General features: G+C 41.5%; 3 protein-coding genes, 1 long non-coding RNA gene and 1 pseudogene across 24 annotated transcripts; 3 read left to right on the top strand and 2 right to left on the bottom strand.

Annotated features, from left to right (window-relative positions):
• Positions 1-14,645: 14,645 nt before the first annotated feature.
• Positions 14,646-16,062, top strand: LOC139535966 (uncharacterized). Its single transcript, XR_011667231.1, has 3 exons — positions 14,646-14,860; positions 15,141-15,203; positions 15,315-16,062. It is a non-coding gene; the product is annotated as an uncharacterized lncRNA (long non-coding RNA).
• A 6,578-nt stretch (positions 16,063-22,640) lies between these two features.
• Positions 22,641-62,783, bottom strand: LOC139535963 (engulfment and cell motility protein 2). 8 transcript variants are annotated; one of them, XM_071335969.1, is made up of 24 exons: positions 62,656-62,783; positions 61,199-61,263; positions 55,718-55,818; positions 54,994-55,034; positions 49,412-49,484; positions 49,204-49,254; positions 48,759-48,928; positions 48,163-48,262; positions 44,655-44,714; positions 43,692-43,843; positions 43,306-43,384; positions 36,465-36,500; positions 36,006-36,056; positions 31,694-31,816; positions 31,453-31,572; positions 31,126-31,230; positions 30,764-30,872; positions 30,392-30,528; positions 29,957-30,120; positions 29,682-29,794; positions 29,425-29,532; positions 28,963-29,045; positions 28,652-28,729; positions 22,641-26,237 (listed from the first exon to the last, which is right to left on the bottom strand). In XM_071335969.1, the coding sequence occupies exons 3-24, from the start codon at positions 55,793-55,795 to the stop codon at positions 26,037-26,039; spliced, it is 2,232 nt and encodes a 743-aa protein (XP_071192070.1). In that variant the 5' UTR covers positions 55,796-55,818; positions 61,199-61,263; positions 62,656-62,783; the 3' UTR covers positions 22,641-26,036. The 8 variants fall into 8 exon arrangements, with proteins under 8 accessions (XP_071192070.1, XP_071192071.1, XP_071192072.1 ...); XM_071335970.1 differs by having other exon boundaries at positions 43,698-43,843; XM_071335971.1 differs by lacking the exon at positions 36,465-36,500.
• Positions 62,784-62,932: 149 nt separating this feature from the next.
• Positions 62,933-83,668, bottom strand: LOC139535964 (ADP-ribosylation factor GTPase-activating protein 1-like). Of its 12 annotated transcripts, none has more exons than XM_071335978.1 (14): positions 83,454-83,668; positions 83,070-83,140; positions 81,231-81,340; positions 80,789-80,960; positions 80,526-80,626; positions 73,005-73,091; positions 72,444-72,555; positions 70,505-70,561; positions 70,383-70,415; positions 68,971-69,000; positions 68,061-68,117; positions 67,567-67,626; positions 67,098-67,165; positions 62,933-66,998 (listed from the first exon to the last, which is right to left on the bottom strand). In XM_071335978.1, the coding sequence occupies exons 2-14, from the start codon at positions 83,127-83,129 to the stop codon at positions 66,620-66,622; spliced, it is 1,326 nt and encodes a 441-aa protein (XP_071192079.1). In that variant the 5' UTR covers positions 83,130-83,140; positions 83,454-83,668; the 3' UTR covers positions 62,933-66,619. The 12 variants fall into 12 exon arrangements, with proteins under 12 accessions (XP_071192079.1, XP_071192080.1, XP_071192082.1 ...); XM_071335979.1 differs by lacking the exon at positions 83,454-83,668 and adding an exon at positions 83,328-83,445; XM_071335981.1 differs by lacking the exon at positions 67,567-67,626.
• A 3,670-nt stretch (positions 83,669-87,338) lies between these two features.
• LOC139535962 (putative nuclease HARBI1) lies at positions 87,339-91,086 on the top strand. 3 transcript variants are annotated; one of them, XM_071335965.1, is made up of 10 exons: positions 87,339-88,102; positions 88,190-88,366; positions 88,457-88,518; positions 88,601-88,687; positions 88,775-88,816; positions 88,885-89,058; positions 89,138-89,173; positions 89,272-89,826; positions 90,108-90,219; positions 90,314-91,086. In XM_071335965.1, exons 1-7 carry the CDS (start codon positions 87,910-87,912, stop codon positions 89,171-89,173), a joined length of 771 nt encoding a protein of 256 aa, XP_071192066.1. In that variant the 5' UTR covers positions 87,339-87,909; the 3' UTR covers positions 89,272-89,826; positions 90,108-90,219; positions 90,314-91,086. The 3 variants fall into 3 exon arrangements, with proteins under 3 accessions (XP_071192066.1, XP_071192069.1, XP_071192068.1); XM_071335968.1 differs by having other exon boundaries at positions 87,339-88,366; positions 88,885-89,826; XM_071335967.1 differs by having other exon boundaries at positions 87,339-88,366; positions 88,457-88,687; positions 88,775-89,826.
• A 1,445-nt stretch (positions 91,087-92,531) lies between these two features.
• On the top strand, positions 92,532-93,666 carry LOC139535282 (ammonium transporter Rh type B pseudogene; annotated as a pseudogene).
• Positions 93,667-107,133: the final 13,467 nt, after the last annotated feature.

The following is a 107,133-nucleotide window of genomic DNA, read 5'->3' as shown; positions in this document are numbered from 1 at the left end:
TCACACAATCTCTCCTTATCTAAGTCATACAGTTCACAAAATATTAGGACCATGAGGACCGCCTCCGAGCGGTTGGGTAGGCTGTTTGGAGTGTTTATCCGACAGGATAAAAAATTTATCATAATAATAATGCCCCCCCACTTCTAAAAACCAACGTTGCGCCTCTGATTATTTTTATATGCACATTTTCATGGAACAGTTTCATTTCAATAATAAAGTTTTCGTTTCTAAAGAAGGGTGTAGTGTACACACCCTTGTGTTATACTAGGGCTGACAGTGAGGACTTGTGAAGAGCAGAATCAACAGCCTCTGCATAATCAAAACAGTTGCCTTGTGAGAAGGTATTAGCCATTGTTATGTAAATGAAATCTGAAAAGTACCAGTGGCCTGGCTTTGGCCCCAAGTGAGAGCAGGTCCGCAGGAGCCATAGCCCAGTGAGACATGGGTGCCGGACCAAGTAGATGGAAACAGAAAAGTCTGAGCCTTTTGGTTAAAACACTGGGGTAAATTGTGTATGGAAATGCGCTAGAAGAGTAGAAGTGCTGATCTAGGGTCAGGTCCCACAAGTTAATATAATTTCATTCATTATGATCTAAAAGTAAAAACTGATCCTAGATCAGCACTCCTACTCTAAGAAGCTTTGTGAATAAGGGTCCAGATAAAACAAGTTGACCCTAGCCCCCCAGCACATAAGCTATTGCAGAATAATTACTGGGGACTGAGACAGGGGGGATGGGAGACACTGTCACCAATGTCACCCCTGGACAGGGCCAGCCAGGAAGGAGCTTACCCACTCTGAGGCAGTGGTTGTGTGGCTACCAGAGGTGTGCTTAGCAGATCTGAAAGAAAAGCCCAACATTATTTTAATGAGAATTGAGTCCACTTGACAATTCAACAGAATTCAGTATTCTTCATGCTGATGATTTGTACAACTTGAGACAGATAGCATTACAATACAAATATATTAAAACATCATATGGAATGTAACACAGATACAGATGATGTGCATGTGGTGGTTTCAAATAATAATGTTACTACAGATAACAGCTAGCTCTATCCATGCTTTTCCTGAAAATGTCTATGTGATATTATAGCTAGCTAGTTAATGTTTTTTTGTTTTTTTTACATTTTTTATTTCACCTTTTTTCAACCAGGTAGGCTAGTTGAGAACAAGTTCTCATTTGCAACTGCGACCTGGCCAAGATAAAGCAAAGCAGTTCGACACATACAACAACACAGTTACACATGGAATAAACAAACACACAATCAATAATACAGTAGAAAAATCTATATACAGCATGTGCAAATGAGGTAGGATAAGAGAGGTAAGGCAATAAATAAGCCATGGTGGCGAAGTAATTACAATATAGCAATTAAACACTGGAATGGTAGATTGTGCAGAAGATGAATGTGCAAGTAGAGATACTGGGGTGCAAAGGAGCAAGATGGCCCTTCTTTGGACACTGTGTTAACTAACCTCCAGACGAGCTTCAATGCCATATAACTCTCCGTCCGTGGCCTCCAACTGCTCTTAAATGCAAGTAAAACTAAATGCATGCTCTTCAACCGATCGCTGCCCGCATCTGTCCGCCCGTCCAGCATCACTACTCTGGACGGTTCTGACTTAGAATATGTGGACAACTACAAATACCAAGGAACAGTCACAAACTTTTACAGATGCACAATCGAGAGCATCCTGTCGGGCTGTAACACTGCCTGGTATGGCAACTGCACCGCCCTCAACCGCAAGGCTCTCCAGACAGTAGTGCGATCTGCACAACGCATCACCGGGGGACAAACTACCTGCCCTCCAGGACACCTACAGCACCCGATGTCACAGGAAGGTCAAAAAGATCATCAAGGACAACAACCACCCGAGTCACTGCGTGTTCACCCCGCTATCATCCAGAAGGCGAGGTCAGTACAAGTGCATCAAAGCTGGGACTGAGAGACTAAAAACAGCTTCTATCTCAAGGACATCAGACTGTTAAACAGCCATCACTAACACAGAGAGAACATACAGACTGAAATCTCTGGCCACTTTAATAAATGTATCACTAGTCACTTTAAATAACCGCACTTTAATAATGTTTACATATCCTACATTACTCATCTCATATGTATGTACTGTATTCTACACCATCTACTGCATCTTGCATAGGCCGCACGGCCATTGCATATCCATATATTTATATTTATAATTCGCCCTCATTCACTTCCATTTCACGGGAAGGGTTTTTTCTTCTAACCAATCAAGTGTTGTCGTTCTGGAATGCACTTTTACGTTTCACAGGGTTCCGGTCTGGAAGCACGCTTCCCAATGTGCTAAGTATGGATCAAATTTGTTGAAAAATACTAGCTAAATATGGATCAAATTTGTTAAAAAATACTAGCTAAATGATATTCACAGAATTTGAATGCTACAGCAAGGTGTTGGGTATAGTATAACCGCTACAAAGCTGATGATAGCTAGCTAGCCTCTTTTCTATTAAAATTACATGGCTGGTTAGCTAGCTGGCTAGCATTAGAGCCTTCTGGCTAGCCTGTACCTAGTGGTTCTTTACGTTTAAAAAATATATATATTTCAACTTTATTTAACCAGGTAGGCTAGTTTCGAACAAGTTCTCATTTACAACTGTGACCTGGCCAAGATAAAGCAAAGCAGTGCGACACAAACAACAACACAGAGTTACACATGGAATAAACAAACAGTCAATAATACAATAGAAAAAGTCTATATACAGTGTGTCCTGGAGATGAATCTCGTGATCACTGGTCGTGGTGGCTGGTTGTTTTCCCCATCTCTCAGCCTACCCAGGCGATGCACTACGTCCAGAGAACCTGCAACAACATTTCGCTCCTCCTCCGGGACTATTGCCCTGCAAATGTCCTTCACTCTTGCTTTGATGTTCTCGTCAGATTTTTCTGCCATTCCATAAATTCGAAGATTCCATCTCCGACCATACCGATCATTCTCGTTTACCTTGACTCCATTTCAATGAATTTCTTCTCCTGCTTTGCAACCTGAATTTTCAATGTTGCGTTCTGATGCTTCAGAGTTTTTACTTCCTCAGCATTGAAATCAATCGCTTTCTTCAGGTTAACGATGCTGATAGTGTTCTTTTTCACCAAATCCATGATGTCATCTGTGCTCTCTTTGATTTTAGCCGTGAGGATGCGGACAATGTTGTCCTGTAGTTGGCTCAGTGATGGTTCACTTCTCAGCTTCTTTGGAAGTTGCTCCTTGGTTGGGGTATTCGGGTATGAATCACATTCACCCCTCTTTTTACACTGCAAGCATATGAGTGAGTTTCAGCAATGCCTCATTTCTCCTTGGAAGTTTCAACATCCATCATCTCAGCAACAGTTTGGTCATGTCCTGATTCCATGCTACTAGCTATGAAGACGTTAGCTAGGTAACTTAACTACACACGCTGAAACTTTTCGATAGCTAGCTTGTTCGTTGGAAATCGTCAAAACTATTTCAATGGTTTGATTAATTACAAAATTATTCAAAATAGCTACATTGTATGGCTAGATATACTTTTTTGTGTGGGTAAAAAATTGCAACTGCAGCCTAAAGTTATAAACTTTGAGAAAAACTTAATTGTTCCTCAGCTAGAAATGTTACACCTTCTCATGCCGCCATCTTGAACTCACCCCCTCCTCCCTTTTTATTTTACCTTTATTTAACTAGGCAAGTCAGTTAAAACCTTTTCTCAATAGGGGGTGCTGTTTACACTTTGTAGATTTTTCGTTCCCAGATTAAACTGCCTCATACTCAATTCTTGCTCGTACAATATGCATATTATTATTACTATTGGATAGAAAACACTCTCTAGTTTCTAAAACCGTTTGAATTATTTCTCTGAGTGAAACAGAACTCATTCTACAGCACACTTCCTGTCAAGAAGTGAGATTTCTGAAATTGAGGTCTCTGTTCCAGGGTCGGTTTATAAATTCCCTTATAAGCTATGGGGCTACATGCACTGCATACGCCTTCCCCTAGATGTCAGTAAGCGGTGAGACTTTGAATGGAGCGGATAGCACCATCTGGGGGAGTATAAAACCGCTTGGAACGGAAGTACCGACCTTTTCGACGAGGCGCCTGACGCATGAGGGACACCGGCATGGCGTCTTCAAAAGCTTTCGGTTTAGCAGTATATCTCCGGCTCTGATTTAATTTGTTTTTTGTCTTAAAAACTTCATAAGGTAGTTAATTTAAACCGACTTATAGCAGTTTATAGCAGTTTATTGCGATTTTCTGGAGTTTCTTTGTCAGGCGTTATCACGAGTTGGGCACCTCTCCGGTACATCGGCGTTAGCAGCTAATTTCTACAGGAGTAGAGGACATCTTTCAACCAAAAGACGATTGTTCTGGACAAAGAACCACTTGCCCAAGATTCTGATGGAAGATCATCCAAAAGTAAGAGCTATTTATGATGTTAATTCGTATATCTGTGGAAAGATGTAAAATTATTAGTCCGCCATTGATTTAGGCATGGTCTCGCTGTAACGCACGCTGAATGTCGAGTAACGTTAATTTTAAAAATCTAACACAGCGGTTGCATTAAGAACTAATGTGTCTTTCATTTGCTGTCCAACCTGTATTTTTTAGTCAAGTTTACGATTAGTTATCGATTAGATTAGGTGCCTCTCCAAGATGGCGCCGGCCAGATTGCCTGAAATGTTGCTACTAATCACATTGTATAACCACGATTTGTGCTGCTAAATATGCACATTTTCGAACAAAACCTATATGCATTGTGTAATATGATGTTACAGGACTGTCATCTGATGAAGTATATCAAGGTTAGTCAAAAATTATATATCTTTTGCTGGATTGTTACGATCGCTAACCTTTGCTGCTGGTAAATTGCTTGTGTTTCTGGCTATTGTGGTAAGCTAATATAATGCTATATTGTGTTTTCGCTGTAAAACACTTAAAAAATCTGAAATATTGGCTGGATTCACAAGATGTTGGTCTTTCATTTGCTGTATGCTGTGTATTTTTCAGAAATGACTATTTAGGTATTTGACGTTGGTCTCTGTAATTATTCTGCCTGCATCGACGCTATTTCAGATTGCAGCTGCAATGTAGAACTGTGATTTATACCTGAAATATGCACATTTTTCTAAAAAAACATATGCTATACAATAAATATGTTATCAGACTGTCATCTGATGAAGTTGTTTCTTGGTTAGTGGCTATATATATCTTTATTTGGTCGAAATTGTGATAGCTACCTATGCAGGAAAAAAATGGTGGGGAAAAAAAGTTGTGTCTTTTGCTATCGTGGTTAGCTAATAGATTTACATATTGTGTATTCCCTGTAAAACATTTTAAAAATCAGAAATGATGGCTGGATTCACAAGATGTGTATCTTTCATCTGGTGTCTTGGACTTGTGATATTAATGATATTTAGATGCTAGTATTTACTTGTGACGCTATGCTAGGCTATGCTAGTCAGCTTTTTTACTGATGGGGGTGCTCCCGGATCCGGGATTGTGTGCAACTAGAATTAAGAACAAATTCTTATTTTCAATGACGGCCTAGGAACAGTGGGTAAACTGCCTTGATCTGCGGCAGAAGGACAGATTTTTACCTTGTCAGCTCGGGTATTCGATCTTGCAACCTTTCGGTTACTAATCCAACGCCCTAAGACTACCTGCCGCCCTCCTTGCCCTGCAAGTGTATTCCCGTCCAACGTCATGAAACGTCATCAGAAGCGTCCACTTAATTTGAGGGCTGAGGGGATGGGGTGTGTCAATTAAGTGTTTGGACTGCACACATTGTGTCGATCAGTAGTGCTGTGAAAACTGCATTGGAGTTCCGGTATCAATTGTCCCATCATTATGTAGGTATATAGTAATGCTGTATCTATTAATTTCTTGGTTTGCAATGTCTCGCAAATTCACCAAAGTAGAGGCTATCAATAAGTAGAATGAGCTATTCTACACCCAACAGAACCGAAGACTGAACACACTCGCATCTTTCTTAGAGAAGAGAAAGAGCAGGCGAGCCAGTGGGGGAGAGAGCAACGAGATCACTAGTCACTTTATTAATGGCACTTTAATAATGTGTACATATCTTGCATTACTCATCCCATATGTATATACTGTATTTTATGCAATCTATTGCATCTTGCCTATGCCGCTCGGTCATTGCTCATCTATATATTTATATGTACATATTCTTATCCCAGCAAGCAATGAGGATTCGGCCCAGATCCACCGTGCTAGCTGGGATTCCATCCATTTACTTAGATTTGTGTGTATTCAGTAGTTGTTGTGGAATTGTTAAATTCCTTGTTGATATTGCTGCACTGTCAGAACTAGAAGCACAAGCATTTCGCTACACTCACAATAACATCTGTTAACCATGTGCACGTGACCAATAAAATTGTATTTGATTTGAGGAGGGTTAGGCAGACAGACAGTTGGAACTGTATGCATAGGCAGGGTTGGTTATGTTACTTTCTAAATGTAATCCGTTACAGTTAATAATTACCTGTCCAAAATTGTAATCAGTAATGCAACTTTTGGATTACCCAAACTCAGTAACGTAATCTGATTACATTCAGTTACTTTTGGATTACTTTCCCCATTTGAATAAGACAAAAATATATGTTACCAATTGAACGGCATCTATTGCAGGATAAATCAGTGTTAAAGTTTACATAGCTGGCCATATTTGGATGTTAAATGTTACTTTATGGGTTAGTTATGTAGGCTTCTTCTAACAAATCACTTTCTACTACATATAACAATACAATTAAATTATATCTTTACAATAGTCTGTTGTTTATTTTGTTGTCATGGAGGACTGATTGGGCTCAGTGATTCGAGTTGAAAAATAAATACTGCGCACATGGAATGGTATGCTTTGAGCACTACTGAAAAGTGCTATTTACATGTGAAAAATGAATGCCATATGCTGCATTTGCTATTGGTCTATGTGTTGAACTTTTTGTTGGTGACACTTTGATATCTGATAATATGCAACTGTTTAAAGGGCAAATCCACAGATGAAACAATAGCAAAACGGACCCCCCGACTCTGTTTTGGTAAAAAGCTGAGGGATGGGCCTGGAGAAATGTAACCACTCCCAGATTATTAGACAGAGCTATGGATACAAGGACTGACCATCCATGATGTGATGTCAAAATTATTGTTTTAAACATGTTATGAGGTGATATAGTGTTTGTTTACATTTACAATGCTTACAAACATTGGAGTAAAACAAGCAAATATTTTTGGTTCTCATGGAGTGTGACAGTTGAACTGAGCTCATGAGGCATTTATAAGTTATATTATTCAAGAATCAATGGATATATACAGTACCAGTCAAAAGTTTGAACACACCTACTCATTCAAGAGCTTTTCCTTATTTTTACTATTTTCCACATTGTAGAATAATAGTGAAGACATCAAAACTATGAAATAACACATATGGAATCATGTAGTAACCAAAAAAGTGTTAAACAAATCAAAATATAATTTACATTTGAGATTATTCAAAGTAGCCACCCTTTGCATTGATGACAGCTTTGAACACTCTTAGCATGCGCTCAACCAGCTTCATGAAGTAGTCGTCTGGAATGCATTTTAATTAACAGGTGTGCCTTGTGAAAAGTGTATTTCTTGAATGTGTTTCCTTCTTAATGCGTTTGAGTCAATCAGTTGTGTTGTGACACGGTATACAGAACATAGCCCAATTTTTTTTTTTAAATGTGCCTTTATTTAACCAGGTAGACCAGTTGAGAACAAGTTCTCATTTACAACTGCGACCTGGCCAAGATAAAGCAAAGTAGTGCGACAAAAACAACAACACAGAGTTACACATAAACTAACGTACAGTCAATAACACAATAGAAAAGAAAAATAGAAAAATCTATGTACAAATGTAAATGTGCAAATGGGCAAATGTAGAAAATGTGGTAAAAGACAATGTCCATATTATGGCAAGAACAACTCATATAAGTAAAGAGAAACGACAGTCCATCATTACTTTAAAACATGAAGGTCAGTCAGAGCGGAACATTTCAAGAACTTTGAAAGTTTCCTTATGTGCAGTCGCAAAAACCACCAAGTGCAATGATGAAACTGTCTCTCATGAGGACTGCCACAGGAAAGGAAGATCCAGAGTTACCTCTGCTGCAGGGGAAAATTTCATTTGAGTTACCAGCCTCAGAAATTGCAGCCCAAAAAAATGCTTCGGATGATCTCTGCATGTGTGGTTCCCACCGTGAAGCAAGGATGAAGTGGTGTGATGGTGTAGGGGTGCTTTGCTGGTGACGCTTTCTGTGATTTATTTAGAATTCAAGGCACACTTAACCAGCATGGATACCACAGCATTCTGCAGCAATACGCCATCCCATCTGGTTTGCGCTTAGTGGGACTATAATTTGGTTTTCAACAGGACAATTACCCAACACACCTCCAGGCTGTGTAAGTGCTATTTGACCAAGAAGGAGAGTGATGGAGTGCTGCATCAGATGACCTGGCCTCCACAATTACCCGACCTCAACACAATTGAGATGGTTTGGGATGAGTTAGACTACAGAGTGAAGGAAAAGCAGCCAACAAGTGCTCAGCATGTGTGGGAACTCCTTCAAGACTGTTGGAAAAGCATTCCAGGTGAAGCTGGTTGAGAGAATGCCAAGAGTGTGCAAAGCTGTCATCAAGGCAAAGGGTGGCTACTTTGAAGAATCTAAAATCTAAAATATATTTAGATTAGTTTAATACTTTTTTGGTTACTACATAATTCCATATGTGTTATTTCATAGTTTTGATGTCTTCATTATTATTCTACAATGTAGAAAATAGTAAAAATAAAGAAAAAACCTTGAATGAGTAGGTGGTCTAAAACTTTTGACCGGTAGTGTTTGTGCGTGTGTATATATATATTTATATAATTTATAAATTAGATTGAGTAATAAAAGCCCAACTTTTGCAAATGCGCATTTTTCACTGGCTGTCCACTGGTTTAAATAACAATGATTGATAGGCAGCTTAAACTTCTTGAATTCAACCGTTATTGGGTTCAAATACACATTTAGATTTGTGAACAGCCATCCACAACTGCCACAATCCGTAAGGCGCAAATAGCTACAGTTGAAGTCGGAATGTTAACATACACCTTAGCTAAATACATTTAAACTCAGTTTTTCCCAATCCCTGACATTTAATCCTAGTAAAAATTCCCTGTCTTAGGTCAGTTAGGATCACCACTTTATTTTAAGAATGTGAAATGTCAGAATAATTATTTATTTATTTATTTATTTATAATTATTTATTTATTATTATTTATTTCAGCTTTTATTTCTTTCATCACATTCCCAGTGGGTCAGAAGTTTACATACACTCAATTCGTTTTTGGTAGCATTGCCTTTAAATTGTTTAACAGTCAGGAGCTGCCAGAGCCGCCAGCCAGTCAGGAGCTGCCAGAGCCGCCAGCCAGTCATGAGCTGCCCCCCAGTCATGAGCTGCCCTCCAGTCATGAGCTGCCCTCCAGTCATGAGCTGCCTTCCAGTCATGAGCTGCCCGCCAGTCATGAGCTGCCCGCCAGTCATGAGCTGCCCTCCAGTCATGAGCTGCCCTCCAGTCATGAGCTGCCCCTCAGCCCGGAGCTGCCATTAGTCCGGAGCTGCCCTTCAGTCCGGAGTTGCCTCTCTGTCCGGAGTTGCCCCTCTGTCCGGAGTTGCCTTCCACAAGCTTCCCCCAATAAGTTGGGTGAATTTTGGTCCATTCCTCCGACAAAGCTGGTGTAACTGAGTCAGGTTTGTAGGCCTACTTGCTCGCACACGCTTTTTCAGTTCTGCCCACAAATGTTCTATTGGATTGAGGTCAGGGCTTTGTGATGGCCACTCCAATACCTTGACTTTGATGTCCTTAAGCCATTAAGCCACAACTTTGTAAGTATGCTTGGGGTCATTGTCCATTTGGAAGACCCATTTGCGACCAAGCTTTAACTTCCTGACTGATGTATTGAGATGTTGCTTCAATATATCCACATAATTTTACATCCTCATGATGTCATCTATTTTGTGAAGTGAACCAGTCCCTCTTGCAGCAAAGCACCCCCACAACATGATGCTGCCACCCCTGTGCTTCACGGTTGGGATGGTGTTCTTCGGCTTGCAAGCATCCCCCTTTTTCCTCCAAACATAACGATGGTCATTATGGCCAAACAGTTCTATTTTTGTTTCATCAGACCAGAGGACATTTCTCCAAATAGTACAATCTTTGTCCCCATGTGCAGTTGCAAACCGTAGTCTGGCTTTTTTATGGCGGTTTTGGAGCAGTGGTGTCTTCCTTGCTGAGCGGCCTTTCAGGTTATGTCTATATAGGACTCGTTTTACTGTGGATATAGCTACTTTTGTACCTGTTTCCTCCAGCATCTTCACAAGGTCCTTTGCTGTTGTTCTGGGATTGATTTGCACTTTTCGCACCAAGTACGTTCATCTCTAGGAGACAGAATGTGTCTCCTTCCTAAGCGGTGTGACGGCTGCGTCCCATGGTGTTTAAACTTGCACACTGTTGTTTGTACAGATGAATGCCTGTACAGACAAACGCCTTAAGGCGTTTGGAAATTGCTCCCAAGGATGAACCAGACTTGTGGAGGTCTACAATTTTTTTCTGAGGTCTTGGCTGATTTCTTTTGATTTTCCCATGTCAAGCGAAGAGGCACTGAGTTTGAAGGTAGGCCTTGAAATACATCTACAGGTACACCTCCAATTGATTCAAATGATGTCAATTAGCCTATCAGAAGCTTCTAAAGCCATGAGATAATTTTCTGGAATTTTCCAAGCTGTTGAAAGGCACAGTCAACTTAGTGTATGTAAACTTCTGACCCACTGGAATTGTGATTCAGTGAATTATAAGTGAAATAATCTGTCTGTAAGCAATTGTTGGAAAAATGACTTGTGTCATGCACAAAGTAGATGTCCTAACCGACTTGCCAAAACTATAGTTTGTTAACAAGAAATTTGTGGAGTGGTTGAAAAATGAGTTTTAATGACTCCAACCTAAGTGTATGTAAACTTCCGACTTGAACTATACATGAGAGAGCAGCAGTGTGATTCATATCAATGCGCTATGTGGATATCAATAATAAATTATATCCGTATCGCCGTAGACTACACCACTGCTGTCATCCTTACCTCCAAGCGTTTATTCAAACTGGATAATCTTTGGAGGCCGAAAGCAGTCGCACCATTGGAAGACATAGCTTGAACTGTAGCCTACAAAAGCCTATTCCTGCTCTTTTCCCGCGATCCATCAAACACATTTGGTGTGCATCATATTGGTCTCTTATTTGTGGTCAGACTCGCTCAGGTGGAACAAACTTAAACTTGTGCCTTTGTTCAATGCTGATTTGAATGTCATTGAGAAAACAGAAAAGTGTCAAAGATTTTGTTCTCAACTGGCCTACCTGCTTAAATAAAGGTGAAATAATAAAAAAATGTTTAAAAAACAGTAGCTAGCCCTCTACGCCGCCTTACAAAAAAGGATGATGACTACATGGCAACATTCGCTGAACTACACCAGGCACTTATCAAGGCTTCAGTCCTGGCATACCCCAACCTCCAGCACCCATTCATTGTGGACACAGATGCCAGAAATGTGGGCATTGGTGCCGTTCTTTCACAGGATGATGTCAGTCATCCCGTAATTTTTGTTGGGGAATAGTTACCCCATATGTGGGTTAGCGGCCTTGGGTTAGCTATGTTTGGACAGCTGTGGGTGAAGGTTTCATGCCAGTTCAGGTATCATGTTGTACTCTGTTAATAAAGGTTAAGCTTGTACACTGCCAGTTCTGCAGTCTTAAAGGGGAATGGAAACACTTTAGGAAGTAAATCTAAGCAAATTGATGTATTCAATCCACTAATACTAAACATGTGCATTTAACATAAAAACATCTCTATATTCAGTATTTTGATTGCCGACAAGGTTAATTTGAGCTATGGTTAGCGCCATTTTAAATTGCCATAGTAACGACTGACGCCAGTGCGTCACTGGCAGGAATCAGCAAATTGTCTGTGGTATTGAGTTTTCATGCGGAGAGTGAATCGAAGAGAGTGAGGTTAGGGGCGGACAACGAAGATGTAGTAGTAATTCAAATATGAAGTGTATAGCGCCAGGCTCTATGAATTGGCTAAAAAAAAATCCCTCGGTAAACTACCATCGGCTGCCCAAGGACACACAACTTTTGAAGAAGTGGCTCCATGTCCTGAAGAGGAAGGATGTGCCAGCTCGAGCTAGCAGGATCTGCAGACAGCATTTTGCGGAGGCAGACTTCGCGATGAAGGGCCCTTTCGATGCGGCAACCGGGAGTTTCAGAATGGAAAGGAGTCATAGGCCTAGGCCCTCTGCTTGCGCCTCCTTTTTAAATTGAAGGTTATGGTGTAGGGGTTACCGACCGACCGATTTTGTTGTGGGTGTGTTATAGGCCGCCCATTCAGAATGCATTTTATGAAGGTCTTGAAATTGTGTTGTCAAACTGTAATGATTCCCTGTTGAAGGAAATACTTTTGTTAGGGGATTTCAATACTGATGTCTGCAAAAAGAATAGGCCAACCCACAATGTATTTATGCACTTTTATAGATCACTTGCTCTGACCCAAATGATAAAACATCCCACCAGGATATGTGAAACAGTGCAAAGTACAATTGGCTTAATATTGGTGTCTGATAAATCTAAAATATCGCAGAGTGGAGTAATAGTCTATGGAATCAGTGATCATTTTATTACATTTTGCACAAGGAGGATTTTTAAAGATATATTTAAGTGTCACAAAACCGTTAGAATCAGAGGACTCAAAAAATACTGTGTAGAAAAGTTTAGGGAGGAAGAAGGTCAAATTGACTGGTTACCTGTGCTAGATAGTGTAGGGGTAGACAGTGCCTGGGAAGCCTTTAAATGTAGATTCCTTGATGTCGTGAATGTGATGGCTCCCATTAGACGGGTCAGGGTAAAGCAGAGATCTAGCCCTTGGTTTAATCATGAGATTCTAGAATCTAACCAAGCAAGGAATAAGGCCTTTAAAAAATATAACTCAAGAGCAGTATGATTTTGTCCTATATAAACGTCACAGAAATGGAGCACAGAGGAGGATGGATGAAGCTAAGAGGGGTTACTTTGCTGAGAAAATAATTGAAAACAAAAATGACCCTAAAAAGCTTTGGAAATCATTTAAGGAACTAGGCTGTAGTAGTACTACCAAACTTTTTCTTTTGCAAAGGTAGCAACAGCCAAAATAGTCAGTATGCTGGCAGAGCTTAAATGCTCCAAAGCCACAGGCCTGGATAATATTCCTGCAAGGTTTCTAATAGATTCTGCTGAGCAAATTGGCCCTTGTATTACACATATTGTTAATCTCTCTCTTGAACAAGGCACCTTTCCCAGGGACATGAAACAAGCTAAAGTTATACCTCTGTATAAGAAGGGGATAAAGTCTGACCCTGGGAATTATAGGCCTGTATCTATCCTCTGTGTAACATCAAAGATCCTGGAGAGAATTGTACATGAGCAAATGTATGAAAATGTATGAATATGTTAACAAACCGGGTATGATTTTCAGTCGGGTTTTAGAAAAACATACTCCACTGATTCATGTCTACTTTACTTGACTGACTTCATCAGGAAAGAGATTGATGAGGGAAATCTGTGTGGAATGGTACTGCTTGACCTACAGAAGGCCTTTGATACAGTTAACCACTGTCTCCTAATCTCCAAACTGGAGGCACTGGGGTTAAGCAGTATCCCTCTAGGCTGGGTAAAGTCCTATTTATCAGGAAGGGAGCAAGTAGTAGAGGTTAATGGTTCACTGTCTCAGGCAAAACCAATGAGTTGTGGCATTCCGCAGGGGAGCGTGCTTGGGCCTCTGCTGTTTTTGTTGTATATTAACGATATGAAAGATGCTTGTTCTTGCCGTCTTTTTCTTTATGACTCTACACTTCTGGTGTCTCACAAAAGCAAAACTATGTTGGAGAGCATACTTAGCACAGAGCTTACTAACATTAGCAAACGGCTTGGAGATAATAAGCTATCTCTGCACTTAGGGAAAACTGAAGCAATTATTTTGGGATCCAGACATAAATTGTGTAGGTCGTCTGAAATCAGAGTGGAGTTAGGGGGTGAGGTGCTGACTACTAAAACCTCTGTTAGCTACTTGGGATGTATCCTTGATGGAAGCTTGGGAGGTGTGAGCATGGCCAATAAGGTGCTAGGGAAGGTTAATGCCAGGACTAAGTTATTGGCTAGAAAGTCCAAGCTGCTTGATAAGGACTCCATTAAAAATAAAGTTAAAATATGTTTGATGTCTTCTGTGCCCATATGAATAACCCCTATGATGTAACTGGAATGATGAGATGTTCTTCTATGTTTTTGTTTTATTATTTCACTGCCATACTGTGTTTGATCTTGTCTAGCCATCTTGTCTCAAGAGGACCACAATGGAAATAAGTCCCAGACTTTATTGTGTTATCTTCTATGATTTTATTCATGTGCATGTATGGCTTTTAAGTTTTACGTGTGCTTGTTTTTTTTAAATGGTCGAATTAATAAACTGAAAGAAAAAAAAATCAACATCGCTGACTTTGGAGTCAAGCAAAACCAACTGAACAGACGAGGCGACGTGAGTCATTGCAATGGAGCTGAGGTAACGGTAACCGGTCTGGACTGTTGTTGACTGGGCAAGCGTTAGACACTGGAACACTTTGTTGCAACTGTAGTTGAAAGTTTGCGTCTTTTGTGTTTTGTGTAACACCTTCCCAGCAATTAATGTTAGGAAGTTACTCAACCGCAACTAAATTTGCAACACAGTTTATCCGTGTAGTTACCCCTGTTATTAGGTAAGTTAACGTTAGTTACTGTAGCTAGCTTCCAGCTCAGATGACGAGTACTGTAATACATTTTGTTGACAGATTCGTTTTTGTAATGTTTTGTTAGCTCCACCTCATTTAGCTAGACTGAAGTTGACGTAGCTAATGTTTGCTGAAAAATAAATGTCCCTGTATTTACTGTGTGGGTGTGTTTGTGTGTGTTGACAAAGCATACAAGACAGGTAACTTGTTAATGCCAACTAATATATTTGGGTTCAGTTGTCTTAACAAAACGTTTGTTTGTTTTCAGGATGACATCTTCATCCCTGAAACTGTTTTCATCCTGGAGGAGACTGTGCAGGAGGCAGGGGTGGTACATGCAAATCCATGTTATTTCTAAGACTATTGTTTATTTCAAGTATATGCAGTGATTCTTGAATATACCTGTAGCCTAATAGATGCCTGAATTGTTTTCTACCAACAGGAAAGAACGGTTAGTACAGCATGCTAAACTGACCTCTGGGTGCCAGAGTGTTGCTGTGCTGCGGTGGAAAAGAGGTCCACCGGGACCATCACTAAAGAGCTCGGGCCCAGCTAGATTGAGCTCACGACCATCAGCATACAACCGAGGCCTGCCCCTATACGCCCCAGATGGAGCTGACGGAGAGTGAGATCAGTGAAGACCATAACTCACTATATGAACCTGAGAGCTCAGAATCACAATCATCACAGTGCGAGCCAAGATGTACTATCAATCACTTTGGGGGAGTGGGATGGTGTTCCGAAAATGGAGAAGGAGCAGGCCAGTCAACAGCGAATTCAAAGATACACCCATCCATAAAGGGAATCGGAGTGGAATTTTTACCCGTTTCAATGGATGTGCTACCATGTCCCGGTTCTGCTGTTTCGACTCTCTCAACCTATGAATGCTCAGCTATGAAAAGCGAACTGACATTTGCTCCTGAGGTGTTGAACTGTTGCACCCTCTAGTCTATAACCACTGTGGTTATTATTTGAATGTAAAAGGGCTTTTATAAAATACATTTGGTTTTACGCTACTGTTATTTTTCACTATCTTTTTACTGTTTTTATTTCTTTACTTACCTATTGTTCACCTAATACCTTTTTTGCACTGTTGGTTAGAGCCTGTAAGTAAGCATTTCACTGTAAGGTCTACTACGCCTGTTGTATTCTGCGCACGTGACAAATAAACTTTGATTTGATTGATTGTTCGCTCTGTTGGATGCTGTGTACTGTCTGAGTGATGGGTCATTTTTATAGTATCTGTAACATATTTTGGTGTGTATTTAATCTGCATTTTAACTTCTTAAAGTGGCAATCAGCAGTAGAAACAATAACCACTCAAATTCATAACAGAGGTAGTGGAAGGGACTGACCATCCATGATATCAAAATTGTAATACTGTTTCTATGATCTGTTTACACTACCATGTACCCAGTTCGCTTTGGATAAAGGCATCTGCTAAATGGCATATATATTATTAAAGTCTACTTTGACTATGCCAACTAGCTTGGTCAAAGTAGTATCAACTTCTGTTGATACTAAATCTTTTGGAAGTATTAAGGTTTAGTAGCACAGAACTATTTATATCTTTGTAAAACTTGCGAATTACTTTAATAAAATGTTCACCAAATCCAAAAAGTTTAAGAGACCTAAAGAGAAATTCATGTTCAATTGTGTCAAAGGCTTTACAGAAGTCCAGAAATAGGACAACCGCATCTGAGTCAATTGCATCTGAATAATCTATAAGGTCCAAGACTAAACGAATGTTAGAGCTTATGTGACGGCCCTTCATAAATCCTGTTTGATTCTCATTTATAATGGTATCTATTCCTTTCGTTAATCTTTTGGCATAAACCAGAGCAATCAATTTGTAATCAACATTTAATAAAGTAATTGGTCTCCAATTGTCAATGAGAGAGGGGTCTTTATCAGGCTTCGGAATCAATGAAATAAGGCCCTGTTTCATAGTGGAGACCATTTCCCCATTATTAATGCAATCTTGAAACATATTGAAAATCGGGTCTTCTAGCAACTCCCAAAACTGTCTATAGAATTCAACTGACAGGCCATCAGGGCCAGGTGATTTCCCTTTTTTCATTGAATTCAGTGCCTCTCTAATTTCTCCAATTGACACAGGTGAATCGCAAACTGAGTGGAAATCATCCTCAATTACCGGGACACAATTCTGAATGTGGCAAATGTAACTTTCACAACCATCTTCCTGAAATTGAGAGCTGTAAAGGTTTTCATAAAAGGAATTGACAAATGATGATATTGTAATGGATAAAACATAAAACATCGTTAATTTTGAGTGCAGTTATAGATTTTCTTTTGTAGTTTCTCTTTTCAAGTGCAAAAATGTAACTAGAGTTTCTTTCCCCCTCAATCAATTTTGCTCTTGACCTTACGAAGGCGCCCTTTGCCAGATCCGTGTAAGTCTGTTCTAATTCTAGTTGTAAAGACCTGAACACAGACTCCTCTTCTTCAGATAGATTATCTTTCTTTAGAAAACTGTCAAACTTGCTCATCATCTCCTTTTCTCTATGGTTCTTTAATTGCACCAGCTCTTTGGCGCGTTTAATGGCTACCACTCTGACTTTATATTTGAAAAATTCCCATCTACTTCCATGACCCAAGTCTTTTCTTGCAAAAATATCTTTAGCTAATGATTTGATGTTTTCAATGAGATCAGTATCTTTAAGAAGTGTATTGTTTCATTTCCAATATCCTCGAGTACCTTTTGATTTTTTAGTAGCTTGTAAATTCAGGGAAATCAAGTGATGATCAGAAAAGGGAGCCAACTGATGATCTACATCTATAACAAATTGTAACAAAAAAGGAGAAATTAGGAATAAATCTATTCTAGATTTACGTGACATAGTTTTGTTGGTCCAGGTATAACCCTTAGCATCCGGATTGAAATAACGCCAGGCATCCTCAACACAGAGATCCTTGCATAATGTAATGATAATGTTACTATTTTGAGGGTTTTGACTCGTTCTAGGAGGAAAACGATCAGCAGATGCATCAGGTGTTTCATTAAAATCCCCTGAAATAATTAGAAAAGCCTCTGAGTATTTGTTGTTTAAATCCTGTACTTTCCTGGTAAATTGGGTAAAAAGGGTCTTATTAGGAGCATGTGAGTTATGTCCGTATACATTACAGATTATGAAAATAGCATTGTCAAGTTTAACAGTTACTATGACCCATCTGCCGTCTTGTGAAGATGTGGATTCTAGAATGTCACCTTTAAACTTGTGTATAAGTGTCAAAACACCAGCAGAATGATTTGATCCACGACTGAAATAGGCCATATCTCCCCATTGTGCTTTCCAAAATTTCAAATCACTTTCACCCGAATGAGTTTCCTGAAGAAGGACAAAATCTGCATTACTGCGTTTACAGTATAAAAATAAAGCTTTCCTTTTTGTAGAATTTCTCAAACCCCTAGGCATTTTGGGGAGTTCCAAAATGTTCTCTCCTGCCAGTGACGCAACAATGCAATATGGCGATTTACAGTTAGCTGGCGTTCTAAATCATACTGTTTCCTTTCCCCTTTAATGGGACTGACATAAGTGCATGTGATACCGAAAAGCCTATTACAGTTCTATTGTTAAGACAGTCACCATTTCGTTACAATATATTCATGCCTAGAATAAAAAACTCCAGGTTTCCGTCATAAGAGTCAATTAAATAAATACATTTTGGAGGGGAAAAACTAATCCTGTGTGAATCGTCCTCTGGAATAACGCACATGCTTGGAAAATAATTATATAACACGGTAAAGAAAATGCTTATCAGCATAGAATGCAGCATGTCATCCCATGGGATCTGTCAAGGCAGTCCACAGCAGGAATATCACTGAAATATTCTAGTTCCTACACATCACCTTCTATATTCAAACAAAATAGGCCTTTTATTGTCTTAAGTTAATGAGCAAATGCAAAGCTTCATGCACATGCCAATCCTCTCTAGAACGCAATATTAGTTTTCCTAGTAGGACTCCCAATAATGAGGTGGTGTGTACATGTGCGCAGAGTCGAGCAAGAGCCAGCTCCTTTGATTTCAACCACAGGAGTCAAGAGTTGACCCCAAAAACCCTGGAGTACTTCACCCATTACCATGACAACCACGGGTTGTCTAATGTTGGTGGGGCATGTTTAACCTTTCTGAACCACCCATCCCGGATCCGGGATAATTGTCATCAGAAACGCTGACTAGCATAGCCTAGCCTAGCGCCACAGGTATATAATATAATATAATTTCATGAAATCACAAGTGCAATATTGCAAAACACAGCTTAGCCTTTTGTTAATCCATCTGTCGTCTCAGATTTTGAAATTATGCTTTACAGCGAAAGCAATACAAGCGTTAGTGTAAGTTTATCGATCGCTCGACAAAACAATAAGTACACCTAGCATCAGGTAACTTGGTCACGAAAATCAGAAAAGCAATCAAATGAATCGTTTACCTTTGATGATCTTCGGATGTTTTCACTCACGAGACTCCCAGTTAGACAACAAATGTTCCTTTTGTTCCATAAAGATATTTTTTATATCCAAATACCTCCGTTAGTTTGATGCGTTATGCCCAGGAATCCACCGGAAAGAGCGGTCGCGACAACGCCGACAAAAATTCCAAATTATATCCATAATGTCCACAGAAACATGTCAAACGTTTTTTATAATCCATCCTCAGGGTGTTTTTCAAATATCTATTCGATAATATATCAACCGGGACAGTTGGCTTTTCACTAGGACCAGGAGTAACAATGGCTGCCTTTCTCTTTTGCGCACAAGTCACTCAGAGCCCCCACCTATCCACTTACGCAATGTGGTCGTTCACGCTCATTCTTCAAAATAAAAGCCTGAAACTATGTCTAAAGGCTGTTGACACCTTAGGGAAGCCATAGAAAAAGAAGTCTGGTTGATATCCCTTTATATGGGCAATAGGGATGCATAGGAACAGAGAGGTTTCAAGAACAGGGGCACTTCCTGATTGGATTTTCCTCAGGTTTTAGCCTGCAATATCAGTTCTGTTTAACTCACAGACAAAGAAATTACAGTTTTGGAAACTTCAGAGTGTTTTCTATCCTAATCGGACAATTATATGCATATTCTAGTTTCGGGGGCTGAGAAATAGGCAGTTTCAAATGGGTGCATGTTTTTAGCCAAAAACGAAAATATCGCCCCCTAGTCTTAAGAAGTTTTAAACATGTTTTGATGATACTCCTGAATCACTATCAATAAAAACAAATATTGAGTGTACTTTTAATAAAGCTGAGATCTACTTCGAAGTGCATTTGCTTTCAGCTTTTTTGCTTACAGTCTTTGCTTACAGCCTTTGCTTACAGCCTTACAAAACAACACATCTGCCACGCTGATCCTCAACACGGGCCCCTTTGGGGTGCATGCTAAGTCCCCCACTGTACTCCCTGTTCACCCATAACTGTGTGGCCAAGCCCGACTCCAATACCATTAAGTTCGCTAACGACACAACGGTGGTAGGTCTGATCACCGACAACTATTTGACAGCCTATTGGGATGAGGTCAGAGACCTGGAAGTGTGGTGCCAAGACACCAACCTCTCCCTCAACGTGATCAAGACAAAGGAGATGATTGTGGACTACATGAAAAGGAGGGCTAAGCACGCTCCCATTCTCATCGACGGGGCTGTAGCGGAGCAGGTTGAGAGCTTCAAGATCCTTGGTGTCCACATCATCAACAAACTATCATGGTCCAAACACACCAATACAGTCGTGAAGAGGGCACGACAATGCCTATTCCCCCTCAGGAGACCGAAAAGATATGGCATGGGTCCGCAGATCGTCAACAAGTTATACAGCTGCACCATCGAGAGCATCCTGACTGGTTGCATCACCGCTTGGTATGGCAGCTGCCCAGTACATCACTGGGGCCAAGCTTCCTGCCATCCAGGACCTATATACCACGCGGTGTCAGAGGAGGCCCTAAAAATTGCCAAAGACTCCAGCCACCCTAGTCATAGGCTGTTCTCTCTGCTACCACACGACAAGAGGTACCGGAGCGCCAAGTCTAGGTCCAAAAGGCTTCTTAACAGCTTCTACCCCCAAGCCATAAGACTGCTGAATAGCTGATCAAATGGCTACCCGGGCTATTTGCATTGACCCCCACCCCTTTTTTTAGGCTGCTGCTACTCACTGTTTATTATCTATTATCAATGCATAGTCACTTTACCCCTACCTACATGTACATATTACTTCAATTACCTCGACTAACCTGTACCCCCGCACACTGACTCTGTACCGGTACCCCATGTATATAGCCTCGTTATTGTTATTTTATTGATGCTCTTATTTTTTACTTTAGTTTGTTTAGTAAATATTTTTCTTAAAACTGCATTGTTGGTTAAGGCCTTGTAAGTAAACATTTCACGGTAAGGTATTCGGCGCATGTGACAAATAACATGTGATTTGTTTTGTTTCAGATCTACACATGTGCCTACGGAGTAGAGGTTAGGGTTTCTTCTAGACAGGACAGAGCATAACTACTGGTCCAATAAGCACATGCACTAGAGCTATCCCTTATTAGGACAGTGGTTAGGAGGACGTTGATGGAATATTCTCAGAACCCACCGAAAACTGGACACAATGTTCTTGCAACGTTCCCATGAAACGTGTCTAGAACATTCATATCTTAAATTATAAGAACATGGTAACCACGTTCTGGGTATGTTTTGATATTTGACATTAAAGGGAATGGTCTCTAGGAAACGTTCCATGCACATCAGGAAACATACCTATGAAAACGTTAACGACCTAATGAGACTCCTAAGGGAATGTTCTCTAAAGTTGTGGGAACGTTTGTTACCTGTGTTCCAAGCCTAAAATGTCTGTACTAACATTTCACTTCAACCCATGCCAGATATCCCTCCGGTGGTGTAATGACTATGGTGGACAAGACCTGTAACCTGGTGGATGGCAACCTGAGAAACATCTTTACAAGCAAGAAAATCTAACAAAAGGTGAGTCAGATCATTTAACACTGTTGAAGTTCCTTTAAAAGTACCATCACGTGCCAGTTATGCCAGTATTTATTGGCCAACAAATATAATCTGTAGATGTCAAATTTCAAACTGGGGAATGAGGTTATGAAGCTAAATCCGTTACATAGAGAAGCAACACATTTCTACTTGATTTCTATATCTAGATGGAAGAATGCAGTAATCAGCTGGGCGTCCCAATGAACTCCATCCTTCCCCTAAAGGACTATGATAAGGAGGGAGATGTAAATGAGGATGTAGACGTGCTGCTGCTGAAACCTATCATCCAAATCACACATTTTGCGAAGGACTACATATGGGACCTTCAACACCAGGAGAGTTGCACTCTAAATGGAGCTTGATGTGGTGTACTGTTAACACCACCAAGTTGTGTCAAACTGCTTTTGAAAACATTGTGGGCATTTCCAGTTTGCCTTGGATGTATTGCATTTTTTTTTGCTGTACTATAACTTGTCTTTTGATAAGAGAACCAGTTAAATTAGTTAGAAATGTATTGGTACATTTTGAATTCTTCACAAAGATAATTGATACATTTTGAATTCTTTATAAAGATAACTGATGAAATTAGGTATTATACTGTACAACATTGACTACAGTTTTGTTTAGTTGATCCTGTAGTAGATGATTGACTCTCCAATATAATGTAGAGGAGTCAAACTTGGATACATGCAGATATACGGTGGTAAACAGGTGTGAAAAGCTAAAGACAATTTAAAAACCCTCTTTTCCAGGACAAAATACCATACCAGTTTAGCTTTGTATTTATTTACACAAAACATTTTTTTTTAATAAGGCAACACAATATATACAGACAATGATTTATACACTGCTCAAATAAATAAAGGGAACACTAAAATAACACATCCTAGATCTGAATGAATGAAATATTCTTATTAAATACTTTTTTCTTTACATAGTTGAATGTGCTGACAACAAAATCACACAAAAATTATCAATGGAAATCAAATTTATCAACCCATGGAGGTCTGGATTTGGAGTCACACTCAAAATTAAAGTGGAAAACCACACTACAGGCTGATCCAACTTTGATGTAATGTCCTTAAAACAAGTCAAAATGAGGCTCAGTAGTGTGTGTGGCCTCCACGTGCCTGTATGACCTCCCTACAACGCCTGGGCATGCTCCTGATGAGGTGGCGGATGGTCTCCCGAGGGATCTCCTCCCAGACCTGGACTAAAGCATCCGCCAACTCCTGGACAGTCTGTGGTGCAACGTGGCGTTGGTGGATGGAGCGAGACATGATGTCCCAGATGTGCTCAATTGGATTCAGGTCTGGGGACCGGGCGGGCCAGTCCATAGCATCAATGCCTTCCTCTTGCAGGAACTGCTGACACACTCCAGCCACATGAGGTCTAGCATTGTCTTGCATTAGGAAGAACCCAGGGCCAACCGCACCAGCATATGGTCTCACAAGGGGTCTGAGGATCTCATCTCGGTACCTAATGGCAGTCAGGCTACCTCTGGCGAGCACATGGAGGGCTGTGCGGCCCCCCAAAGAAATGCCACCCCACACCATGACTGACCCACCGCCAAACCGGTCATGCTGGAGGATGTTGCAGGCAGCAGAACGTTCTCCACGGCGTCTCCAGACTCTGTCACGTCTGTCACGTGCTCAGTGTGAACCTGCTTTCATCTGTGAAGAGCACAGGGCGCCAGTGGCGAATTTGCCAATCTTGGTGTTCTCTGGCAAATGCCAAACGTCCTGCACGGTGTTGGGCTGTAAGCACAACCCCCACCTGTGGACGTCGGGCCCTCATACCACCCTCATGGAGTCTGTTTCTGACCGTTTGAGCAGACACATGCACATTTGTGGCCTGCTGGAGGTCATTTTGCAGCGCTCTGGCAGTGCTCCTCCTACTCCTCCTTGCACAAAGGCGGAGGTAGCGGTCCTGCTGCTGGGTTGTTGCCCTCCTACGGCCTCCTCCACGTCTCCTGATGTACTGGCCTGTCTCCTGGTAGCGCCTCCATGCTCTCGACACTACGCTGACAGACACAGCAAACCTTCTTGCCACAGCTCGCATTGATGTGCCATCCTGGATGAGCTGCACTACCTGAGCCACTTGTGTGGGTTGTAGACTCCGTCTCATGCTACCACTAGAGTGAAAGCACCGCCAGCATTCAAAAGTGACCAAAATATCAGCCAGGAAGCATAGGAACTGAGAAGTGGTCTGTGGTCACCACCTGCAGAACCACTCCTTTATTGGGGGTGTCTTGCTAATTGCCTATAATTTCCACCTGTTGTCTATTCCATTTGCACAACAGCATGTGAAATTTATTGTCAATCAGTGTTGCTTCCTAAGTGGACAGTTTGATTTCACAGAAGTGTGATTGACTTGGAGTTACATTGTGTTGTTTAAGTGTTCCCTTTATTTTTTTGAGCAGTGTATATGAATACCATATTTACATTTAAAGTTAATTCGTGACAAACATGTCATTCAGTACCAGCACTAGCCTGAACACAGTCATGGTTCAGCAAGTCATGTAAAAGAGTACCAGATGCTGAAGCCTCTTCAAAAGTCTCCTTATTGTTGGTGCCCATTAGAAACCCTACTTGGTTCAATGTGGAATTTTGTAGAATTCTCTAAGCAGCTACAAGCTTTTGAAAGTGATGTCTCTTACATAACATCCCTTTCCGATTGTGTACTATGAACAATGGGACATCAAGTATCAAGACCCAGAACCCTTTTGCAAAGGAAAGACTCAGAACAGAAACACTTTTGTTGAAATAACTTCCAATACAAGACCACTAAATCCTATTAATTTACGTACAGCGCAACCAAACTCAAATAGCATATACTGAGCACATTTCTTGTTACTTTCATTAGCTGTGTAAGATACAACAAAAACATATCCGATATTGAACATCTTGATCATTGAGGATTCATGTTAAAGACATTTTGGCAATCTCCTGACCTACTAATGCCAGAGAATATGATGGATGACTTCAGAGTGCTGCATGGTGAAAGCTCCATTTGTTTAGTGTAAAACGTCTCCACATACAGATCGCTATTTGGCAACTGGGACTATACAAAGTAGAACAATTATAGAAGAAAAACGTGACAAGCCTACAAATGGCTTACTGCTTGATCTGAGAGCTCTGTTGCAGAGAACAGACAGTTTGATACCTAGCTTATTAGTCTTTCTCAATATTTCTCATTAACCACGTCTCTGAAGTCAAATTAGCAGGTTGCTAGAAAGTTAGTGTTCCTTCTCTTCACTGCTGAGACTGAATTCACAATAATTTACAAAAATATAATTATATTCTGCATAACAAACATCAATAATATAGATTAGTACTGAATTTGAAGATGAGGACATGGAGAGTGACTTGAAAACAACACCTTGGCCCATGAAGTATCAGTTCAAACCACACCTGGGTTCAAATGCATGATTATTTGCTATTTATATAATTGTGTTTGAGTATTTTCAAATAATGTGGCCTGAATCAACTACTTCTATTGGAAGTCTACTATTTGAGAGTATTTTCAAGTACTTATTTCAAATACCTGGGTTAAATGCATGGGAGTGTATTTAAGTCAGTGCATTTGAGATTCGTCAAATACATGCCAATACGTTCCAAGTGTATTTCCAAATAGATTCCAATATTCAACTACTTGTCTATTCAAATAAAAAATATCTGAATATTTACTTCGAAATGTATGTGAAAGTAATTGAGATATTTGGAATAGTATTTGAACCCAGGTCTCGTTCAAACAGATCTGGTTCTGTTGTTATGCATGAAGATATAGTAGGGCTCAGCTGTAACTGTTCAAAACACACAGAGCTTGTTTTCACACATACAGTTGATAAGGCCATGAAATTGTGTTAATTATGTGTTACAAAACGTTAAGGTTTGTATCAAGCTCATATCATAATAGTGATTTAAATACGATGGTACACTTATTGGTAGTACCCTGCCTGGATTATTTGTGGGCAGTTGGATTTCAGAGCATTAGACAAGCGAAGTTGAGTTCAAGATGTAGTGGTTAAGGGATGTGTGTGGATTCCTGGTCTTACTATACATAAAACGCACACTCGCAATTATGCCCGCCCACACACACACACTACAGTCTTTCTCTCACTCATACATATGTAAACACAAACAGGCCTTCCACACACTTCTCAGCCGTAGTTGTAGGTGAAGTTGTAAGTGCTAGGCTCCTTTGGCACGGGGGGAGGGGCTTCGGGTATGGTGATGTTCTCCAGGTCCAGGAGGCGGAGCTTCATCTCCATGGAGATGAGCGTGTCCAGGTCGCTGCGTGTGAGGTCACTGCCCATCTCTCGCCCCAACAACGCACACAGCCCATCAGTCCAGATACAGTACTGCTCCATGCACAAGTAGGCAGGCAGGAACACACAGACACACACACAAAGCAGACAGCGAGCACAGGTCAGATAACATACAGTTGAAGTCGTAAGTTAACATACAGTTGAAGTCGTAAGTTAACATACAGTTGAAGTCGTAAGTTAACATACAGTTGAAGTCGTAAGTTAACATACTATAGTTTTGGCAAGTCGGTTAGTGCATCTACTTTGTGCATGACAAGTCATTTTTCCAACAATTGTTTACAGACAAATTATTTCACTGTATCACAATTCCAGTGGGTCATAATTTTACATACACTAACAGGCTGACTACACCGCTCTTGCGTGCGCGTTGCAAAATTTATGTAGAAATCTATGTTATTCAATTATTGCGCGCCAATGAGCGTCTGCGTTGCCAAGGGCTAAAATAGAAATCAGTTCTATTTCTGACGCAGATCGCACTGCAAGTTCTGCCTCTCCCATCTGCTCATTGGTTTATAGAAGCAGGTACCCACGTGCCATCACCTCATTGGTTGTACCCACGTGGGTGACTGAAAGACGAACGAGGTCAGTGGCGGTAATGCACCTAATTTATGAAAGTTGCCAATCGTAAGATAAAGTCAAGAGAAGAAAAAGCCTGGAAGGAAGAGAGATGACTAGAAAAAATTCGGTTGACCGTTTTATGTGTGGATTAATTGGCGGAGTAGAGGACCTTGTGCATTTCAGGTAAAATAACAACTCAATGTTTATATCCCAGGACAAATTAGCTAGCAACAGCAAGCTAGCTAAATAGGACAAATTAGCTAGCAAGTGCAAGCTAACTAGCTAAATTGCCATAAAGGTTTAATGCTTTTCGACCTGTCTCCAAATTAATATAATTGGTTCAGAGTTTGTTTTGATTCTTTAACCTGCGTGTCCTGATCGCGTTTGGTGTGGGGGACAAAATACATTTATGCACGATGGCGCACGTGCGCAGCCGGTTTGGGTTCCGTGTAAGTTGACTGTGCCTTTCAACAGCTTGGGAAATTCCAGAAAATGATGTCACGGCTTTAGAAGCTTCTGATAGGCTAATTGACATAATCTGAGTCAATTGGAGGTGTACGTGTGGATGTATTTCAAGGCCTACCTTCAAACTCAGTGCCTCTTTGCTTGACATCATGGGAAAACCAAAAGAAATCAGCAAAGACCTCAGAAAAAAATTTGTAGACCTCCACAAGCCTGGTTCATCCTTGGGAGCAATTTCCAAACGCCTGAAAGTACAACGTTCATCTGTACAAACAATAGTACGCAAGTATAAACACCATGGGACCACGCAGCCGTAATACCGCTCAGGAAGGAGACACATTCCTAGAGATGAACGTACTTGGTGCGAAAAGTGCAAATCAATCCCAGAACAGCAGCAGAGGACCTTGTGAAGATGCTGGAGGAAACAGGTACAAAAGTATCTATATCCAGAGTAAAACGAGTCCTATATCGACATAAGCTGAAAGGCCGCTCAGCAAGGAAGAAGCCACTGCTCCAAAACCGCCATCAAAAAGCCAGACTACGGTTTGCAACTGCACATGGGGTCAAAGATCGTACTTCTCGGAGAAATGTCCTCTGATCTGATGAAACAAAAATAGAACTGTTTGACCATAATGACCATCGTTATGTTTGGAGGAAAAAGGGGGAGGCTTGCAAGCCGAAGAACACCATCCCAACCGTGAAGCACAGGGGTGGCAGCATCATGTTGTGGGGGTGCTTTGCTGCAGGAGGGACTGGTGCACTTCACAAAATAGATGACATCATGAGGATGTAAAATTATGTGGATATATTGAAGCAACATCTTAAGACATCAGTCAGGAAGTTAAAGCTTGGTCGCAAATGGGTCTTCCAAATGGACAATGACCCCAAGCATACTTCCAAAGTTGTGGCAAAATGGCGTAAGGACAACAAAGTCAAGGTATTGGATTGGCCATCACAAAGCCCTGACCTTAATCCTATAGAACATTTGCGGGCAGAACTGAAAAAGCGTGTGCGAGCAAGGAGGCCTACAAACCTGACTCAGTTACACCAGCTCTGTCAGGGGGAATGGGCCAAAATTCACCCAACTTATTGAGGGAAGATTGTGGAAGGCTACCCGAAACATTTGACCCAAGTTAAACAATTTTAAAGGCAATGCTACCAAATACCAATTGAGTGTATGTAAACTTCTGACCCAAGAAATAAAAGCTGAAATAAATCAGTCTACTACTATTCTGACATTTCACATTCTTAAAATAAAGTGATGATCCTAACTGACCTAAGACAGGGAATTTTTACTAGGATTAAATGTCAGGAATTGAGAAAAACTGAGTTTAAATGTATTTGGCTAAGGTGTATGTAAACTTCCGACTTCAACTGTATATGTCTTCAGAGTTGTATTTATTCTGGGGATAAAACGGGTTGCTTACCTCGTATTTGTTGGGAGCCACAAAGTTGAGGTTTTCATCAGGATCGTACAGGATGGAGAAGGCCTGCTCCAATACCTCCTACACACAGAAGAGAGAGCACATTTCATGTCCACAACTCTAATATGAACCACATGCACTAGAATGACTAGATATTCCATGGATGGACCCTGATCAAAAGTAGTGCACTATAAAAGGGAACAGGTTGCCATTTGGGACGCAATCCATAACCATTGAGATGAATAAGAGAAAGGGCTAGTAGTTATATATCAGTCATACTAACAGGCATGCCCTCTGCTGGTAGGCTACAGTACCTTATTTTGTTTCAGTGCACTCTTCTCTTTCATGTGGGGACAGTCCTTCCCCGTCACCACTGACTTGATATCAGACACGGGGACTGCAGGGGAAGATTAGAAAGAGCAGGAAATTAAAAAGAGATGAAACAGGCATGTATCATGTATCTAGGTCAGCCACTGCACAGTTCCACGGATCTAGGCGTGATGTGGATCAGTCCGTTTTAAGACTTGGTTGTTTGCCATCCATATCTGTGCAACATCAGCTCAGAGATAGACTGAGAACAACATGAGGTGTGGCTTATGCCTAAAAAAAAACTAAAACCTACAACAGACCTCAGAGCTGATGCCTTTCCATGTGCTTTTGAGACTTCACCTGATGAGCTTTAAGATAGACAACCTCACTCAAATAGTCATGATTGCACAGGGCACATCACTGTAGAGAGTCAGTGGGAGACGGAGGGTTGTAGCCAGAAGACTCACTCTTGTCGGTGAGCAGCTCAAAAGGTACTTCCCCCTGGGGAGACTCGTCCAGATCTCCATAGTGAAGCACCTTGTGGTTCAGAGACAGGCGGCAAAACCAGAACTTCTCTGAGGACAAAACAAAGGACAAAGTTAGGAATAAAGACAAAGGTAGTGATCAGTCCTATGAAGTAAATCAACAGTAAGAAAATATTTGTATTAAAACTCCAGTCAAATGCTGGCATATTTGTTATTGTGCATGTGTGTAAGGTTCTCACCTTGTCTGCGGCGGTTGCCAAGCTTGCGGAAGCAGCTTCCCTCACACAGGCGGTTCAGTCGCTGTTGCTTAATCAGCTCCAGTATCTCTGGCTGGATCCTCTCACGCAGTTCACTGCAACACACACACACACAGTAGGTCTCATAGTATTGAACAGCAACCAAGACAACACTGAGGCAAGGCTAAAATAATAACATGAGGGGTTAAGAAGCCAAACACAGAGGCAGACTAATCTGATTGCCAAAGTCAAAGAGTTAACGTGGATGTGGGACTGACATGATGGGTGGTGACTGAAAGTCGTCCTGGCTCATCCTCTCTGACTGGCGCAGACGCAGGATCTCAGAGTAGCTGAGGCCTCGTAGTTTCCCTTTTAGCTGGTCCAGGGACGAGGGCTTCATAGCCAGAGTCCGGGTGATCTGCTCCCGAACCACCTGCATCACCTGGCCAACCAAGGGTTAGCAACACAATGGATTACCAACCACAGTCAACCACGCATCAGAGCCAATGGCTACATCCAAATTTCCAGTAGTGTGCACTTTAAAAGCATAGGATTGGTGTAAGCATTGGCTGGAGGGAGTTTCCACATTTTAAAATCCATACGCGAAAGTGTGCAAGTGCACACTTCCGGACAAGGGTGGAGAATTGTGACTCAGCCTATGAGGTTCAGAGATTCTGCGGTGGTCAAAGGTCTCTCGGTGGTTGAACTCTGACCTTGTTGAAGTCTTCAGCCGTGGCCCTCATCTCCTTCCAGGTCTTGTTGAGCAGTTGGATGCAGACGCAGAAGAACTCCTCCCACGCCCGGTCGTGAGTAAAGAACATGGGGTGGTAGTCGTTGCAGCCCTCATTGGCTGGAGAGAGGGAACACACACACAGTGGACGCTTATTATAACACGTGGTTGTCATGAACAGAATGAATCAGTTATCCCTCTGACGATACATGTACAATAGAACTCATGAGGTTGGCCATTCTGATTAGCTTGGAAAGCTCCAAACAGATTGAGGCTTGCTTGAATGCCATGTCAGCCGTAAAGCCATCTGTGATGTGTTGAGTCCATGTATGAGAAGTGGGAGCATTGTACTCACGCAATTCTCCCACTTGTAGTATCTCACACAGCATTCGGGTGAGCTCGATGGCACAGCGTCCGAAGGGACACTCGTGTTTGTCCTCGCGGCTGCTGTTCTCTAGAACAATCTGATGTGAGAAACACACACACTATGGTCACACTTGGGAAAACTGAATTTCGACCATTTGAAATCTTTAATTACTTTTTTCAGATTTGTTTCGTAGAAAACCTTGTGGTACAGGTTGCGTCTCAAATGGCAAGCTATTCCCTACATAGTGCACTACTTTTGACCAGGACCATGGTCAAAAGTAATGCACTATAGGTAAAAAGTAGTGCCCTATATAGGGAATAGGGTACCAATTGTGAAGCACACAGACTCACCCTGATGTAGGTGTCCTGGTGCAGCTTGGCCAGGTAGAGCATGTTGTCCAGGGCCAGCATTCCTGGAGGGGTCTGAGTAAAGTCCATGGCAGGGTTCACATGGTTCTGGAGCGACAACCGACATGAGAGTCAATGAAACAGACAGACCGTAACTCCTCCTAACAACTCCTCTAGAGAGCAGCAGCTGTACCAACCCAAACAACACCTCTACAGAAGAAAACAATCCCTTTATGACCCCAAACAACCACTTTAATACATCCACACACACTCCAACTCAACACCTCTAGAGAGCTATACAGATGAAAACAATCCACTAGCTGGACTCACAGTGAAACCCAGCATCTTGTAGTCCTTGGTGTACATGGCCTTTCTCTTCTCTGTGCCACTAGGGTCATTCTCCCCATCAAACGCAATCCTGCGCAGCTCAAAAATAATGTCCCTCTGGGCCTGGAGATGGATGAGGGCAGAACATAAAATCGGTATGAATAGGGCTAAAAAGGTTCAGCTTAAAGATTCAGGGAATGCAAAAAAAGAAAATACCGCTTCTGTTAGTTTCTGGTCATTTTACCTGGTCACTGGGATCCATCTTGGTCATCATCCGTTCTTCCAAAAGGTTAAAGGTAAGCACCTGCAGCACGTACAGCTGGTGTGCCATCTCAGCTTTGATAGGTCGGTTGCCTCGGATAACATGCTGTGAAAGATAACACATACAGTGGGGAGAACAAGTATTTGATACACTGCCGATTTTGCAGGTTTTCCTACTTACAAAGCATGTGGAGGTCTGTAATTTTTATCATAGGTACACTTCAACTGTGAGAGACGGAATCTAAAACAAAAATCCAGAAAATCACATTGTATGATTTTTAAGTAATTAATTTGCATTTTATTGCATGACATAAGTATTTGATACATCAGAAAAGCAGACCTTAATATTTGGTACAGAAACCTTTGTTTGCAATTACAGAGATCATACGTTTCCTGTAGTTCTTGACCAGGTTTGCACACACTGCAGCAGGGATTTTGGCCCACTCCTCCATACAGACCTTCTCCAGATCCTTCAGGTTTCGGGGCTGTCGCTGGGCAATACGGACTTTCAGCTCCCTCCAAAGATTTTCTATTGGGTTCAGGTCTGGAGACTGGCTAGGCCACTCCAGGACCTTGAGATGCTTCTTACGGAGCCACTCCTTAGTTGCCCTGGCTGTGTGTTTCGGGTTGTTGTCATGCTGGAAGACCCAGCCACGACCCATCTTCAATGCTCTTACTGAGGGAAGGAGGTTGTTGGCCAAGATCTCGCGATACATGGCCCCATCCATCCTCCCCTCAATACGGTGAAGTCGCCCTGTCCCCTTTGCAGAAAAGCATCCCCAAAGAATGATGTTTCCACCTCCATGCTTCACGGTTGGGATGGTGTTCTTGGTTGTCCTCATCCTTCTTCTTCCTCCAAACACGGCGAGTGGAGTTTAGACCAAAAAGCTCTATTTTTGTCTCATCAGACCACATGACCTTCTCCCATTCCTCCTCTGGATCATCCAGATGGTCATTGGCAAACTTCAGACGGGCCTGGACATGCGCTGGCTTGAGCAGGGGGACCTTGCGTGCGCTGCAGGATTTTAATCCGTGACGGCGTAGTGTGTTACTAATGGTTTTCTTTGAGACTGTGGTCCCAGCTCTCTTCAGGTCATTGACCAGGTCCTGCAGTGTAGTTCTGGGCTGATACCTCACCTTCCTCATGATCATTGATGCCCCACGAGGTGAGATCTTGCATGGAGCCCCAGACCGAGGGTGATTGACCGTCATCTTGAACTTCTACCATTTTCTAATAATTGCGCCAACAGTTGTTGCCTTCTCACCAAGCTGCTTGCCTATTGTCCTGTAGCCCATCCCAGCCTTGTGCAGGTCTACAATTTTATCCCTGATGTCCTTACACAGCTCTCTGGTCTTGGCCATTGTGGAGAGGTTGGAGTCTGTTTGATTGAGTGTGTGGACAGGTGTCTTTTATACAGGTAACGAGTTCAAACAGGTGAAGTTAATACAGGTAATGAGTGGAGAACAGGAGGGCTTCTTAAAGAAAAACTAACAGGTCTGTGAGAGCCGGAATTCTTACTGGTTGGTAGGTGATCAAATACTTATGTCATGCAATAAAATGCAAATTAATTACTTAAAAATCATACAATGTGATTTTCTGGATTTTTGTTTTAGATTCCGTCTCTCACAGTTGAAGTGTACCTATGATAAAAATTACAGACCTCTACATGCTTTGTAAGTAGGAAAACCTGCAAAATCGGCAGTGTATCAAATACTTGTTCTCCTCACTGTATATTAGGAATTCTGGATCTGTACTGTTTTGAAAGCATCACGTTATTATGAAGGGCTGTTTAGAAAGCATCACGTTATTATAAAGGGCTGTTTAGAAAGCATCACGTTATTATAAAGGGCTGTTTAGAAAGCATCACGTTATTATAAAGGGCTGTTTAGAAAGCATCACGTTATTATAAAGGGTTGTTTAGAAAGCATCACGTTATTATAAAGGGCTGTTTAGAAAGCATCACGTTATTATAAAGGGCTGTTTAGAAAGCATCACGTTATTATGAAGGGGCTGTTTAGAAAGCATCACGTTATTAAGAAGGGCTGTTTAGAAAGCATCACGTTATTAAGAAGGGCTGTTTAGAAAGCATCACGTTATTAAGAAGGGCTGTTTAGAAAGCATCACGTTATTATGAAGGGCTGTTTAGAAAGCATCACGTTATTATGAAGGGCTGTTTAGAAAGCATCACGTTATTATGAAGGGCTGTTTAGAAAGCATCACGTTATTATAAGGGGCTGTTTAGAAAGCATCACGTTATTATGAAGGGCTGTTTAGAAAGCATCACGTTATTATGAAGGGCTGTTTAGAAAGCATCACGTTATTATGAAGGGCTGTTTAGAAAGCATCACGTTATTATAAAGGGCTGTTTGGAAAGCATCACGTTATTATGAAGGGCTGATTTGAAAGCATCACGTTATTAAGAAGGGCTGTTTAGAAAGCATCATGTTATTAAGAAAGGCTGTTTAGAAAGCATCACGTTATTAAGAAGGGCTGTTTAGGAAGCATCACGTTATTACGAAGGGCTGTTTAGAAAGCATCACGTTATTATGAAGGGCTGTTTAGAAAGCATCACGTTATTATGAAGGGGCTGTTTAGAAAGCATCACGTTATTAAGAATGGCTGTTTAGAAAGCATCACGTTATTATGAAGGGCTGTTTAGAAAGCATCACGTTATTATAAAGGGCTATTTAGAAAGAATCACGTTATTATAAAGGGCTATTTAGAAAGCATCACGTTATTATGAAGGGCTGTTTAGAAAGCATCACATTATTATAAAGGGCTGATTTGAAAGCATCACATTATTAAGAAGGGCTGTTTAGAAAGCATCATGTTATTAAGAAGGGCTGTTTAGAAAGCATCATGTTATTAAGAAGGGCTGTTTAGGAAGCATCACGTTATTATGAAGGGCTGTTTAGAAAGCATCACGTTATTATGAAGGGCTGTTTAGAAAGCATCACGTTATTACGAAGGGCTGTTTAGAAAGCATCACGTTATTACGAAGGGCTGTTTAGAAAGCATCACGTTATTACGAAGGGCTGTTTAGAAAGCATCACGTTATTACGAAGGGCTGTTTAGAAAGCATCACGTTATTATGAAGGGCTGTTTAGAAAGCATCACGTTATTATGAAGGGCTGTTTAGAAAGCATCACGTTATTATGAAGGGCTGTTTAGAAAGCATCACGTTATTATGAAGGGGCTGTTTAGAAAGCATCACGTTATTAAGAAGGGGCTGTTTAGAAAGCATCACGTTATTACGAAGGGCTGTTTAGAAAGCATCACGTTATTACGAAGGGCTGTTTAGAAAGCATCACGTTATTACGAAGGGCTGTTTAGAAAGCATCACGTTATTATGAAGGGCTGTTTAGAAAGCATCACGTTATTATAAAGGGCTGTTTAGAAAGCATCACGGTATTATGAAGGGGCTGTTTAGAAAGCATCACGTTATTAAGAAGGGCTGTTTAGAAAGCATCACGTTATTATGAAGGGCTGTTTAGAAAGCATCACGTTATTATAAAGGGCTATTTAGAAAGAATCACGTTATTATAAAGGGCTATTTAGAAAGCATCACGTTATTATGAAGGGCTGTTTAGAAAGCATCACATTATTATGAAGGACCTGTTTAGAAAGCATCACGGTATTATGAAGGGCTGTTTAGAAAGCATCACGTTATTATGAAGGGCTGTTTAGAAAGCATCACGTTATTATGAAGGGCTGTTTAGAAAGCATCACGTTATTATGAAGGGGCTGTTTAGAAAGCATCACGTTATTAAGAAGGGGCTGTTTAGAAAGCATCACGTTATTACGAAGGGCTGTTTAGAAAGCATCACGTTATTACGAAGGGCTGTTTAGAAAGCATCACGTTATTACGAAGGGCTGTTTAGAAAGCATCACGTTATTATGAAGGGCTGTTTAGAAAGCATCACGTTATTATAAAGGGCTGTTTAGAAAGCATCACGGTATTATGAAGGGGCTGTTTAGAAAGCATCACGTTATTAAGAAGGGCTGTTTAGAAAGCATCACGTTATTATGAAGGGCTGTTTAGAAAGCATCACGTTATTATAAAGGGCTATTTAGAAAGAATCACGTTATTATAAAGGGCTATTTAGAAAGCATCACGTTATTATGAAGGGCTGTTTAGAAAGCATCACATTATTATGAAGGACCTGTTTAGAAAGCATCACGGTATTATGAAGGGCTGTTTAGAAGGCATCATGTTATTATGAAGGGCTGTTTGGTTGTGGCTCTAGTTTGTGCCATCCAAGACAAGTACACTCAGGCTTTCCCTGAAACTCACATTGAGGATGATGGATCGTAGGTGTTTCTGTGCCAGGGTGCTCGCCATCTCCTGAGAGCAAGATAGATGGACAAATACAGTGAGACTCAAAAGCGAGGCCTGGTATAGAAATAGTTAGCCAAAAAGCTTACTACCAGACAGCAACATCAAAAAGCTAATTTGAGAAAAGGCTTACAGCCATTTCACACAACCCTGAAAGGGGTTCATAACTGTTACAATTCTGTTTTTTGGGTGGGGTTACATCATCAGAAACCCTTACAGCAGTGAGACATGTCTAAGAGTGCAGAATGCAGCTGCTATCACTAGGGGGACCCAGAGTTACTATGAAAGGATTGCATAATGTATTCTTCACAGATTGATCTATGAGTGTGGCAGCACACAGTTCTCTTTGGATCAGAAAGAGGGGGGGGGGGGGGCTGAGGGGATGGAGTGAAGGATTGTGGAATGATGTGTACTCACTGTGAGCCGCTGGTCCAGGGGGTTAGTATGCTCCTCCTGAGGGGGGTGGGTTGGGAGGAGGGGTGCAGGCATGACGGCAATGGAAACAAAGAGTGGACACTTATAGGCACACATCACAAGTCACAGCATGCACAGTAACAGCATGGTACAGTACACCTTGGTAGTGAGGAACAGCACAGCACAATATGGCATGACAATGCACAACAGTATGTGACACAACTAGAGGTTGACAGATTAATCGGAATGGACGATTAATTAGGGCCGATTTCAAGTTTTCATAACAATCGGTAATCGGCATTTTTGGACACCGATCATGGCCGATTACATTGCACTCCACAAGGAGACTGCGTGGCAAGCTGACTACCTGTTATGTGAGTGCAGCAAGGAGCCAAGGTAAGGTGCTAGCTAGCATTAAACGCATCTTATAAAAAAACAATCAATCTTAACATAATCACTAGTTAACTATACATGGTTGATGATATTACTAGTTTATCTAGCGTGTCCTGCGTTGCATATAATCGATGCGGTGCCTGTTAATTTATCATTGAATCATAGCCGACTTCGCCAAACGAGTGATTTAACAAGCGCATTCGCGAAAAAAGCACTGTCGTTGCACCAATGTGTACCTAACCATAAACATCAACGCTTTTCTTAAAATCAATACACAAGTATATATTTTTAAACCTGCATATTTAGTTAATATTGCCTGCTAACATGAATTTATTTTAACTAGGGAAATTGTGTCACTTCTCTTGCGTTCTGTGCAACAGAGTCAGGCTATATGCAGCAGTTTGGGCCGCCTGGCTCGTTGCGAACTGTGTGAAGACTATTTGTTCCTAACAAAGACAGCCAACCTCGCCAAACGGGAGATGATTTAACAAAAGCGCATTTGCGAAAAAAGCACAATCGTTGCACAGAATGTACCTAACCATAAATATCAATGCCTTTCTTAAAATGAATACACAGAAGTATATATTTTTTAAACCTGCATATTTAGTTAAAAGAAATCATAAGCATTCATTCAAACAGCCCTTTCGTGCGTTTGCCAGCAGCTCTTCATTGTGCTTCAAGCATTGAGCTGTTTATGACTTCAAGCCTATCAACTCCCGAGATTAGGCTGGTGTAACCGATGTGAAATGGCTAGCTAGTTAGCGGGGTGCGCGCTAATAGCGTTTCAAATCGGTGACGTAACTGGCTCTGAGACCTTGAAGTAGTTGTTCCCTTTGCTCTGCAAGGCTGTGGCTTTTGTGGAGCGATGGGTAACGATGCTTCGAGGGTGGCTGTTGTCGATGTGTGCTGGTTCGAGCCAAGGTAGGGGCGAGGAGAGGGACGGAAGCTATACTGTTACACTGGCAATACCTAAAGTGCCTATCAGAACATCCAATAGTCAAAGGTATATGAAATACAAATGGTATAGAAAGAAATAGTCCTATAATTTCTAAAATAACAACAACCTAAAACTTCTTACCTGGGAATATTGAAGAATCATGTTAAAAGGAACCACAAGCTTTCATATGTTCTCATGTTCTGAGCAAGGAACTTAAACGTTAGCTTTTTTACATGGCACATATTGCACTTTTACTTTGTTTTTGCATTCTTTAAAACAAATTGAACATGTTTCATTATTTATTTGAGGCTAAATTGATTTTATTGATGTATTAGGTTAAAATAAGTGTTCATTCCATTCAGTATTGTTATAATTGTCATTATTACAAATAGATAAATACATAAAAAAAATGAATAAAAAATAAATATTAAAAATTATTATAATAATTAAAAATATTTATATTTTAAATCGGCCGATTAATCGGTATCAGCATTTTTGGTCCTCCAATAATCGGTATCGGCGTTGAAAAATCATAGTCGGTCGACCTCTAGACACAACAGCGTAGTATGGCACAGCACTGAATGAGATGTACAACACAATGCAGTGTTGTGTGGCAATGCATGCACAGCACAGCAGAGCACAGTACAGCATAGCATGGAGTCTAGAGCCGAAAGATCCCAGACTGACCTGCTCCTCTGGTTGTATGAATAGTATGCATGTAGGTTGGATGTCAAATTTAATCTTTGCACTTCAAAATATGATATCTGAACTTCATTACTTTTGTAAAATAAATATATTACACTTTAGAAAAATAAAAACGCAACAATTTCAAAGATTTTACTGACTTACAGTTCATAAGGGAATCAGTCAGTTGAAATAAATGTATTAGTCCCTAATCTATGGATTTCATGACTGGGAATACAGATATGAATCTGTTGGTCACAGATACACTACATTACCAAAAGTATGTGGACACCTGATCGTCAAACATCTCTTTCCAAAATAATGGCTATTAATATGGAGTGGGTTCCCTCTTTGCTGCTATAACAGCCTCCACTCTTCTGGGAAGGCTTTCAACTGGATGTTTGAACATTGCTGTGGGGACTTGCTTCCATTCAGCCACAAGAGCATTAGTGAGGTCAGGCTGTGATGTTGGGCGATTAGGCCTGGCTCGCAGTCGGTGTTCCAATTCATCCCAAAGGTGTTTGATATGGTTGAGGTCAGGGCTCTGTGCAGGCCAGTCAAATTATTCCACACCGATCTCGACAAACCATTTCTGTATGGACCTCGCTTTGTGCATGAGGGCATAGTCATGCTGAAACAGGAAAGTGCCTTCCCCAATCTGTTGCCACAAAGTTGGAAGAACAGAATCGTGTGGAATGTCATTGAACACTGTAGCATTAAGATTTCCCTTGACTGGAACTAAGGGGCCTAGCCCGAACCATGAAAAACAGCCCCAGACTATTAATCCTCCTCGACCAAACTTTACAGTTGGCACTATGAATTGGGGCAGGTAGCGTTTTCCTGGCATCCGCCAAACCCAGATGCGTCAGATGGAGAAGCCTGATTCATCACTACAGAAAACACGCCTCCACTGCTCCAGAGTCCAAATAGCGGTGAGATTTACACCACTCCAGCCGACGCTTGGCTTTACGCATGGTGATCTTAGGTTTGTGTGTGGCTGCTCGGCCATGAAAACCCATTTCATGAAGCTCCCGACGAACAGTTCTTGTGCTGACGTTGCTTCCAGAGGCAGTTTGGAACTCACGCTTCAGCACTCGTTGATCCCGTTCTGTGAGCTTGTCTGGCCTACCACTTCGCAGCTGAGCAGTTGTTGCTCCTAGACGTTCAGCATCATCATGCTGAAACATGAGGTGATGGCAGTGGATGAATGGCATGAGAATGGGTCTCAGGATCTCGTCACGGTATCTCTGTGCATTCAAATTGCCATTAATAAAATGTAATTATGTTCATTGTCCATAGTTTATGCCTGCCTATACCATAACCCAAACACCACCATGGGACGTTGACGTTGACATCAGCAAACCACTCGCCCACACACCATACATGTTGTCTGCCATCTGCCCGGTACAGTTGAAACCGGGATTCACCTGTGAAGGGCACACTTCTCTAGCGTGCCAGTGGCCAACGAAGATTAGCATTTGCCCACCTAAGTCGGTGACGACGCCGAACTGCAGTCAGGTCAAGACCCTGGTGAGGACGACAAGTACGCAGATGAGCTTCCCTGAAACGGTTTCTGACTGTTTATGCAGAAATTCTTTGGTCGTGCAAACCCACAGTTTCATCAGCTGTCCAAGTGGCTGGTCTCAGACCATTCTGCAGGTGAGGAAGCCAGATGTGGAGATCCTGGGCTGGCGTAGTTACACATGGTCTACGGTTGTGAGGCTGGTTGGACGTACTGCCAAATTCACCCAAAAAATGTTGGAAGCAGCTTATGGTAGAGAAATTAAAATTACATTCTCTGGCAACTGCTCTGGTGAACATTCCTGCAGTCAGCATGCCAATTGTATGCTCCTCAAATCTTGAGACGTCTGTGACATTGTGTTGTGTGAATAAACTGCACATTTTAGAGTAGCCTTTTATTGTCCCCAGCACAAGGTGCATTTGTGTAATGATTATGCTGTTTAATCATCTTCTTGATATGCCACAACTGTCAGGTGGATCGATTATTTTGGCAAAGGAGAAATGCTCACTAACAGGACCAACATTTTACATATTGTATTTGTATTTTTGTTCAGTGTATTTCGATAAAGTTCTGAGTCCGACAATAATTCTTTTTTTACACTGTGATTTCCAAATTTGACATCAAATTTAAAATAGCTTGCCTCTTAAATTGGATGATGTCAAATTTGGAAATCAAAATGTTTTATCTTTTTCCCATGCATCTACCAGACAGGATGTAGGAGAAGAAAGTATTGTATGGGTGACTTCCTACATGATGTCATAGTACACAACTCTTGTATCCACATCTGTCTCACACATACTTCCTGTCGGTCTGCCATGGCAGTTTTACTCTGTTTCTCAGAGTAGAGTGGTTGCTTGACAGTTTACTTTATGATGTATAACATTTTACATTTTAGTCATTTAGCAGATGCTCTTATCTAGAGCGATTTACAGTTAAGATCTTAAAATAGCTAGGTGGGGGGTGCTGTGGGATTATTTAAGATACTCTTCAAAGAGGTAGGGGTTTCAGATGTTTTCAGAAAATGGCAGGGACTCTGTTGTCCTAGCTTCAGGGGGAAGCTGGTTCCACCATTGGGGTGCCAGGACAGAGAAGAGCTTGGACTGGGCTGAGTGGGAGCTGCCCTCCCATAGAGGTGGGAGGGCCAAGAGACCAGAGGTGGCAGAACACCACCTTTCATATTGTGTGTGCACATTTCAAGGTAAAGACTTTCTTCAATAAGGAAAATAGATGGACTGACTAAGGTGAAAATAAGTGGAATAACTAAGCATAGCATAGAGAGCAGAGCACATAATGACCAGAGATCATTAAACTCAGTGACAGTGGGGTTGGCCTATATGACATGGGTTATTTATTACTGACCATGATATGTGTGAGTGACCATGAAGTGTGATGTAACAGTGAGATGTGTATTACATTACCCTGATGTGTGTGCTAATGGCTGTACCATATATGAGACCTATGTTAAGACTTTCTAACCCTTATAGATGCTATGCATGTACGAGTGACGATGGTTGAGTGTAAATATGTTGCAGAGGACCAGTTCAGTGGGGGTTATGTACTAGTGACTAAAATATATGAAAACTGTGTTAAGACATTGTCTAACCTTTATAGGTGGTATTCATGTACAGTGGGGAGAACAAGTATTTGATACACTGCCGATTTTGCAGGTTTTCCTACTTACAAAGCATGTAGAGGTCTGTCATTTTTATCATAGGTACACTTCAACTGTGAGAGACGGAATCTAAAACAAAAATCCAGAAAATCACATTGTATGATTTTTAAGTAATTAATTTGCATTTTATTGCATGACATAAGTATTTGATCACCTACCAACCAGTAAGAATTCCGGCTCTCACAGACCTGTTAGTTTTTCTTTAAGAAGCCCTCCTGTTCTCCACTCATTACCTGTATTAACTGCACCTGTTTGAACTCGTTACCTGTATAAAAGACACCTGTCCACACACTCAATCAAACAGACTCCAACCTCTCCACAATGGCCAAGACCAGAGAGCTGTGTAAGGACATCAGGGATAAATTGTAGACCTGTACAAGGCTGGGATGGGCTACAGGACAATAGCCAAGCAGCTTGGTGAGAAGGCAACAACTGTTGGCACAATTATTAGAAAATGGAAGAAGTTCAAGATGACGGTCAATCACCCTCGGTCTGGGGCTCCATGCAAGATCTCACCTCGTGGGGCATCAATGATCATGAGGAATGTGAGGGATCAGCCCAGAACTACACGGCAGATCCTGGTCAATGACCTGAAGAGAGCTGGGACCACAGTCTCAAAGAAAACCATTAGTAACACACTACGCCGTCATGGATTAAAATCCTGCAGCGCACGCAAGGTCCCCCTGCTCAAGCCAGCGCATGTCCAGGCCCGTCTGAAGTTTGCCAATGACCATCTGGATGATCCAGAGGAGGAATGGGAGAAGGTCATGTGGTCTGATGAGACAAAAATAGAGCTTTTTGCTCTAAACTCCACTCGCCGTGTTTGGAGGAATAGAAGGATGAGTACAACCCCAAGAACACCATCCCAACCGTGAAGCATGGAGGTGGAAACATCATTCTTTGGGGATGCTTTTCTGCAAAGGGGACAGGACGACTGCACCGTATTGAAGGGAGGATGGATGGGGCCATGTATCGCGAGATCTTGACCAACAACCTCCTTCCCTCAGTAAGAGCATTGAAGATGGGTCGTGGCTGGGTCTTCCAGCATGACAACGACCCGAAACACACAGCCAGGGCAACTAAGGAGTGGCTCCGTAAGAAGCATCTCAAGGTCCTGGAGTGGCCTAGCCAGTCTCCAGACCTGAACCCAATAGAAAATCTTTGGAGGGAGCCGAAAGTCCGTATTGCCCAGCGACAGCCCCGAAACCTGAAGGATCTGGAGAAGGTCTGTATGGAGGAGTGGGCCAAAATCCCTGCTGCAGTGTGTGCAAACCTGGTCAAGAACTACAGGAAACGTATGATCTCTGTAATTGCAAACTAAGGTTTCTGTACCAAATATTCAGTTCTGCTTTTCTGATGTATCAAATACTTATGTCATGCAATAAAATGCAAATTAATTAATTAAAAATCATACAATGTGATTTTCTGGATTTTTGTTTTAGATTCCTTCTCTCACAGTTGAAGTGTACCTATGATAAAAATTACAGACCTCTACATGCTTTGTAAGTAGGAAAACCTGCAAAATCGGCAGTGTATCAAATACTTGTTCTCCCCACTGTATGAGTGCTCGTAGTTAAGTATAACTATTTTGCAAGAGGACCCTTCCGGTGTGCTGGTAGGCAGGTACTGTACTGACCTGCCGCCTGTCCTCTGGTGCCTTGAGGAAGAGGGCGTTGATTAGTGCGATGGCGTATGTCTGGATCTCCTGATTGGACCTAAAAGTCACATCAAACACAGCAACACCAGTTAGAAGCATCTGGTTCTAGGAATTCTCACATGGGCACAAAAACATTAAGTTGCCACTGGTTAAGTGTATTAGTACAGTACTCAGATAGTATTAGTCTGGGGTTCTACACTTCTAAGCTTAGTCATAATTACAAGGAGGCAGAGCAAGGCAAGGTTTGTAATCTACGCTCTATTGCACTGACGTTAGTTACGCCACTACATTTCTACACACTAACTCCAACTACATCCCCCACACAGCTGTATGTGGGAGGCCCCAGTGCGTGTGTGTGTGCTCACACTTGCAGGTGCCCGATGAGCTGTCCAACGGTGATCTCCTGCGCCACCCGGTGGTAGAGGCTGTGGCTGTTGAGGACCATGCTTTCCAGGATGGCCAGTGAGCGCTGCAGGATGGATACGTCCACCATCGGCTGGTTCACGTAGCCCGCAATCTGACCAGACAGGAGGGGGAAATACTCCATTAAAATGGACACCTAAATCTAGAGTCTTGTTGATTACAGCTAGGTTTATGAGATAGATTTGAAAGCTGATTTACTAAGGTTTGAGATTAAGACTACATACCCCAACCAGAAACCATGGATTACAGGCAGCATACGCACTGAGCTAAAGGCTAGAGCTGCCGCTTTCAAGGAACGGGACTCTAACCCGGAAGCTTATAAGAAATCCCGCTATGCCCTCCGACGAACCATCAAACAGGCAAAGCGTCAATACAGGACTAAGATCGAGTCGTACTACACCGGCTCGGACGCTCGTCGGATGTGGCAGGGCCTGCAAACCATTACAGACTACAAAGGGAAGCACAGCCGAGAGCTGCCCAGTGACACGAGCCTACCGGACGAACTACTTCTATGCTCGCTCTGAAGCAAATAACACTGAAACATGCATGAGGGCAGCAGATGTACCGAAAGACTGATCACACTCTCAACAGCCGATGTGATTAAGACCTTTAGACAGGTCAACATTCACAAGGCCGCAGGGCCAGACGGATTTCCAGGACGTGTACTGCGAGCATGCGCTGACCAACTAGCAAGTGTCTTCACTGACATCTTCAACCTCTCCCTGTCCGAGTCTGTAATACCAACATGTTTTAAGATTGTGCCCAAGGACACTAAGGTAACCTGCCTAAATGACTACTGACCCGTAGCACTCACGTCTGTAGCCATGAAGTGCTTTGAAAGGCTGGTCATGGCTCACAAAAACACCATCATCCCAGAAACCCTAGACCCACTCCAATTTACATACCTCCCCAACAGATCCACAGATGATGCAGTCTCTATTGCACTCCACACTGACCTTTCCAACCTGGACAAAAGGAACACCTATGTGAGAATGCTATTCATTGACTACAGCTCAGCGTTCAACCCCATAGTGCCCTCAAAGCTCATCAATAAGCTAAGGACCCTGGGACTAAACACCTCCCTCTGCAACTGGATCCTGGACTTCCTGACAGGCCACCCCCAGGTTGTAAGGGTAGGTAACAACACACCCGCCACGCTGATCCTCAACACAGGGGCCCCTCAGGGGTGCGTGCTCAGCCAATTCCTGTACTCCCTGTTCACTCATGACTGCACGGCCAGGCATGACTCCAACACCATCATTAAATTTGCCGATGACACAACAGTGGTAGGCCTGATCACCGACAAGACAGCTTGTAGCCTATTTTTATTGTTCAGAAATGTGGTGGGTACTCTTTTTTCGCTGGACTTTATCCTGCTAACTGTTCCAAATGTCCGAACTGAATTTGGTAAAAGGGCTTTTATGTAATCTGCGCCATCGTCTTGGACCGCCTTACAAAATACTTTTATACTGGAAGAACTTGTCCCGATTGGTATTTTTAAATCACTAATGAATGATCTTGAGACTGATTCCCTGACCTATCAATGTTTTTAGTTGGCTGTTTTTGATTTTGTTATACTTTTATGAATTCTATGGTTTTCACTAGATTACTTGTAGTTTTCATATTGTTTGTCTGTAATTTTTGTAATGACTTGGTGCTGCCTATCTTGGCCAGGACGCTCTTGAAAAATATATTTTAAATCTCAATGAGCCCTTCCTGGTTAAATAAAGATTAAATAAAATGAATAAAAAATATAGGGAGGAGGTCAGAGACCTGGCCGTGTGGTGCCAGGACAACAACCTCTCCCTCAACGTGATCAAGACAAAGGAGATGATTGTGGACTACGGGAAAAAAGAGGACCGAGTACGCCCCCATTCTCATCGACGGGGCTGCAGTGGAGCAGGTTGAGAGCTTCAAGTTCCTTGGTGTCCACATCACCAACAAACTAACATGGTCCAAGCACACCATGACAGTCGTGAAGGTTCTAAAGCTCCACCATCGAGAGCATCCTAACTAGTTGCATCCCTGCCTGGTATGGCAACTGCTAGGCCTCTGACCGCAAGGCACTACAGAGGGTAGTGCGAACAGCCCAGTATATCACTGGGGCCAAGCTTCCTGCCATCCAAGACCTCTATACCAGGCAGTGTCAGAGGAAGGCCCTACAAATTGTCAAAGACTCCAGCCACCCTAGTCATAGACTGTTCTCATTGCTACCACGCGGCAAGCGTTACCAGAGCGCCAAGTCTAGGTCCAAGAGGCTTCTAAACAGCTTCTACCCCAAAGCCATAGGACTCCTGAACATCTAGTCAAATGGCTACCCAGACTGTTCACATTGCCCCCCCTCCTCACCACTGCCACTCTCTGTTGTAATCTATGCATTGTCACTTTAATTAACTCTACCTACATGTACATACTACATTAACTAACTGGTGCCCCCGCATATTGACTCTGTACCGGCACCCCCCTGTATATATATACACTGCTCAAAAAAATAAAGGGAACACTTAAACAACACGATCTAACTCCAAGTCAATCACACTTCTGTGAAATCAAACTGTCCACTTAGGAAGCAACACTGATTGACAATAAATTTCACATGCTGTTGTGCAAATGGAATAGACAACAGGTGGAAATTATAGGCAATTAGCAAGACACCCCCAATAAAGGAGTGGTTCTGCAGGTGGTGACCACAGACCACTTCTCAGTTCCTATGCTTCCTGGCTGATGTTTTGGTCACTTTTGAATGCTGGCGGTGCTTTCACTCTAGTGGTAGCATGAGACGGAGTCTACAACCCACACAAGTGGCTCAGGTAGTGCAGCTCATCCAGGATGGCACATCAATGCGAGCTGTGGCAAGAAGCTTTGCTGTGTTTGTCAGCGTAGTGTCCAGAGCATGGAGGCGCTACCAGGAGACAGGCCAGTACATCAGGAGACGTGGAGGAGGCCGTAGGAGGGCAACAACCCAGCAGCAGGACCGCTACCTCCGCCTTTGTGCAAGGAGGAGCACTGCCAGAGCCCTGCAAAATGACCTCCAGCAGGCCACAAATGTGCACGTGTCAGCATATGGTCTCACAAGGGGTCTGAGGATCTCATCTCGGTACCTAATGGCAGTCAGGCTACCTCTGGCGAGCACATGGAGGGCTGTGCGGCCCCACAAAGAAATGCCACCCCACACCATGACTGACCCACCGCCAAACCGGTGGGTGGGTCAGTCATGGTCAGCTGGAGGTCATTTTGCAGGGCTCTGGCAGTGCTCCTCCTTGCACAAAGGCGGAGGTAGCGGTCCTGCTGCTGGGTTGTTGCCCTCCTACGGCCTCCTCCACGTCTCCTGATGTACTGGCCTGTCTCCTGGTAGCGCCTCCATGCTCTCGACACTACGCTGACAGACACAGCAAACCTTCTTGCCACAGCTCGCATTGATGTGCCATCCTGGATGAGCTGCACTACCTGAGCCACTTGTGTGGGTTGTAGACTCCGTCTCATGCTACCACTAGAGTGAAAGCACCGCCAGCATTCAAAAGTGACCAAAACATCAGCCAGGAAGCATAGGAACTGAGAAGTGGTCTGTGGTCACCACCTGCAGAACCACTCCTTTATTGGGGATGTCTTGCTAATTGCCTATAATTTCCACCTGTTGTCTATTGAATTTGCACAACAGCATGTGAAATTTATTGTCAATCAGTGTTGCTTCCTAAGTGGACAGTTTGATTTCACAGAAGTATGATTGACTTGGAGTTACATTGTGTTGTTTAAGTGTTCCCTTTATTTTTTTGAGCAGTGTATAATATTTTTTTTTTACTGCTCCTCTTTAATTACTTGTTACTTTAATCTCTTATTCTTATCCATATTTTTTTGAAACTGCACTGTCGGTTAGGGGCTCGTAAGTAAGCATTTCACTGTAAGGTCTACACCTGTTGTATTCGGCGCTTGTGACTAATACATTTTGATTTGAAACATGTCTGTCAAATGATATACAGTTGGCAAATAAAAACTATCCATACAAACTAACCCTAACCCTTGTACAGTGCTTGTTGTTGTGCAGCACATCATAGGACTTCATCAGAGAGAAAACCATTCACAGAAGATACAGCTGAAAGAGCTCCAAATAACATGGGGGGTTGCTAGGTAACAGCAACCAATTCAGTTCTGGCAGCCAATGAGGGGTTGAATGTCAAGTAATAAAAAAAAAGAGAGAAAATAAATAAGGGGAGGACTTTAAGATAGGCCTCAAACTACCCAAACTAATCTACAGAAGAGAGTTCCACATATAAAAGTTTCATCAAACTAATCAAGAAATACATTACGTATTTTTTCCATTGCAGACAGTGTAGGAATCTAACATATGGGCTTCCTTATATGCCAAGTTTTACAAAGAGTGGTGTGTTTTGTGGAAGTAAGGAGGCGAGTTCTAACCTGTTTGATGAAGGACAGAGAGATAAGGTCCCAGGACACAATGCCATGGTCCATCAGCTCCAGGAAGGCTGTGAGAGTGAAGGCCAGCATCTCCCCAAAGCTGAGGAGAGAGCAGACTAGAGTCGAGGACAACACTCTATATATACACTGACTAAAAAAAAATATTTAAAAAAAATAGGGCCATATTCACCAACAAAGTCATACGACAACTCTTCCTATGTGCCACCACCAACTACAGCCACAAACAGCATGCTATCAGTATGGGCCATTAAGTGTTAACCCACAGTAACCATCTCCAGAGAGGCTCCGAAGACGTGGATGTCGATTATGGCAGCCCACCACACCTCTCTGATGCTCAGGGGTTGGGTTAAATGCGGAAGATACATTTCAGTTGAATGCATTCAGTTGTACAACTGACTAGGTATATTTCTAGTAGCCAGTAGAAGTACCTTTAGACCAGGGGTCTCAATCTAATTCTGCCCTGGAGGCATATAAAAAAAATTGGCTTGTGGGCTGACTCTGGGCTGAGCGACGCCAGTTTGAGACCCCTGCTTTAGACAATAGACCCAAGGATTGTGTGTCTGTATGAGACTCACTGGGTGCCACTCTCCACCAGGCGCGCCAGGGTCCCAATGCCCTCCATGCTGATGAACTCAGTGGCGAAGGTGGGGTCAGCTGACAGCTTGGCCAGCTCCTTCAGGGCCTCCAGGCGGGAGTCTATGCCGTGCGACTGGATCCTGTCCAGGAGCTGCCGCGCTGCACGGGCCTATTGGGGGGGGGGGGGTCAGGCATGCCATTATATTTAATGTTTTTACCCGGTTAACCTCAATGACTACATTAGCTTGATACATGCAGGCAGCAACCGTTGCTGAGAAATCTATAACTTAGCCATAGGGTTTATCTAATGCAGCAACCATTATTGAGAACTGCAATGCCGTCATTATATAGAATTAATAAAATATACCTAAGTAATACTGGTAATTTATTTATTTTGGGGGGGAAATTAAATAACTGCATGTACAAGAAGAGAAAGTGTCTCACAGAAGATATGGCTAATCGAAGGATGGTTCCATTCTTGATTTCACTACGGCTCTGGAAAGAAAGAAAATGGTGAACATTGCTACTACCACAGCACTTCTCTAGAGTCATTGGTAATATGACATAGTAATAGTAACATACTAAGGAACCATGTAGTGTATTGTGAAGAATTGTAAACAGCACTTTATTCTGCCAAGGCGCTGAGGCTCACCTGCTCAGTAATGTAGAGCTGAGGACCGTCAGCATAACGCAGGGCAAACTGCTCCGAGCCAGACAGAGACCAGCTGTGGACACACACACGCACAAAATCTATTGAAAAGTAGGTGACCGAATTCACCAATTTTCCACTTAATACCAGAACGCACTGACCTCCCTAAACATAAGGCATGAGACAGAAGCTAAACCCACACATTTCTCAATAAGACCTATTACTATAATGACGTGCGTTTGTTTTTCCACCCTACAGAAAATACATACCATGTGCATAAGGTTAACAAAAGTGATTATCGGAGCCTCCAGCATTTCTATTTGCCAGAAGATCAGATGGAGAACATTGTACAAGGAGATATTCAGTGCGCGTTAAGTGTTAGAAAAAAATCTAATGCATTCAGATGTGAGAGGGAGGAAGCAGAGAAGAGAGAAAGGAGAAGTAGGGAGTTAGCAAAAGTCTCAGTATTCATGATGGACAGACAAGGTAGATCAGGAGACAAAGAAAATGGAAAGACAATGAGAGGCATTCGGGGAGAACGAGTCAGAAAGAGAAAGCGATAAATGAACATTCAGACAAATAGGGAGAAAGTGTGAAAGAAATCAAAATGTGTATGAAAGCATAAAAACACATTCCGAGCTGAAGTCTGGCCCCTATCTGTCAGCCACTACACCTACTTTATTAGTGGAAGAACAATGCCTTTCAGGAACTGACATGAGAGACAGAGGACGATTAGAGGTGGATGGAACAGAGAGAGGGAGGGAGAATGGATGAATATAACCCTAACCCCATTAGCCAGATATCAACTTAGCAAAACAAATTGAACCCCTAAGCACACGGTTCCACTTACTTAGACTGGGTCTGGCCTAAAAGCAGATTAAGGTCACATTGGATGCATCCCAAATGGCACCCAGTTCCATAGATATTTAGGGAATAGGGTGCCATTTGGGACATATTCCTTGTGTGGCATACTTTGGACTTAGTGAGTGAAGCCTGAGTATTGGCTAAAGGTTGTGTCTGTTTATTGGCAGTGGTATATGAGTAAGCTCTGAAAGGGTGGAGTACCAGAGCATTTATGTGTATCTGGGGATTACACTGAAATGTCTGGTATTTTATTGAATATCTGCATCTAATGCAAAATCATTCTGAACTTGTACGATAACGTAGCATAGCATAGTGAATCAGTATAGCACCACTAGAATCAATTGGTATGATGGAGCAAGAATGTAGAAGGCATTCCAAATGGGATTTGTTATTGTGTGCAGAACCTTCAGCAGTATGCCAATATGTAGTTAGTTACTCCAAACTGTTCCATTTCTACAAAGGATAATATACAGTACCAGTCAAAGTTGACACACCTACTCATTCAAGGATTTTTCTTTGATTTGACTATTTTCTACTTTGTAGAATAATAGTGAAGACATCAAAACTATGAAATAACACATATGGAATCATGTAGTAACCAAAAAAGTGTTAAACAAATATTCTTCTAAGTAGCCACACATTGCCTTGATGACAGCTTTTCACACTCTTAGCATTCTCTCAACCAGCTTCATGAGGTAATCACCTGGAATGCATTTCAATTAACAGGTGTGCCTTCTTAAAAGTTAATTTGTGGAATTTCTTTCCTTCTTAATGCATTTCAGCCAATCAGTTGTGTTGTGACAAGGTAGGGGTGGTTTACAGAATTTGGTAAAAGACCAAGTCCATATTATGGCAAGAACAGCTCAAATAAGCAAAGAGAAACAACAGTCCATCATTACTTGAAGACATGAAGGTCAGTCAATGCGGAAAATTTCAAGAACTTTGAAAGTATCTTCAAGTGCAGTCGCAAAAACCATCAAGCGCTATGATGAAACTGGCTCTCATGAGGACTGCCACAGGAAAGGAAGACCCAGAGTTAACTCTGCTGCAGGGGATAAGTTCATTTGAGTTACCAGCCTCAGAAATTGCAGCCCAAATAAATGCCTCACAGAGTTCAAGTAACAGACACCTCAACTGTTCAGAGGAGACTGAGTGAATCGGGCCTTCATGATCGATTCGCTGTAATGAAACCACTACTCAAGGACACCAATAATAAGAAGAGACTTGTGTGGGCCAAGAAACACAAGCAATGGACATTAGACCAGTGGAAATCTATCCTTTGGTCTGATGAGTCCAAATTTGAGATTTTTGGTTCCAACTGTCGTGTCTTTGTGAGACGCAGAGTAGGTGAACGGATGATCTCTGCATGTGTGGTTCCCACCGTGAAGCATGGAGGAGGTGGTGTGATGGTGCTTTGCTGGTGACAATGTCAGTGATTTATTTAGAATTCAAGGCACACTTAACCAGCATGGCTACCACAACATTCTGAAGCGATGCACCATCCCGTCTGGTTTGCGCTTAGTGGGACTATCATTTGGTTTTCAACAGGACAATGACCCAACACACCTCCAGGCTGTGTAAGGGCTATTTGACCAAGAAGGAGAGTGATGGAGTGCTGCATCAGATGACCTGGCCTCCACAATCATCCAACCTTAACTCAATTGAGATGGATTGGGATGAGTTGGACCGCAGAGTGAAGGAAAAGCAGCCAACAAGTGCTCAGCATATGTGGGAACTCCTTCAAGACTCCTTCATTCCAGGTGAAGCTGGTTGAGAGAATGCCAAGAGTGTGCAAAGCTGTTGTCAAGGGTGGCTACTTTGAAGAATCTAAAACATAAAATATTTTTTTATTTGTTTAACACTGTTACTACATGATTCCATGTGTTATTTCATAGGTTGTCGTCACTATTATTCTACAATGTAGAAATATTAAAAATAAAGGAAAATCCTGGAATGAGTAGGTGTGTCCAAACTTTTGACTAGTACTGTATATCCAGTGCCATGTGAAAGTATTCACACCCTTTGACATTTTGTTGTGTTACAGCCTGAATTTAAAATGGATTAAAATGAGATTGTGTGTCACTGGTTTACACACAATACCCCATAATGTCAAAGTGGAATTATGATTCTAGACAATTTTACAAATTAATTAAAAACGAAAAGTATTCAAACCCTTTGTTGTGGCAAGCCTAAATAAGTTCAGGAGTACAAATTTGTTTAAAAAGTCACAATAAGTGGCACGGACTCACTCTGTGTGCAATAATAGTGTTTAACATGATTTCTGAATGACTGCCTCATCTCTGTACCCCACACATACAGATAATTGTAAGGTCCCTCAGTCGAGCAGTGAATTTCAAACAGATTCAACCAAAGACCAGGGAGGTTTTCCAATGCCTCGTAAAAAAAGCAGACATTGACAATCCCTTTGAGCATGGTGAAGTCATTAATTATACTTTGGATGGTGTATCAACACACCCAGTCACTACAAACATACAGGCATCCTTCCTAACTCAGTTGCCAGAGAGGAAGGAAACCGCTCAGAGATTTCACCATGAGACCAATGGTGACTTTAAAACATTAGAGTTTAATGGCTGTGATAGGAGAAAACTGAGGATGGATCAACAACATTGTAGTTACTCCACAATACCAACCTAAATGACTGAGTGAAAAGGAGGAAGCCTGTACAGAATAAAAAATATTCCAAAATGTGCATCATGTTTGCAATAAGGCACTAAAATAAAACTGCAAAAAAATAATAATAATAGGCAAAGAAATTAACTTGATGTCCTGAATAGAATGCATTATGTTCGGGGCAAATCCAACACAACACATCACTGAGTACCACTCTTCATATTTTCAAGCATGGTGGTGGCTGCATCATGTTATGGGTATGCTTGTCATCGGCATGGACTAGGGAGTTTTCATGATAAAAAGAAATGGAACAGAGCTAAGCTATGCACAGGCAAAATCCTAGAGGAAAACCTGGTTCAGTCTGCTTTTCAACAGACACTGGGAGACAAATTCACCTTCAAGCAAGACAATAACCTAAAACACATGGCCAAATATACACTGGAGTTGTTTACCAAGACAACATTGCATGTTCATGAGTAGCCTAGTTACAGTTTTGACTTAAATTAGCTTTAAAATCTATGGCAAGACTTGAAAATGGCTGTCTAGCGATGATCAACAACCAATTTACAGAGCTTGAAGAATTATTTTAAGAATATGTGCAAATATTGTACAATCCAGGTATGCAAAGTTTATAGAGACTTATCCAGAAAGACTCAAAGCTGTAATAGCTGCCAAAGGTGATTCTAACATGTATTGACTCAGGGGTGTGAATACTTATGTAAATTAGACATTTCTGTATTTCATTTTCAATAAATTTGAAAACATTTTCTAAAAACATGTTTTCACTTTGTTATTATGGGGTATTGTGTGTAGATGGATTCAGGCTGTAACAACTTCATGTGGAATAAGTCAAGGGGTATGAATACTTTCTGAAGGCACTGTTTTTCGTTGGCTATGGCTAGAAATGCTGCAGATGTCATTTGGTTAGCTAGCAAGAAATGTGAATTGCTTTTATAGCTAGCTGTGGATAGCATACTGCATCTCTTAGTTGTCAATCAAATGTATTTGGCATCGATCAAATGGGCGGGCAGGCAAGTTCCCATTCAGTTGTCAAAACATGGGTTGGGACAAGCATGCATTGGCAGGCAAACTGCAGAAGGACGAGCAGGGTACTATTCCCCATCGTTTATCGGCCAACTAGCTGAAAACGTTTGAGGGTTTATCTAATGTTCCCTCGTTAGATTTTAGTTTAGCATTAGTTGTTGATCTTGTTGATGTGCATAGGCAACTGAGGGAGAGATAGCCTACCTTTTCATGGTTGTTTGATCAACAGGTTTGTGAAGTTCCCAAATGTAAGAGGACTCCCGTGGAATTTACATATTTGCAGAAATCCATTCAGGTGTATTTTGTGGCTTTTGGCGAATGCGTTCTAATGATCTAAAGTCACGCTGTTGCTACTGCCTGTAAACACACAATCCAGTTCAATGTGAATGATGGCAGATCATATTGCAAATGGTTTATTTGCATATAGGCCTACTGTGGCTCTGATTGACTATGTCGCACCAGTCGGTGTAGACTCTCTTCCTGGACAGGACAGATGTTTTTATTAGGTTTTATGACTGCAGTGTATTAATTGTCCAAACACACCGCCACTTTCCCACTATGTAGCTATAACATTTTCACAAATGCCTTACTATATGTCATTCCCAAACATTTTATGAATTTATGACATGAAAATGACCATATCTAAGTGCTCGCTATCTAAGTGTGACAAAAATGTGTCATATTCTTCCTGGGGATATGAATGATATGAACAGATTTTAAATAAGATTTAATTTTGCTAAAATGCTGTCAGTTCCACTTTAATGATATAATGCACAATTATATAATAAGAATTCTGGCATTGTAATGAAGAACATGTGTGATCCAGTCCATGTGTAATGGCTCATACGAATGTTTCTCTGCGTGTTCTTATTATAGACTTGCTATACATCTGGCTCCCGCTGAGTCCGTCTAGCTAGCACTAGTCTTACGTAAGTGAGCGCAGGGTGTGTGTTCATATCACACACACACATATATCAGTCGTAAACATTGTTACGCCATTAGCTCCAGCGAGAGCAGAAACAGCTGGGTGTGGAGCTGGTGCTTACCCATCACACACCTCCCGTATGATAGACGACAGGGGCTTCTTCTGCAAAACACACAACAGACAGACAACAACAAAAAAAAAAATGTAAAACTCTGCACTGCCACTGGAATCACAGGAAAGTTGCTGATTGGTCAGAAAATACCCTTATAACTTTAACAATGGTTCTCACTCCTTGCTTTGCTTGGCTTTCATCAGAGGAAAATAAACGTTGATGGATTTGTTGGTGGGTAGGCGCTGTTGAAATTGTGTTGGACAAAATCAAATCTACTGTATTGTGCTGCCAGCAAAATACAGAGAAATAAGATATGTGCTAGAGCTAGACTCACCAACAAAATCTCAGTGATGTTGTTTATGCTTGTCTGAGCAGAAGAAAAAAAACATACTGTAGCTTTATTTTCCCTTCAATTATTTAATGTGGAGTCTCTTGAGTTTAAAGTATCTGGCACAGGGAAAACAGACTTCGATAAAAAGTTTGGTTGAGAAGACAGAGTGGAGGATTGATGCTGTTAAAGACAAAACAAACCAACAAACATCAGCACTGCACAGCGCCTGGCCTTCCTATCGCCTCTGACCACAGGGGCTGTCATTTTCTGTTAATTTCTCTAGGATTCTACATGTTGAATCGCCAACGTTCGTCGATACCCAGCAGGCGATCTATTGCACACGGCTGATGTTCATGTTGGTCTGTCTTGTCATTGAGTGGTGTTTTTAGACTGAACACTGACCTGGTCAATCTCCATGAGCTGGGCGTTGGCACCGGGCCACTCGATGGCCACCTTGACGATGTCAGAGGGGGGTGGCATGGCTGCTGTCTTCTTACACACCACTAGAGGACAGACATCACAGAGAAGAAGAAACAGCACCTTATTACTGTTACATTATTAAATATGATTCCACTTCTGCCACCATGTTACATTATTAGATATGATCCCACTTCCGCTACCATGTTACATTATTAGATATGATCCCACTTCCGCTACCATGTTACATAATTAGATATGATCCCACTTCCGCTACCATGCTACATTATTAAATATGATCCCACTTCCGCCACCATGTTACATTATTAGATATGATCCCACTTCCGCCACCATGTTACATTATTAGATATGATCCCACTTCCGCTACCATGCTACATTATTAGATATGATCCCACTTCCGCTACCATGCTACATTATTAAATATGATCCCACTTCCGCCACCATGTTACATTATTAGATATGATCCCACTTCCGCTACCATGTTACATTATTAGATATGATCCCACTTCCGCCACCATGTTACATTATTAAATATGATTCCACTTCCGCCACCATGTTACATTATTAGATATGATCCCACTTCCGCTACCATGTTACATTATTAGATATGATCCCACTTCCGCTACCATGTTACATAATTAGATATGATCCCACTTCCGCTACCATGCTACATTATTAAATATGATCCCACTTCCGCCACCATGTTACATTATTAGATATGATCCCACTTCCGCTACCATGCTACATTATTAGATATGATCCCACTTCCGCTACCATGCTACATTATTAGATATGATCCCACTTCCGCTGCCATGCTACATTATTAGATATGATCCCACTTCCGCTGCCATGCTACATTATTAGATATGATCCCACTTCCGCTGCCATGCTACATTATTAGATATGATCCCACTTCCGCTGCCATGCTACATTATTAGATATCATCCCACTTCCGCTGCCATGCTACATTATTAGATATGATCCCACTTCCGCTACCATGCTACATTATTAGATATGATCCCACTTCCGCTACCATGCTACATTATTAGATATGATCCCACTTCCGCTACCATGTTACATTATTAGATATGATCCCACTTCCGCTACCATGCTACATTATTAGATATGATCCCACTTCCGCTACCATGTTACATTATTAGATATGATCCCACTGCCGCTACCATGTTACATTATTAGATATGATCCCACTGCCGCTACCATGTTACATTATTAGATATGATCCCACTTCCGCAACCATGTTACATTATTAGATATGATCCCACTTCCGCTACCATGCTACATTATTAGATATGATCCCACTTCCTCTACCATGCTACATTATTAGATATGATCCCACTTCCTCTACCATGCTACATTAGATATGATCCCACTTCCGCTACCATGCTACATTATTAGATATGATCCCACTTCCGCTACCATGTTACATTATTAGATATGATCCCACTTCCGCTACCATGTTACATTATTAGATATGATCCCACTTCTGCTACCATGTTACATTATTAGATATTTCAACGTGACCACATTATGTTGGCATTAACATTTCACAGCTATTTTTACATTTCATAGTTAAAATCACTCATTCTGTTGGCCCAAATGTGGCTTAAAACACCAGTTCATGGTATCAAAATGGTTCCTTACTAGTGGCACAAGGTCAGACGAATACCCTTCTCTTCATTGCCAAACAGAACATGCATTCAATTTGGTCTCATTACAGGCCGGTTTGTCCTTCCCCACATGACGATACAAGGCTTTTATGAGAGTGAGCTAGGGTAGAAAGATGGGACCAGGACCGCTTTTACGGCTGTAGTGGCTTGACGTAGCATCTATCAGTGTAATTAAATCCTCAGATGTTATACCTGAAGTAGCTAGTAGCTACACACTTTGTTTGCCCTTTAGCTAAGAGCCATTTTAACAGCCTGATGTATGGTGGTCTGGGCCATCTACGAGGAGACAAGGGCTTTTATGTGGACGTCCTCTAAATATCAGTGGCCAGGGGTTTTTAACATCAAAGCCCTAGACCACCAAGTGGAAAACAGGCTGATACTATGCATATGTAACCTGAACTTAACTTCAGCTGTGTCCCTGACAGAAATAGTCTAGCACTAATACCAGATGACCATTTGACAAAGAAAAACAATGTCTTGCTGTTTAAATACACAATGTTTTGTCTGTCTGTGTTTACTCCACTATACGGTCACATTCTCTGTTGTTGCCGACAGAAACAGAGAAACATTTTCATTCATCAACATTGCATTCAGACGCCTACAGAACCTTTCGAGATACTTTCTGCACATTTATGTACAGAAGATGTGCATGCAGGCACACATACACGCACGGTATCTGGGGTAGTTATAAACAGCAGGTTTCACATATCCACATCTCTGGCAGGCTCAGCCTCCCACTCAGGAGTCCTAGCACCTGTAAGTGGGCTGGGTTGGTTTACCACAGCTCCCCGATCTATTGCAGATGCAACAGCACCACAGCGCTCCAATCTACTGCAGATGCAACAGCACCCTGATCTACTGCAGATACAACAGCACCACAGCACTCCAATCTACTGCAGATACAACAGCACCACAGAGCTCAGGTTTTACCCCTGCTAGCCTCCCTATTCTAAATCCACAGGGATTCTTTGCTCTGCGCTTGGCTGTCGTCAGGCAGTGCGATGACAGATGAGTGCGCATCAAAGGAGTAGAAATCAGTTCCATTTTACTGGGGAACCACACAACGCATAATCAAGCAGGGCTTTTCACTGCACGGTACAGATGTCGGCACTCTCCGAACCAACACTTTTTGTTGAGTGTTGGGTGGTGGGAGGAGAGGAGGAGGTTCTAAAAACTGTTTTGTTTGGGAAATGTCTGTACACTGTCTTTTGCCAAATGCACAATGACTGGAAGGCATCCAAAGACATCAGTGAACAACCCTTCTCCCAGAATTCCCTCTGTCTCCGGGGGCCCCACTCTGGCTGGGAAGCCTGTTGGTGGGTTGTCATGGCCGTGGTTAAAATGTCCCTGTTTGTTTGGCTTGGTTCTCTTGCTGTTTTCTAGACAGTTTTCAAGAGGGATATTTTCAAAGCAGACACAATCTCTGAGTAATTACAGGTTCTGTGAACTAATACATTCAAGCACCAGCAAATGCAGTTCAATTCATAAATCATAATCTGTGATTATTATTCTGCAGTAGTTGCCTAATGATCAACTGAAGTGGTCTGTGCAACACTTGTTTACTTTGAGGAAAATGGAATCCCATTCGCAACACCTCTAATAACAAGCTGGGTCCAATTCTATATTGCCTTTGAATAAAGTATTACCTCTGCTCTCATATCTGACAATAATATCCATACATGAGGAGTCTCTCCTAGTTATACAACTCAAGGAGATAGGAGAATTTTGCAAAATGAGAACAAGTCAAACCACAATCAGTGATGAGACTTGCCTTTGAGTGAAGAATGGGGCATTGTGCAACAAAGCCACTCCTAAACAGGCTGTGAAAAAGCTGCAGACAAATACATTGAGTCCAAGACTGGCCGGGGCAGGATAGCTCATCAACAGTGTACATTCAGAGACTCTGACTCTACTACACAAAAAGCATATGCTAGTAGTCTATGCTCCACTGCTGTATAAAATTACACAAACATTTTATAAGAACACATCAAAAGTGTTGGGGATTGTTTGAGGGTTTCATTCCTTAAAAAGCTATTTAATATTTTTACATTTCAACTAACATATTTTTCTTTCCATGCTGTCAATGCATTTGAGGCAAACATCAACAACAACGTGAAAACAGACACATAGCACACGTAATTAGGGCCAGGATGATACCAGTATAACTATATTTTTTTCAAAGGCAAAAATGAAAACACCATGCAGACCAAAGTCTTTGGTCCTTTAAAAAAAATCAGCTGTAGGCCTATGTCAAATATTGTGTGCTATAGCTTGGATAATACATGTGACTCTGGATGACAACATAATGTTTGTTTCCAACATTAGGGCTGTTTTCCTAAAGAAGTTAAATCCGCCTTGTGTTTTGTTTCCTTGACACAGGCTCTACATGTAATGGATAAATTAAAGGTAGACTCAGCTAAATGACATTGCCACAAGCAGCAGCGCAGATATTGAGATGAGCGAGATGCAAGACTTCGCTCTCACACAGTCACACACAGTACCTGCGCATGTGCATGGGCACCAAAACGGTGGAAAAGTTGAGCCTCGCACTATAACGGTTTTAGTTTTTTCGGAAATCAACCCACTATGCTGTTTACTTTCTGCATCTATGTAATATCGCTGAGTCTACCTTTAACCTTGCTACACAGGAACTCCTGCCATGATATATCAACTGGGCCACAATGCTGCCATTGTCTGGGGGTATAAATGAGAGAAGTCCATTCCCAGTCTGAAATCACACCCTATTCCCTATGTAGTGCACTACTTTTAACCAGGGCCTATAGGGCTCAGGTCAATAGTACTGCACTATATAGGGAATAAGGTGTCATTTGGGACACAGTTGTCCATTCCCAGTCCCAAAGCCATTGACTGCAGCCTCCACAGAGGAACCTCCATGATGACAGTTTGAAGAGCAGCACCAGACCTGTACAAGTGCTACAGTTGCTGTCAGCTCCACTTTGTGAACTGATTTTTGATACCATGAACTGGCAAGAACGGTGTTCATTTTGTCAGTTCACGGAATAGCTCTACAAAAAAAATCGTTAAATGAGGGTCTTTCCAGTTCTTGAATCAAATGTAACAAAAGTCAGACCGCTAGATCATAATTGAATTTGAAATGAGGGAAAGAATTAGGAGCCGAGTCAATATTCTACTGGTGAACAATAATGGCATGAAACACAAGTCCAGCATAGTGAGGACACCGTCTGAATATCAACTGTGAATTCCATTAGTTGACAGAGGGCCAATGGCTCCCGACCACAATTGTGTGAAAACCCACTAAGCGCCACTAAGAAACCAGAGTCCATGAAGGACAGGGCTAAGAGGTTGAAAGAGACAGTGTGTGTGTCTAGGTCGGGGGGGGGGGGGGGGGTCTGACAGTCAGTACAAGTCAGGACCTATATGCCTGGGCAATTACAGATAGAATTGAAAACAGATGCCCAGTAAGCCTGAGAGAGAGCCATTCTTAATTTAGCAGGATTTTCCCTCTCCCTATAACAAAGACTATGCAGTCTCAGGCTCAGCAGCCATCTTGTTCAATATGAATTCACAACAACAAAAAACCCACTGCTGTTCCTTCCTAGAACAACTTTCCCCAACACATTTGAAGAGCAGTCTCAGCCAGGGCTCTTTTTTAATGCTAAAAGGCAAATCTCAACTCTGTGTTGCTAATCACTTAAAACATTTAAATTGGTACATTGTTTCTGTTCTCCTCTGATCCTGGGTCTAATCTTAACGAGAGATGGCGACCGGACCTCACCTGTTGGCGCGTTGAGTGGGCACCTCACTCGCAGTCTCACAGTTCAGAACATGGCATCAGCTCCCCTGCAAAGCCAGAAGGGAAAATAACCGTCAGAGGAACTGCAGTACAGTCAAATATTCACCCTCTGAGGTTTATGTTGAGCACTCCTGTAAATTTCTTCTTTGAGAAGTTCCCTTCAGTCTTTTCTTGATGTTAATAACCAATCAAATACTGACAACCTGCTTTCATACAGACTTTTAATCTAAAACTGCTTCAGTTACATATCAGATTGGTTTCAATCTCAGAGAACGCGTTCAAATTATGTTTGAGTTTTTTGAATTTATTATTTTATAGCCAGGGAGGGATTGTCTTGCATTTCATATTGATGTGGGAATGGAAAAACTGCAAGCTAAAATAAGAATTTCCAACATCATCCTGGCTGAAAATAAGAGACAGTACTACAGCTTCGGAGCTCAGCTACTCTAGGAACCACTGACCTACATAATCTGGGAAAGGTATGTGAGACTCCAAATAACTGATCCTAAAGACCCCATAGCCCACCTACCTACCACTGCAATGCCCGCGTGACAATAGTACAGTAACGTCTTTCATCCTTTGTTTTCAGGACACAATCACATGCATGATCCTGGCTCTTGACATTCTATTATGACAGGTAGGTAGGTACCTGATCTAATAGGCTACTGTGTCACAAAATGTCTCCAGCTCGCAGGACAGATACTGAACCTTCTGTAGAATGATGGGGACAGAGTCTCTGTCTCTCACAGATGTCACAAGGCAGCTGGATACATTTGTAACAATGTTATTTATTTCTCTCCACCACCACTGTAGCAGCAACATTGTTACTCAAGACAGACTGAGCTGCAGCCAGGATACATAGTGACAACATTGGCTGTAACTTGTTTAATTGGATTGAGCTGGCTTTAAAAGGCATTCCTGCTGTCAACGATATATTTTTAGAAACCATGGCCAGCATGGACAATTGTGAAATAGATATTAGTACCCATTTTATAAACCATGATATCACATACAGTGACCATTCGTAATTAGCTAGCTACGAAGGCAGTGGGCTGCAAATGAGCCGCATCGCGCAAACCATGTAATTCGTTACTAATTTGGGGCGAAGCACCGCGAGCCTGAATTAAATTGTAACTAGTAGTCAATTGAAAACGTTGAATTTGAGGACATTTATATTTACAAACTGGAACCCCCAGCAATTGAATTACATGGAACATGTATTACATTTACAGAACGTATTCGTCTCAAGAGGGAATCACTACACTGAAAAAAAGCCTTCACGCGATATTCCATCAGCGAGCGATTTGTCCCTTCGCAAACATCTTTCAGCAGGCTATTGCCGGTGGGCTTATTGGTTTGCAGGCGCGAGAAAGTTATAAATTTATCCTAATTGTTTATTTACTGATAGTAAATCGTTCGTTTTAACGGTATTTACTTACCCCATGGCTTGGACCTGATCGCCGCTGTTTGATATTTCCACCAATGGAGCATCTGTGGTAAGATGATACATCACCACGCCTCATAGGCGGGACACAAGGTCTGTGTCCATGGCGCTGCACAAGACTCCCGTCTTTTAAACGCTTAGATTTTTAAATCAGTGCATGTGCAGCGCAATACATGTAAACACTTAATACAACTCGTAATGTGATTAAATTGACCTCATGACACCATCTTCTAAAAAGATATCCACCATGAGAAAAAAGAAAGTAAAAAACATACATGTATACGTTTTTATTGAGCATACAGACAACAGGTGGTGCACAGAAATACACCCACAACCGGAACTGTTATATATTTATAGAGTATTTATAGAGTACAGTACTATAAGGATCAAGCCTACCGTAATCTTATGGTTTACATTAGAGTTAAGGGCACTGGAGGAAATTATCTTCAATCAATCACCATTATGGAACGCGTGTATAGATAGATAAGTTAGTGGAACTCAAAGAAAACTCGCCAACGCCCAATGCATTTAGAAATATCAATTATGTTTAAAAAAATAATCCTCAACTATTTATTTCTTCAAACCGTAGTTACATTAGGATGCATTAACCATTTAATTTACAATATCGAAAAATAGCAATTTGACTGAACAATGATATCTACAAAATATTGTGGGTTGCAATCTCCAATGTGACAGCCAAAACATGAATAGACAAAGAGCACATATTGTACTTTTGTGAGAAGTTCTTTTAGGCCTATATTTCATACATACCAAATGATCTATAAACAGGATCTAACATTTAACATCTTTCAAAGCACTGGAATTCATTGATAAAAAAAAAAAACATTTTGGGACTGTAAGAAGATGCGATTTTCCCTGGTGGAACTAGCATGATCACAACGTTCACCTTCAGGCTGGTTCCACTAGACTGATTAGTCTTAACTGAAAATGTTAAGTCTTCATAAAACTTACAGTACAAAAAAAATAAAAATAAAAGCATAAGAAATATGGAGGCAAACTAAACAGCAGCACCTCGTTTTACTTTAATATTTTATCATACATGCTGTCCAGCTAATAAGGGAGAACACACACTCTTCAAACCAAACTGACAATGGTTTATCAATAGACTGAGGTCAGCTCTTTAAGGCTGGTAACATTAAAATAGAGTGCAGGGGAGATGGAGCACTATTACAGAAGATGCACTACTACACAAACATTGCACAGTTATCCTAGTTTACATCTCCGGTCATTATGATTTTTTGTTTAGAAAACATGCAACTCTTAACGGATGGTCTTTGTTGCCCTTTTAGCAGAAGCACTTTTCTTTCACACAAGACAATGCATGCCATGCCGTATCAGCCCATAAACTGTGGTTCCACCAACAACAAAAAAACAGCCAGGGGAAGGAAATGCCAACAATCTGGTGCAATTAAGAAATAGTAGCCTCGTCATCTTTCTCAGGAGTAGAATAATTATCTAAGCAACGCCTCACTCTCTCACACATACAGGGGTGAAATTGAGGGTTCCACCTCCTTACAATGGGAGACTGCAAACAACTTAAATTAATCTGTTAAAAGTGAACTTGGTAAAGTCACTCAAAACATGTATAACTCGAACAAGGCCATTATTAGGCCTAGCCTACATGGCTGATTTGAGTGAATCTCTGGAACCACATTCTCCACTTCCATGTAAAACATGTGGCTCATTTTAGAAGTCCAGCAAATAGCTTGCTTTCAAATCAGCAGTATTCAACATCACTCCTTGAGAAGTGAATGTTTGTCAGAAATTCACTGCACAAATCCACATTTTATATCAAACTTTCCTTTAAAGATTATTACATGAATGGCCTGAGATGTGTTCTTTGCCTGTCGTTTGATTCAACATTTGAGTTCATAAATGTGCATACTTGGAGATCAACAAATTCGGATGCAACACTTACCACCGAGACTGAAAAGCTCAGCACACTAAGAAAGTGTTGATTTTTAGTGTTAAGAGGACAGACACAACATAGACTAGATCCCACTAAAGGTCAATGAAGTTCATGGAGGTCACAGAAGGTTGCTGTGGTGGTCCCACAGGTTTGGCAGTATTACATACATGCAATGAAGCATAAGTCACCCCAAAAACAAATGTGCCCAGTTCAACACACACAATCATGTTACAGATTAACACACCTACTGTACATTAAATGAACACATGATCATTCATATTACAGTTAGCAGATGAGATTAATACGATCAACAACCACCGATTGGGTGGTAGAATAGTACTTTTATACTTTCAATCTCTTTTTAGACAGGGTTGTATATATTTTTCTTTATTTAACTAGGCAAGTCAGTTAAGAACACATTTTTATTTACAATGATGGCCTATATACCAAAATGTACTTCATCACCTGTTCATCATCAAAATAACCAAGTTGTACTGACTCAGTCTTCTCTTAGGGTTTCAATGAAAAGAGGGCTGAGAATGTATAAGATAAAAAAAATATTGTTCAAATAATGTACTTGCATCATATGAATCCAGCAACTACATTTACCAGCAACTACATCCTACCAAGGTTAGTTGCAGTCATAAATTGACACCACGTTGTCTGAAAGTTTTAGTCAACACACACAGCACTGTTGGGGTGCAATCCAGGGATGCTGGCTTTACATGACAAACACATTACAGCCCAGTTCTTTGTCAACTTCATTATGCACCATGTGGAAACAAAGTGGAAATCCCTGTTTCTCATGGGCCAACCAGTGAGCTCCTCTCACTCTAGACACTCTGGTTCAGAAGGTGACTGCTGCCATCTTTAGTTAGGATGACTTGAACGCCTGAATAGAGCAGGGCTATTCAAACTGGCGGCCCGCTGGCCAGATCCGGCCCATTTATTAATTTAGACTGGCCCTTTGATCAATTCTGAACATTAAAAGATCTAAAAAAAAATCCCAGCCAAAATGACAAGCAGTATGGTGGTTGTCTAAAGTGTAGTTTTGGGCATATTTAGCACCTATGTGACATGTTGATCATTTTTTGTTCATATGAATTTGTCTCTAGTGTTTGAACAGTTTAAGCTACAAAATATTATGACCCCATTCCTGAAAGCTACAAACACGTACATGTCTTCTGTTTCCCTCGCTGATGCTCACAGAGACTCGTTAGAAAAGATTGACAAAAACATGCACCTAATGACTGAGGGAAATGAATTAAAAGAATACTTGGCATTATCTTTTTTTTTATTTTAATGGTTTTTATTGAGATGCTTAGTTTGATGATTTTCTAATGGCCTAATTGCTTTTAATAGTGGTTTAAAGAAATAAACGGTGAGCAAGCATTGCACCTTTTCTTTTTCAATTATAAAAATAAAAAGTGGTTGCACCTCAACTCACGTTGGTTGGGCACCCTCCACTTCTTTTCTAATTACTTTTGGCAACATTTAAATTTGACAAAAATGTCTTTATTGGTGTCTCCTTAGAATAATCACGTGGGAAATATCCAGCTCCCCTGCAAATAACCTTTATTTCTTTACATCTGGCCCTTCTAAGAATATAGTTGAATAGCCCTGCTATAGTCATAAAACCAAAATTGCACCTGGCCTTCTAATATGGAAACTACTTTAAATAGTACATATGATTATGCCCCTGCTCTCACTTTGATTTTTGAACTCCTGCAATTAAAGGTAACTTTATTTACACACATCCAGCAAAATAAAACACTACAGACTGCTTTAAAGTTTGTGAATATTCAGGTATACTCCATATGCATGGAGCTCAATTTACTTTCAATTGATTCTTATTGAGGAATAACATAACACAGAACTGGCATTGAGCGCAGCCCAGGTTAGAGACAGGACTGTGCAACTGTAAAAGTGCCAGGAAAGGAAGGAAAGAAGGCGGTGAAGGAAACATAGGCAAGGAGGGATAGAGAAAAAGGGAGAAATAGTGCAGGTGAGGAGAGGGAGTGAGAGGCCTCTACCAGTCTGCATTGTCCCAGGTTTCCTCAGCAGCTTTGTCAGGGGCAGCAGCGGGGCTCTTCTTGCCTTTGGTCTCTCTGCCACTGTTGTCCCAGTTGTTGTCCCAGGCCTCCCAGCTGTCCCCAGTGCTGTGTTTGTTGTTGGTTGCCAACTCCGAGCCCCAGTTGTCCCAGCTGTCAGAACTCTTCTTCTCTGTGGCAGAGTTGTCGACGTTGGTCCAACTGTCGCTGCTTGGAGACTTCTTGGGCTTGGAGGAGCTGGTGCTCCCAAAGGTCTCCCAGAAGTCCTGCGCAGGGGCCTGGCCTGGTTCTGGGCCTGAGGAGTTGCCCTGGTAACCCTCAGTGGCATCCATGTTCTGGTAGCTCTCTCCTTCTGACCTGTGGGAGAGGGTTAATCAAATAAAGCCACCCACCTAACTAAGAACATATGGTATGTCACATCTCCAAGCCAAAGTCCACTTGAATATTTGACGTTACCCGTCCTCTGGCTTTCCAGCAAAGAAGTCGCTCATGTCTTTCCAGCCTTTTGCACCAGCGCCCTGGACCTGAGAAGAAGGCACACGTCAAACTCCAAAAAACATCACTAGACATGAAATTATTTAAATAAAAAGTTAACTAATGAAATCAAATCATTGACCTCTGTATTCATCACATTGTCCTTTACTTGAACAACTTAATATAATACAAGTACAGTTCAAATCTACATACTCACCACCAGAATAACAATGGCAGCAAGAAAAATGGGAGATCAAATTGTATTATCTTCAAAATATACAACACACCCAAACCAGTCTCCTTTTCAGGATACGTAATGGGTGTGACAGCACCTGAATATTTAGTCATTCTAAACTTGGGAACATTTCTAATGAATGCCTAGCTTCCCATGACCCTTGCTCAGGAGACTGGTTGTTGGTTTGCAGTGTGGCAGAGGTCTGCCTTCTCCTACCTTGGATGCTAGCCCAGCAATGCTGACGGACATTTCATCTAGCAACTTGCCATCTTTTACCTGGACAAGCCAAATCACCGTTAATGGAAATGGAGACAACTCACAGCATCAAGAGGTGAGCGTGTAAATAAAGACATCACCCACCTAAGCTAGCTCAGGCAGTATTTCTTATTGAGAGTGGTACATATTTTACTGTGAGCAGTGGTTAGGCTTCAATATTTTACTGAGAAGACAATAATGTGGTGATTAGCCTACTTATAAGGAGAGAGCAGGTGATTTCAGTCTCAGTCAACACCCATTTTAAGCAGCTATGTGGAATGTTTCTACATCAAGCAATTAGCTACTACACATGCACCGTGCACACTATCTAGTCAGTCACCACAGCAGACATTCCGAAGGACACAATGCACATTCAAATTTAAAGCTGGTTCAATTAAGCATATTAGCCTATAGGGACCCACCACCAAATTAACATTAACTTCAAACAATGTTACCTTTTCGTGGGTAGGTTTGATAACATTCTCATTTAATGTCTGTCCTAACTCTGTGGCCTAGTTGGGAGTGAGGGAGAAAATGTGTGAATCAAACGAACAATTCTACATTCACACCAAAACACAAGACACTGAGTTTGAGTAGTAGGCAGCTGAGGCAGGCGAGGGAACTGTCATTCCATTGACTAGGACGTTAAACGAGCAGTCAGCACAGCGGATGGACAGCTGACCCTCAAAGGGTACTGAGCAATGGAACTGTCATGCATGGATGGATAACCCTACGGTTGGTGAGTACGAAAGTAATGGTCACTTTACCCTGCCTTCATGTACATATCTACCTCGTACCCCTGCACATTAATCTGGTACTCCTTGTGTATAGCTTAGTTCTTGTGTACGTTATTCTGCTTATGGAAGCATTTCACGGTAGTCTACACCCCTTGTATTCGGCACGTGACAAATAAAATGTGTTTTGTTTATAATGATGCCATCATGTCTTTCTTTGTAAATGACAGGAATGTTGACACTCCTAGAACAGGTTCTAAACCATTTGGTCTTATTAGCCACCAAAGTTAGTGACCAAGAACTTCATATAAATAAATACATTTAGCACTACAACCTTTAACATTAAGATTATCCATCAACTTAAAAAAAAAAAGAAAAAAAAGAGACCTGACAATGTTAGTCTGCAGCCAAGCAAAAGCTTACAGTAACAATACAGGTTGGGCTACCTGTATGCATCCACCATTTCACAGGAGTGGGTTTAGAAATGTTTACATAGAATATCAGACAGGACATTGATGACCAGCCAACAAGCTCTGAGTGGGTGGGAATGAATGCATTAATAAAAACAATAAGTAAATGAGATATGCAGGTATCATACGGACAAAGAGCATGCATTTGTTATTGGTTTTACCGGCTCTGGGGGCGGCTTATAGCCCCTTAACTATGTTCCGAGAAAGCGAGGTTAAAGAAGCGTCAAACAGTTCCAACACAGTAAATTCACATATTAAGGTCAGTTATTTCTGTCCAGTTAATTTATGAGCAAAAATACAAGGGAAACGTGTGGGGGGTAAAAAAATCTGTGTTCCATGAGCTCTGAAGGCTAAACATTTACATTGCAGTTTCTGCTGCAGAGGGAATAACAAATATTAAGGGCATCCATAGAAATAATTAAGTTCTAGAATATAATTATTTTTCTGTGGGTACATTACATGGAATTAGGAGACAGCCTCAACCAATATATCGCTTTGGTTGAATTATGATCAATGAAAATGTCTTATCATTCAAATCAATTACCATAGCTTGGTATTTCCTTAGAGGGGGGCTAGAACTCTCTCTCTTTAGCAGAGCATCATGTTAGTCATTACTTGAGCCATGAGAGAGAATGAGCATATGAATGGTTTCCTTATTCAACAAAAGGGGATTCATACAATCACGTCTTTATCAACATTGTTAAATGGCATCTTAGACTTGTAAGGTTAAAATAGTTTGTTTGAGCTCCCGAGTGGAGTAGTGGTCTAATGGAATGCATCGCAGTGCTAGCTGTGCCACTAGAGATCCTGGTTTGAGTCCAGGCTCTGTGGCAGCCGACCACGACTGGGAGATCCAAGGGGCGGCGCACAATTGGCCCAGTGTCATCCGGGTTAGAGGAGGGTTTGGCTGGCAGCGACGTTCTTGTACAATCGCACACTAGCGACTCCTGTGGCGGGCCGTGCGCAGTGAACGCTGACAGTCGCCAGGTGTACGGTGTTTCCTCCGACACATTGGTGCGGCTGGCTTCCAGGTTAAGTGGGCATTGTGTCAAGAAGCAGTACGGCTTGGCTGCGTTGTTTTGGAGGACGCGCGGCTCTCGACCTTCGCCTCCCCCGAGTCCGTACGGGAATTTCAGCGGCAGGACAATTGGATACCACGAAATTGGGGTGAAAAAAATAGTTTGTATCTACACATCCATGTAAATAGTCTCATCTAAATACACAAGTTTAGAGCACATGTACAGTAAGTTGCAAAATTATGCCAGTAAAAACATTATTCATAACGTTATCTTTGTAGTCAGGGTTTTTTTTCGGGATAAAAATGGCTTAGGTGGTAGGCGTGGCAAGGGCAATGGGTGTGGTTGCCATCTGAAAACTTTTGGTCCTCTTGGCCAGAGAAAGTTTTGCTGGTTTAAAGCTAATTTCCTGCAATTTTACCATGAGGCTAATTGAAAATTGCGTAACAAATAAAATACTGGGCCCAAAATAAACACTATGCAGGAAAAAACCCTGGTAGTAACTAAAGACAAAACTCATCAGTTACTAATAACGGTTTAACAAAAGGAATTCATACCTTCAGGGTTGCTGAAGTTGCAAGTTTTGCAGTCTGTTTCAGTGAAAAGATGGATAACGCAATTAATAAACAGTCAAATTAAGTTCTGTGACAGGATAACAACTTTCCTTAAAGATACTTACATTATCCTTGGCAACTGCGGCAATTTTGCTAGCTCCGATGGTGAAATTGCTCCAGCCCTATAAAACAAAACATGTCATACGAGTCATCATACCTCCCAAATGGTACTATTACAGCGTTCAAAACTGGGAACTCGGAAATCTAAGACTTCAGTGCGTTCAAGACAACTGGGGAGAGCTCCAACTGGGAAAAACCTTGTTGAACACTCATCCAACTCGGAAACTCGACAACTCCCAGTTGTCTTAAAAGCGCCACACACACATACAGTTGAAGTCGGAAGTTTACATACACCTTAGCCAAATACATTTAATCTCATGTTCACAATTCCTGACATTTAATCCAAGAAAAAATTCCCCGTCTTTGGTCAGTTAAGATCATCACTTTATTTTAAGAATGTGAAATGTCAGAATAATAGTAGATACTTATTTATTTATTTTCAGCTTTTATTTTATCACATTCCCAGTGGGTCAGAAGTTTACATACACTCAATTAGTATTTGGTAGCGTTGCCTTTAAAATTGTTTAACTTGGGTCAAATGTGTCGGGTAGCCTTCCACAAGCTTCCAACAATAAGTTGGGTGAATTTGGGCCCATGCCTCCTGACAGAGCTGGTGTAACTGAGTCAGGTTTGTAGGCCTCCTTGCTCACACATGCGTTTTCCAGTTCTGCCCACAAATTTTCTATAGGTGTGAGGTCAGGGCTTTGTGATGGCCACTCCAATACCTTGACTTTGTTGTCCTTAAGCGATTTTGCCACAACTTTGGAAGTATGCTTGGGGTCATTGTCCATTTGGAAGACCCATTTCCGACCAAGCTTTAACTTCCTGACTGATGTCTTGAGAAGTTGATTCAATATATCCACATAATTTTTCTGCCTCATGATGTCATCTATTTTGAGAAGTGCACCAGTCCCTCCTGCAGCAAAGCACCCCCACAACATGATGCGGTCACCCCCGTGCTTCATGGTTCGGATGGTGTTCATCATGCAAGCATCCCCCTGTTTCCTCCAAACATAACGATGGTCATTAAGGCCAAACAGTTCTATTTTTGTTTTTTCAGACCAGAGGACATTTCTCCAAAAATTACAATCTTTGACCCCATGTGCAATTGCAAACAGTAGTCTGGCTTTATGGCAATTTTGGAGCAGTGGCTTCTTCCTTGCTGAGCGACCATTCAGGTTATGTCGATATAGGACTAGTTTTACTGTGGATATAGATACTTTTGTACCCGTTTCCTACAGCATATTCACAAGGTCCTTTGCTGTTCTGGGATTGAGTTGCACTTCTCGCACCAAAGTACGCTCATCTCTAGGAGACAGAAAGCGTGTCCGTCCTGAGCGGTATGACGGCTGCGTGGTCCCGTGGTGTTTATACTTGCGTACTGTTGTTTGTACAGATGAACGTGGTGCCTTCAGGCGTTTGGAAATTGCTCCCAAGGATGAACCAGACTTGTGGAGGTCTACAATTTTTTTCTGAGGTCTTGGCTAATTTATTTTGATTTTCCTATGATGTCAAGCAAAGAGGCACTGAGTTTGAAGGTAGGCCTTGAAATACATCCACAGGTACACCTCCAATTGACTCAAATTAGGCTAATTTACATATCAGAAGCTTCTGAAGCCATGACATCATTTTCTGGAATTTTCCAAGCTGTTTAAAGGCACAGTCAACTTGGTGTATGTAAACGTCTGACCCACTGGAATTGTGATACAGTAAACAATTGTTGGAAAAATTACTTGTGTCATGCACAAAGTAGACGTCCTTATCGACTTGCCAAAACTATAGTTAGTTAACAAGAAATTTGGTGAGTGGTTGAAAAACAAGTTAATGACTCCAACCTAAGTGTATGTAAACTTCGACTGTACACACACATATACATATACACAGAGACCCGTCTACCACAGAGCTATGCAGATTCCCAAATGCTGTGTCGTATTACTGCCGTACCGAATAAATGGAAGATAGCGCGTTGTTCAGGACATCATCCTCCTTCTCTGGAGTCGGCGTATTCCCAAAGCCAACATAGCGGTTCTCCTGATTCCCACTATAACTGCCACCACTACAGGGGAAATTGTAAATGACAAGTCCTCATAGGGTGACCAAAAACATATAATATGCCATTTAGCCGATGCTTTTATGGAAAGCAACTTACAATCATGCATACACATATGGGTGGCCCCAGCAGGAAAGAAAACAATATGGATGAAATTGAGCTTTAAGCAAAATGTTAAAAATGTTGTATTCTGTGGCATCTTCTGTTTTAAGACCCTGTGCTACATTTTGGGTAAGCTTTCACAGATTAAGTCCTTGAAGTTGTTAAATTTAATAAATTAGGGTTAAGAATACATTACATAAGAGAAAAGCAGATTAAAGTGATCTTTAAACAAAACAAAAATGTTCTCTTTGGCATCTTCCTTCGAATTTTGACCATGTGCTTTATGTGTTCTATAAGAGAAAAGCTGTACAGCTGCCTCAGAGAGGAGTGAGTCATTGATACGATGGTCTCACCTCTGATAAGAGTTCACATCGTCACTCAACCAGTCCTCAAAGGCCTTGTCTGAAGGTTTGCCCGAGTTCTGCCCCGGGCCCCCTGAGCTACATTGGAAAACAGATTACATAATATTATGAGACTTGATAACATTGGACATTAGAAATATTCAAGTAGTCGAATACTTCAGCTAAATAACACTATTTTCACCTTTATCGATAGGGCTGGGCGATATGACCAAAAAATCTAACTTATGGGCAATTCACAATATATATATAGCTTTTTTTTTTTATGTTATCTAAATAAGCTTTGTTGTACAATTAAAAAGGTCAAATACACTGCATTTCAAACAACCAGCAATAATCTCATGAATTCAGGTCATGTGAAATTAGGCTAAATAAGCCCCACTAATAATTGTATTATTTTATAAAAATAGGTTAACCTGCTTTTCTTGCAATAATCACTGATCTGGCTTTCAATCTATGAAAATGTCCCCCCAAAAAATACTAATGTAACCAGAACCATACATAATGCACATTATGTTCACATTCACAGGTCTCAAACAATCTCTCAAGGGCAAACTGGCCTGCTCGTGAGTAGCAGCTATTCTTTACATTTCAAGTGTAGTCAACTTGGATCTATTTGCTTGCTAACAACGCAGAACAGTTATGAACACACTTCTGTTCATCTCCAATGGTTTGAACTACTGGTTTGAACAGCATGCTAGCCTGTCCACTTTGTTCAGATGTTGAAATCAAGTGGCCTACTTTAGAGTTTCCGATTCCTTATATAAAACTTATGCTTATTCCACATTTATACCGCGCTTGACAAACTGCGCATACATTTTTCAGAATGAATGTTCATTGATACTCCTGTTTAAGTAGCATCTTATTTGCATGCAATTTGAGTAGTTGAGACAATTTAAAAAAGGGTATCGTTAGAAAGGATAACTTCTCTATTACAGTAAAATAATGTCTCAATGTGTATTGGTGTCCATATGACCCATTCTGTTGGACCAAACCAAACCTTTTAGCAACATAATCTTATTCAAATCTGTTCATATACACATCGCCAGGAAGATTCACTTATTTAAACATTCTGACAAGCAACCACTTAGATTTAATTTTCACATATTCATATTTGTAATTTTCACATTCATAAATTCGTAGAATGTTTGGGAATTACGTATATTAAGGCATGTGAAATTTCTATAGTAATATAGTGAGAAAGCAGCCGTGCGTTTGGACAATTAATAGACACTGGAGTAAATAAAAACCGAATAAAAACATTGTCTTGCCCAGGACCGGAGTCTACACAGACCGGTGTGCTATAGCCAATCAGAGCTACAGTAGGCCTATATACAAACAAGCCATTTGCCACAGGGTCCTGCCATCATTCACTTTGAACTGGACTGTGTTTACAGGCAGTTGCAACAGCGTGACTTTAGATCATTACAACGCAGTCGCCAAAAGACACCAGAATGGATTTCTGCAAATAAGTAAACACCATGGGAGTCCTCTTATATTTGGAAACTTTACAGTCCTATTGATCAAACCACTATGAAAAAACGTAGGCTCTCTATCCATCAGTTATATACATCAACAACAAGATCAACAACTAATGCTAGCCAGAGCAAGATGAGCTAAAATCTAACGACGGAACACTAGATAAACCCTCAAACTTTCAGCTAGTTGGCCTTCAATTTGACTGATAAATGGGGAATTGTCACCTTGTCATTCTGCAGCTTGCCTGCCAATGCCACAGACAAGACATGACACGCAGAGCTCTGACAAAGTGGGAAGCATGAACAAAGGAAAGCATTAGCAGAATCTAACTCTTGGACTTAGTTGCTGTGAAAGCTACCGTCCCGGGATCCTGCCAGATTCCATGTAGAGAGAGACACGGAAACCCAGCTAGTTCGGCAGTCTCAAATGGAGGCCGCTATTGAACGTTTAACGCTGAAGGAGCTGTGTTTACTTTGCTTTATTCCGGTACAATGTGGACCGCCTGGACTTTCAATGTAGCTTGCAGAAGCCTAAAGGGGCAAAGTGGCTACTCTTAGCAAACAAGTAGCGAACCTACACTAGCTACTGTTGGGTGTACTGGAGGACCAGGGTTGGGAAACACTGATCTAGAGCATTCTTGACTAACTATTACTTTTTTGGACTATGTTTACTGACACCGGTCAAATTCAGCAGGTGTTGCTTGTATGCAAATTCATAAGTTCAGTCACTCACCCACTCCTCCAATGGCATGACATCCTCCTAGCAGCTAGCTAACATTAGGCTGTGTTTTGAGCTTACTTCATACATTTTATTTAACCAGGTAGGCAAGTTGAGAACAAGTTCTCATTTACAATTGCGACCTGGCCAAGATAAAGCAAAGCAGTTCGACACATACAACAACAGAGTTACACATGGAGTAAAACAAACATACAGTCAATAATACAGTAGAAAAATAAGTCTATATACAATGTGAGCAAATGAGGTGAGATAAAGGAGGTAAAGGCAAAAAAAGGCCAATGGTGGGGAAGTAAATACAATATAGCAAGTAAAACACTGGAATGGTAGATTTGCAGTGGAAGAATGTGCAAAGTAGAAATAATGGGGTGCAAAGGAGCAAAATAAATAAATAAATACAGTAGGGGAAGAGGTAGGTTTTTGGCCTAAATTATAGTTTGGGCTATGTACAGGTGCAGTAATCTGTGAGCTGCTCTGACAGCTGGTGCTTAAAGCTAGTGAGGGAGATAAGTGTTTCCAGTTTGAGGTTTTTGTAGTTCGTTCCAGTCATTGGCAGCAGAGAACTGGAAGGAGAGGTGACCAATGGAGGAATTGGCTTTGGGGGTGACCAGAGAGATATACCTGTTGGAGCGTGTGCTACAGGTGGGTGCTGCTATGGTGACCAGCGAGCTGAGATAAGGGGGGACTTTACCTAGCAGGGTCTTGTAGATGCCCTGGAGCCAGTGGGTTTGGCGACAAGTATGAAGCGAGGGCCAGCCAACGAGAGCATACAGGTCGCAGTGGTGGGTAGTATATGGGGCTTTGGTGACAAAACAGATGGCACTGTGATGGACTGCATCCAATTTATTGAATAGGGTATTGGAGGCTATTTTGTAAATGACATCGCCGAAGTCGAGGATCGGTAGGATGGTCAGTTTTACGAGGGTATGTTTGGCAGCATGAGTGAAGGATGCTTTGTTGCGAAATAGGAAGCAAATTCTAGATTTAACTTTGGATTGGAGATGTTTGATGTGAGTCTGGAAGGAGAGTTTACAGTCTAACCAGACACCTAGGTATTTGTAGCTGTCCACATATTCTAAGTCAGAACCGTACAGAGTAGTGATGCTGGACGGGCGGGCAGGTAGCGATTGGTTGAATAGCATGCATTTAAGAGCAGTTGGAGGCCCCGGAAGGAGAGTTGTATGGCATTGAAGCTCGTCTGGAGGGTTGTTAACACAGTGTCCAAAGAAGGGCCAGAAGTATACACAATGGTGTCAGAGAAGTAGTTGGTGAACCAGGCGAGGCAATCATTTGAGAAACCAAGGCTATCGAGTCTGCCGATGAGGTGATTGACAGAGCCGAAAGCCTTGGCCAGGTCAATGAATACGGCTGCACAGTATTGTTTCTTATCGATGGCGTTTAAGATTTCACTTAGGACCTTGAGCGTGGCTGAGGTGCACCCCTGACCAGCTCTGAAACCAGATTGCATAGCGGAGAAGGTGCGGTGGGATTCGAAATGGTCGGTAATCTGTTTGTTGACTTGGCTTTCGAAGACCTTAGAAAGGCAGGGTAGGATAGATATAGGTCTGTAGCAGTTTGGGTCAAGAGTGTCCCCCCCTTTGAAGAGGGGGATGACCGCAGCTGCTTTCCAATCTTTGGGAATCTCAGACGACACGAAAGAGAGGTTGAACAGGCTAGTAATAGGGGTTGCAACAATTTCGGCAGATAGTTTTAGAAAGGGTCCAGATTGTCTAGCCCGGCTGATTTGTAGGGGTCCAGATTTTGCAGCTCTTTCAGAACATCAGCTGACTGGATTTGGGAGAAGGAGAAATGGGGAAGGCTTGGGCGGGTTGCTGTGGGGGGTGCAGTGCTGTTGACCGGGGTAGATATGCTAGCCTATTAGCCACGTTATGACTGACTTGATCATTTCCCTTGCTAGTTTGATTGTATTGACATTCCCAGCCTTAGTTACATTTGTCCGTTTTTGTCCAGAATAGAGTCATTGAAACAGTGCATCCTGTAAAGAGGCAGCAAACAATGTACCAGTCAAATTTGATGGACTAACTCCACAACAATGCTTAAACCACATGACTGTCAGGGCCTGGCTCCCCAATGGGTGGACCTCTGTCCACCCAGACCCATCCATGTCTACGACCCTGGTGCAAACAGTGCACATCACAAATAACCTACTAAATAAACACTTCGGACTAAACTTTTTCAGTACCTGGTTTGCATACCCATTGCCTTAGCATTTACTGGTAGATAAAATTGAAATGTCTTTTCTACCCTACCGACTACCGAAGTCATTCTGTGAACTGCTCCATGCAAAAACCAGTTGCCTGCAGATGATATTCTGCTGCAACTAGGCTGTGTACGGCGCGCATCTGAATACATTTCACATGCTTTGCGATTGTGTAGGGTACTTTACGCATGATTTCTCGATTGTACTACAACCTCCACAACACTACTTTGATACGCATCAATAGGGATTAAGTACTAAGTATACGCAATACCCACTGAAGGAGGAGAACACTACCTGCCCCAATGTATAGTGCCAACTAAACATTTTGGTGGAGGAATAATGTTTTCCGCTTCCGTTTTCCGCTCCAGCCAACACTTGGCATTGCACATGGTGATTTTAGGCTTGTGCGTGGCTGCTCAGCCATGGAAACCCATTTCATGAAGCTCCCAACGAACAGTTCTTGTCCTGACGTTGCATCAAGAGGCAGTTCGGAATTCTGTAGTGAGTGATGCAACCGAGGACTGATTTTTACACGCTGCGTGCTTCAGCACTCGGCAGTCCCATTCTGTGAACTTGTGGCCTACCACTTCGCAGCTGAGCTGTTGTTGCTCCTAGACATTTCCACTTCAATAACAGCACTTAGTTGACCGGGACAGCTCTAGCAGGGCAGAAATTTGACAAACTGACTTGTTGAAAAAGTGGTTGAAAAAGTGGCATCCTATAACAGTGCCACTGATCTCTTCAGTACGGGCCTGTCTACTGACAATGTTTGTCAATGGAGATTGCATGGCTGTGTGCTCGATTTTTGCATGAAAACGAATCATTACTGTTGACCGATCATCGACGAAGGGTTGTAGACTTCTGCTACCGACAGACTTGCCTCAAAACATTGTCTGAACAACCGAAAAAACCCTTACCGAAGTCCAAAACGTCATAAAATACTGAGAAAAATATATACATGCAACATGTGTTGGTCCCATGTTTCATGAGCTGAAATAAGATCCTAGAAATATTCCACATGCACAAAAAGCGTATTTCTCTCAAATTGTGCACAAATTTGTTTACATGCCTGTTGGTGAGCATTTCTCCTTTGTCAAGATAATCCATCCACCTGGCATGTGTGGCATATCAAGAAGCTGATTGAACAGCATGATCATTACACAGGTGACCCTTGTGCTGGGGACAATAGGCATCTAAAAAAAGGTGCAGTTGTCACAACACAATGCCACAGATGTCTCAAGTTGAGGGAGCACACAATTGGCATGCTGACTGCAGGAAAGTCCACCAGAGCTGTTGCCAGAGAATGTAATGATCATTTCTTTACCATAAGCCGCCTCCGTCATTTTAGAGAATGTGGCAGTACATCCAACCAGCCTCACAACTGCAGACCACGTGTAAACACGCCACCCCAGGACCTCCACATCCGGCTTCTCCCCTGCGGGATGGTCTAAGACGAGCCACCCTGACATCTGATGAAACTGGGTTTGCACAACCAAAGAATGTCTGCACAAACTGTAAGAAACGGTCTAAGGGAAGCTCATCTACATGCTCGTCGTCCTCACCAGGGTCTTGACCCAGTTCCGCGTCATAACCGACTTCAGTGGGCAAAAACTCACCTTCCATGGCCACTGGCACACTGGAGAAGTGTGCTCTTCACGGTTGAATCCCGGTTTCAATTGTACCGGGTAGATAGTGTGTATGGCGTCGTGTGGGAGAGCGGTTTGCTGAGGTCAACGTTGTGAACACAGTGCCCCATGTTTGCGGTGGGGTTATGGTATGGGCAGGTATAAGCTACAGACAACGAACACAAATGCATTTTATTGATGGCAATTTGAATGCAGAGATACCGTGACGAGATCCCGAGGGCCATTGTCGTGCCCTTCATCCACCGCATGTTTGTTAATTTTTATTAGGATCCACATTAGCTAACGCCGTAACATCAGCTAATCTTCCTGGGGTCCAATAGATATGTTTCAGCATGATTAATGCACAGCCCCATGTTGCAAGGATCTATACACAATTCCTGGAAGTTGAAAATGTCCCAGTTCTGCATACTCGTCAGACATGTCACCCATTGAGTATGTTTGGGATGCTCTGGATCGACATGTACGACAGCGTGTTTCAGTTCCTGCCAAAATCCAGCAACTTCACACAGCTATTGAACAGGAGTGAGACAACATTCCACGATCAACTATGTGAAGGAGGTGTCGTGCTGCACAAGGTGGTCACACTAGATACTGACTGGTTCTGATCCACGCCACTACTGTTTTTTAGGTATCTGTGACCAACAGATGCATATCTGTATTCCCAGTCATGTGAAATTCATAGAATAGGGCCTAATAAATGTATTTCAATTGTCCGATTTCCTTATATGAACTGTAACTCAGTAGAATCTTTGAAATTGTAGCGTTTATGTTTAGTGTATATGCACAAACCCTTCCAAATTGTTTTGGCTGGGAAGCATGCGAACGCCATTAAGCAACAGCCCACTCATCTTGCACACATGCAGGTTATGCATGCAAACAGACACACATTCTGATCCTGGCTGATGTGTTGATTTTTATTTGATTGATCAAATATTTAAAAACAGTGCTTAAATAAATTACATTAACAGAAATTAAATGAATTTCCAGGACTTTTCCTAAACATTACAGATGTGATAATTTTTCTAAACTTTTCCAGGCCTGGAAAACAACATTTTTAAATTCTATGACTTTTCCAGGATTTTCATGACCATACAAACCCTGGAGGTTTCACTCATCAAAAATATGTCCAATCCATTTCTATGGGCTTATTTTGGACTTAGGCTTGTCTCCTACCTTCCCGCCTTTGGGACAACGACTCCCATTGTTAGGGCGGAGACATGAACAGCTTGTCATTATATTCAGATCTCTGGCGTAAATGGGAAAGTGCACACAGCACAGAAGGAGCGAAGTAGACAAAACCAAAAAGACATCATGAGAACAAGCAGAAAAAGTCAGAAAAATGAAATACAAAAAACCTTGATTCTTCCAATAGAGGCATTTGGAATATCGCACAAAAACATGAATTAATTAAAAATATCACCCAGCCCTACTTACCGATGAGACGACGAAAGTCCTGTCTTGGGCTGAGGTGGAGTCCAGTCCTTGGCAGAGGAAGTTTCAATAGACCACTCCTTCCCTTCTGCAATGGTTACAACCTGTCAATGGAATACAGAGGAATTGAATTCAGTGAGTGAGACCATTCAATATGTCCTGTCTGATATTAGCATTGGAAATCCATAAATGGACATCTGGAGTGTCCCCAGCAACTGTGCTGCGCATGATCATTAAATTATGACTCATGAGAGAGGCTTCCTCACCTTGTCCCTGAAAAGTGCAGCAGCTCTGCTGTTATATTTGTCCTGCATAGTCCAAGTGGCATCATAATCATCTTGGAGTTCCAGAAACATACGGAACTTTCCGTTCCCTCCCGCCTTCATCTTCTCCAGCTCAATGTCCTTCCACTTGTCCATGGTAACAGAGCGCACAAAGCTACAGTATAGAGATCACATCAAGGGTTCAATACTTCCAAACACACTGACTAACAGTCAGGAAAGAAGAAATGTGGATAGCTTCTGGCTATAGTGGGTTAACAAAGCACATAACTGCTAATCATTATCTTAGAAGAGCATGGCTAAAAGCAATAAACAATTAATCTAGGATAAGAGAGGAATTTGACATTCATGCACATGCCTCTGCTGGCAAGCATAAATCCCAACACAATCAGCAAAATTGTCATTTTGGAACTTTGAAGTTACTCACCTAAGGTGCACTCCCAAGCCTCTGTGTTTGCCAGAACACTCCAGACAAATCCAGATCCCATAGGTAACACTAACCCACTGAGGGTTGAAGCCCCCACACTCAAAGCAAAGCTGAGAAAAGGAGGGGGAAATGTTGTCTAACCATTTGATGTCATTGTTGACAGTGAAAAAGTGAATGTGGACACTGGACAGTTATCACATTGACTATATCAGCAGAGATTGTTCAGCCCTCGCTACTGTTTTAACTCCTGTGTCCATATAAAACCGTAGCTAGTTCACCCTAGGCCCTGCCCTGAGCAATCAAGCAATCAAGTCGTGACTAAGGTGTGAGTCGTGACGCATGCTTCCCAGTCAAAACAGTTGACTGGGTGTTTTTAATGTCTAATACACTCACGGTAAATGCAAAATAATTTCAATTCAAATTGCGTCGCCAGTCAATCAGTAATGTCCTACCTTCATCCACAGCTCATCCGCTAAGTATTCAGACCTTGACCTTTTCCACATTTTGTTACGTTACAGCCTTATTCTAAAATTGATTAAATTGTTTTTTCCCCCCCATCAATCTACACACAATACCCCATACTGACAAAGCAAAAACTGTTTTTTATAAATTATCACATTTACTTAAGTATTCAGACCCTTTAATCAGTACTTTTTTAAAGCACCTTTTCTAGCGATTAGAGCCTCGATTCTTCTTGGGTATGACGCTACAAGCTTGGCACACCTGTATTTGGGGAGTTTCTCCCATTCTTCTCTGCAGATCCTCTCAAGCTGGATGGGGAGTATCGCTGCAGAGCTATTTTCAGCTATTGTCTCCCAGTCCCTGCCGCTGAAAAACATCCCCACAGCATGATGCTGCCACCAACATGCTTCACCGTAGGGATGGTGCCAGGTTTCCTCCAGACGTGACGCTTGGCATTCAGACCAAATAGTTCAATCTTGCTTTCATCAGACCAGAGAATCTTGTTTCTCATGGTTAGAGTCCTTTAGGTGCCTTTTGGCAAATTCCAAGCAGGCTGTCATTTGGCTTTTATTGAGGAGAGGCTTCTGTCTGGCCACTACCATAAAGACCTGATTGGTGGAGTGCTGCAGAGATGGTTGTCCTTCTGGAAGGTTCTCCCATCTCCACAGAGGAACTCTGGAGCTTATTCAAAGTGACCATTGGGTCTTGGTCACCTCCCTGACCAAGGCCCTTCTCCCCCAATTGCTCAGTTTGGCCGGGCGGCCAGCTCTAGGAAGACTCTTGGTGATTTCAAACTTCTTCCATTTAGGAATGATGGAGACCACTGTGTTCTTGGGGACTTTCAACGCTGCTGGTACTGTTCCCCAGATCTGCGCCTCGACAACAATCCTGTCTCGCACATTCTACGGTCAATTCCTTCGACCTCATGTCTTGGTTTTTGCTCTGACATGCACTGTCGTCTGTGGGACCTTATATAGACAGGCGTATGGATTTCTAATCAATTAAATTTACCACAGGTGGACTCCAATCAAGTTGTAGTAACATCAAGGATGATCAAAGGAAACAGGATGCACCTTAGCTCAATTTCGAGTCTCATAGCAAAGGGTCTGAATACTAATGTAAATAAGTTTTTCCAAATTTTTTATTACAAATTAGCAAAACATTCTAAAAACCTCTTTCTGCTTTGTCACCATGTGGTATTGTGTGTAGATTGCTGAGGATGTTTAATTTATTCAATCAATCTTAGAATAAGGCTTTAACATATCAAAATGTGGAAAAAGTCAAGAGGTCTGAATACTTTCTGAAGGCACTCCATCTTTGGTTATACTGCTCAAACAGCAAGCGAATGTCGTTAGCTATCCAACAGTAGTTACTCACGTTGTTTTCCTCCTGAGTTCTCACTTCCTTCAAAACTCTTCTAGTCCTTGGGCTTGCCATTTTGACTGACACTGAAAGAGAGTAATCATTAGCAATCTTACAAAGAAATCACGTCCCATTTACCTCTTATCAACGAGCCATCAATGCACCACTAGCTAGCGGCTAATTTAGGCAGCCTTGGAGAGACTTTGAAAGACATAGGTAGCTATCTAGCTAAATAATCAACACTATTCGAAAAAAACGAAAATACGAACTGACAGCAACTACCAAGCTGAATGGCATTCAATAGTCTATGTATGATATATTGTGTATCTGGAGCTAGCTAGCCGTATAGATAACGCCGGTAGCCAACTGGCTGATGTTAGCTACTGCTAGTCTCTTTACCAGGCCGGGTAATGTAGAAAGCGTCTTGCTTGCTTAGTTCGATATTACTTTTTGCTAAAGATGTGGAGTTAAAATGTATGGAAAATATGTGTCAGCTCAAATTAAATCCATTGAGAAGAGCTACGAATGCTAGCTGATGTCAAACACCGGTCGCCATGTTGAAAACTAGCTAGGCAATGGCAGATGTGCCTACGTTGGCATTGCAATGCATTATGGGAAAAGCGTCACTCTTCTTCTTCTTCTTCTTCTTCTTCTATCGTATATTGGCGATCGCAGATTTTAATGAGCATTCCGCCACCTAATGTGTGGGATGAAAATAGGATTCCCCAAAATGGAACAAAATACGCCAAAAAAAAGAACTACCAAACTACCAAAAAATAAATTTAAAAAAACTTTTCTTAAAGAAATTAAACAGATCTGATCCCTACACAGGTTCAAGAGGAACCTGGGAGGGCGGGTCTTCAGGCGCCAGTACCCCAGATATAAAGTCCCCAAAACTTTTCTGTCGCAGCCACAATAATGCCCAGTTTCTTAGACTTCTTTGAGACTTGTGCTGTACAGTTTATAACTGTGGCAATGAACGCAACAAAATCCACCTTTTTAACACACAGGGTATATTTTGACTGACAGCAAACATTTACAACAGGCTGTGGTGAATCCACTACCATCACTTGTTTCCTCAATTCTTTTTTAATCGCCTTCGCATAGGAGATTCAATTGACCGCTCTGACTTTAGCCACCTCAATCTCCTTCACCCTTGCAGGGCACTCCAGGTACTCGGGATCATGATCCCCACCACAATTGCAACACCTTTGTCCTACCTACACACCTTTCTTCATTATACTCTGTCTATCTGCACACATTTGAAACATGGTCAAATCCTTTACAATTCTTACACTGCAGTGGTTTGGGGACGAAAGCTCTCACACTGTATCTTATAACCAAGCTTCACATGCGTAGGTATTTGCTCTTTATCAAAAAAACAACAGGACCGACATACTTTCTTCTTTTTCTCCATTCACCCAGTGGGTCAGACGCCGGGCACCAACCACACCAGGAATTGTCTTCAGGTATTCAACATGAACATCCATCGTCACCCATGAGATGACTTCTTTGATGGGTGCTCTACTCCGAAGTTCAAATCACAAACTTCTGTTGTTCTGATTATTTTGAGGCCCACTGCAATCTGCCGCTGCTCTTCAGAAATACAATTAATCAAAATAAGACCACTCCTGGTCATTCTGACAGGCTCCACTTTTCCCAGCGCAAACTTCCCCATTTTCAACACCTCAAACGGGTTTCCAAAATATGCATCCTGACTCAACAAACGCATCCCAACAAGAAGCGATTCATTATCATTCATTATCATTCATTCATACAAATTTAGACAATTTACTTTTTTAAATTCCAGATTTCACTACTACTGTTGTCCATTCAGAACATTCGTTTTCACCAACTTTGCTCGACACGCTGCTTGATTCGAACTCAGCATCCACTTCCGCCATCTTTTTTTCTGAACCGGAACCGTGGTCCTCACAACATCACAATTTGTTGATGGTCAGTGCTATCAAGAATCCTTTGAAAGTGCCTTCCCTAAACCCGTAACCTAACCTTATTTTATCAGGGAGTCATACTGAGACTTAGGTTAAGGTTAGGAAAAGGGTTAGGGTTAGCAAAAATGCTATCCTAACCTGCTACGAAAAGTCACTTCCGGTCATAGCTGTATCGAAGTGGTGTGGTTTTAGGGAATCACACATTCAAACATGGAGAATTATTTCAATCACCTGAGTAACTGTATCTATTAAAATGCAGGAGGCATACATAGCTACAACATTATTCTACTGTAAATAAATGTCACTCACAGAACCAAAATGTTAGACTCATGAGGCTGTCATCTATGCATGTATTAATAAGCCTATAGGCGACAATTATGCGTAGGTTTACTATTAAAAATATAGTTTTTATTCATTTCATTACAGTAGTCTATATTTAATCCCAGATGAAATAGCTAAACCTAATCATTTTTATGAAGTCTAGATCAGGGAAAGCCACAGCTTTATCAGAACCATCCCACTGGGCACACACTGGTTGAATCAACGTTGCTTCCACGTAATTTCAATGAAATTACATTGAACCAATGTGGAATAGACGTTGAATTGACATCTGTGCCCACTGGGATAGACCTACATCACCAGAAGAAGAACACCCATATCTAATAATCTACAGGGGTGTGCATACTATCTTTTATGTTGTTTAAATGATTGGAATTTAAAAGTTGTGGAAAAATCTAGACAACTAAATATGAGGCATATGAGCCATTTGGAGTTGACAAGCAAGATATTTCTACATGACACCCCCTCCCACGTAGTCAAAGAAGGTGGCTAAACGAAGATAGTTCACTCAGGCCGTTCATCATTGAAAAAAAAAAAAAGGTCAGTTCCAGTCTACTTAACCAACACCAACCCAACGCTGCAACCTAGTCTCATAGTAGTTCTTATTATTATGTACGTAAATCCGAGAAATATCATTTACTATTATATGTATGGTATGTATTCATTTGTGAATGTCCAACACCCATTTCTTATGATATGTTCTGAATTACAATTTGTATTAAATGTCACGAATTTGCAAAACGAACAATAGATCGAGCATTTGCAAAATGTACAATATGTTACGAATTAGAAAAATGTATGAAATGTTTACGAATTCTAGCTAGGTGGCTAAGCGGCTAAAATTAGCTATGCTAGGAGTTAGGTTAAAGACTTAAGGTTAGGGTTAGGTTAAGGGGAAGGGTTAGCTAAAAGGGTTAAAGTTAGGGGAAGGGTTAGCTAAAAGGGTTAAAGTTAGGGGAAGGGTTAGCTAAAAGGGTTAAAGTTAGGGGAAGGGTTAGCTAAACGGGTTAAGGTTAGGGGAAGGGTTAGCTAAAAGGGTTAAGGTTAAGGTTAGGGTAAGGTTTAGCTAACATGATAAGTAGTTCCAAAGTAGCTAAAAAGTAGTAAGTAGTTGAAAAGTTGATAATTAGATAAAATTGTCCATGATGGGATTCAAACTCGCAACCTTTGTGTTGCTAGACGTTCACGTTGAACGCCCACCCATCCACACCGACCAACCACCATAATTTGGTTTTTGCTTTATGGAACCATCTGTCTTAAGTAACCATTCCAAACGTAACATATCATACTAATTTGAGTATCACAGATTTACATTTACTATATTACATCTAGTCTAGTCTACCAGTGTGATTCTCCCCCTCTCCTCCCAGCCAGCATAGATAGATTTAGGGAGTGAGGGACACAATGGAGAACGGCAATTGGTGAGCTTAGAGCAGGTTCCTGACGATAAATATGTTTTAAGTTATAGGCTGCTACCTATATGTCTAATATATATGAAACTAAAACGTAGGCTAGGGTAGGCTAGTCTAGAAAGCAGTTTGTGTTAAATTGAGATAGGCTAGATAATGTTATCCTAGGCTACATTTTAAATATCATATAGAAAGCATTACATATGCAAAAATATGCCAAATCTACAAAGTTTATTGTATGACATGCACAATTCAAGAAAACAGTTTTGGGGTTTTCTAAAACCCCACTCAGAGATGTCATAGATGAGAATGAGTAGGCCTACTCATAAACTGAGTGGGAAATTGGCACAGCAAAATAGTGCATGCCATCCCTGAAAATAAATCATAGCTTACAAATTGTGAGAATACAAAAGATAATTACTATCAGGTGGGGTCGAACTTTGGAGGACCACTGTTGTAGAGAGTTCCTGTAATGTCTATGTATTCCCACTAGATGCCAACATATTCACACAATGAAACACAATTTGAAACAGAGCTTGCCTGCAATGCATCAATGTTTACAAAATCACTTGCCAATCCAACACCTGGGGCCTGTTGCACAAAAGTAGAATTAAGACATCCGGGATAAATGACTCAGCTGAGCTCAATGAAGCCAAAACATGTGCGTCCAGGCTTAATTGGTTGCACAAAGACCAAGCCAGGATGAGCAGACACGGATTCATTAAGCCAGGTGAAACCAATCCTGGATAGGTGCGCGCTCACGGCTCACTCAAATAGACCCCGCCACAGATCACAGATTAACTGATTTACCATGGCAACTAGAGCCGCGTACTTTTCCCCGTCGGAAGCACAAATCCTCATGGAGGCATACGAGGAGGTAAAAGATATAATTAAGAAGAAAGGCAACACCGCCACAGTGATAAAGCAAAGAGAAAAAGCGTGGCAAAGTATTGCAGACCGCCTGAATGCGTAAGTAGTGCACAATTACACACTCACCGCTCCGCTGAAACATCACAATTACAATTCAAATATTTAATTCACATCTCCAAAAATGCAGTTGTACTGTAATTATGAAACGGTTAAATTTTTTAATTGAAATGCACTGCAGATATGAGTGAAATTGTGTAAAGTAACTCCATCACACTGTATAAAGCTATGATACATTTTTTTATATTTTTACTGAAAACAAGACAAAAATACCAAGTAATTTTTTGCAGTGTGACTCCATTAAATGTGTGTGTGTGTGTGTGTGTGTGTGTGTGTGTGTGTGTGTGTAGATTAAACATGAACGGGCCAAAACGGACATGGCAGCAGGTCAAAATCAAATACAAGAACATTCTGCAGAATGGTATGGTCCCTGACTAATATTTAACAAAGCACAAGCATATATTGTACCCAGAAGGTGCCTGCTCACACATTGTCTGTACTGTTTTAGCAGTGAAAAAGAATACCCACAGACAAGGCACGGGTGGTGGGTCACCAAAGGCTGACCTTACCCCAGCAGAGGACATGGCCTTGGAGCTAAATAAAGGCAGGCCCGTCTTAGAGGGGATCCCTGGGGGGAAAGAGACGAGCATAGGTTCCTCCCAAGATGCCACCCGCTTCATTCAAGGTATGTCCTTCCATCTCTACATGGGATACAACCACATTCATATTGAATCAATTTGGACTGTCTGACTTTGGTTTACCTATTGCCTTGCAGTGTCTGGCAGCACTGTGTTCCTGTTAGAGCCACCAGCACAAGCACCAGACGATGCTGATCCAGTGAGTACTCCATCAAAGGCATACTGTAGGCCTGGCATGTCTTGTCTACTAGCTTCAATATGAATCCGATTAAATGTGATAGGGTGAAGGCCCCAGTGCAGCAGCAACAGCACATGATGGAGACGATGATGAGGAGGAGACCATCTCTCTGGATTCCAGAAGGCATGAGGTATCATGTTAAGACTGTGAAAGTACTATTTACTCTACAATGGTGAGGAGTCCTCATCAAAATCAAAAAATCTAATTTCTTTTACAGGACCCAGATGCTATACAGTGGGAAAACCAGCCTGGCAACATAGTGCGTATTAATAAAAGGACACCACATCCTGCCAAATTCCAGCTGCGCTAATTGTATTGTGTTCACAGAGCTCACAAGCTATCAGAAAGTTGTATGGCAACCACCTCCGGCGCCAAATAGAACTGGCAGACATAGACATTCAGTACAAGAAGAAAAAGATGGAAAATCTTGCACTGGAGTCCGAAATAAAAAAGAGGACAATTAGGAAACTGGACCTTGAAATAAAAAAACTTGAGAGGGAGGTGAGATATGCCTTCAATGTACACTGTATGCTAACTGTAACACAAATGTATTAATCATTATTTTTCTTTCCTCCCCCAGCTCCAAGAAGATGACACAGCTCAAAATAAAAATTAGGTATATTCTCGTAAAGTCAAGTGAGCCATGACATATGAGCTCTTATTGTGAGCACACAGGACGGTGGCATCTTTCTAAGGTTTTTTTTATTTTCCCAGCAATCAGTACAACCAAGTCATCGTTATAAGGCATCGCCCTCTTTTGCCCACCCCCCCAGCACCAGGTGTGGCCACTAGCCTATATGAAGGCCCAAAATTGTGTGTTCCTTTCTGCTCTGACAATGGCATGCCCATTCGTGCGAGATGTGGTGGATGAAGAAGCACTTGTGCTGAGGAGAGCCTTCAGGCGAGAAAGGGTCTTCAGGGACCGGTTGGACCCACTGGCCTTCCCTGATGACCATCTATATGAAAGATACAGGTTTTCTGCAGATGGCATCAGGTATCTATGCAGACTACTGGGTCCCAGGATTAAGCACCGCACTGCACGGAGCCATGCACTGAGTGTGGAGCAAATGGTTTGTGTGGCCTTGCGCTTTTTTGCTAGTGGAGCCTTCCTGTACTCAGTGGGGGATGCAGAACAGCTGAACAAGGCCACAATTTGCCGCACAATAAGGAGTGTGTGTCTGGCTATCAAAGCATTAGCAGATGTCTTCATCTCCTTCCCTGGCCACAGAAGACTCTGTGACATCAAAGAGGAGTTCTATAGGATTGCAGGTAAGAGGATCTACAAATTACAGGACAACTGTTAACACATAGTAGGATACTCATTACTTTGTGTGACAGGTTTCCCCAATGTCATTGGTGCAGTGGACTGCACACACATAAGGATAAAAGCCCCCTCAGGTGCCCATGAGGCCGATTTTGTGAATAGGAAATCCTTTCACAGCATTAATGTTCAGGTGAACATAACTTTTTGATATTGTCCATTGACGAACACTCTGCATTGCCAGTGATGTGCATTGATTGGTGTAATATTCCTCATCTTATGATTTCAGATGGTCTGCAATGCTGACTGTGTGATCAGCAATGTTGTGGCAAAATGGCCTGGCTCAGTCCATGACTCCAGAATCTTTCGGGCCTCTGAAATCTATCAGTGCCTATCACAAGGTAAGCCACACAACCCCTATTTATAACCATCATGGCTGTGTCAAGAATATCACTGTGTTTATGAGGTAGTAATGATGAGATTTTGTGTTGACAGGTGAATTCTCTGGTGTGTTGCTGGGAGACAGGGGGTATGGCTGCCAGCCTTTTCTCCTGACACCTTTCACAGACCCCCAGGAAGCACAGCAGGCCTACAACCATGCCCATGCCAGGACCAGGGCCAGAGTTGAAATGACCTTTGGCCTCCTGAAGGCACGCTTTCACTGCCTTCACAAATTAAGGGTCAGCACTGTTAGGGCATGTGATATTACTGTGGCTTGTGCTGTCCTCCACAATGTGGCCTGCCTGAGGAAGGAGAGGGCCCCCAGAGTGCCACCAGCCATGGACTGGGACAATCCGGCAATCTTCCCTGATGACGACAGTGGTCGGCTGCTGAGGGACCAATATGTGTTGAATTATTTTAGTTAGTATGTGTGCTTTCAATTTTGGTTAAATATGTCCTGCGGTGGCAGAGGAATTTGGGTTTTTTTGGGTTCGTTTTTTGACGAATTTGGCCTCTTATGATGTTTGTGCGGTATACTGTGTGTAATACAAGGCTGCAGGGAGGCTACTGCATCCATTCATTTGTCTGTTCAGTTGATGTGTATGGATTTGTCCTGCATTTATTTTAGTGTGCAGACATGCAGGGTGTGTTATATACAGACCTTTGAATGTGTATGTATCATTTTGTATAATATGCTTGGATTCTGTGCTTTCCATCTTGTAGAGTCACTGTGACTTAAGTTTCGAAAGGAGCTGATGGTTTACCTGCTTTGTTTTGTCCTTATTCAATAAAGGAACATAATGTTACACATTGTGTTTTTATATTCATATGGAATGTGTATTTGTTTATATGACAGAGTACTAGGGCCACACTGAAGAAAAAGGATAAAGTCATAAATTTATGAGGCTGGTTCTTTCTGCAGAAAAGCTACATATTGTTTTTACAGTTTTGATACTTATGACAATGTGATACTTAATATTCTGGCACATCAGCATGTCTTTGTTTATGAAACCATACTGAAGTACAATTTCACGAAATGCCCCACATCTGTCATTTTAACAACTGTCCTCCTTTAAAACAACTGGTTACAATATTATGACTTGTGTTTTTTTCCCCTCTGTGGCCCTAATATTCTATCATTTTATATATAGCCTTATAGTCTATGGGAAACTGTAAATTATCTAATGATAGCAACATCATCTAAAAATCATTTTTTATCCAAAATCATTGAAATTAATGATCACAAACGTTTAAATAATAACAGTGGGTCTAGTTATATGTGATAACAATGTATAGTGAGCAGTGAAATAACTATTGGTTTCCATTTGTGGTGACTGCTGACTGACATTAGGGATGAGATTAAATAGATCCTGGAATTTAGCCTGGTCTGGAGCAGGCTAGCTCCACAGAATAAATCTCCATGGTAATTTATACCATAACATATCCTCCTGCCCCCTATCCATCTTTAGTGCAACCGGATTACGGATCAATTGAGCCAGGATCACCAAGATATCCTGGCTTAATCCCTTATCCTAGTTTTGTGCAACAGGCCCCTGTTCACTGATAGGGGCTAAAGCAAAGGTATTTACTCCAATGCAGAGGTGTAGTCAGAAATTCGTTGGTGGGTGGGACTGCAGAAATATGTTGTGGAATATATTGTGCTGTGTTCTAATGAAGTAGAATTACTAGTAATTGCAATGAATACATAAAATCCAAGTAAATTGTTTGAGCATTTTTTGTTTAGTAAAAGTGTTGAATACTATAATACCTTGAAGGCATTAGCTCATTAGCTCAGTGCTTTTTACAGTATTAAGACTGTATCACAACCGGCCGTGATCGGGAGTCCCATAGGGCGGCACACAATAGGCCCAGCGTCGCCCGGGTTTGGCCGACGTAGGCCGTCATTGTAAATAAGAATTTGTTCTTAACTGACTTGCCTGGTTAAATAAAGGTTAAATAAAAAAATTGAAAATAAAAAATGAATCCCTCTCACAATAGAAATTCAAATTTGAGGCTTACAGTAACAAATAGTTGGGAAGTTAAAAAAAAAACACAAAAAAACATTTACTTTCTTAATCAAAATAGACCCTGCATGGCTACAACCCTACCAATTTATTTTATCTGAATCTATAATAATTCCATCAGTACACATTGTGTTGTGAAACTGTAGAACATGCTGGTTAATTTGAGGGACGAAAGTACAACTCTGTCCTGAGTGGGAGAGATGTGGAGTCCTTGTGTAGCTGTGTGGTGTGCGTCTGCTCTCTGCCCAATGCCGGAAGTCACTTATCTGGCAGTAGAGGTAGAAAGGGAAGGAGAGAGTGCTGCTGCTAGAGTAATTGGTCTCTGTGAGCTGTCCATTGCACAATGAATAAGTCCAATAGCCTGAGGGTGCTCTTGCCACCTATGATGACAATGCCAACGGCAAGTTTCAGGAACAATGATACCAACCCTATGGACAACTCCCTGTATCGAGACTGTCCCTTCTTCGCTGACATGCAGATGAGGATCTTTGGCTGCCTGCTGGCCTTCCTGCGGCTGCCTGCTGGCCTTCATGTGGCTTTACGGCTTTAGATGGATGGTCTTCAACTTCCTGATAGCCAACTTCGCGATCCAGTGGGAAGGGCTACTTGGTCCAGGGCTACTTCCAGTTACACTCCGATGGAAAGATCCACCTTGGGGTCGTCAACCTGGTCAATGCTGAGTTTACATGCGCCGTGGTGCTTATCTCCTTCGGGGCGGTGCTGGGAAAGAACAGTCCGCTAGAGGACCTGCTAGAGGTCCATATCTTTGCAGAGTGGGCTATGCTGAAATACCTAAAGAACAATGACGCAGGTGGCTCCATCCTCATCTATCTGTTTGTCTGTTACTTTGGGTTGGGGGTCACGTTTGTGCTGTACCAGCCGCGCCTGAACGATGGCCACGCCAAAGAGATTACTAGTTACCAGTCAGACATCCTGTCAGTGATGGGCACCCTGGTTCTCTGGGTGTTCTGGCCCTCTTTCAACTTTGACCAGCACAGGCTTGTCCTGCAGACCTTCATAGGCCTCAGCTCCTTGTCGATGACAGCCTTCGCCTCATCTGCCCTAATCAACAAGAGAGGCTAGATCACCATGGCCGACATTCAGAATGTGACTCTGGCGGGTGGTGTGACTGTTGGGGCCTCCGTGGACATGATGATCTCCCCTGCAGCCGCCTATGCCCTGGGGGTCATGGGCTGCACAGCCTGCTTCACGGGATACAGGTACCTCACCCCTTTCCTGACCTGCCGCTTCTGTCACGTCTACTCCCGCTCCCCCTCTATGGCGCTCGACGTCGCCAGTTTATTCATTATTACGCACACCTGCCACCATCATTACGCGCACCTGCGCCTCATGAGACTCACCTGGACTCCATCTCCTTCTTGATTACCTCCTCTATATCCGTCACTACCTTTGGTTCTGTCCCCAGGCGTTATTGACTCTGTTTCTGTGTTTCATGTCTGTACGCAACTCGTGTTTCTTGTTTTGTTCTATGTTCCGTTTTTTATTAAACTCACTCCCTATACTTGCTTCCCAATTCTTAGCGTACACTGTCACGACTTCCACCGAAGGTGGCTCCTCTCCCTGTTCGGGCGGTGCTCGGAGGTCGTCGTCGCAGGCCTACTAGCTGCCACCGATCCATTTTTCCTTTTCATTTGTGTCTGTCTGTTGTTGTTATCACCTGTGTCTGATTAGTTAATTTCGGTGGGTTTATTAACCTCCGCTGCCTGCTAGTCTTTGTGCGGGATTATTTTGCTGTGTTAGCTCTGTTAGGGGTCCGTGTTTGCGCCACAGGGATTTTTCCCTCACAGTCGTTGTACTGTTGGTACTGTGTTAGGAGTAGAGGTTTCTCCTCCGTGTGTTTCGTGATGGTTCCCCCTTTGCTGCTATAACAGCCTCCACTCTTCCAGGTTGTCTTTTTACTAGATTTTGGAACATTGCTGTGGGGACATGCTTCCGTTCAGCCACAAGCACATTAGTGAGGTTGCGCACTAATGTTGGGCAATTAGGCCTGGTTCGCAGTCTGCATTCCAATTCATCCCAAAGGTGTTAGATGAGGTTGAGGTCAGGGCTCTGTGCAGGCCAGGCAAGTTCTTCCACACCGATCTCAACAAACCTTTTTTGTATGGACCTTGCTTTGTGAACTGAGGCATTGTCATGCTGAAACAGGAAAGGGCCTTCCCCAAACTGTTGCCACAAAGCACAGAATCGTCTAGAATGCCATTGTGTGCTGTCGCGTTAAGATTTCCCTTCACTGGAACTATGCGGCCTGAATCATAAAAAACAGCCCAGACCATTATTGGCCTACACACAATATTCCATCATGTCAAAGTGGAATTATGTTTTTAGAGATTTCAACAAATTGATTAAAAAGGAAAAGCTGAAATGGCTTGAGTGAATATTCCACTCCTTTGTTATGGCAAACCTTGTTTGCAAGTTTGATTGCACACATAACACAAAGGGGATATCATTGGGAGTACATATTAGGCATCAACAAGGTCACAAGATTTATTGATATAGTGCCATCAGAAAGTATTCACACCCCTTGACTTTTTCCCCAAAAAACTGTCACAGCCTGCGTTTAAAGTGGATTAAATTAAGATTTTTTTTGTCATTGGCCTACACACAATACCCCATAATGTCAAAGTGGCATTACTTTTTTAAACATTTTTATAAATTAATAAAATGTTTTAAGGTGAAATGTTTTAAGACAATATGTTTTCAACCCCTTTGTTATGGAAAGCCTAAATAAGTTCAGGAGTAAAAGCTTACTTAACAAGTCACATAATAAGTTGCATGGACTCACTCTGTGTGCAATAACAGTGTTTAACATGATTTTTGATCATCTCTGTACCCCACACATACAATTATCTGTAAGGTCCCTCAGTTAAGCAGTGAATTTCAAACGCAGATTCAACCACAAAGACCAGGGAGGTTTTCCAATGCCTATTTGTAGATGGGTAAAATAAAAAAGCAGACATTGAATATCCCTTTGAGCATGGTGAAATTATTATATGGTGTATCAATACAGTCAGTCACTGCAAATATACAGGTGTCCTTACTAACTCAGTTGCCGGAGAGGAAGGAAACCACTCAGGGATTTCACTATGAGGCCAATGGTGACTTTAAAACAGTTACAGACAGTGGTGGAAAAAGTACCCAATTGTCCTACTTGAGTAAAAGTAAAGATACCTTAATAGAAAATGACTCAAGTAAAAGTGAAAGTTACACAGTAGAATACTACTAAGTCTGAAAGTATTTGGTTTTTACATATCCTTAAGTATCAAAAGTAAATGCACATAAGTAAAATATACATAAGTGTAAAAGTATAAATCATTTAAAATTCTTTATATTAAGCAAACCAGACTGAACCATTTTCTTGTTTTTATTTATTTACAGATAACCAGGGGCACACTCCAACACTCAGACACAATTTACAAACTAATAATATGTGTTTAGTGAGTCCACCAGTTCAGAGGTAGTAGATGACCCGGGATGTTCTCTTCGTAAGTGCGTGAATTAGACCCCTTTCTTGTCCTGCTAAGCATTCGAAATGTAACAAGTACTTTGGAGTAAAATATACATTATTTTCTTTAGGAATGTAGTGGGCGAAAAGTGTAAGTGGTCAAAAGTATAAATAGCAATTTAAAGAACAGATACCCCCCCCCAAATGACTTAAGTAGTACTTCAAAGTATTTTTACTTAGTTAATTTACACCTCTGGTTACAGAGTTTAATGGCTGTGATAAGACAAAACATTGTAGTTTCTCCACAATACTAACCTAAATGAGTAAAAAGAAGGAAGCTTATACAAAATATGCATTCTGTTTGTAATAAGGCAATTCCAACACATCACTGAGTACCACTAGGCAGTATTTTTAGGATAAAATTAAATGGAATAGAGCTAAGCACAGGCAAAATCCTAGAGGAAAACCTTCAGTCTGCTTTCCAACAGACACTGGGAGACAAATTCACTTTTCAACAGAACAATAAACTAAAACACAAGGCCAAATATTCACTGGAGTTGCTAACATAGATGACATTGAATGTTCCTGAGTGGCTTAGTTACAGAAGACCTATCTATCAAGTTCAGGTCATGCTGAATTATTAAAAGTGAAGCTCAAAAGAAACATATATGGTCAGATCCATAAATATTTGGACATTGACCAAGTTATTATTATTTTAGCTGTCTACCACAGCATATTGCAGTTTAAATTAAATATGAATATGAGTTGAAAGTGCAGACATTCAGCTTTAATTTGAGAGTATTTACATCCAAATCGGGTGAACAGTGAAGGAATTACAGCACTTTTTACATGTGGTCCCCTCTTTTTAAGGGACCAAAAGTAATTGGACAATTGGCTGCTCAGCTGTTCCATGGCCTGGTGTGTGTTATTCCCTCATTAGTTCATTTACAAGTAAGCAGTGTTGTGGAAATTCTTACACAGGGATACTCGAAGTCAATCTTAATATGAATCATTGTTTATTGTCAGCGCGCTGGAGAGATTCCAACCAACTCAATGCACCATAATACACATGTCAATCAGGAGCTCTGCTTGGGCAGTCCCAGCAGTTAGGGTTATACACAGACAAGTTATATTTGCATGATTTAGCATAATTAATTAATCCTTACCATTTTGTTTCATTCATGTGGCTGACCAATACTGGTTCATAACATGTGATAGACCAATACCTCACAAGGATTCTTCTCTCTAAGCTGAGACCTTGAAACTGAGACATCTTTTGTTCTCAAAACAAGGTCTGGGCATACTGCCAAATTGCAGCTACTGATAGTGATGATTCGTTCAGTCAGCCATTTGCATGAACACATAAATTGGTTTATAGAACAACATATGAATAGAACACAGAAATTAGTTATAAGAAAAGCACATGTATAACATTTCTATCACAGCAGATAAAAGGTCTAGAGTTGATTTCAAATGTGGCATTTGCATTTTGAATCTGTTGCTGTTAACCCTCAATATGAAGTCCAAAGAGCTGTCACTGCCAGTGAAGCAAGCCATGATTAATCTGAACAATCTAAACAAACCCATCAGAGAGATAGCAAAAACATTAGGTGTGGCCAAATCAACTATTTGGTACATTCTTAAAAAGAACGAACTCGCTGGTGAGCTCAGGAACACCAAAAGGCTCGGAAGATCACGGAAAACAACTATGGTGGATGACAGAATTAATTCCCTGGTGAAGAAAGACCACTTCACAACAGTTGGCCAGATCAAGAACACCCTCCAGGAGGCAGGCGTATCTGTGTCAAAGTCAACAATCAAGAGAAGACTTCACCAGAGAAAAAACATTGGTAAGCCTCAAAAACAGGAAGACCAGGTTTTCCAAAAAACATCTAAAAAAAGCCTGTACAGTTTTGGAACAACATCCTATGAACAGATGAGACAAAGATCAACTTGTACCAGAATGATAGGAAGAGAAGAGTATGGAGAAGGGAAGGAACTGTTCGTGATCTGAAGCATACCACCTCATCTGTGAAGCATGGTGGAGGTAGTGTTCTGGCGTGGGTATGTATGGCTGCCAATGGAACTTGTTCCCTTGTATTTATTGATGATGTGACTGCTGAGAAAAGCAGCAGGATGAAATCTGAAGTGTTTAGGGCTATATTATCTGCTCATATTTGGCCAAACGCTTCAAAACTCATTGGATGGTGCTTCACAGTGCAGATGGACAATGACCCGAAGCATACTGCGAAAGCAATCCAATAATTTTTAAGGCAAAGTTGTGGAATGTTCTGCAATGGCCAAGTTAATCACCTGACCTGAATACATTTGAGCATGCATTTCACTTGCTAAAGGCAAAACGACCCAAGAACAACCAGGAACTGAAGACAGCTGCAGTAAAGGCCAGGCAGAGTATCACCAGGGAAGAAACCCAGCATCTGGTGATGTCTATGGGTTCCAGACTTCAGGCAGTCATTGACTGCAAAGGATTTGCAACCAAGTATTTAATTTATGATTATGCTAGTTTGTCCAATTACTTTTGAGCCCCTAAAATTGGGGGGCTATGCATAAAAATGGTTGTAATTCCTACACGGTTCATACGATAATTTTGACAAAACCCTTAAATTAAAGATGAAAGTCTACACTTAAAGCACATCTTGATTGTTTCATTTCAAATCCATTGTGGTGGCGTACAGAGCCAAAATGATGCAAAGTGTGTCACTGTCCAAATACGTATAGACCTGACTGTAATACTCAACTTATTTTACAGTCTTAATCTCCTGTTTACAGTTTTTATCTATAGTTTACTATCTTATCGGCACCTCAATAATCGTACCACTCTATATCAGCACCAGCGGCTAATGTTAAAAATGCAACAGTGCCAGGAGTATTGGTTGAAGGACCAAGGAAAGTCTACCCTGATAATAACATTGATGATTAACAGCTATTTATGACAGATATTTATCTCTTTGGGTACAGTGTCTCTTTTCATTGTGATACCCACATATGTAGGATCTTAATTTGAGCCAGTTTGCTACAGCAGGAAAATAATCCTGCAGCAACAGGAAGTGTGAATTATTATCCAAGATTCTTATAATTTAGCCAAGATAGACCACAGCCCGTCGTTTCAAATGGGAACAAATTAGTCATAGAGGGCAGAACAAGAAAGTATGTGGGCAGAGTCAAGCACGATCTAGCAAGATCCTATTGGCGCATTCTAGCATGCTTTAGCATATTTTTGTTAGAGAACGCCTACTTTGTTAAGGCGTTCCACTCAAAATACAACTTAACACGATTCGTCCACGCACTGTATCTGGACGGCATTAGAACGTGTCTGCATTAAAATGTTTGTCCTATGTTGTTATAATGAATGCATCTTCGAATTGTGCTGTTTTTATGCTAAATTCTAAACACCACAGGTGTTTATTTTGTATCTGCTTAAGGAATGTGTCAATTCCATCTAAAGTCCATCTGAATTCAGTAGGTGAATTGAATTCTTAAATCCAAATTCCCAAATAATATTCAATTGTTGATTTGGAAATCCAATTAAACTCCTGAACTGATTTAATTTAAATGAACCCTTAGCCTACAATGGTCGCGCACTAGTAGAAATCGAATTAACATAAAAAAATCCCCATCAAAATCTGTCTGTTTAAACTGTGTTTTTTTGCATGCGCTACATATCAATCCACCGCATCTGCTGATATCGCCCCTCCGCATCTGCTGATATCGCCCTTCCGCATCTACTGTGAAAGGTGGCAGAGCTAGAGAGATGTTTGTTAGACCATGAGACATCCCGAAAATCGGTCTTGTCACAAAATCATATGTAGTGTCTGAACGGTTTTGCTCTATGATACCCACAAGCCTCCTCTGAGGGCGATACAGCCTCTTCTGACAATTTCTGTCTGTAGCATCCAAGTGGTTTGGGCTACACACTAATTTTGTTTAGTTTTTTTACCTTTATTTAACTAGGCAAGTCAGTTAAGAACAAATTCTTATTTAAAATTATAGCCTAGGAACAGTGGGTTAACTGCCTTGTTCAGGGATAGAACAACAGATCTTTACCGTTTCAGCTCAGGGATTCGATCTAGCAACTTTCCAGTTACTAGTCCAATTCCCTAATAACAAAGTATACTATATGTTCACAAAATAATCACCCAATATATATTAGATATTGTGTATTATTTGTATGGACAACTGTTCATAGATATAAATGTACTATAATGTTCTGTTATCTTGTGTTGCCTTTGTGTTTGTCCAGCATCTTATCTCAATCAAGATGACAGAGGAGTAATAATCCACAAGCGATAATTGTTAATGAGAAAATACTTTATGGTCAAAATGGTATATTAATGATGATCGATAAATAACGATAATCCCATAATAAAGATTTACTACCTTGGTAAAACTATTTTTGCAGACTATTTTTGCAGATTATGTGTAGCACCATCCACAGAAATGAAAGTGGACAGAAAGTGATGCTGCTCTGTACTCTCTACCAGAGATCATGTGTAACGTGGATGGTGCTGTTTTAAAAGCCTTACTAAACTCTGGGTGAAATCAATAATGAGGACATAATACAAGGTTTTGATCACTTTGAACCTGTGTATCCGGAAACCCAGTAATCTTTCATGGCTCTGTTCCCAGAGCTTCTGTGAGAGGAGACGAGTGGCAAAGGGCATAACACACAAGACTGCTTTATCAAGTGCAAAAGCAACAACACTGACCTGCTAATAAAAATACTTGTATTCCTAATGTCTGGGGCCAGGGTTTTGTCCTGACCATGTGACCTGACCAGGAACATCTCTGGGCCTTGACCTTGCAATGGCAATTAAAAGATCCAACAAAGATATGAAGTACACGTGCTCCCACCACTCAGCAACAGTAATGAGTATCAGTGGTGGCTAGTGCCACTTTAAATCGAAGGATGGGCTTATTGGAATGGTTGGAATGGAACCGTATCACATTTATTGTTATTACAATACCATTTATGTATTGCTTGCAGGGGACTGGGGGTGATGGTTGGGAAGGTGGCAGACACAGACACCTGGATAGCAAGTTGATGTTTTGTGCCGTTCTGCCTTTGTTTTAGCCGAGGGCCGCTCTCCCGATTAGATCCCCACCAGCCCTCTGTAGTGTCTGTGTAGGTGTGCGTACATATAATTATTATTTGTACTTTATAATTATTTTCTCTTAGCATTTTACTATTATGTATGTGTATATTTTAAATTAGTGTAGATTATTATTCTGGGGCATGAATGTTTGTGTATGTATATGTGTGTATGTGTATATATGCATATGTATATATGTATGGGTGTGTGTGTGTGTGTGTGTGTATATGTATTATTTTTTTTTATATATACTTTTATATGTATTTTTTGGGTGTGTGTGTATGTGTATATGTGTGTGTGTGTTTGTATGTATGTGTATGTATGTATGTATGTATGTATATGTGTATATATATATATATATATACAGTATAACCTTTTTATTTATTTATTTTCTGATTGGGGGGTACGTTTAATTTAATCCTGTTTCCGATCTAACCCACAATATGTAAATGTACTGCTGTCTATGTCGGTTGCTGATGGTTCATGTTTAGACCGGCATTGCTTAGCAATATAATCTTGTGATGCTATATCTTGCTTATCTCAGGGATTGACCCAAGATGACACTTAAGTGCGCAATATGTTTAAGAGGCAACTTATTCTCTTTAGGTTTATTAGATGCTAATTGAACACTTTATTCGCGGGAGCCTCCTCAGTTCATATGTTAGTAGAAGTTCTAGGATAGTGAGAGGTGAACGTATAGTTGGGATTTTATTTTTGTTTTACTCTTGTTCGAGGTCGCGCCGTGCTTTTTTGGCATCGGCCAGATAATGTGTTTATTATTTTTATTTTTCTATTTTTTTCTCTCCTATTTGTGTATGCCTGTTAAAGGTGGGTTGATCGGGGGGGTAAATAGTGGGGAAAGTAGGGGAACAGGGTGGGAAGTAAAGGTGCTTGCAGGGGGGGAGGGGCTGGTTGGATACTGCTCGGGTGTAGCTGCTACATATGCTGATCGTGATGATTTGGTGCGCTTTCTTACCTTTTTATTGAGTTACATGTTATGCAGGCCACCATAGGAACTACAAATGAGAGGGGGGCGGGGCTCACATTCACTTCCTGGAATGTCATGGGTTTAAACGAACCAATTAAGAGAGGCAAGGTCCTAGCCCACTTGAAAGCACTCTCGTCTGATATTATATTTTTGCAAGAAACCCATCTGAAAAATAATTCTCATAGCAGACTTAAATGTAGGTGGGTGGGGCAAGTGTATCACTCTAACTTCTCTGCCAAAATGAGAGGCACAGCGATTCTGGTACGGAAAGGAATTCCCTTTCTACATAAAACCACTATTGTGGATAAAGAGGGTCGTTTTGTGATCGTAATAGGAGAGATCCACTCTACTTCTGTAACTCTACTAAATATCTATGGGCCAAACATTGATAACCCCTCTTTTTTCAAAAGAGTCCTTGCCCTGATTCCAGATATCTCCCATACTAACCTGATCATTGGAGGGGACCTTAACTGTGTGCTAGACCAATATTTGGACAGATCCTCTACCCGGCGAACCCCCACCTCCTATTCAAGTGAATTCTTGAATACCTACATAAAGAATTCTAACTTATTTGATATATGGAGGATCACTAACCCTACGGGTAGGGAATACTCCTTTTACTCTCATGTTCACAATGTTTATACTCGAATTGACTACTTTTTGGTTGATGCTAAACTACTCCCCTATACCTGTAATGTGAGGTATCATGATATTATAATCTCGGACCACAGTCCACTCACCTTCTCCCTGAGATTGGGTGACATCGTACCAAACGAGAGGGTCTGGAGGTTGAATCTTCAGCTCCTCACAGAACCAACATTCTGTGAACATCTTAAAAACCAAATTACATTTTTCTTTGATACCAACGACAACAGAGAGACTTCCCCAGCATTATTGTGGGAAACACTTAAGGCTTATTTGAGAGGCTGTATCATCTCCTATCAGACTGCCAGGAGTAGGCTAAACAGTTGAAAATTGGTAGAACTGGAGGGACAAATTAACTTACTGGATAAGGAGAATGCTAGAAATCCATCTATGGAGAAACATAAAAAAATTACCTCTTTAAAATTTGAATATAATCAGATTCTCTCAGCTAAAATTGCTAAATCTTTTCTCTACGCCAAGCAAAAATATTTTGAGTTTGGTGACAAACCACACAAATTACTCGCCAGACAACTTCGAAAAAATGTGAGTGACCGAATGATTCACAAAGTTAAATCTGCATCTGGGGAACTACTCTCTTCCCCCAAAGACATCAATGACAGATTCCGTCAGTTTTATGAGACTCTATATACATCTAAAGCAGATCCTAACCCCTTAATTATGCAAAACTTTTTGGAGGACTGTAATCTTCCTGCCCTGAACCAGGAAGATTCTAACTTCCTGAATAAGGAAATATCTCTTGAAGAAATTCGAGAAACAATTAAATCTCTAGAGTGGGAAGACCCCGGGCCCAGATGGATACCCTGGTGAATTCTATAAAACATTCAGCAACATGCTCTCTCCCTACCTGCACAAAATGTTGGTTCAGGCCAAGGAGGATGGAGCTCTCCCATCTACTTTGGATGAAGCATTCATTACAGTTATACATAAGAAGGGTAAAGATCCGGAAGAGGTAGGGTCATACAGACCAATATCCCTCCTTAATACAGACCAAAAGATTTGAGCAAAAACCCTGGCTAACAGGCTTAGCACTTTAATTGGCAAATTGGTCCATTCGGACCAGACCGGCTTTATCCCGAACAGAAACTCATTCTTCAATCTCAGGCGCCTCAGAGTATTCTCAGAGGTTACCAAACGTGGACCTTGCCGTTATATCTCTTGACGCCAAGAAGGCTTTTGACCAAGTTGAGTGGTCCCATCTATTCAAAGTCCTACAGAAATGTTATATTGGAGATGGGTTCATAAATTGGATCCAGCTTTTATATAGGAACCCCTGTGCGAGAATACTCACTAACCAATCATTGTCGCCCCGATTTAACCTTTACAGAGGGACAAGGTAGGGTTGTGCGCTGTCGCCTATGCTCTTCGCCCTAATCATTGAACCTCTCGCTCAGGCGATTAGATCTGATGCAGCAATACACGGCTATAATACTAAAGATACTCTAAATAAGATTTCCCTATATGCAGATGACATTCTCCTCTATGTAACAGAACCCCAAGCTAGTATTCCAGCTATTCTTGATGTGATTAATTTGTTTGGTACCTTCTCGGGATACAGAATAAATTGGAACAAGAGTGAATTAATGCCCATACGGTTACAAAACACCTCCTGGCTAGAACATCTTCCAGTTAAGTTATCTTCAGAAAAATTTACCTATCTAGGAATTGTAGTTACCAAACAATATTCCTTACTATTTAAAGAGAATTTCCCCTCTCTGATGCAAAAACTCAAGACAAACATACAATTTTGGAGAACTCTCCCAATTTCTCTGCTCGGAAGAATTAATGCCATTAAAATGGTCTTCCTCCCACAACTGCTCTACCTATACCAGAACATCCCAGTATTCATACCTAAATCCTTTCATAAACAACTGGACTCAATTATCAATCCTTTCATCTTGGATTATAAAACACACAGGATAGGTAAAAAACACCTCTGCAAATCCAAAATGGAAGGAGGATTGTCTCTCCCAAATTTTATATTTTATTACTGGGCCGCTAACCTCCGCGCTGTTACGTTTTTGCTGGATGACGCACGTCCGTCACCCAGCTGGCTTAGTATGGAGCGGGAGGAGTGTCACCCCTTCTCTATTGGTGCTGTGATTTTGTCGCCTGTCAATCTGGAGAGGTCACGTTATCGTAACAATCCTATTATACATAGCACAGTCCGAATCTGGAAGCAAATTAAAACCCACTTTGAGCTTAGACCAATGTCATTCATGCTCCCTGTTGCCAGGAACCCCTCCTTTGCCCCCTCTAACCTTGATAACACCTTTGAGCAATGGGGAGAGTTGGGGATAAGTACCATAGGGGATTTATATATAGAAGGGACCTTTGCTTCCTTTGAGTTGCTGAGGGAAACTTATAATCTTCCCAGAAGTAACTTTTTCAGATACCTACAAATCAGAGACTATGTTAGAAAACACCTCCCAACATTTGGGAACGCTAAGCCTTCCATGTTTGACGGATGCATAAAAATATCCCCCACCTCAGAAAAACTGATATCTCGTTTATATGATGCTTTTCAATCTGTTAGCACACCTTCTACAGATGCCATTAAGGCAAAATGGGAGGAAGAACTAGGGGCTGACATTTCGGTGGCAGACTGGGAAGATAGATTGGAGTATATCCACACCTGCTCCATTAACTCCAGACATCGTCTCATACAATTCAAGGTATTACACAGATTACACTATTCCAAAACCAAACTGCATAGGATATTTCCTGATACATCCCCTATGTGTGATAAATGTCAGGCTGCACAGGGTACACGACTCCACTGCTTTGCCCTATGCTCTAGCTTGTATGGTTACTGGTGTGGAATTTTTAGGATCCTCTCTGAAGTTCTGGAGACTTCAATTGACCCAGACCCGCTTCTGATAATCCTGGGAGTGTCTGATTCCCTAAACGGATTAACCAACCCTCAAAAACAACTCATCTCTTACAGTCTCATTTCGGCAAAAAAACTAATCTTGTTGTTTTGGAAAAAGAGGGAAGCGCCCACTACCAAATTATGGCTCAGCGAATTGGCAAACACTGTACACTTAGAAAGAATTAGATATATTCTGAAAAATAAATTATCAACATTTGATCAAATCTGGCAGCCTTTCCTCTCTTACTTGGACCATTCGGCTCTGTGAATTTGTACTTTTTAACGCACTCTCAATTGTAATATTTTAATCCACCTTTGGGCAGCATGTGCTGGCACCACCACCCGAGCAGTCGGGAGGGGAATAAGGGGAAGGGATAAGGGGGGGAAGAAGTGGGGGAGGGATAAAGGGGGGGGAATAAGTGGGGGGTGACACCTACCCTCTTTCTTTCTACCTGTCCTTGTTCTGTATGTCTTGTTTTGTAATATTTGTTTTGTACCCAGAACTCTGGATCTTTTTGTTTCTGTCTGCTCTTTTATGTTTAGATAAGAATTGTATACCTGTCTTTTATACCTATACACCATTCTTGTGTGTGTTCAATAAAAAATATTTGAACGGAATGGAACCGTATCAAACACATGGTTTCATGGTACTTGTTGCCTTTTCCAATAGAACACCTTGAGTCGGTCAACAATACAGATGTAGGATCTTAATTTGATCACCCTGTTACAGGATAAATGTCAAACTTGTACTGTATTTGAGGTGTAAACAGGCTTTTGAAGTTTGTAATTTCCACTTTTAAATTTCAGACTTGATATTCACTTATGAAAAATGTATCAACCCCTACAAAAATGTCCACAATCCACATAATAACGCAGATAGAACAATGAGACAGATATTTCACCTGATGTATAGTTGTGAAGCATCAGCTTGTGTTTCCACTCACTACCAAATATGGTAGTGGGAGGAAGCACAGTGGCCGGCAGTGTGAGAAGATGGAACAAGATAGATTTTGGCCAACATTCTGCAAATTTTCTCATCGATGAAACATTTAATCTCAATACAGTTTTCTGTCCCCAAAACTAGAATCTATTACGAACAGAGTGGACTATGTTTTGCAGACTTTACCCTTTGCCAAAGTTTTTTAAAATTGTGTTGTTTAGAAGGAACTCAATGGCAAATTGAACTATTGCACACACACACTTAAACAAGGATCTCACCTTTAAGGCAAAGAAATTAAAACTTGAGAGTGGTATATGTAGGACAGTAATGAATGCTAGATTTTAAATGAATTTCAGACAAACTGATCAAGTTTTAATATAGTGATTACAACTTGCAAAGCCTCATGCCTGTATCTCAAGGCAGCAGGTAGCCTAGTGGTTCGAGTGTCAGACTAGTAACTGAAAGGTTGCAAGATCAAATCCTTGAGCTGACAAGGTACAAATCTATCTTTTTGCCCCTGAACAAGGCAATTAACCCACTGTTCCTAGGCTGTCATTAAAAATAAGAATTTGTTCTTAACTGACTTGCCTAGTTAAATAAAGGTAAAATTACATTTAAAAAAGGCCTAGTCACTCACAATCACGAATGGAGCATTCTATGGGTTAAACATTAACATATCAAAAGGTCTATGATGCATTATTACCCTTACAGTAGAATCTGACTGTCAAATGAACTGACAAATAAATATACACCGAACTTAAATAAATGATCCGTTTTTTGTTTATTACGAAAGGAGGTATTAGCAATTTAGAC

Source organism: Salvelinus alpinus, chromosome 12 (genome assembly GCF_045679555.1).
Source record: "Salvelinus alpinus chromosome 12, SLU_Salpinus.1, whole genome shotgun sequence".
NCBI lineage: Eukaryota > Metazoa > Chordata > Actinopteri > Salmoniformes > Salmonidae > Salvelinus > Salvelinus alpinus.
The sequence above is the reverse complement of the archived record's forward strand: the minus strand, read 5'-3'. Positions and strand labels throughout refer to the sequence as shown.

Coding starts and splice junctions, on each gene's coding strand:
- LOC139535963 (XM_071335969.1), bottom strand. CDS start 55,795: ATGCCACCCCCCTCTGACATCGTCAAGGTGGCCATCGAGTGGCCCGGT. Junction 49,255..49,411: donor AGCTCTACATTACTGAGCAG/GTGAGCCTCAGC, acceptor CTTTCTTTCCAG/AGCCGTAGTGAAATCAAGAA. Junction 36,057..36,464: donor CCCTGGACCAGCGGCTCACA/GTGAGTACACAT, acceptor TCTTGCTCTCAG/GAGATGGCGAGCACCCTGGC.
- LOC139535964 (XM_071335978.1), bottom strand. CDS start 83,129: ATGGCAAGCCCAAGGACTAGAAGAGTTTTGAAGGAAGTGAGAACTCAG. Junction 70,416..70,504: donor CCGCAGTTGCCAAGGATAAT/GTAAGTATCTTT, acceptor TCACTGAAACAG/ACTGCAAAACTTGCAACTTC. Junction 66,999..67,097: donor GCTGGAAAGCCAGAGGACGG/GTAACGTCAAAT, acceptor CCTCTCCCACAG/GTCAGAAGGAGAGAGCTACC.
- LOC139535962 (XM_071335965.1), top strand. CDS start 87,910: ATGATACATTTTTTTATATTTTTACTGAAAACAAGACAAAAATACCAA. Junction 88,367..88,456: donor TGCCACCCGCTTCATTCAAG/GTATGTCCTTCC, acceptor ATTGCCTTGCAG/TGTCTGGCAGCACTGTGTTC. Junction 88,688..88,774: donor TGGATTCCAGAAGGCATGAG/GTATCATGTTAA, acceptor TTTCTTTTACAG/GACCCAGATGCTATACAGTG.